The sequence below is a fragment of the Oryctolagus cuniculus genome, chromosome 5, assembly GCF_964237555.1.
Source record: "Oryctolagus cuniculus chromosome 5, mOryCun1.1, whole genome shotgun sequence".
Classification (NCBI taxonomy): Eukaryota; Metazoa; Chordata; class Mammalia; order Lagomorpha; family Leporidae; genus Oryctolagus; species Oryctolagus cuniculus.
This window is the reverse complement of record NC_091436.1, coordinates 116,199,783-116,343,961: the sequence shown is the minus strand read 5'-3', so window position 1 is coordinate 116,343,961 and position 144,179 is coordinate 116,199,783. Positions and strand designations below refer to the sequence as shown.

The 144,179-nt window shown below is 43.5% G+C and overlaps 1 protein-coding gene and 1 non-coding gene across 3 annotated transcripts; both read right to left on the bottom strand.

Moving 5' to 3' along the window:
- Window positions 1-37,780: 37,780 nt before the first annotated feature.
- On the bottom strand, window positions 37,781-37,887 carry LOC127493320 (U6 spliceosomal RNA). Its single transcript, XR_007923379.2, has one exon. It is a non-coding gene; the product is annotated as a U6 spliceosomal RNA (small nuclear RNA).
- Window positions 37,888-91,963: 54,076 nt separating this feature from the next.
- Window positions 91,964-140,337, bottom strand: GCLC (glutamate-cysteine ligase catalytic subunit). Of its 2 annotated transcripts, XM_002714508.5 has the most exons (16): window positions 139,536-140,337; window positions 117,577-117,689; window positions 115,943-116,125; window positions 112,044-112,157; window positions 109,818-109,876; window positions 109,582-109,715; window positions 103,541-103,615; window positions 102,657-102,773; window positions 101,327-101,465; window positions 100,782-100,894; window positions 100,311-100,403; window positions 99,934-100,038; window positions 95,761-95,842; window positions 95,580-95,683; window positions 95,385-95,505; window positions 91,964-93,375 (listed from the first exon to the last, which is right to left on the bottom strand). In XM_002714508.5, the coding sequence occupies exons 1-16, from the start codon at window positions 139,683-139,685 to the stop codon at window positions 93,164-93,166; spliced, it is 1,914 nt and encodes a 637-aa protein (XP_002714554.1). In that variant the 5' UTR covers window positions 139,686-140,337; the 3' UTR covers window positions 91,964-93,163. The 2 variants fall into 2 exon arrangements, with proteins under 2 accessions (XP_002714554.1, XP_051711568.1); XM_051855608.2 differs by lacking the exon at window positions 102,657-102,773.
- Window positions 140,338-144,179: the final 3,842 nt, after the last annotated feature.

Genomic DNA, 144,179 nt, shown 5'->3' with positions numbered 1-144,179 from the left:
CTTTATGGAGATACTATTCATATACTAAGCAATACACCTATTTAAAGTGCACAACTCAATGGCATGTAGTATAGCCACAGATATGTGCAGCTATCAGCAGAGTCAGTTTTAGAACATCTCCACCACCTTAAAAAGAAACTCCATACCCTTCAAATGTCACCACCACCACCATGTCCCATTGTGTGCTCCCATAGAGCTGGGTAAGTATGAATCTACATTCTATTTTACAGATTTCCCTAGTCCAAAGCTTCATATGAGTGAAATCATATGGTCTTCTTTGATTGGCTTCTTTCATCAATGCTTTCAAGATTCATCCATGTTATTGCACATATCAGTAGTTCATTTCTTCTTGTGGCTACATAATATTCCATTGTATGAATATATCATGCTTGGTTTATTCATCTGTCCATTGATGACTATTTGGGTGGTTTCCACCTTTGGGCTGTTATGGATATGCTACTATAAGTATTCATGTGCTGGTTTCTGTGTATGTGTAGTTTTTCATTTGGGAGGAAGGGTGTACACACCTAAGAGAATTACTGGGTCACTTGATAAGTCTATGTTTAATCATTTGAGGATATGTCAGGCTGTTTTCCAAAGTGGATTGCACTATTTCACATTTCCACCAGCAATTCATGAGGATTCTGATTTCTCCACATCCTTTCCAATCTTACTGCTACCTGATTTTTTGATTTTAACTATCTTAGTGAATATGAAATGGTATCCCATTATGGTTTTGATTTATATTTAGATAATTTGTCAATTTTCAAATTTTAATATTTAATTATATTTGAAAGGCAGAGTGACAGAGAGAGGGAAATAAAGAGAAAGGGTGAGGAGGCAGTGGAGGAGGGAGAGAGAGAGAGAGGTCTTCCATCTACTGTTTCAACTCCCCAAATGGATGCAACAACTAGACCTGTGCCAAGCTGAAGCCAGGAGCCAGAAACTCCATTCAGGCCTTCCACATGGAGGCAGGAGCCCAAGCACTTGGGCCATCTTCTGCTGCTTTCCTAGATACATAAGAAGGAAGCTGGATTGCAAGCAGAGTAGCCAGGACTCAAAGCAGAACTCCAATATGGAATGTCAGTGACACAAATGACAGTCTAACCAGCTCCATCACACCACCAGCCCCAATTTATCTATTTTAATTAAAATATTTATCTCCTCATTATTGAGTTGTAAGAATTCTTTATATATTCTAAATATAAGTCCCTGGGCCAGCGCCATGGCTCACTGGGCTAATCCTCCGCCTTGCGGCGCTGGCACACCGGGTTCTAGTCCCGGTCGGGGCGCTGGATTCTGTCCTGGTTGCCCCTCTTCCAGGCCAGCTCTCTGCTGTGGCCAGGGAGTGCAGTGGAGGATGGCCCAGGTGCTTGGGCCCTGCACCCGCATGGGAGACCAGGATAAGTACCTGGCTCCTGCCATCGGTTCAGCGCGGTACGCCGGCCGCGGCAGCCATTGGAGGGTGAACCAACGGCAAAGGAAGACCTTTCTCTCTGTCTCTCTCTCTCACTGTTCACTCTGCCTGTCAAAAACAACAACAACAACAACAACAACAACTAAATATAAGTCCCTTACATCAGATATATAATTTATACTTTCTCCTAATATATGGGTTGCCTACATTTTCAAAATGGTATCTTTTGAGGCCCAAAGGTTTTTTTTTTTTTTTTTGAAAGGCAGAGTTACAGGTTATAGAGAGTGAGAGAGGAGGGAGAGACAGAGAAGGATCCTCCATCTGCTGGTTCACTACCCAAATGGCCACAATGGCCAGAGCTGAGCCAGACTGAAGCCAGGAACCAGGAACTTCTGGGTCTCCCACGTGGGTGCAAGGTTCCAAGCACCCAGCCCATCCTCTGCTGCTTTCCCCTGTACTTTAACAGGGAGCTGGATGGGAAGTAGAGCACTGGGACTCAAATAGGAGCCCATATGGGATGCTGGCATTGCAGGTGGAGGCTTAACCCACTATGCCACAACATTGGCCCTGGGATAAAAGTTTTTTATTTTGGTGAGTCTAATTTACCTATTTTTTATCTTTGCTTATATTTTTTGTTTAGAATCTAAAAGTATTTTGCTAAATCCAAAGTCATGAAGATTTATACCCTCTCATTCCTTGCAAGAGTTTTATAGATTTTGCTCTTAATTTAGGCCTCTGATCCATTTTGAGTTAATTTTTGTATATGGTATGAAGTAATGCTTTATATTCATTATTTTTCATGTGGATATCTGGTTTTCCTGGAACCATTTGTTTCAAAGGGCTATCCTTTCCCCCTATTAAACAGTTTTGGCATCCTTACTGTTAAATCTTTAGAATGGCAAATTGAGTACAGTTCAATAAAGAATGTGTGCACTGAGAAACAAAAATGCAAAATAAATCTTTTAAATAGCAGATTGACTACAGGTCAATAAAGAACTTGTGAACTGAAAGTAGAGACAAGTAATGCAAAATGGAAAAGAGATGTTAAACTGGTGGAGGATAGACTGAGACAGTCAACATATACTCAATTGATATTTCACTATTAAAAGAGATAATGGCTAAGGAAGTTTGTCCAGAAGTGATGTAAGACTTAAATGTAAAGCTATAAAATGCTTATACCCAAAAAGGCTCTGAAATTGTCAACCTCACATCTACCATGATGAGATCTATAATTCTAGCTAACTGAGAGTAAAGGTTCCTATAAAAGTACTTCACAAGTGTAGTGGGAAATGGATTAAGAGATAAGTTTATTCTGGTGTGAAACAATTTGAAACCCGTGTATAGTTTTCTCATACTATGCATTGTCAGGGAACTTTTTGAAGTCCTCTTGTATTTCCATTAAGTTACAGAGAACAGGAAGAGCACTTTCCTGCCACCTGTGAATACATTTTTTAAAAAGTGTAAAGAGCCCCAAAATAGACAAACACAGATGGGATTCAGAATGTGCCTACTGAGTTAGTCAACATAACTATTTTATTGATTTTGATGATTCTGGAGAAAAAAATGGAAAAGAAAGCTTGCCAGGGCTAGAATAAGACTTAGAAGGCCTGTGTTCCAGCTTTAGTGGTACCCTTTCTGGCAACTGGATCTTGAGTTTATCTTCCCCAGACATGTTTCTTTTGTAAAATGAAATATTAAATAACATTTATAAGCACTAGCCATGTTTCAGCACCACTCTAAGGACTTTATGAATTCCTAAAACAAACCAAGGTATTATTGACATCATTCCCATTTTAAAGATAAGGAAGCTAAGACCTAGAACAAAGCACTGACTTCCCCAATATCCATGACCCTTGTAAGCAGCTTGTTTGAGTTGAAACCAGGCACTATGCTTTAACTGTCTTGTGTCACCTGCTGTGCCCATCACCATTCTCCATTCTGCCCTATAGCTTGGGAGGATGATCCATGTGGGTATCCTTGCCCTCTAGCTCTGGGTTGGGCTCCAGCAATGACAAGAGATGAAAAGTGAGGTTGTGTTTTTTCTTCTCTTGCATGGCTTCCTGAGTGGTCACCACAGATTGGCAAAATGCTTTTATCAAAGTGATGGCTCTTATTGGGTACCTTCACCATACAGTTAATCTATTCTACTCCTAGAAACTGCTCTTTTGTCTAACTCCCCTCTCATCTAAGAAGAGTAAGAACTCTTGATCCTTGCCAGCCTGGGATCCTGCATCATCCCTTGTTGCTAGGAAACATAGTGATTACACACTGCAGTCTATAATGTGGCAAACATTGCATTATACCAGAGAAGATTTATTTGTGATCAGTACTGTCTACTTGGTTTAATGGCGTTTCTGCTTAATAAAGGCCACTAATTGGACCTCTTGGAAGAGAGATAGCCAGTGGTCAGTGCTGTGGTGTAGAAGGTTAAGCATCCACTCATGTGGGAGACCTGAAAGAAGCTCCTGGCCCCTGGCTTTGACCTGGCCCAGGTCTAGCCATTACAGCCATTTGGGGAGTGAAACGATGGATGGAAGATGTCTCTGGCATTCTCTCTCTGTATCTCTGTCTTTCAAATGAATAAGAATCTTTTAAAAAATTTGAGAAAGTGTAGAAAGTGTTGAATAGATTTCTCCCTTAATTTTCTTTTTTCTTTTATTTTTTTTTAATTTGACAGGTAGTGTTATAGACAGAGAGAGAGAGAGAGAGAGAGAGAGAGAGAGAGAGAGAGGTCTTCCTTCCCCTGGTTCACTCCCCAAATGGCCGCTACGGCTGGTGTTGCCCCGATCCGAAGCCAGAAGTCAGGTGCTTTTTCCCAGACACTTGGGCCATCCTCCACTGCCCTCCTGGGCCACAGCAGAGAGCTGGACTGGAATAGGAGCAGCCAGGACCAGAACCTGGTGCCCATATGGGGTGCCGGCGCCGCAGACAGAGGATTAACCAAGTGAGCCTCAGCGCTGGCCTCCCTTAATTTTCTGTGGGTGATCCTGTGCCTGGCTGGGAGACTGCCTGCCTAGCCCATGTAGAGGTTAATAGGGCATGGCACACCATACCTCCTGGGAAAGACCCTGGGCAGAGGCTCAGCACACTGAGACCCACATATGACCTGGCTGCTGGCAGGTGGCAGAAACCCCAGGCACATTTCCCCCACCCCCATTTCCTGTTGAGAGGCCTTGTGATTGTCAACTATATGAACAGCTCCTGGGTGTGGCCCAGACCCATAAGACCACCTGGAAGGCTATGTAGGCTACGTGACCTTCAAGCTGATTGGAGAAGCATAGAGCTGCCAGCAGCAGCTTTATCCTATAGAATTAGTGTTGCTATCCTGGACTAGCTACTCCTCTTTGCCTGCCCTATAAAAGCTTGTGCCTGACTGTTAATAAACGGATATATTCACTGTGTTTGTCTTCTTGTCAAAGAATGCCATCACCACACCATCCCGATAGTGTGGACCTCGTGGGACGAGCCCGCAATTTTCTGACCAAAGTTTGTAGACTACCAAACCCTTCCAAACTTATTTTTCCCAGTGCACTAACCTTCTTTCATTCACTGAATGTGTCTTAGAATCAACACATACTCTTCCTTCTGCTTGGAACATTCCTTATTTTTCTTTTTGCCTGGAGAATGCCTTGTGACTAGCTTAGGGAAGTCTTTCTTGGAACACACCCCTCACTCCAGCCAGGATAGATGAATATCCCCATTATATGCACTATTAGCTTTTTCAATCTTTTCCTCACAACACTTAGTTTAGAATTATGCATTTGGTGATTATTTGATTCGTATCTCCCTACACAGTAGATAGGAAGTTCCAGAAGGCCCAGAGTTGCTTCTGGCTTCGCTCAACATTAAACTTCCATGAATGGGCATGGTGCTGCCTAGCATTGAAAAATGCTTCTGATCCATTCATACATAGATATATGAGTAGGCGTCATACCCAGTGGTAAAGATGGAAAACGAGAAGAAAGATAGGAGAATGCACTTTAGTGGATCCAAGAGCATACAAGTAAATTGGGCCTAGGTTCTTGCCTGGGACCTTACAAATGTGTTAAAATCCTTGTGAAAAAAAGTTTGTTTTTCTTGGGAAAGTAGTAGAATATTCTCAGAAGTGACTAGACTGATGTCAATAATGACAAGAAGAAGAATATATCATAGACTTTTCAGGAAGTTCTAATCCCATCTGGTGAAGGGAGGGTCAGGGAGAGCTGTTAGGGATGGGGGTATTTTTGTCAGTATTGTCACCGCTGGGCCACGGACAGAGCTGAGGAGAAAGAATAGAGAATACGCCATGTGAGGCATGCATCAAGGGCCCTGCAATTCAGAAAACTTTAGGTACTGCAGAATAGTGTGTAGGAAACTCCAGAACCTAGCTAGAGGAAGAACAAGGGAGCACTAGTAGTTTCACTGGTGTATGCTTGAAATAATGACTATTTTTCTTGACTGCATATTTCATGTTGCTACCCTTTGACTCATTTTGATTATATATCTTATCAGGCAAGGGAAATGTGTGCAAAAGATGAGGTATGGGGCTGGAGTTATGGTATAGTGTGTAAAGCTGCTGCCTATGACAGTCGGTGTTCCTTATGGGCGCCTGTTTGTGTTTGGGCTTCTCTATTTCCCATCCAGCTCCATGTTAATGGCCTAGGGAAAGCAGCAGAAGATTTCCCAAGTGTTTGGGCCCCTTCCACCCAAGTGGGAGACCCAGAAGAAGCTCCTGGCTTCTGACTGCTCCAGTCCTGCCTGGCCATTGCAGCCATCTGGGAGTGAACCAACAGATGGAAGATCTCTTTTTTTTTCTCTCTCTCTCACTTTCAAAATAAATAAATTTTTACAAAAAGGGTATATTTGGCTTAATCACTGATTTTAATTATTTTATCCTTCTCCATCAAAAATGATATTTCATAGTTGATTATGGCTCCTTCTAGAAATGAGATGTTTGGTGTTATTTCTGAACATTGATAGTATATCTGTCATAAACCATTGAGATGGATCTATCTCCTAATTTGTTTGGATCTAGAACTTGTCAACATATTTATTTTGTATGTATTTTTATATGGCTCTAAATTTTTCCATTTAGGTTACACAGTTGAACAAAATAATTTTATTGAAATGTAAGTTGCTTATTTAAATAAGTTGATATACCTTAGATGGAAAAAAAAACCCACATGTAAATAACAGAGTAGCATTTTTAGTTTTAACTGTAGATTTATTATTGAATAATGTGGGAAACTGATTGAACTAACTCCAGATGCCATCTTTTTTTGACCAATTTGTGTGGACAGTTATAAATAGTGCTGTAAACTCTGCCTACAGGGCTGCAAGCCAAAAATCTGCATGCATAAAGGGACTGCTGTTCTTTGTGAATAGGCAATTATTATATGGTGTTTCTGAAACTGGAAGCTGAGTAAAGCAGCTTGCCAATAGATAATCTAATAACAAAGAAATTGATTTGATAAAATTCCACCCAAAAGTGGGTCATCTACTTCATACTTTATGTATGTATCTATTTTACATATGCAAAAATTACTTCCACTAATAGCATTGATGAGCTATTTATTCATTAGAATAAAATATATGATGTTGAAAAATTTGGTAACATTTCCCTGAAAAAGTTGTTTATGCTCTTAAAAACTATTCTGTTTATAGATATAATACATTTTCATTGGAAAAATGTGATAATAAGTGAATAATGGTTAAAAAAAAAGTACCCAAATTCTCTCTCTCTCTTTTTTTTTTTTTTTGACAGGCAGAGTGGACAGTGAGAGAGAGAGACAGAGAGAAAGGTCTTCCTTTGCTGTTGGTTCACCCTCCAATGGCTGCTGCAGCCGGCGCAACGCTCTGATCCAATGGCAGGAGCCAGGTACTTATCCTGGTCTCCCATGGGGTGCAGGGCCCAAGCACTTGGGCCATCCTCCACTGCACTCCCTGGCCACAGCAGAGAGCTGGCCTGGAAGAGGGGCAACTGGGACAGAATCCGGCGCCCCGACCGGGACTAGAACCTGGTGTGCCGGCGCCGCAAGGTGGAGGATTAGCCTAGTGAGCCGTGGCGCCCCAAATTCTTACCATGTGAAAACAACCAGCGTTAATTTCCTTCCAAATGTATGACTCAGAGTCCTTTCGAAGTTAATGAGTATAGGTATACATAATCATAGTTTTAATTGCTATTATTGACATCATTAATTCCTAAAGCCAATTTTCAAAACCAATCTAAGCCCATGTTCCTATGAAATTGAACCCAGAACATGGAGTGACTGCTATGTTTTTCGTTTGGGGTGAGGGTGGGGGCTGGAGGTCATGTGTGAAATCCTAGGGAAACAAGAGTGAAGGAAAAGATACATGAAGTACGGGGAGTAGGAAGCAATGTCATGCAATGCATTTTTCTTTGTGAGGAGAGTCTCAGACAAAGCCTGTGCCTTCGCAGGTGCAACTGCTCAATCAGGCAGTGTGTACACATGAAGAAAACTACATGGAGAATAGTCTTTTCCAGGGAGGAAGGGGAAGACATTTACCTACTGAATCTTTTTCTTTTCCTTTCTTTCAGAGATCACATTTTGCCTCACAAGTTTGCTCACAATCATGTAGCATCTTTGGTGGTCTTTGCCAAGCCAGAGCCCCCAAGATTACAGACTTAGGGAATAAACCAGGAAACAGGTCAACAGACAGCACTTTACCAAAGGAGGTCCCTGGCAGGCAGGAAGAGGAAGCATAGAAAGCTGGCCCGTTCTAGCCTGAGGGAGGGTGGGAAGGAAAGGAACGGAGTTAAAAGATAAAAATTTTGGTGCCAAAAAATGAAAAATACATGCATAATTTTTTTTTTTGACAGGCAGAGTGGACAGTGAGAGAGACAGAGAGAAAGGTCTTCCTTTGCCGTTGGTTCACCCTCCAATGGCCGCCACTGCCGGTGCGCTGCGGCCGGCGCACCGCGCTGATCCAATGGCAGGAGCCACGTGCCTCTCCTGGTCTCCCATGGAGTGCAGGGCCCAAGCACTTGGGCCATCCTCCACTGCACTCCCGGGCCACAGCAGAGAGCTGGCCTGGAAGAGGGGCAACCAGGACAGAATCCGGCGCCCCGATCGGGACTAGAACCTGGTGTGCCAGCGCCCCATGCATAATTTTTTAATACTTATTTTACATGAATTTTCTGATGACTCCTTGTACATATGGATTTCAAATTTTTTGCATCAAAATAAAATTATCTTTTAATTTGACTTTTCCATAAGCTTTTTGAAGTGCCTCCATATATATGTATTGTCTATATATATCTCTGGAGAGCACCAGAATCCAAAAGAGTATCATCAACAGACCTATGATTATGGAGAAGCACAATAAAAATAAACAAGAGAGAAATTATTTCAATTCAAGTGGTAGATTAAGCATAAGCATTATATACTCTTCCTCCTGAGACCCTGTTAAAGTGATGGTAAAGACTTTTTAAAAAATTAATTGATCTTTAAAAAATTTATTTGAAAGGCTGAGTTACAGAGAGAGAGAGAGAATATCTTCTATACACTAGTTCACTCCCCAAATGGCTGCAGTGGCTGGGGCTGGACCAAGCTGGAAGCATATTAGCAAGGAGCTAAATCAGAAGTGGAACACCTGGGACTCATCTTATATGGGATGCCAGTGTCCCAGGCAATGGCTTCACCACTGCACCACATCTCCATCTCCAAAAACATTTTTAAAAAGCACAAAACCCACAAAAGCAGTGGAAGATGGCCCAAGTGCTTGGACCCCTGCACCCACATAGGAGATCCAGAAGAAGCTCCTGGTGCCTGGCTCTGGATAGGCTCAGTTCCAGCCATTGCAGCCATTTGGGGAGTGAGCCAGGATGCAGAAGACCTTTCTCTCTGTCTCTTTCTCTCTCTATCTGAAACTCTACCTCTCAAATAAATGAATAAAATATTTTTCCCCAAAGAAACCTTTTATTTAATGAGCACAAATTTCATAAGTACAACTTTAGGAATATAGTGATTCTTTTCACCCTACTTGCCCTCCCACCCACACTCCCACCCCACCTCCTCCTCCCTCTCCCATTCCCAGTCCCATTCTCTATTAAGATTCATTTTCAATTAACTTTATACACAGAAGACCAACTCTATACTAAGAAAATATTTCAACAATTTACACACACATGCACCAAAAAAACCTGTTTGAGAACCAATTTTATAGTTAATTCTCATAATACAACTCAATGAGGACAAAAGTCTTACATGGGAATTAAGTGCACAGTGACTCCTGTTGTTAGTTTAACAATTAACACTCTTATGTATGATGTCAGTGATCACTTGAAGCTCTTCATATGAGCTGCCAAGGCTATGGAAGCATTTGAATCCACAATCTCCATCAGTATTTAGACAAGGCCATAAGCAAAGTGGAAGTTTTCTCCTCCCTTTAGAGAAAAGTATACCCTTCTTTGATGGCTACTTCTTTCCACTGGGGTCTCTCTCACAGAGATCCTTCATGTAGGACATTTTTTTTTTTTTTGCCACAGTGTCTTGGCTTTCAATTGCCTGAAATGCTGTCATGGGCTTTTCAGCCAGACCAGAGTGCCTTAGGGGCCAATTCTGAGGTCAGAGTGCTATTTAAAGTGATTTTCATTGTATGAGTCTGGGTGTGGATTGTTTCCCATGTTGTCTCTCCCTCTCTCTGTCTGTAACTCTACCTCTCAAATAAATAAAATATTTTTTTAAAAAAATATAAACCTACAGCAATACAGAGAAAAATCAACAAAGGAAGTATGTAATAAGAAAGCCAAGTCAAGGAAATCAAACACTAAAATAAATATACCAAACAGCTGCCCTACCCAGTAGACCACACTGAACTTCCAGCTGGAAAAGTTTAGTGACACATGTGGGTAGAAATCAATGTGACTGAATACAGAGTCAGATGCAGATTACACAGCTTCTCATGCCCACCCCTTGTCCCTCCTCACCCTCAAAAGCAGCTAGGTATTCACTCCTTGGTCAAAAACTGACTTCGGTAGGTTTTTCTCCCTTTAAAAAGCTAAAATAATTTTACATAGATAAATGAAGGTAGTCTGTGTGGATTTGGTACCCCTGAATAAAGTCTTTCTCATTCTGTCACTTTAAGGTGCCCCAAGCTCTCACCAACTCACTCCAAAGTGAAACCAAAGGGAATTTACTGTTTCACTCCTCCCTCTTTTGTAGATAAAAGGACCATGGACTGTGACAGGGATCCATACCCCAGAGGACAAGGTGGAGCCTGGATGTCCTAACAAGTCTGCAAAGCCTCAGCTGTTCTCCTTCTGTGCCCTACTTACCATTCCTCAGATGACAGAAAAGTGAAATAGCCAGTAGTCAATATTTAGATCCAGAAACCCAGAACACTATAAAATGCAGTGACAATAAAATCAACAAATCACACATATTATGTGAGAAAAAATGGGATATCTGAACAGATTCCAAGCATTAGCAAGATGAAAGAAAATGATTGGAAATTTTACAAGACTGATACAGAATGTATATGCATATATGTGTGTGTGTGTATATATACATATACATACATGTATCTATATGTGCACAGAGCAAAAAGTAACATAGTAGGCAATGAAAAAACCCGACTTATAAGGAAAAATAATTCCAAATATTCTTTACAAGTACTTACCAAACGATTGCTGACCTAGTGGAAGAAATCTAAAACTGGTGAGTGCATTAACGAGAATTGATAGTTTGGATTCAGTAAATGATATTGTGGCAAATGGCCATCCATATAGAAAAAATGTATTTCCCTTGGGCCCAGCATTGTGGTGCAGTAGGTAAAGCCACTGCCTATGACACCAGTACCTTTTACAGGCACTGGTTTGAATCCTGGCTCCTTCATTCCCAATCCAGCTCCCTGCTAATTGCCTGGGAAAAGCAGCAGAAGATGGCCCAAGTGCTTGGAGCCCTGCTACCAAAGTGGGAAACCAGATGAAACTCCTGGCTCCTGGCTTCGGCCAGCCCCAGCCCTGGCCATTGCAGCCATCTGGGGAGTGAACCAGCAGATAGAAGATCTTTCTGTGTCTCTTCCTCTTTCTTTGTAGCTGACTTCCAACCAAACAAATGTTTTAAAAAAACTTATATCCTTCATCATACAATATATAAAATATCATATGGCTTAAATAGCTAAACATGAAAAATGATAAGAAGTCAAAGGAAACTACAGAAATATAATTTTTATAACATTTCATTACATAAAGTCTTTTGATGAAAACAGAAAATCTAAAATCTCCTTGAAGGGAAAGACTGACAAGATTTGGATTTGTGAACAATGATAGACCACGTGCTTATGATTAAAAGATTAAAAAATTCTGACCTAGCAGAAATGCCATGAAAGAGTTAAGAATTAGCATCCAGTAGTCAGAATCTTGCCACAGAGAAAAGCAGGTTGAGAGGAAGAAATCAGAGACAGACTACAGCCTTTTACTGCAGAGCTGTCCAGGTGAGGCACAGAAGCAGGAACAGCTCACCCTTTCCATTCCTAAGATGTACTTGAGAAAGAAGTCATGTCAGCTCAACGGAGGAAACAACACAAGCAGAGGGCTCTGGCTTTTACTCCCTACATGGGTCTTAGAGAAGACAACTGTGCAGCGGTGGTGTGCCAACATAATGGTGCCCAATAAGCCTAGGAAAGAGAGTTGGATCAATAATAGTGTTTCTGAGTTATGCTGAGCTGAGAGCTGGCACCTGTTGTGAGGACGAGGAATGGGCCCTGCACCAAACCTGAGTGTTAATTACTTTGGCCAGAGTGCAGAATGTCCAGCAAGGTGTCAGAGGATACCAGGGCAGTGGTGGTGGGGAGGCTGCTGTGGCTGTTTGTCACTCCCCCTCTTCGTGGAGGAACGACACTAAACCCTGCGCTGTTCTTTTGTCTGCTCGGCCCTTCCCGGGTTTGCTGCTGGTTCTTCCCGGGTTGGCTGCCGATCCTTCCACCTCCGTGGAAGGGCGGCTCCCCCTGCCACTTTCCCCACTTCCGCGGGGGAGCGGCACACCACCGGCCGGCTCTCTCGGGGGCTGCTCAGATGTTATCCGGATGTTCCCCTTAGATGTTCCTGGTGCATGTTGTCTCTCTCCTCCCTTATAGTCCTCTTCCACCAATCCCAACTCTGCTACCCACACGCCGAGTACGCTGCTCTCCTCCAATCAGGAGCAGGATCATCTCCTGCAGGTTACTGGTCGAACTGGAGGCAGCTGTGTAAAAGTTGTTTACTCCTCTCCCAGCGCCATATTGTGGGAGAGCAGATGCATAGAATAAGTCTTAATTCCAGTAACTTAGTGTAGTCCGAGTTGCTCCCCACAGCTGTTACCCAGCTGAGATGAAATAGACCTTAGTCTCCAGCTAAAGATGCTTGAAGAATGCACGTGGCCTGGATGTGTCATCCATTAAGTGCCAACCCAACCATTCCGCTAGTGCCACTTGTGGAGATCTAGAGCTTGTTTCCCGTTCCTGAGGGCCCCTCCACTCTGTTTCCCGAACACACATTAGCACCTCCTCCCATTGACCAACAGCCATCTTGGGAGCAGTAGCAGTAAAGGTGGATGCAGTGGTGGTGGGATGCACATAATGGAATCGACTCATCAGTTATCCTCCAAAAGTGAGCATTATCCAAAGGAACTGCTAAAATTACCAAATCAGGTGAAGAAGTAAATTGGCCTGACAGTTTTCCTGTCTCTTTCATAGCTGGGGCTCCTTAGATGATGGACAATAGTCAAAATAAGGAAAACCACATTCTCTAGACATCAAAGGTTGTAATCCACTGACATCAGCAACAGACTAGGAAGAAAGCTTTCAAAAAATATGTATCAACGGACTAATGTTCTGGGGCCGGTGCTGCGGCATAGAAGGTGAAGCCTCCACCTGCGTTGCCGGCATCCTAAATGGGTGCTGGTTTGAGACCCAGATGCTCCACTTCAGATCCAGTTCACTGCTAATGTTCCTAGGAAAGCAGCCAAAGATGGCCCAAGTACTTGGTCCCCTGCACCCTTGTGAGAGACCCGGAAGATGCTCCTGGCTTTGGCCTGGCCCAGTCCCCACTGTTACAGCCATTTGGGGAGTGAACAAGTGGATGGAAGATTCTCTCTCTCTCTCTCTCTTTCTCTCTCTCTGCCTTTCTCTATAAGTCTTCCAAATAAGTAAATAAATATTAAGAAACAAAAAAAGAACTAATGTTATTAAGAGGTATAACAATAGAAAAATGGGCAAAAGATTGGAGTAGGCAATCCATAGATGATAATACAATGAGCCACAGCTATATGGAAATACTCAATGTCTCTGGAGAAACTATAAACTAAAACAGTAATGATTTTTTTTGTGTATTAGCAAACAAGAATGGCTGATAATACTCTCACATGCTTTCTAACTTAAGTGTTTGCTAACAATACCAGTGGTTGACCAGATACCTCCTAACTGAAAATCCACATTCTGTTATTCAAAGGCATCAGCAAAATCTAGCAGAAAGTCCTCCAGAAGACAACTTAGGAGGCACAGAATCTAGTGGCAGCTCTGAAATAGATTTTGTCCATGACCTTGGGGTAGACTTTCAGTGCCTTATTCTCTGTCTCAAACTTAAGGAGGATGAGACCTACTTTTCCCATGTCTCACTGAAATGTGATCAAGATTAATGGCCTAGCATAGAAAATGTTCCCAGCTCCTTGAAAGACCGGGGTCTATTATTCAATTCCTAAATTTATAAATCTGGTGAAAATCAGTTTAATTCACTTAACTCAGGAAAAACGCTCACCTAAAACCATACCATTTTAGAATTGAATGTTAAAAATATCCAATTCAGTGTCTTTCAAAATGCCCCTTAGACTGGTAGTGTTAATTTGGATTGACTCTTAGAGTGCAGAGATTTAGAAGCTGCATACAATATTAACTAGATAGTTATTGCATTTGTCTCACACATGTAAATTTATTTTTCTCACACACGTACATTATTTTCCCTGTGGCTACATTCTAGTTATTGAATTTGTGTAAGCACACATGAAAACATTGCAAAATCCTTTCTTGCTCCAGCTTTTAAGCTTTTACAGCATAATATATGTCTTTATTTTCTAATGTAAACTGAAAGCAAATTTCTCATGGTTCTTACTGCCTGCTTTAATAGTGTAATCTGTGAAAAATCTATGAAAAATAATTGATCACAAGTCTCGGAGTTTTTTTTATGACCCATGTACTTTTTGTACAATTTTGTGCTAGATAATTTAAACTAAGTTATACTGTACTACACAAAACCAACATATTCCTGTAAGCAGATATATTGAAATAGATATTTAGAAAGAAAAGAAAAAAGTTCTCCAGAGCTCACCCAGAACTCATTCTACAGTGTAGAACCTCTGCCCTACCCCTCCCAATAATAACACTAAATATAAAAATACCCCCTGTGTAATGAGTACTTACATATGACAAGTGTCATACTTTAGTTTATCTTATCCTCTCCATTCTATTTCCATTTTATAGCTGAGATGTTGGAGGCTTGGAGAGACAGTAGTTTACCAAAGGCCTCACAGGTACTGAATATCCATCCAGTCCTTTGTCATTTCCTTCTTGAAACAGGGCAGCTGCACTTTCATCTCTATTAAATACTGCAGATACTGCACACTCGCTCCTGATATTGTTGTGTCTTCCACATAGGTTGGAGGTAAATCATGAAAGTGCCATTCTAACAGTGATACTTCCCTACTTGAAACCCTTAACAATTTCCCATTGCCAAGTTCTCCAAGTGTGGTCCCCAGACCGCTAGCAGCATGGGCATCACCTGGGAGGTGTAACAAATGCTCAAATGCTCACTCTCGGGCCCCACGTTGAGCTTAGCCACCTGGGTGTGAACAGGCTTCTGGGTGATTGTGATACTGCTCACTCACTCTTCGTCTTTAGATGACGCTGGCCTGGCCTATGCTCTCCTTGTTGCCTTATCTTGCTGTTCACTGCCTTGCTCACCAGACTACATGTGGATCCCCTACACATGGCACGGCTGCTTCCTGTTTAGGCAGTTACCTGGTGTTAACCACAAGGGTTTTGGAGTCAGACTGCCTGGCTTTCACTGCCACCTATGTCAGTTCCTAGCAGTTGTGTCCTCCCTGCCAGCTTCCCCTGTCAAATGAGCAAATCCCTGAGCCTTAGTGCCCCCATTACTTCAATCATTGTCATGAGAGTCAAATGTGTCAACACTTGTGCAGCACTTAGAAGAGTGTCCGACACCTAGTCAATGCTCTAGAAATACACTTGCATTTGCTTGTTGTATTAGTTTTCTGTGACTCTCCTAACAAATTGCCATCAACAGGGTGGTTTTTAAACCACAGAAATTTGTCCTTCATGGTTCTGGCAGCCAGAAATTTAATGTAAGTTCCTCTGGGCTGCACTCTCCTGTCCCTCACCAGGGGCTCCTGGTGGCAGCCAGCATTCCTGGGCTGGTGGTTGCATTCTGCCAATCTGCCTCTGTTCTCACATCACCTGCTTCTCCCTGTGTGTCTAATCACCCTCCTCTTTTTAATATTTCTTTAAGTTTAAGGTATACAAGCTTCATGCATTTCATAAATACAAATTTAAGAACAGAATGATTCTTCCCCCCCTACCTTCCCTCCCACCCACACTCCCACCCTTCTTCCTCCTCCTCCTCCTATTCCCATTCTTATTTTTTACTAAGATCTATTTTCAATTAACTATTTTTTTTATTTTTTTATTTTATTTATTTATTTATTTTTGACAGGCAGAGTGGACAGTGAGAGAGAGAGACAGAGAGAGAAAGGTCTTCCTTTGCCGTTGGATCACCCTCCAATGGCCGCCGCTGCAGCCGGCGCACCGCGCTGATCCGATGGCAGGAGCCAGGATCCAGGTGCTTTTCCTGGTCTCCCATGGGGTGCAGGGCCCAAGCACCTGGGCCATCCTCCACTGCACTCCCTGGCCACAGCAGAGAGCTGGCCTGGAAGAGGGGCAACCGGGACAGAATCCGGCGCCCCAACCGGGACTAGAACCCGGTGTGCCGGCGCCGCAAGGTGGAGGATTACCCTATTGAACCACGGCGCCGGCTCTCAATTAACTATATACTCATAAGATTTACCCCACACTAAGTAAAGAGTCAACAAATAGTATGGGGGGGAAAACTGTTTATCAACAGTCGAGAAAAAGGCTGTTCAAAGTCTTTGCATCTCAAAGTGTCAATTTCACTTCTGCAGATTCCCTTTAAGGTACTCTGTTACCCCGGTCAGGGAGAACATGTGGTATTTGTCTTTTGGGGACTGCCTTATTTCACTAAGAATAATGTTTTCCAGCTGCATCCATTTCATTGCAAATGACAGCACAACTGCTTCTCTCATAAGAACATTTGTGATTGGATTTAGGGCTTACCTGCATAATCTTAACTTCATCACACCTGCAAAATGTTTCCTTACATAAGAACATTTGCTGGTTCCAGGGATTAAGACTTGATATCTTTGGGAAGCCATCACTAGCCTACTGCTTGAATATTATCCAGTCTGCCTGTAGTACCCTTTGCTTTGTTTTTTCCTCCTCCAGACTTAGTGCAGAGTTTGCCTCCTCCAGGAAACCTTCCTTGACTTACTCAGTGCCAGATTTAATTCAGCTCCTCTGTGCCCCTATAATGCCCTGAACATAGTCCTGTCACTGTCTTTTTTAGGTTTCAGGAAAACTGCACTGAAACAGAGAGAGTCCCACACACAACCCTCACTCTTCTGCCTACCACGCTCACAATTTAGTTTCTTCAAGTTTGTCTCCACTAATGAACCAATACTGATTCATTATTATTAATGAGAAGTCCATAGTTTACATTAGGGCTCACTCGTTCTATTGGTTAGTTCTATGGGCTCTGAAAAATGCAAAATATACTGTATCCATCATTACCTTGTCACACAATTTCACTGTCTGAAAAATGTCCTGTGTTCCACTGCTTCATCCTGTTGGCAGGTAAAATCATCAGGCCCTTGCTGCTGGCTGCTGGATAGCCATACACCAGACAGGAGAGTTGGTAAAAGGAAAGAGTTTGCTTCAAGAAGCTGGCAGTCTTGGAGAAATAGTGATCTCTGGACCTAAGATTTACTCTTTCCCTCCCAACAAGCCAGTGAATGGTGTTTTTAAAGGGAAAGGGTAGTTAAAAATAAGAGTGGGAATAAGAGAGGGAGGAGGTGTACGGTTCGGCACATGCTCAATTGGACTTACCCCTAATGGTAGAGCTAGAAACATGCCATGGGATTCCAATTCAATCCCATCAAGGTGGCATGTACCAATGCCATCTCACTAGTCAAAGTGATCAGTGTAAGTCCATAATGATAGGATTAAGTATCAAAGGGATCACATAAAGAAGACTAGTGTCTGCTAATATTAACTGATAGAATAAAATGGGAGAGAACGATCCAACATGGGAAGCGGGATACACAGCAGACTCATAGAATGGCAGATGTCCTAAACAGCACTCTGGCCTCAGAATCAGCCCTTAAGGCATTTGGATCAGACTACAAAGCCCATAGAGTTTCTCAGGCATTAAAAGCCAAAACACCAAGACACTCTGGCAAAAAACAAACAAACAAAAACAAAAACAAACAAACAAAAAAAAACAGCCAAATGAAAGATCTCTGGGAGTGAGATTCCAGCAGCAAGAAGGGGCCATCAAAGAAGGAGGTACCTTTCTCTGAAGGGAGGAGAGAACTTCCACTTTGACTATGGCCTTATCTAAATAAGGTCAGAGTTTGTGAACTCAGGAGGCTTCCATAGCCTTGGCAGCTCATGACAAGAGCCTAGGGTGATTGCTGATGCCATAAACAAGAGTGACTGGCTGGCGCCATGGCTCACTAGGCTAATCCTCCACCTAGCGGCGCCGGCACACCAGGTTCTAGTCCCGGTTGCCCCTCTTCCAGGCCAGCTCTCTGCTGTGGCCAGGGAGTGCAGTGGAGGATGGCCCAAGTACTTGGGCCCTGCACCCCATGGGAGACCAGGATAAGTACCTGGCTCCTGCCATTGGATCAGCGTGGTGTGCCAGCCACGGTGGCCATTGGAGGGTGAACCAATGGCAAAGGAAGACCTTTCTCTCTGTCTCTCTCTCTCTCACTGTCCACTCTGCCTGTCAAAAAACAAACAAACAAACAAACAAACAAAAAAAAAAAACAAGAGTGACAATTGTTAAATCAACAACAGGAGTCACTGTGCACTTACTCCCATGTAGGATCTCTGTCCTTAATGTGTTGTACTGTGCGAATTAATGGTAAAACTAGTACTTAAACAGTACTTTATACTTTGTGTATCTTTGTTGGTGCAAACTGTTGAAATCTTTACTTAGTATATACTAAGTTGATCTTCTGTATATAAAGATAATTGAAAATGGGTCTTGATGAAGAATGGGATGGGAGAGGGAGTGGGAGATGGGACGGTTGTGGGTGGGAGGGAGGTTATGGAGGAAAAAGCTGCTATAATCCAAAAGTTGTAACTATGAAATTTATATTTATTAAGTAAAAGTTGAAAAGAAATAAAGGGAAAGGGTAGTTACAGATGTAGGTTGGGAAAAAACGTTGACTCTAGGCTGTTGATGATTGAGCATCTTCCAGGCTGCATCCTGATGCTGGTTCGGAGGGAGCCTTCCTGATAATGGAGTTCAGCGGTTTGCACTAGAAGGTTGCACACCCTGTCCTCAGCTCGTGTGAGGTCTGCCTTTCCAAGTCATCTCGTTTCAGAAGGCTCCTGAAATCCCCATGTAAACATTATTATTCACCAGACACAGGTTAATTCACAATGCCAGCAGCTGGCCCTTTTTAGCCAAATCTTGAAAAGGGAGGAGAAGAAGCCTTCGTTATGGTTACAGTCCAGCGATCCCCCTGAACTCTTGGCAACCACTGATTTGTTTACTGTCTCCATAGTTCGACCTTTTCCAGGATGTTACGTGGTTGGATGTATAATGTAGCTTTTCAGATTGACTCTTCCCCGCCCCGCCCCAAAGAAACCTTTTATTTAATGAGTACAGATTTCATTAGTACAACTTTAGGAATATAGTGACTCTTCACACCTCCTGCCCCCACTCCCATTCCACCTCCTCCCCTCTCCCATTCTCTATTAAGATTCATTTTCAATTAACTTCATACACAAAAGACCAACTCTATACTAAGAAAATATTTCAACAATTTGCAACACCCCCCACACAAAAACTATTTGAGAACAAGTTTTACAGTTAATTCTCATAATACAACTCACTGAGGACAGAGGTCCTGCATGGGACATAAGTGCACCATGACTCCTGTTGTTAATTTAACAATTAACACCCTTATGTGTGACTCAGACTGACTGCTTAGAAATATACATTTTAAATCCTCATCTTGGAGGGAGTGTTCCAAGATGGTGGAATAGGGAGGGAGCACACCGATGGTCCAGGAAGGGAAGGTTCAAAGAGGGGTGAGGATTTGTAGTTTCGGGGAAAGGGAAGCTCTTCCGAAACGGGGGAGACAGGGTGGACCTGCGAGGAGGACACAGACGCCTGAAGAGCAGGACACCAGCAGGAGTATGTACGCACCAGCGCTGGAAGCCAAAGTAAGACAGGGCGCTCACCCAGCACTGCTGTAACAGCTGCTGCCGCCCCTTCCCCCACCCACCCTGGGATGGACACTGAGACATGCACGACTGAGTGGGGGAGGAAATAGAAAACGGAACAGAGTGAGTAGCGCCTGCGGAAAGAGTGCGTGATTCAGGGGGTCTAATTGAGGGACTAAACAATCCAGGAACCCTCCCCCAAGTTGGAGCTGCAGCAGGCGGGAAGCAGCCATCTTGTTTGTTTACATTCGGGCTTAAAGGAGAACTGCATCTGCCTCCCCACTAACCTTTGGAGGTGGAGCTAAAAGTGGAATGGAGAGACACGACACTCCTTGCGCAGGGGCGGGCAGTGAGGGAGGGCAGCTCAAAGCCCTGACACCAGTCTACTTAAGTTACCAGAAAAAAAAAATTGAATAGCGCCTGTGGGAAGAGGGCAGGATCCAGGGGGACGAACTGGGGAATCAGAAACGCCAGGATCCTTAGGAGCCGCCCAACCCACAATCAGAGCTGCAGCAGGCAGAGTGCAGCCATCTTGTTTGTTTACATTCAGGCTTAAAGGAGGCTAGCCTCTGCTCCAAAGGAGGAAGCAGCAGGGGCGGAGTCCAAAGGTGGTCTGGAGCTACTTGACACTCCTCACGCAGGAGGTGCAGTGAAAAAGAGTGGCTGACCAACGAACCCCAGGCACAGACACGTAAAGGCGAACATAGGAACAAGGAAACCGGCCCCCAAGGGGCGGAGATTGGCACCTCAAAGCCTTGACACCAGCCCATTCAACTTACAAAAAATAAATAAATAAATAAGTAAAAAACAAACAAACAAACTCTAGAAGGCAGAGCAGACTGCTTACACTGGATATTGGTATAGACTCACAGCAGCCCATAGCAGAGGGAAATCAACCTGAAAAACCACCCAGACGGAATGCCAAAAAACAAAACAAAAATCCACAATAAGAATATAGAAGAACGTATAAACTTGCCAATGGAGCAGGCTAAACCAACCATAACAGAGGCTGAAGAAGAAGAATAATTTCAAACTATGCCAGAAAAAGAATTCAGAAAATTAATAATCAGATTACTTAGAAATAATGAGAAACAGTGTCAAGAGCGGAACGAAAAACAAGCCCAAGAATTAGAGATCCTAAAGAGAAGCCAGAATGAAATACTGGAAATGAAAAACTCAATTGACCATACAAAAAACACCGTGGAATCACTTGGAAATCAAACAGATGAAATAGAAGACCGACTATCAGAATTCGAAGACAAACTTTCAGAAATAATACAGTCAGTTCAAACGCAGGAAGAAGAAATTAAAAAATTAAAAAATATGGTCGGAGACCTGCAAGATTCAATCAAACGGTGTAATGTTCAGATAATAGGAGTCCCTGAGGGGGTGGAAAGAGGGAATGGATTGGAAGGTGTTTTCAATGAAATAATATCAGAAAACTTCAACAGGCAAATTCAATAGATAGCTAGGACTCCAAACAGAGTAGACCAGAAGAGACATTCACCATGACACGTTGTGGCAACACTCAGCTCAGTGACACACAAAGAACAAATCCTAAAATGTGCCAGAGAAAAATGACAAATCACATTCAGGGGTAAGTTAATCAGACTCACCCCAGACTTCTCATCACAAACACTACAGGCAAGGAGACAATGGCATGATATATATCAAGTTTTAAAAGACAAACAATGCCAACCTAGAATACTATACCCTGCAGAGCTATCATTTATGAATGAAGGGGAAATAAAGATCTTCCAAGACAAACAGAAACTGAAACAATTTGTATCCACGCGTCCAACCCTGCAACACTTGCTCAAAGACGTGCTGCACACAGAAATACAAAAACAAGAACTTCACTACAAAAAAAAGCAAATGTAGAGTAACCTACAAACAAAGTTCAAAATACATAAACAGCTCGTTTAGGAAACATGAATGGGGAAAGACAGTACTGAACAGTAATCACACTGAATGTGAATGGTCTTAATTCTACTACCAAAAGACATAGACTGGCTGATTGGATCAAGAAAGAGAATCCATCTATATGCTGCCTTCAGGAGACACACCTTATCAGCAAAAGATGCACGCAGACTGAAAGTGAAAGGATGGAAAAAGACATTCCAAGCTAACAGAAATCAAAAAAGAGCTGGTGTGGCCATCCTGATATCAGACAAAATAGACTTTAACATAAAAACTGTTAAGAGACAGAGAAGGGCACTATATAATGATTAAAGGATCTGTCCAAAAGGAAGACATTACTATTATAAATTTATACGCACCTAATTACAGGGCACCTGGCTACCTGAAAGAATTACTAAAGGATTTAAAGGGAGATATAGACTCAAATACAATAGTAACAGGGGACTTCAACACCCCACTCTCACCAATGGACAGATCAACCAGACAGAAATCCAACAAGGAAACAACAGAGTTAACTGACGCTATAGACCAAATTGACCTAATAGATATCTTCAGAACCTTCCACCCCACAGCCACAGAGTTCACGTATTTCTCCCCAGTACATGGAACGTTCTCTAGGATTGACCATATGCTAGTCAATAAAGGGAGCCTCAACAAATTCAAAAAAAATGAAACTACCATGCAGCTTCTCAGACCATAACACAGTGAAACTCGAAATCAACAACCCAAGAATCTCTACACCATATGCAAATATATGGAGAATGGACAACATGATCCTAAATGAACAGTGGGTCATCGAAGAAATTAAAAGAGAAATCAAAAGATTTCTGGAAACAAATGAAAATGATAACACAACCTATCAAAACCTGTGGGACACAGCAAAAGCAATGCTAAGAGGAAAGTTTATAGCAATTGGTGCCTACATCAAGAAGCTGGAAAGGAACCAAACAAATGAACTCTCCACGCACCTCAAGGGTTTAGAAAAACAGCAGCAAATCAAGCCCAAATACAGAAGGAGGAAAGAAATACTAAAGATCAGAGAAGAAATAAACAGAATTGAAACCAAAAAAAAAAAAATACAAAAGATCAACAAAACCAGGAGCTGGTTCTTTGAAAAAATAAACAAAATCGACACACCATTGGCCCAACTAACCAAAAAAAGGAGAGAGAAGACCCAAATCTGTACAATCAAAGATAGTAATGGAAATGTAACAACAGACACAACAGAAATAAAAAGAATCATCAGAAACCACTACAAAGAGATGTATGCTAACAAATTGGGGAACCTGGAAGAAATGGATAGATTCCTGGACACATACAACCTTCCTAAACTGAGCCGTGAAGATATAGAAAATCTAAACAGACCCATAACCATGGAAGAAATTGAATCAGTAATAAACGCACTACTGAAAAAGAAGAGCCAAGGACCGGATGGACTCACCGCCGAATTTTACCAGACATTTAGAAAACAACTAACCCCCATTCTTCTCAAGTTATTCAAAACAATTGGAAGGGAGGGAATCCTCCCAAATTCTTTCTACAAAGCCAATATCACCTTAATTCCTAAGCCCGGAAAAGACACAACAGAGAAAGAAAACTACAGACCTATCTCCCTGATGAACATAGATGCAAAAATACTCAACAAAATACTGGCAAACCGAATCCAACTGCACATCAGAAAGATCATTCACCCGGACCAAGTGGGATTTATCCCTGGTATGCAGGGATGGTTCAATATTCAAAAGTCATTCAATGTAATAATACATCAGATTAATAAATTGAGAAACAAAAATCATATGATTATCTCAATAGATGCAGGGAAAGCATTTGACAAAATACAACACCCTTTCATGATGAAAACCCTAAGCAAATTGGGGTTAGAAGGAACATTCCTCAACCCAATTAAGGCAGTCTATGATAAACCAATGGCCAGCATCATATTGAATGGGGAAAAGTTGGAGGCATTTCCATTGAAAACTGGCACCAAACAGGGATGCCCACTCTCACCATTGCTATTCAATATAGTCCTAGAAGTGTTAGTCAGGGCCATCAGGCAAGAAAAAGAAATTAAAGGGATACAAATGTGAGAGGAGGAAGTTAAACTATCCCTATTTGCATATGACATGATACTATATATAGGGGACCCGATAAACACCTATAAGAGACTATTGGAACTCATAGAAGAGTTTGGTAAAGTAGCATGATACAAAGTCAACGCTCAGAAATCAACAGCCTTTGTATACACAGATAATGCCAGGGCCGAGGAAGAACTTCTAAGATCAATCCCATTCACGATAGCCACAAAAACAATAAAGTACCTTGGAATAAATTTAACCAAGGAGGTCAAAGACCTCTATGATGAAAATTACAAAACACTAAAGAAAGAAATAGAAGACAACACAAAAAAAATGGAAAAACCTGCCATGCTCATGGATTGGAAGAATCAACATCATCAAAATGTCCATTCTCCCAAAAGCAATTTACAAGTTCAATGCAATACCAATCAAAATACCAAAGTAATTCTTCAAAGACCTAGAAAAAACGATGCTGAAATTCATATGGAGAAACAGGAGACCAAGGATAGCTAAAGCAATCCTTTACAATAAAATCAAGGCCGGAGGCATCACAATTCCAGACTTCAAGACATACTACAGGGCAGTTATAATCAAAATAGCCTGGTACTGGTACAAAAACAGATGGATAGACTGATGGAACAGAATAGAAACACCGGAGATCAATCCAAACATCTATAACCAACTCATATTCGACAAAGGACCTAAAACCAACCCCTGGAACAAGGACAGCCTCTTCAACAAATGGTGCTGGGAAAACTGGATGTCCACATGTCGAAGTATGAAGCAAGACCCCTACCTTACACCTTATACAAAAATCCACTCAACATGGATCAAAGAACTAGAGATGCGCCACGACACCATGAAACTAATTGAGAGCATAGGGGAAACCCTTCAAGATATTGGAACAGGCGAAGAATTCCTGGAGAAGACCCCAGAGGCATGGGTAATCAAAGATAAAATAAACAAATGGGATTACCTCAAATTGAAGAGTTTCTTTACAGCAAAGGAAACAGGAAAGCGAAGAGGCAACCAACAGAATGGGAGACATTATTCGCAAACTACACAACAGATAAAGGATTAACAACTAGAATCTATAAAATGATCAAAAAACACCACAAAATCAAAACAAACAACCCAATAAAAAAATGGGCCAAGGACCTTAACAGACATTTTTCAAAAGAGGAAATCCAAATGGCCAACAGACACATGAAAAAATGTTCAAGATCACTAGCAATCAGGGAAATGCAGATCAAAACCACAATGAGGTTTCACCTCACTCCGTTTAGATTGGCTTACATACAGAAATCAACCAACAACAGATGCTGGCGAGGATGTGGGGAAAAAGGGACACTAATCCACTGTTGGTGGGAATGCAAACTGGTAAAGCCACTATGGAAGACAGTTTGGAGAGTCCTCAGAAACCTGAATATAGCACCCAGCCATCCCACTCCTTGGAATTTACCCAAATGGAATTAAAGGGGAGAAAAAAAGAGCCATTTGCACCTCAGTATTTGTTGCAGCTCAATTCACAATAGCCTAAATGTCCATCAATGGATGACTGGATAAAGAAACTCTGGGATATGTACTCTATGGAACACTATACAGCAGTAAAAAACAATGAAATCAGGCATTTACAACAAAATGGAGGAAGCTGGAAAACATCATGCTGAGTGAAATAAGCCAGTCCAAAAGGGACAAATATCATATGTTCTCCCTGATCGATGGCAACTAAACGAGCATCTAAAATGATACCCATTGAAGTGAAATGGACACTACGAGAGACAATGACATGATCAGCCCTTGTCTAGACTGTTGAGGAACAACTTACTATTTTATTCCTTTTAGTATTTTTGTTGTTGTTGCTCTGTTTGTTCTACATAAGACCACTGGTTGAACTCTGTAATCAATGCACAATCATTCTTAGGCATTTAAAATTAACAGAAAAGTGATCTCTGTGAAACATAGGAGTGGGAATAAGAGTGGGAGGAGATATACAGGTTGGCACATGCTCACTCGGACTTACCTCCAATGGTGGAACTAGAAATGTGCCAGGGGATTTCAACTCAATCTTACCAAGGAGTCAGGTACCAATGCCAGCGCACTTGGTAAAGTGATAAGTATAAATATACAACCGATCAAAAAGATAGGGTATGTGTTGATGAGATTTCACAAATAAGACCAGTGTAAGCAAATAATGAAGGATAGAATTAAAAGGGAGAGAATGATCCTGTGGGGGAAACAGAACACATAGCAGACTCATAGAATGGCAGCACTCCTGCCTCAGAATCAACCCTTGGGACATTCAGATCTGGCTAAAAGGTCCATGAGAGTCTCATAGGCATGGAAAGCCATGACATGGTGGCAGAAAACAATCTAAATGAAAGATCCTGGTGAACAAGACCCCAGCAGAAGGAACAGGCCATCAAGGAGAGAGGCGCCTTTCTCTGAAGGGAGGAAAGAACCTCCACTGTGATAGGGCCTTGACTGAACAAGTTCAGAGTCGGTGAACTCAAGGGGCTTCCATAGCCTAGACAGCTCATAGCAAGAGTCTCGGATGATTGCTGACGTCATAAATAGTAATGCCAATTGTTAAATCAACAACGGGAGTCACTGGGTACATGCTCCCCATGTAGGATCTCTGTCCTTAATGTGTTTTACTATGAAACTTAAAAACAACACTACTAGTCGAACAATACCCTATATCTTGTGTGGTTGTGTGAGTACAGCCTGTTGAAATCCTTGCTTAGTATATACTAAGTTGATCTTCAGTATATGAAGGTAATTGAAAATGAAACTCGATGAAGGGTGGGATGAGAGAGGGAGTGGGAGCGGAGAGGGCCACGGGAGGGAGGGAGGTTGTGGGGGGGAGCCACAACAATACAAAAGTTACACTTTGTAAATTCACATTTATTTATTTATTTATTTTTACTTTTATTTAATGAATATAAATTTCCAAAGTACGACTTATGGATTACAATGGCTTCCCCCCCATACCGTCCCTCCCACCCACAACCCTCCCCTTTCCCACTCCCTCTCCCCTTCCATTCACATCAAGATTCATTTTCGATTATCTTAATATACAGAAGATCAGCTTAGTATACATTAAGTAAGGATTTCAACAGCTTACTCCTACACAGAAACATAAAGTGAAAAATAATAGATGATTTTTTTAAATGATGATGAAATCAGATCAGACCTATTGTCATGTTTAATCCCAGTGAGAGTCATGTTGGGAATTGATAATTTCTTTTTTTTCTTTTTTACAGAAGATCAGTTTAGTATGCATTAAGTAAAAATTTCAACAGTTTGCACCCCCATAGAAACACAAAGTGAAATATATTGTTTGAGTACTCGTTATAGCATTAAATCTCAATGCACAGCACATTAAGGACAGAGATCCTACATGAGGAGTAAGTGCACAGTGACTCCTGTTGTTGACTTTACCAATTGACACTCCTGTCTATGGCATCAGTAATCTCCCTATGCTCCAGTCATGAGTTTCCAAGGCTATGGAAGCCCTCTGAGTTCTCCGACTCTTATCTTGTTTAGACAAGGTCATAGTCAAAGTGGAGGTTCTCTCCTCCCTTCAGAGAAAGGTACCTCCTTCTTTGAAGACCTGTTCTTTCCACTGGGATCTCACTCGCAGAGATCTTTTTGCCAGAGTGTCTTGGCTTTCCATGCCTGAAATACTCTCATGGGCTTTTCAGCCAGATCCGAATGCCTTTAGGGCTGATTCTGAGGCCAGAGTGCTATTTAGGACATCTGCCATTCTATGAGTCTGCTGAGTATCTCACTTCCCATGTTGGATCACTCTCCCCTTTATTTATTCTATCGGTTAGTGTTAGCAGGTACTAGACTTGTTTATGTGCTCCCTTTGACTCTTAGTCCTTTCATTATGATCAATTGTGAACTGAAATTGATCACTTGGACTAGTGAGATGGCATTGGTACATGCCACCTTGATGGGATTGAATTGGAATCCCCTGGTATGTTTCTTTTTTTTTTTTTTTTTTTATCTTTTATTTAATGAATATAAATTTCCAAAGTACGTCTCATGGGTTACAATGGCTTTCCCCCCCATACCGTCCCTCCCACCCACCACTCTCCCCTTTCCCACTCCCTCTCCCCTTCCATTCACATCAAGATTCATTTTCAATTATCTTAGTATACAGAAGATCAGCTTATTATACCTTAAGTAAGGATTTCAACAGTTTGTTCCCACACAGAAACATAAAGTGAAAAATAATAGATGATTTTTTTTTAAAATGATGATGAAATCAGATCAGACCTATTGTCATGTTTAATCCCAGTGAGAGTCAAGTTGGGAATTGATAGTTTCTTTTTTTTTTTTTTTTTTTAACAGAAGATCAGTTTAGTGTACATTAAGTAAAGATTTCAACAGTTTGCACCCCCATAGAAACACAAAGTGAAATATACTGTTTGAGTACTCGTTATAGCATTAAGCCTCAGTGTACAGCACATTAAGGACAGAGATCCTACATGAGGAGTAAGTGCACAGTGACTCCTGTTGTTGACTTTACCAATTGACACTCCTGTTTATGGCATCAGTAATCTCCCTATGCACCAGTCATGAGTTTCCAAGGCTATGGAAGCCCCTTGAGTTCTCCGACTCTTATCTTGTTTAGACAAGGTCATAGTCAAAGTGGAGGTTCTCTCCTCCCTTCAGAGAAAGGCACCTCCCTCTTTGAAGACCTGTTCTTTCCACTGGGATCTCACTCACAGAGATCTTTTTGCCAGAGTGACTTGGCTTTCCATGCCTGAAATACTCTCATGGGCTTTTCAGCCAGATCCGAGTGCCTTTAGGGCTGATTCTGAGGCCAGAGTGCTATTTAGGACATCCGCCATTCTATGAGTCTGCTGAGTATCTCACTTCCCATGTTGGATCACTCTCCCCTTTATTTATTCTATCGGTTGGTGTTAGCAGATACTAGACTTGTTTATGTGCTCCCTTTGACTCTTAGTCCTTTCATTATGATCAATTGTGAACTGAAATTGATCACTTGGACTAGTGAGATGGCATTGGCACATGCCACCTTGATGGGATTGAATTGGAATCCCCTAGTATGTTTCCAACTCTACCAATTGGGGCAAGTCAGCCCGAGCATGCCCCAAATTATACATCTCTTCCCTCTCTTATTCCCACTTTTATGTTTAACAGGGATCACATTTCAGTTAATTTTCAACACTTAAGAATAACTGTGTGATAATTACAGAATTAAACCAGTCATATTAAGTAGAACAGACAAAAAAAAAAAATACTATGAGGGATAATGTATTAAGTTGTCCATTAGCAGTCAGGGCTATGCTGATCAAGTCACCATTTCTCATAGTGTCCATTTCACTTCAGGAGGTTTCCTTTTTGGTGTTCAGTCAGTTGTCACCGATCAGGGAGAACATATGGTATTTGTCCCTTTGGGACTGGCTTACTTCACTCAGCATGATGTGTTCCAGATTCCTCCATTTTGTTGCAAATGACTGGATTTCGTTGTTTCTTACTGCGGTATAGTATTCTAAAGAATACATATCCCATAATTTCTTTATCCAGTCTACCATTGATGGGCATTTAGGTTGGTTCCAGGTCTTGGCTATTGTGAATTGTGCTGCAATAAACATTAGGGTGCAGACCGCTTTTTTCTTTATCAATTTAAACTCCTTTGGGTAAATTCCAAGGAGTGGGATGGCTGGGTCGAACGGTAGGGTTATATTCAGGTTTCTGAGGAATCTCCAGACTGATTTCCATAGTGGCTTGACCAGTTTGCATTCCCACCAACAGTGGGTTAGTGTCCCTTTTTCCCCACATCCTCGCCAGCATCTGTTGTTGGTAGATTTCTGTATGTGAGCCATTCTAACCGGGGTGAGGTGAAACCTCATTGTGCTTTTGATTTGCATTTCCCTGATTGCTAGTGACCTTGAACATTTTTTCATGTGCCTGTTGGCCATTTGGATTTCCTCTTTTGAAAAATGTCTATTGAAGTCCTTGGCCCATCTCTTAAGTGGGTTGTTGGTTTTGTTTTTGTGGAGTTTCTTGATCTCTTTGTAGATTCTGGTTATTAACCCTTTATCTGTTGCATAGTTTGCAAATATTTTTTCCCATTCTGTCGGTTGTCTCTTCACTCTCCTGACTGTTTCTTTTGCAGTACAGAAACTTCTCAATTTGATGCAATCCCAATAGTTGATTTTGGCTTTGACTGTCTGTGCCTCCCGGGTCTTTTCCAGAAATTCTTTGCCTGTGCCAATATCTTGAAGGGTTTCTCCAATGTTCTCTAATAACTTAATGGTGTCAGGACGTAGATTTAGGTCTTTAATCCACGTTGAGTGGATTTTTGTGTAAGGTGTAAGGTAGGGGTCTTGCTTCATGCTTCTGCACGTGGAAATCCAGTTTTCCCAGCACCATTTATTGAATAGACTGTCCTTGCTCCAGGAATTAGTTTTAGATCCTTGATCAAATATAAGTTGGCTGTAGATGTTTGGATTGATTTCTGGTGTTTCAATTCTGTTCCATTGGTCTATCCATCTGTTTCTGTACCAGTACCATGCTGTTTTGATTACAACTGCCCTGTAGTATGTCCTGAAATCTGGTTTTGTGATGCCTCCGGCTTTGTTTTTGTTGTACAAGATTGCTTTAGCTATTCGAGGTCTCTTGTGCCTCCATATGAATTTCAGCATCATTTTTTCTAGATCTGCGAAGAATGTCTTTGGTATCTTGATTGGGATTGCATTGAATCTATAAATTGCTTTTGGGAGAATGGACATTTTGATGATGTTGATTCTTCCAATCCATGAGCATGGAAGATTTTTCCATTTTTTGGTATCCTCTTCTATTTCTTTCTTTAAGGTTTTGTAATTTTCATCGTAGAGATCTTTAACGTCCTTGGTTAAGTTTATTCCAAGGTATTTGATTGTTTTTGTAGCTATTGTGAATGGGATTGATCTTAGCAGTTCTTTCTCAGTCATGGCATTACTTGTGTATACAAAGGCTGTTGATTTTTGTGCATTGATTTTATATCCTGCCACTTTGCCAAACTCCTCTATGAGTTCCAATAGTCTCTTAGTAGAGTTCTTTGGATCCTCTAAGTACAGAATCATATCGTCTGCAAAGAGGGATAGTTTGACTTCTTCCTTCTTGATTTGTATTCCTTTGATTTCTTTTTCTTGTCTGATGGCTCTGGCTAAAACTTCCAGAACTATGTTAAATAGCAGTGGTGAGAGTGGGCATCCCTGCCTGGTGCCAGATTTCAGTGGAAATGCTTCCAACTTTTCCCCATTCAATAGGATGCTGGCTGTGGGTTTTTTATAAATTGCTTTGATTATATTGAGGAATGTTCCTTCTATACCCAGTTTGCTTAGAGTTTTCATCATGAAAGGGTGTTGAATTTTATCAAATGCTTTCTCTGCATCAATTGAGATAATCATATGGTTTTTCTTCTGCAGTCTGTTAATGTGGTGAATCACATTGATTGATTTGCGAATGTTGAACCATCCCTGCATACCAGGGATGAATCCCACTTGGTCTGGGTGGATGATTTTCCTGATGTGTTGTTGTATTCTATTGGCCAGAATTTTATTGAGGATTTTTGCATCTATGTTCATCAGGGATATTGGTCTGTAATTTTCTTTCAGTGCTGCATCTTTCTCTGGCTTAGGGATTAAGGTGATGCTGGCTTCATAGAAAGAATTTGGGAGGATTCCCTCTTCTTCGATTGTTCTGAATAGTTTGAGAAGAAATGGGATTAGTTCTTCTTTAAATGTCTGGTAGAATTCAGCAGTGAATCCATCTGGTCCTGGGCTTTTCTTTGTTGGGAGGGCCTTTATTACTGTTTCAATTTCTGTTTCAGTTATGGGTCTATTTAGGTTTTCGATGTCTTCATGGTTCAATTTTGGTAGATTGCATGTGTCCAGGAATCTATCCATTTCTGATAGGTTTTCCTGTTTGCTGGCATACAGGTCCTTGTAGTAATTTCTGATGATTCTTTTTATTTCTGTGGTGTCTGTTGTTACGTTTCCTTTTTCATCTCTGATTTTATTGATTTGGGTCTTTTCTCTTCTTTTTTTAGTTAGTTGGGCCAATGGGGTGTCAATTTTGTTTATTTTTTCAAAAAACCAGCTTCTCGCTTGGCTGATTTTTTGTAATGTTTTTTTGGATTCAATCCTGTTAATTTCTTCTCTGGTTTTAATTATTTCTCTTCTCCTACTAGATTTGGGTTTGGTTTGCTGCAGTTTTTCTAGGTCCTTGAGGTGCGCTGAAAGCTCATTTATTTGGTACCTTTCCAATTTCTTGATATAGGCACCTATTGCTATAAATTTGCCTCTCAATACTGCTTTTGCTGTATCCCATAAGTTTTGATATGTTGTGTTGTTGTCTTCATTTACTTCCAGAAAGTTTTTGATTTCTCTTTTGATTTCTTGAATGACCCAGTGTTCATTCAGGAGCATGTTGTTCAGTCTCCATGTGTTTGCATACTTTCTGGGGTTTCCTGAGTTGCTAATTTCCAGCTTCATCCCGCTGTGGTCTGAGAAGCTGCATGGTATGATTCTAATTCTTTTAAATTTGCTGAGATTTGCTTTATGTCCTAGTATGTGATCAATCCTAGAGAAGGTTCCATGCGCTGCTGAGAAGAATGTGAAGTCTGTAGATGTAGGGTTGAAAGTTCTGTAGATATCTGTTAGATCCATTTGGGCAATAGTGTCAATTAAATCTGCTGTTTCCTTGTTGATCTTCTGTCCGGATGATCTGTCTATTTCTGAGAGTGGAGTATTGAAGTCCCCCAGTACTATTGTATTGGAATCTAAATCTCCCTTTAAGTCCCTTAACATATCTTTTAAATAGACCGGTGCCCTGTAATTAGGTGCATATACATTTATAATAGTTACATCTTCCTGTTGAATTGAACCCTTAATCATTATATAGTGTCCCTCTTTGTCTCTCTTAACAGTTTTTGTATTAAAGTTTATTTTGTCTGATATTAATATGGCTACACCTGCTTTTTTTTGGTTTCTGTTGGCATGGAATATCTTTTTCCAACCTTTCACTTTCAGTCTGCATGCCTCTTTGTTAGAGAGATGTGTTTCTTGTAGGCAACAAATAGTTGGGTTGTGTTCTGTGAGCCATTCAGCTAAACGGTGTCTTTTAACTGAAGAATTCAGACCATTAATGTTCAATGTGACAATTGATACGTAGTGACTTTGCCCTGCCATTTTCCCGGAAATATTTTCTAGTATATGCTTTGAGCTTCCCATGCTCTTTTACTGGTAGGTGTTCTTCCTTTCCCTTCTTTCATATTGATGGCCGTGTTTCTGTGTTTCTGAGTGTAGCACATCTTTAAGTATCTTTTGCAGGGCCGGACGAGTGGCCACAAAGTCTTTCAATTTCTGTTTGCTATGAAAGGTCTTTATTTCACCTTCATTCACAAATGAGAGCTTGGCAGGATATAATATTCTGGGCTGGCAATTTTTCTCTCTTAGCACCTGTGCTATGTCTCGCCATTCCCTCCTAGCTTGTAGGGTTTCTGATGAGAAGTCAGCTGTGAGTCTGATTGGAGATCCTCTGAGAGTAATCTGACGTTTCTCTCTTGCACATTTTAGGATCTTTTCTTTATGTTTCACTGTGGTAAGTTTAATTACCACGTGTCGTGGTGAGGATCTCTTTTGGTCATGTTTATTGGGGGTTCTATGAGCTTCCTGTACTAGGATATCTCTGTCCTTCTCCAAACCTGGAAAGTTCTCTGCTAGTATCTCACTAAAAAGGCCTTCCAATCCTTTCTCTCTCTCCATGCCTTCAGGAACTCCTAGAACTCGAATGTTGTTTTTTTTAATAGTATCCTGTAGATTCCCAACAATATTTTTCAGGTTTCTAATTTCCTCTTCTTTTCTTTGGTTTGACTGTATGTTTTCCTGTGCTCTATCTTCTAAGTCCGATATTCTCTCTTCTGCTTCACCCATTCTGTTTTTAAGGCTTTCTAATGTGTTTGTCATTTGATCTATTGAGCTCTTCATTTCATTTTGATTTCTCTTGACTATTACACTTTCCTGTTCTACTAGTTTCTGAGTTTCATTTTGACTCTTCCTTAAAATTTCATTTTCACGAGAAAGATTTTCAATCTTGTCCATTAAGGATTTCTGTAGTTCAAGGATTTGCTTTTGAAAACTTCTAAATGTTCTTATCATAAATTTTTTGAAATCCGTATCTTGCATTTCTTCTATCTCATCATCTTCATACTCTTGGCTTGGGGTGTTTTGCTTATTTGGAGGCATCATAGTGTCATCGTTGATCTTGCTCCCTCTATTTCTGTGTTTGTTACTCGGCATAGTTAATTCTTCTTGCGTCACTGTGCGCTTTTTTTTTTCTTTCTTTTTTTTTTTTTTTATACTGTGTCCGTGTTAAGTGGACTGCCTGCTGTTGGAGGAGCCTTGGAGGCTTGAGATGGGTGCGGCCTGAGAGCTCTGCCTGGTTCTTCCAGGTTAAGGGTGTGCAAAGGTGACACCCTCAGGTTATGCGTGGTAAATCTCTCTCTTTTTATTTATTTATTTATTTTATTTATTCAGGGGGTAAGTAACACTGCAGGGCAGGGCTGTGCAGAATTGATGGTATTTAGCTTCCAGTCTTTGGCTCCTCTGGACTCCCACTGGGTTGCCTAGGCTACTGAATTGTAGTGACTCAGTTCCTTAACTCTCCCCCACTGATATGTAAATCCAAAGAGGAGGCCTGCTCTTTGTCTCTTGGGAATTCTTCAAGTCTTGCAGCCTTGTAACCTTTGCAAGGTTAGGGGGAAGAGAAACCCCGAAGCTTTTTTTTTTCCTTCTTTCCGGTAGTGAGTTTGCTGCACTTTCCGGCCCCCCTCTAGATTCTGACCCCCGTTTCCCCACCAATGTCTCGGGTTATTGAGCTCACCTCCCCTTCCAGCGCCGATGTGTGGACTCGGAGCCCTGAGCGTCTCAAGTCTCCCCGCTGTTTTCTGTGTGGCGTGCACTCTCCTTGGAGCTCTGTAGCGCAGACCCTGGGGCTTCTGCGGCTGGGTCCCGCGACTTTGCTTCCGTGCGGTGGGCGACCTTGTTCTCCCAGTAGGTCGTCCGATTCACGCCTGCTCCATTCAGAAGGGTTTCCCCTGCAATTTTTGTTTGGTTCTATTTTCTGCGGCTACCGTAACTCCCCTTTTATTAAACTAAATTTTCCCGGACTATCGGTGCGCGCCCTCACTATTCCGCCATCTTGGCTCCGCCCCCCCTGGTATGTTTCTAACTCTACCATTTGGGGCAAGTCAGCTTGAGCATGTCCCAAATTATACATCTCTTCCCTCTCTTATTCCCACTCTTATGTTTAACAGGGATCACATTTCAGTTAATTTTCAACACTTAAGAATAACTGTGTATTAATTACAGAATTAAACCAGTCATTTTAAGTAGAACAGACAAAAAAACTACTAAGAGGGATAATGTATTAAGTTGTTCATTAACAGTCAGGGCTATGCTGATCAAGTCACCGTTTCCCATAGTGTCCATTTCACTTCAGGAGGTTTCCTTTTTGGTGTTCAGTCAGTTGTCACCGATCAGGGAGAACATATGGTATTTGTCCCTTTGGGACTGGCTTATTTCACTCAGCATGATGTGTTCCAGATTCCTCCATTTTGTTGCAAATGACTGGATTTCGTTGTTTCTTACTGCGGTATAGTATTCTAAAGAGTACATATCCCATAATTTCTTTATCTAGTCTACCGTTGATGGGCATTTGGGTTTACAAAAGTTACACTTTGTAAATTCACATTTATTAAATAAAAAAAAAACTATATAACAAACAAAAAAAGAACTTAATACTTTACCCTTTTAGTATTTTTTATGTTCTACTTAAAACTATTGGTTGAACTCTGTAATTAATACACAATTACTCTTAGGCGTTTAATTAATGCTATAACTAGAATTGATCTTCTGTATATAAAGATAATTGAAAATTAATCTTGATGTGAATGGAAAGGGAGAGGGAGTGGGAGAGGGGAGTGTTGTGGGTGGGAGGGAAGTTATGGGGGGGGGAAGCTATTGTAATCCATAAGCTGTACTTTGGAAATTTATGTTCATTAAATAAAATAAAAAATCCTCATCTTTTCATGGTTTGATAGTTGATTTCATTTCAGGGCTGAATAATATGCCATTTTCTGATTGTACTATAGCTTATTTATCTATTCACCTACTCTGAAGGATATCTTGGTTGCTTCCAAGTTTTGGCAGTTATGAATAAAGCTGCTATAAACATCCACGTGCAAATTTTTATACCAACCTGCTTTTTACTTGCTTCTGGATAAACACCAAGGGGTGCAGCTGCCGGATCATATGTAAGCATATGTTAAGCTTTGTAAGAAACATCCAGCATACCTTCCAAAGTGCTTGTACCATTTTGCCTATCTGCCAGCAATGAATGGGCATTCCTGTTCCTCCACGTCCTTCCTTGTCAGCCTTTGGTGTTGATGTGTAACTAGTTAAAGTTTAGGCGAGCTAGAACTCTTCTATCCCTATAAAATAATTGGATCCCTTTAACTGTCAATTTGGTACGCTCACCTTTCCAGTCGCATCTGGGACGGAGCACATGCTCAGACCCCACCCACTATTTGCATACCCAATCGGGTTCCACACACTACTTTATAAAAGAGGTGGAAGGCAGGCGAGAGCTGTCTCTGCACCACGAAGCGCTGTGGGAGCTGAGACTCTTCGTTTGCGTTCTGCCTCGAAGCAGTCTCTGAGGGACCTCTCCCACTCTTGGATGGACCTTCTCAATTAATAGGTACGGGTTTTATTTTGTTTTTTTCTCTTTCTCTCATTTATGGGCAACTCTGGCCCACTCCTATTGGGCGTTTCTCACGTGGAGCGGCTCATGCTTGCGTGTGAACGTGTTTGTCCCCTCACTGATAAACTCTGTTCCTATTTGCACACCACACCACACCACTCTCTGCTTAGTATTTCCATCTCTGTGGGAGACAGGAACCTGGATCAAAAACTAATATATTCATTGACCACATCAGTATTGTATTTTAGATTATAACCATTCTAAGAAATGTGTAGTAGTCTCTCATTGTTACTCCAGTTTGTACTTCTCTACTGATGTGTGGTGTTCAAGATCTTTTTATGTGTTTACTTGCAATCTGCATGTCTCCTTTGCTGATGAGTCTGCTCAGCTCTTTTGTCCACTTTATGACTTAATTGGGTTGTTTTCTTATTGTTGAGTTGTAATAACTCTTTGTATGTTTTGAATGCATGTTCATCAGATATATATTTTGCCATTTAGCTTCTCCTAGTTTTTGCTTTGACTTTTCATTCTCTTCACAGTGTCTGTTACAGAGTAGTTTTTTATTTTAATGAAGTTCAGCTTATTTTTTTCTTTCATGGATCATATTTCCAGTGCTGTTCCTAAAAAGTCAAATCGAAACCAAAGGTTACCTAGAATGTCTAAATTCCTTTAGATAAATATATCAGTATTTATTTAGATTTATCACTTCCATAACCTACTCGAGGTTTTATAGTTTTGTGTTTTACATTTAGACCTAGGATCCGTTTTGAGTTATGTTGCTATTCTCATTTTGTGCTGTCTTTTTGCTTTACTCTGGTGTTTTCTTGGAGATTATGGATATATATATTTTATCTGTATGTAGTTCCCTTGATTCTAAGCAGACCTCCAAAAAGTGAGCAACCATTGTCCAGCTCAGTAACTCAGCCCCCTTTTTATTTGCTTTTAAAAATGTTTTATTTGTTTAACTTCATATTTCACTTATTTTTAGATAACATGTTTTATAAATATTATCTTCAGCTTTTTTTAGTTTTAAAATTTCAAAAAATTTTGAACATTTAAAAATATGGAATGCTTCACAAATTTGTGCGTCATCCTTGTGCAGAGGCCATGCTAATTATTTGTGTATCATTCTGATTTTAGTTTCTGTGGTGCTATGGTGAGCACAGCTCAGCCACTTTTACAAGCACCAGGGCTGCTGGAGGCTTGCTCTCTGAAGGAAAGGGTGCAGGACTTTAGGCTGGGCCTCTGCTTGCCCGCTCTCGTAAATACGCAACAGCTGCTTCCTTGGCCCTCCCAGGACTTGCACAGTAGTGCAGAAGGTCTCTCGGTGTCAACGATGCAGTCCCGTTAAAAGCCTAAGAATAGATGAAGCTTTTTATTTTCATTGGATCTGAATCTACTTTCAGTGGCAACCTACAGAAGAATGCCCTGTGGCTTAGGGTCAGGGTAGGGTTGAAGAGTCAAAAGTTAAAGTGCCATGTGGCCATTCTCCCTTCAACTCAATATGACTCACAGTTTCCTGAGTAAAATAATCTTTCTTTCTATTTATATGCTTCTGGATTTAGAAATAAAAGCAAGTTCCTTAAACGGAGGAAGAATGTATAAGTTTTTTCTATGTTGAAAGCAGAGAAGTATCTATATTAATCCTAACTTCCTTTCCCATGGAGAGATAAACATAGCAACAAAATGTTTAGATGTTGTTGGTATAGTGATTAGATAGTATAGTTTTTCTGTAATGACATCAGTTTCAACTAATTTCAAATTTCAGATAAATGTGATTTAACTTAAGCATTTCAAAAAACTTCAAGTAACTAAATTCAGAAATCAGGAAAAGTTTTTGTTGGTCTGCCTTGGAAGATATCCTAAGCATAGTCTCCATTATGGGCCAGAGGCCCACTAAACCAATACCACTTTGGTTACAGACTCTCCCTAAAGTGTGAGAGCCTAGGCTTTTAACGTAAGTTGACCAGTGTGATTTAATTACAACAGAGTGGTTCTTGTTTAGTTTCATTTTGCAATGAAAGCATGTGGTTGTTTTATATATATATATAATATTTTATATATATGTAATTATATGGTTGGTGGACTATTTGACCATCTAGTAAAAGCCAAAACTATCCAGTAGGTCCTAAATAAGGAAGGCACAATTACCAATTTTGCATGGGCAGTGCTTGGGACCACAGGAATGAGACACAGGCTAGCTTTGACTCTAATTTCTCAATAGCTCTTGGGCCTTCAACATGCCCAGAACTCAGATACTAGTTCTCTTCTGGATAAATGATGGCTCACAGCTTCTTAATCTAGTTCCTGTCTTATTGATATTGAAATTTTGAGCGTTGTTCCATCTCTGTGGTACAGTGATGAATTCCAGTAACAGCTGTTATAAATGCTTACAAGGGGCCAGCACTGTGGTGCACCAGATTAAAGCCCTTGCCTGAAGTGCCGGCATCCCATATGGGTGCTGGTTCTAGTCCTGGCAGCCCTTCTTCCGATCCAGCTCTCTGCTATGGCCTGGGAAAGCAGTGGAAGATGGCCCAAGTCCTTGGGCCCCTGCACCCACCTAGGAGACCTGGAGAAAGCTCCTGGCTCCTGGCTTCCAATGGCTCAGCTCTGGCCATTGCGGCCTTCTGGGGAGTGAACCAGCAGATAGAAGACCTCTCTCTCTGTCTCTACCTCTCTCTGTAACTCTGTCTTTAAAATAAATAAAATGAACCTTTAAAAAAATAAAAACGCTTACAAAATATATTCAGAAATTCTGCTGTTTTTTAAAAAATAAGGAAGCTAAACAAACAATTACAAATATTGTCGGCCGGCGCCGAGGCTCACTAGGCTAATCCTCCACCTAGAGGCGCTGGCACACCGGGTTCTAGTCCCGGTCGGGGCGCCGGATTCTGTCCCAGTTGCCCCTCTTCCAGGCCAGCTCTCTGCTGTGGCCAGGGAGTGCAGTGGAGGATGGCCCAAGTGCTTTGGCCCTGCACCCCATGGGAGACCAGGAGAAGCACCTGGCTCCTGCCTTTGGATAGGTGTGGTGTGCAGGCCTCAGCGCGCTGGCCGCGGCGGCCATTGGAGGGTGAACCAACGGCAAAAGGAAGACCTTTCTCTCTGTCTCTCTCTCACTGTCCACTCTGCCTGTCAAAAACAAACAAACAAAACAAAACAAAACAAAAAACAAATATTGTTAATTGGCTTCCTTGTAAGTCCTAATACGTCTTTACAGTCCAATCCAAGGCAGTGTGCTAGGTAGATCAGCATCTGCCTACATTTGCTTGATTGACTTAAGTAACCCTTTCTCTGGGTGATTCTTTAGATATAAGTGTAGTTAGAAGGATAGGTCTCAAAGGGCACACTGAAGATTTCTAGCAGCTTGTATTAGAATGGGGTCTTGCTATTGTCAGGTAAAGGAGGAAGGGAAATTATGAGCATAGCAGTCAATAGATAGTTGAGTAAATAATTTATATATATATATATTATATTTTAAATCACACACTATGCTACCTACAAAAATGAGCATATCCACCAGTGGAAAGATCTTAGGGAGAAGATGTAGGACAAAATATCAGTAGACTTAGAATTCTTGTTTTCATAGACTGCTATTATAAAGTTTATACACACACCCTTCCTGTGCTGAGTTTATAGTTTTTTTAGAAAAGTCAGCTCTGACCTGAAGTTGGTGGCAGCTCCAGAGTCTGAGGTCATGTGGGAAGGATGTTTCCATGAATTTTCCATCCTCAGGATTTTCTTCTCCTTTTTTATTATTTATTTATTTGAAAGGCAGAGTTACAGAGGCAGAGGCAGACAGAAAGAGAGAGAGCTCCTCCATCTGCTGGTCTGCTCCCCAGATGGCAGCAAGGGTCAGAGCTACACCAATCTTGAGTCAGCAGCCTCCTCCAGGTCTCCTATGTGGGTGCAGGGGCCCAAAGACTTGGGCCATCTTCTACTACTTTCTCAAGCCGTAGCAGAGAGCTGGATCAGAAGTGGAGCAGCCAGGACACAAACCGGCTCCCATATGAGATGCCAGCACCACAGGCAGAGGGTTAACCTACTGCACCACAGTGCTGGCCCCCAGGATTTTCTTGAATAGACTTGAGTACATTCATGAGACCCCTCTACTTACCATGTAGCTATCTCACCAGTCAGTGCTCAGTAACTTTGGGACATATTTGATCTAGCATCTAGCATTAAGGTCTTGAGACCCCTTACAGTCTAGCCCTGTTGTCTCAGTTATCATATATGAAATTACTTAGAGGTTAAATCATGGTGACTAGAGGATTAACAACCACTGATACTATCATACTACCTTTCCAGATCACTGAACCAAACCTAGAATGCTTTTTGGGCCAAATTCAACCATTGACTTGCCAAAGACTGACTTACTGAAGGTGGAGCAGAGTCTGGGGCACAATGGAATGGACAGAGACAGCATCTCCATTTCTTAGCTTTTTGAGTTTCACAATTATAGCTTAGTGAAAATTGTTTGCACTGCTCTCCTTCTGTTGTGATGTGGGAGTCCCTATAAAGAAGAGTGGGTGGCACCAAGGGAGGTAATATAGATAGAATGTGACATTTTATGATTCTGTTTGATCTCAGTTTTTGAGAAGGATATAGAAAAATTAATTAAAAGTTCTTAGGTCACTGGAGATCTCAGTTTTTTTTACCTTGTAGTCACATTTACTATCAGGGATAATCAAGAACCAGCTAGCCTCCAGAGCAATGATCTAATGAATGATGGTCATCTGGAAGAAAAGCAAGGTGAATTCTAATCCATCAAGTACTAGTGTGTCAAGAAGCCTTCCAATAGGCTTATTGATGAATAAGGAAAGATGCTTTGTAGGCTTCAACCATACAGTCTAGTTTCTTCAGACAATAATTTTCTCATATTTTTTATTAAATTTTTCTATCCAGTGAACAAATTTGATACGTTTCATATATATAAATTTAAGACCATAATGATACTTCACACACTATCCTCCCTCTCTTCTATGCTCCCACCCTCCTTCCTTTCTTATTATTTCTTTTAATTTTTACAATTTTCAATGTATTTTGTAATCACAAGATTAACCCTCCACCAAATCAAGAATTCAACAAGTTGTAAATAGAAAAATCACTGTTCCTCAAGAGTATAAACAAAGGCTGTAAACAATAAATCTCAAAATGTCAGTTTCACTCATACATTACATTTTTGTGCTCTGTGTATTAATTACCACAAATCAGGGAAAACATAATATTTGTCTTTTTGGAACTGGTTTATTTCATTAAGCCATAATGGTTTCCTGTTGCATCCATTTTGTTGCAAAAGAAAGAATTTCATCCTTTTTTATGACTGAGTAGCATTCTATGGTGTATATGTACTACATTTTCTTTATCCGGTCATCAGTTGATGGACATCTGGGTTGATTCCATATCTTAGCTATTGTGAATTGAGCTGCAATAATATGTAGGGGTATATATAACTCTTTCATATGATGATTTCATTTCCTTTGGGTAAATTCCTGGTTGTTCGATGGGTTGGTCATATTGTAGATCTATTTTAAGATTTCTGAAGAATCTCCATACTGTCTTCTATAATGGTTGTACTAGTTTACATTTCTACCAACAGTGTATTAAGGTGCTTTTTTCCCTCACATCCTTACCAGCATCATTTTTTAAATTTCTGTATGATATTCATTCTAACTGGGATGAAGTGAAACCTCATTGTGGTTTTTGTTGGCATTTCCCTGATGGCTAATGATCTGGAGCATTGTTCCATGTATCTGTTGACCATTTGAATTTCATCCTTTGAAAAATGCCTATTCACGTCATTTTGACTGGATTGTTTTGTTGTTGTTAAGTTCCTTGAGCTGTTTATAGATTCTGAATATTAATCCTATATCAGTTGCAGAGTTTGAAAATATTTTCTCCCATTCTGTCAGTTGCTTCTTCACTTTGGTGTTTCCTTTGCAGTGCACAAGCTTCTTATCTTGATGTAATTCATTTGTCTGTTTTTATCTTTATTGCGTGTGCTTCTGGGGTCTTTTTCAAGAAGTCTTTGCCTGTGCCAATATCTTGCAGAATTTCCCTAAGGTTTTCCTCTAGTAATTTGATGGCATCAGGTCATAGATTTAGATCCTTGATACATTTAGAGTTGATTTTTTGTAAAGTATAGGGTAGGGGTTTTGTTTCATATTTCTGCACATGAAGATCCAATTTTCCCATCACCATTTGTCAAAGAAGAGACTGTCCTTTTTCCAGGGATTGATTTTAGCTCCTTTATCAAAGATTAGTTGGTTGTATATGGTGCATTAATTTCTGGGATTTCTATTCTGATCCAGTGATTTACACGTCTATTTTTTGTGCCAGTACCAGGCTGTTTTGATTGTAATTGCCCTGTAATATGTCTTGAAATTTGGCATTATGATGACTTTGGCTTTTTTTAAAATTTGTTTTATTTATTTGAAAGATAGAGTTACAGAGAGGTAGAGATAGAGAAAGGTCTTCCATCCACTGGTTCACTCCCCAGAAGGTCACAATGGACAGAGCTGAGTCAATCCGAAGTCAGGAGCCAGGAGCTTCTTCTGGGTCTTCCATGTGGCCAAGGACCTGGGCCATCTTCCACTGCTTTTCCAGGCCCTAGCGGAGAGCTGGCTTGAAAGTGGGGTGCCCATATAGGATGCTGGGGCTTCAGGCCAGGGCTTTAACCCGCTGTGCCACAGTGCTGGCCCCTTGTTTTTGTTGTATAAGATTGCTTTAGCTATTCAGGATTTCTTGTATTTCCATATGAATTTTAGAATTATTTTTCTAGATCAGAGAAGAATGTTGTTGGTGTTTTGATTTGGATCTCATTGTATCTGTAAATTGCTTTGGGTAGTATGGACATTTTGATAACAATTCTTCCAATTCATGAACATGGAAGATTTTTCCAATTTTTTTGTGTCTTTTTCTATTTCTTTAATGTCTTCTAATTACTACTACAGAGGTCTTTCACATCCTTGGTTAAATTTATTTCAAGATACTTGATTTTTTTGTTGCTATTGTGAGTGAACGGAATTGATCTTCGAAGTTCTTTATCAGCCATAGCATTGCCTGTATATACAAAGGCTACTGGTTTTTGTGTGTTGATTTTATATCCTGCAACTTAACCAAACTCTCTTATGAATTCCAATAGTCTCTTAGTGGAGTCTTTTGGATCCTTTATGCATAGAATCATGTCATCTGCAAGCAGGGATAGTTTGACTTCCTCCTTCCCAATTTGTATCCCATTTATTTATTTATTTATTTTGCCTAATGGCTCTGGCTAAAACTTCCAGGACTATATTGAATAGCAATGGTGAGAGTAGGCATCCATGTCTGGTTCCAGCTCTTATGGAATGCTTCCAACTTTTCCCTATTCAATAAGATGCTGGCCATGAATTTGTCACAAATTGCCTTGATTGTGTTCAGGAATGTTTCTTCTATACCCAATTTGCTTAAGGCTTTTATCATAAAAGGATATTGTATTTTATCAAATTCTTTTTCTGAACTATTGAGATAATCATATGGTTTAATTTCAATTTGTTAATGTGTTATATCACATTTATTAATTTACATATGTTGAACCATCCCTGCATACCAGGGATAAATCCCATTTGGTCTAGATGAATGATCTTTCTGATATGTTTTTGGATTAAATTAGCTAGTATTTTATTGAGGATTTTTGCATCTATGTTCATCAAGGATATTGGTCTGTATATATAGCTCTTTTTTTATATCTTTTTCAGGTTTTTGAATTAAGGTGATGCTGGCCTCATAGAAGGAGTTTGGAAGTATTCCTCCCTTTCAATTGTCTTGAATAGATTGAGAAAAATTGGAATTAGTTCTTCTTTAAATGTCTGGTAAAATGTAGCAGTGAAGCCATCTGGTCCTGGGCTTTTCTTTATTGGGATGGCCTTTATTACTAATTACTATTATTATTATTCCATCTTGGTTATTGGTCTATATAGGTTTTCTGTATTCATGACTCAATTTTGGTAGATTATATGGGTCCAAAAATCTGTATTTCTTCTAGATTTTCCAATTTGTTGGCATATAGCTGTTTGTAGTAATTCCTGATGATTATTTTTATTTCTGTGGTATCTGTTATAACATCGCCTTTTTCATCTCTGATTTTATTAATTTGGGCCTTCTCTCCCCACCTTGTTTTTGGTTATTTGAGTCAATGCTGTATCAGTTTTGTTTATTTTATCAAAAACCCAGTAATTCATTTCACTGATTTTTTGCATCATTTTCTTGGTTTCAGTTTTGTTTATTTCATCTCTAATTTTAATTATTTCTTTCTTCCTACTAATTTTTGTTTGGTTCTTGTTTTTCTGTATCCTTGAGATGCATTGTTAAATCATTTACTTGATGCTTTTCCAATTTCTTGATGTAGGCACTAATTGCTATAAACTTCCCTCTTAGCACTGCTTTTGCTGTTTCCTATAAGTTTTGATGTTATGTTGTCATCTTCATTCGTTTGCAGGAACTTTTTTATTTCCCTTTGATTTCTTCTGTGACCCACTGCTTTTCAGGAATGTGTTGTTCAGTCTCCATGTGTCTGAATATTTTCTAGTTTCTTAAGTTGTTAATTGCCAAGGTCATTCCATTGTGGTCAGAAAATATACATGGTTTCAAATTTTTTGAATTTGTTGAGACTTGCTTTATGGCCTAGTATGTGGTATATCCTAGAAAAGTTCCATGCACTAATGAAAAGAAAGTATATTCTTCAGCTGTGTGATGAAATGTTCTGTAGATATCAATTAAGTAATTTCATCCATAGTGTAAATTAACTCTATAGTTTCTTGATTTTTTTTGTCTAGTTGATCTATCCATTGATGAAAATGGGTGTTGAAGTCCCCCATTATTATTGTATTGGAGTCTATGGCTCCCTTTAGATCCATTAATGTTTGTTAAGAAAATAATTTTATCTAATGAAAAAATAATGTTGAAACATATTGCTTTGCTTTCCCTTCCAGACAAGTTAGCAAATAGAGCACAGGCTTGCAAGCAATTTTGACTGAGAGGCAAAAAAGATAAGTAAATTTTATAGTGTGACCAGAATATTTTACTCTACTCCCCCCACAAATACAATAAAAGCAAGAGTTTTAGGGCAATACACTTTAGAAATAATGTACTGGGATATTTTCTCTAGTTCCTGAAAAAATAAGAACTAGTTGCAATCCACTGAACTGTTTGACTAATGGGTCATAATTTGCAATATGGAGTCTGTTAATGGAGAAGGTGTTAGAGACAAAGACACTGACTTAGCAAAGGGCCAGGCCAACTCCAGATTGGCTACAACCACAATTTGTCTCCCTAAAGAGCCGGAGAAAATGCTGCTCAGCTAGGTCATATTGGTAATACGTGGAGAAAGATGGGTCAAGGTGTCTTGATTTTATACAACCTGTGGGGCAATGCATCTGTTTTGAAATAGTACTCAGAAACCTGTTTATGGAACCCAGGTAGGTCCACTATTTCCTACATGGGTTTTCAGGTACTTATGATTATATTACTTTAACCAAAAAATCACTATATAAAGATAAGGAGTTCACAAGGGCTAGGTAGATTCCAAGTGTTTATAGTGAATGATAGGACTCAAATCCTAGTAGGGAATTGTATAGCAAATCAGAATTCATGCTGGACCATTGTAGTGGGGTCTCCAGGTTCTATATCACAGACCTCTTTGGGAATTGAATGCTGCAGTTTACAAGATGTTGACCCTAATCAGCAGCATCAGCACTACCTAGAAACTCAATAGAAAACAAAATATTGGGTCCTCCCCTGATCTACTGAGTTAGAAACTCTGGGTAAGGGGCCCACAGTCTGTGTTGTAATAAGTCCCCTGGCTGATTCTGATGCAAGCTAAATTTGAGGACCATTGATTTAAGGAAATGAATAGACCCCTTTTCAGTAAAATGTGTATGCACTCAGAATGTTTTGTAAATAATTTCCAATCTTTGTGAAGTTATCGACTCCTAGTTCCTAAGTTAAAGGGGAATAAGAAAAGTTCAGACAGTTCAGTGAAAACAGAAGTGTGTACTTGGAGAGTACCACTGAGATCTATAGCCACAGAAAAGCAACACTGATTCCAGGCATCCTCCAAGGTAGATAAGGCTCCCACTATGCTGACTAGATAAGGCTCCCACTATGCTGACTAGATGGGAAAGGACTGGTACAGAAGTCACTGGGGAATAAGCTTGCAAGTGTTGGACCTCAGTTACTTGTATCTGTCCAGAGGACATGAGAAAGCAGAAAGGAGTTTCAGGAAGGGGTAACATCATGAAGACAAGCACAGATCTTTGGGATGGTGAGCTAAGCGTGAAGATTTTGAACATTTTATTAAGGATATACTATGCAAATGTATGTCCAGGAATTTCCAGAATGACTCTGATTTCATGCACTTTTTTCATTTTCAATACAAACCAATATTCCAATGTGTAGGTAAATGTGGTTACATTTTTATATCTCATAGAATAGATTTACAAATCCTAAAGAAATGTTCTTTAATGGGCCATGTGCCCAGGTTAAGTGATTCTCAGTCTATATGGTCAAGTAGATGCAATTTAAGTGGTATTGGCTCCACCATCATGGGTTTAGAGGTAAAGAAATGACTGTAAGGGAAGGGGAGTCACTTAGCATTTACTGCAGTTTTCATAGCAAATGACTTTTGTTTTATTGAGGTGAAATCAGAAAATAAAAATAACATGAAGAATTTAGTGGAATTAGTCCATTCAATTATGTGCAATTGCCATTTCTATCTAGTTCCAAAGCTTTTAATTCTTTCAAAATAAGAAAGTATGTAGTGATGATATGGTTTTATTCCCTACTCCATCCTCCACTTAATCCCCATTTATTGGGCTGCTTTCTATCAGTTCTGGATATTACAGATAAATAGAATCATACAATTCATAGGCGACTTTTGGTGCCTGGCTTCTTTCATTTGACATGCTTTTGGGATTCACCAATGTTGCAGCATGAATTTATATTTCATCCCCTTTAAATGGCTGAATCATATTCCACTGTATGACTATACCACATTTTATTTACTTATTTGAGAGGCAGAGTTGAGGTGGGGAGAGAGAGAGGGAAAGAAAGGGGTCCTCCATCCACTGGTTCACTCCCTAAATGGCTGCAATGGCTGGAGCTGGGCCGATCCAATGCCAGGAGCCTCCTCTGGGTCTCCCATGTGGACACAGGGGCCCAAGCATATGGGCCATCTTCCACTGATTTCCCAGACCATAAGCAGAGAGCTGTATCTGGATCGGAAGAGGAGCATCCAGGACATGAACCAGTGCCCACATAGGATGCTGGCTCAACCTGCTGTGCACAGCCCTACTGGCCCCTATACCACATTTTCTTTATCCATTCATCCATCAGTGGATATTTGAATTGTTTGAAACTTTTGACTGCTGTGAACATTTACATACCATGCAAATAACTTTCACTCTTTTCTTCTTGGAACATCTTCCAAACATAGAGGTTGGAGGAGTTTCAACAGACTTCACACCCAATTGTTCTGTTCAACCTCTTTAATTTCATTCTTATCCCAAATTCCAGCCTGGGTCACCACTAAGTGGAAGCTAAGGCATGGGTTACTTGACCAGTTTTGGGCATCATAGTGTAACATTGTCACATGCAGTATAGTATATCCTACCCAGTAAGTTGACCATGGGCAGAGTCAAATACTGAAGGGACATCCTACACTATGACCATTAGTTACATAACTCCTACCTCAGAGAATTCCCATAATCATAGCTGATTTATTCAAAGCTTGACAGGTGTCGATGCTTTGTGCCAGCTTTCCTGCTTTCAATTCTCCTCTTCCCATAGAGTTACTTCAGCCCACCCTTCTCTTCCTCATGTTCTACTCCATATAAAATTCAGACTCTGTCTTTCTCTTATTTAACTTGCAGGCACTAAGGTCTGCTTTCCCTCCTGATTTCTATGGTGGGCCATGTGCTTGAAATCTAATGAAAGCATATCCTTAGTGTCTCCATCATGACACTTCTTACTAGCACAACACTAACTTCTCTGAGCTACAGTTCCCTTAAATTCTTTCTATAACCATTGTTTCCAGTTGTACAAAATCGGGGTTCCAAACCTTACCATTCAGTGTTGTTACTGTGATTAAATAAGACATGCAAAGTAACCAGCACAGTTCTTGGCACATGAAAAGCTAACACAAAGTGGAAACAATTGCATTTTCATAATCTCTCTGCCTCTTACTTTTCTGAGCTTGGCCATCTCTATAATCCTTTTTGGCCCATGTTCTCTTCCTGCACGCTTGATTTTAATGTTCCTTTGCCCACAGCCAGACATGGCTCCAAGCATTCATTCCACTTCAGCCCTTGCATGTTCTAATTGTCAGCCTCTCTTAACAGCAAGTCCCATTTTCTCCTGACCTCTCGCTTTAGAAAAATGCACTCAGCGAATGCAACTGAGAAGGAATAAAGTTTTCTTGGGTATATCCAACCAACTTCTAATTTGAAGGCTTAAAAATCTGGAGTCTGGCATTGTGGCAAAATGAGTTAAGCCACTGTCTGCAATTCTATCATCCCATATGAGCACCAGTTTGAGTTCTGGCTGCTCCACTTCTGATCCAGTAATATAGGAAATGATTTCAGTAGTTAAGGATGGAAATGGACATTATAATTAAAGATGAGCTAGTTTTTGTCATGCTTATGAATAATTAAAATTGACCCAACAAAATCAACGGGGCCAGCATAGTTGTGCAATGGCTTAAGCTGTGGCTTGTGACACTAGCATCCTACATCAGAGTGCTGGTTCAAGCCCTGGCTACGCCAATCTAACTACCTGCTAACGAACCTCAGAAAGCAGTGGAAGATGGTCCAAATACTTGGGCCCCTTCCACCAATGTGGGAGAAGGATGGAGTTTCTGGCTCTTGGCTTTGATGTTGCCCAGCCCTGGCTGTTTTGAGAATTTGGGAAGTAAACTAACAGATGAAAGATCTCTCTTTCCCTCTCTCTGTATCAGTCTTTCAAACAAACAAATCATTTTTAAAATTTTATTTTTATTTGTTTGAAAGTCTTGAAAGGTAGAGATACAGAAATAGAAGGAAGGAGAGAAATATCTTCCATCCACTGGTTCACTCCCCAAATGGCCACAATAGCCTTGGCTGGGGCAGGCAAAAGTCTGGAGCCAAGACTTTCTTCTGGGTCTCACATGAGGGTGCATGGGCCCAAGTACATGGGCCATCTTCTGCTCCTTTCCTAGGTACATTAGCTGGGAGCTCATCAGAAGTGGAGCATACCAGATGTACCCATGTGGAATGCATTACAGACAGAGGCTTAACCTTCTACATCATAGCGCTAACCCCACCAATAATGCTTGAAAAAGAAGAGGGAGGAGGGGGAGGAGGAGAAAGAGGAGGAGGAAGAGAAGGAGAAGAAGAAAAGGAGGAGGGGGAAGAGGGGAAAAAGGAAGAAGGGAGGGGGCTGGCGCTGTGGTACAGCTGGTTAATGCCCTGGCCTGAAGCGCCAGCATCCGGTGTGGGCACCGATTCTAGTCCCTGCTGCTCCACTTCCAATCCAGCTCTCTGTTGTGGCCTGGGAAAGCTGTAGAAGATGGACCAAGTCCTTGGACCCCTGCACCTACGTGGGAGGCCCAGAAGAAGCTCCTGGCTCCTGGCTCCTGGCTCCTGGCCCCTGGCTTCGGATCATTGTGGCCATCTGGGGAGTGAACCAGCAGATGGAAGACCTCTCTCTCTCTGCCTCTCCTCTCTCTGTGTAACTCTGACTTTCAAATAAATAAATAAATCTTTAAAAAAAAGGAAGAAGGGAGAAGGAGGAAGGAGGAAGAAGCAAGAAGAGGAAGAAGGAAGAAGAGGAAGGAGGAAGAAGCAAGAAGAGGAAGAAGCAAGAAGGAGGAAGAAGAGGAAGAGAAGGAAGAAGAGCAAGAAACAAGGTCATATTTTTAAATATTTCTCAATTGTGTGAGAAGGAAATGGGGTGAAAATCCTTCTTGAATACTATAATAAGATCTCCTAGGCCAAAAGTTTGTGGTAATAACAGGTATAGTTTTATAGTCCTTTCTAGTTGACAAAGAACAACGTTGCATTTTATTCTCAGTACCTAGTGGTAACATAGCCCACACTTGCCCCTGAACTAGTATTGGAATGTGTATAAATACGTGCCTGGCCTATTGCTAACACTTAATGGTAGTTAGCATTGTGTGTCTGTGTGTATATATTGAGAGAAGGTCAAAAGTCTGTGGAAAAAAATGAAATTAAAAGTTTATTTTGGTGCAAAAATATTTTTAAATCCATGTGCATGAGAGATCTTCAAAAAAAAGTTCATGGAAAATGCACTGAAAAAAGCTGTGCATGGATTTCAATATTTTGCACCAAAACAAGCAGCTTAATTCCATTTTTATGCACTGTTTGAACTACCTGTATATGTGTATATATGTGTTTATGAAGTGTAGAGAAGGAGACAGAGGGAGAAAGACAATGAGCGTACCCACATAAGGTCAGAAGAGCATGACTTTTCTTGGGAAACAGAACAGGCCCACCCTGCTGGGAAGAGCTGTTACTACTCACTCACTGTTAGTGCTTAAGGAAAAAAGAACAAAGTGGGGATGGGTCATGGAAGATGAAAGATCTGTTTATATTTACTGCTGGAACAAAACACACCCGTTGAGCTAATGGTTAACAGTATTTCTGCCAACCCAGCCTCTCTCTTATCAAACAGGTTCCCATACATTGTCTTCCCATTGCATGAAAGCTATTTGGGAACAAAACCATTCTCTGCTGTTATGTGCTCCTACCCTCCTAGTCTTTCAGAAACCTTACTGTTCATCTCAGCATTTCTCCCTGCATTGAATTAGATGTGGATTAAAATTCTGGCTTCAACTAGGTATGTGACCTGTGTGCACCTCTGTGTCATCTGCTGGAGCAAGCAGTTGCCTTCTTAAGTTATCATCAAGAGGAAATGCGATAATGCATCAACAAGAATTGCACTGCTGAAGGGTTCCCTAAATGGTCCTTTCACTTCCTCTATAGCTCCTCCCTTTTCTCTTTCCTACTTTCTGATATCAGCCAGGGGATCCTTCTACAGAGAGCAATAGACAGAAAGAGACAGGCTGTCAACCTCCACCCCAACATCCCTTGGCTCCCTATTTGAACAAGAGAAGGGTTCTAAGCAGATACAGAGGTGAACGTGGTCTGAGTACCTGGAGTTGATCTTCCAGATGAGAGACACTTGCCCATCTCCTACTTAAGGCTCTCCTAAAATAGCCTCAACCTGAGTTTTAGAATTTCCTTCCCACCATTCCCACTATATGCTTTTCTTTTCTCGATGATTTTCTGACCCAGAATTGATACTCGCTTCGATCCCCACCTGGTCTTTCTGCTTCTTCCCCACCCTGGGCTTTGGCTCTTGTGGTTTCCTGAACACAAAGTCCTGACTACTTACTTCTCTTTTGAAAGCCCATGATGCTGTGAAAGACTCCTTTCCCAAGAAGTCTGCCCACCTCTTTGTCAATGACTCTTAACTGTCTTTCCCCATGCCACATCTCCCTGTGACCCACCAAATACAGTTTGTAGGATTTTATTGCCTTTGAACTCCTCAGTTGCGTTTGTAGCTCTCATGTAACTGCCTTCTCCCATCAAGTAATGAAGGCAAGACTTTGGTTGACAGCTACCTTGGTACCTTGGTCAAGACTCTAGATTGAAAGTTCCTTGGGGCCAGCGCCGCAGCTCAATAGGCTACTCCTCCGCCTTGTGGCGCTGGCACACCGGGTTCTAGTCCCAGTCGGGGCGCCAGATTCTGTCCCGGTTGCTCCTCTTCCAGGCCAGCTCTCTGCTACAGCCCGGGAGTGCAGTGGAGGATGGCCCAAGTGCTTGGGCCCTGCACCTGCATGGAAGACCAGGAGAAGCACCTGGCTCCTGGCTTCGGATCAATGCGATGCGCTGGCCGCAGTGCACCGGCCGCGGCGGCCAATGGAGGGTGAACCAACGGCAAAGGAAGACCTTTCTCTCTGTCTCTCTCTCTCTCACTGTCCACTCTGCCTGTCAAAAAAAAAGTTCCTTGGAGGCTAGGGTGTGTGTCCTCCACATCTTTAAATACCCCTACATGACCCTGTGGACCGTTCCCCTTTGGAGCTAAAATATCTGTTGAATTGAAATGAATTTATTTCTCCTTATTTTAGATGAAGCTGAAAGAAGGTGTGGGGTCTATAGAGTTGTCAGGTAAAACATAGATGCCCATTAAATACAAATTTTAGATAATCAACGAGTAATTTTAAAGTATAAATATGTCCCAAATATTGTGTGGGATATACTTATACTAAAATTTATTTGTGGTTTCTGTAAAACAAAAAATCTAACTGGATGCCTTATTCATTAAGATGCTGGCTATGGGTTTGTCATAAATTATGTTGAGGAATGTTTCTTCTGTACCCAATTTGCTTAAAGTTTTCATCATGAAAGGGTGTTGTATTTTATCAAATGCTTTCTCTGTATCTATTGAGATAATCATATGGTTTTTATTCTTCAAATTGTTAATGTGATGTATCACATTGATTGATTTGCAAATGTTGAACCATCCCTGCATACCAGGTATAAATCCAACTTGGTCCAGATGAATGATCTTTCTGTTGTTTTGTTGGATTTGATTGGCTAGTATTTTGTTGAGGATTTTTGCATCTGTGTTCACCAGGGATATTGGCCTGTAACTCTCTTTCTCTGTTGTATCGTTTACAGGTATAGGAATTAAGGTGATGCTGGCTTCATAGAAGGAGTTTGGGATGATTTTTCCCTTTCAATTGTTTTGAGTAGATTGAGAAGAATTGGAATTAGTTCTTCTTTAAATGTCTAGTAAAATTCAGCAGTGAAGGCATGGGGTCCTGGGCTTTTTTTTTTTTTTTTTTTTTTTTTTTTTAGGATCTTTATTACTGATTCAATCTCCACTTTGGTTATTGGTCTGTTAAGGCTTCTGTCTTTATGCCTCAATTTATGTAGGCTGTATGTGTCCAAGAATCTGTCCATTTCTTCTAGGTTTCTCAATTTGTTGTCATACAACCCTTTGTAGCAGTTCCTGATTCTTTTTTAATTTCTGTGATATCTGTTGTTACATTTCCTTTTTCATCTCTGATTTTATTAATTTGGGTCTTTGGGTCTTCTCCCTCTTTTTTTTTTTTTGTTAGTTGGGCCAATAGTGTATCGGTTATTTATTTAAAAAAAAACTCTTCCTTTCACTCATCTTTTATATTTTTTGTTTATTTTTCTAATTTTAATTATTTCTTTCCTCCTATTAATTTTGTGTTTGGCTGGTTGTTTTTCTAGGTCCTTGAGATGTATTGATAGCTCATTTATTTGGTGCCTTTCCAATTTCTTGATGTAGGCACCAATTGCTGTAAATTTCCCTCTTAACACTGCTATAGCTATATCCCATAAGTTTCAATATGTTATATTATTTTCATTTGTTTCCAAAATTTTTTTTTATTTCTCTTATAATTCCTTCAATGACCAACTGTTCATTCAGGAGCATGTGTTTGCATATGTTCTAGAGATTCTTGAGTTGTTGATTTCCAGCTTCATTGAATTGTGGTCAGAAAAGATGCATGGTATGATTTTGATTTTTTTGAATTACTGAAGCTTGCTTTATGGCCTAGCATGTGGTCAATCCTAGAGAAAGTTCCATGCATTGGTAAGAAAAATGTATATTATGCAATTGTAGGATGAAAAATTCTGTAGATATCCATTAGGTCCATTTGGTCTATAGGGTCATTAACTCTGTTGTTTCCTTGCTGGTTTTCTGTCTGGTTGATCTGTCCATTGCTGAAGGTGGGGTATTGAAGTCGCCCATTAATTTTGTATTGGAATCTACGTCTCTCTTTAGATCCATTGACATTTCTTTTAAATACCCAGTTGCCCTGTATTTCGGTACATGTATGTTTATTATAGTCATATCTTCCTGTTGAATTGGTCCCTTCATCATTATATAGTACCCTTCTTTGTCTCTTTTAAGAATTTTTGTTTCAAAATATATTTTGTGTGATATTAGGATGGCTACACCAGCTCTTTTTTGGTTTCATGTAGCATGGGATATCTTTTTCCATCCTTTAAATTATATATTAAGTAAATCAAATTAAAACCATTTCAGCTCCTTCCAATTGCTCTAAACTCTATCCTTCCCTGTGAAACAATGCAAACCATGCATGTGTAGGGTCTTTGACAAGTTCATGGAAAATGAGTGTTATAAAAAACTTATGCATGGAATTTAAAATATTTTTGCAGCAAAACAAACTTATCTTCTAAATCCCCTTCTCACAAACTTTTTGAAGCACCCCTGTAAAGGCATGAGTGCTTGCAGATGTCAAGGCATGCCTTGCTGTCTGCTCTGTGAAGAGCTGTCTAGCGGTGGGAGAACAGCCAAATCCCCGTCCTCTCCCCTTAGAATGGATGTGTGGGATTTGACACCAGTGTTCCACCAAAGCACCCCATGGGCAGCAAGAGAATATACTGTGTTTATTGTCATCCAGTGTGAGAGCAGGTGGCTTCTTTGTTTTTATCTTCACCTTTACTGAAACAAAAACAAGTAAACCAAAGAGAAAACACTTCTTTGTAAAGCTGGCCATTATCCTATTCCTCTATTCTATTAGCTTTCAGTCTATTCCAATTTGGAGTCATCTGGGCTGTGGAGAAGTACAGTTCTAAACTCAATAAAGTCCGGTTTTTGTTTCCAGGCATTCAACTGCATGTGTTTCTTTCTTTTGTTTTTTTCAAAGATGTATTTATTTATTTGAGAGGCAGCGTTAGAGAGAGAGAGAGAGAGAGAGAGAGAGAGAGAGAGAGAGAGAAAATGAATGAATCTTCCATTTGTTGGTTCACTCCCCAGATGGCTACAGTGACCAGAGCTGGTACTATCCAAAGCCAGGCCAGGAGCTTCTTCCAGGTCTCCCACATGGGTACAGGGGCCCAAGCACGTGGGCCATCTTCCACTGCTTTCCCAGGCCATTAGAGAGCTGGATTGGAAGTGGAGCAGCCAGGACTGGAACCGGAGCCCATATGGGATGCTATTCACACCTGAGATGCCTAGTCTGCCTGTCTCCTTTCTTTTCTTTTCTAGTTATTATCTCTTATATCCCATCAATTCTGCCTGCATAGTTCTCATGAATCTCTGCACTCCCTTTGATTTCCACTGTATCTGTAATAATTTAGGTTTAGTAATGAAAGAATTGCAAAACCAGGTGGGAGGATCTTAACAATGCCTCTGTTCCAGAGAGAAGGAAGAGGGTGAGGACTAGGGAGACCTTGGGTTTGTCTCTCAGGAGTTCATTGGCATCTGTAAATGGCAAATATCCTGGTCCAGTAGGATAAAGGTGAAAAAAGGTATTGAAGGTACATTGCAGGACTATGGTAATATCCTGGAACACTGGAATCCCCATGTGCTTCTCAGCCATCTGTTGCTATCATTTGTTCTTCCTAGTCCAGCTCACATTCATAAAATGTGTACCCATTAGTGCAGAGTGATTTCTGCTGTCTGAGCTGTTATATCTGCTGCATTGTCATATGGCTATTTCATTGGAATATATTTGATCTCCCCAAAATTACACTGTGAGCTCCTAGGTATTAGTTGTAGTTAGATCATATTTTCATTTCTTAAGAACATCCCACAGTTCCTAACATATGCCATGTGACCATCAGTGGCTAGTTACATGGTTTAGGGGCCCAGTTAAAGCAGAAATATGGAGGCAGGTTTTTTGGCCTAGCATTGAAGGCACTTTTGTCTCATGTTGGAGTAGCTGGGTTCAACTCCCAGCTCTGGCTCCTGATTCCAGCTTCCTGTTACTGTAGAGCCTGGGAGACAATGGTGATGGCCCAAGTAATTGGGTTCCTGATGTCTACGTAGAAAAGCTGGATTGAGTTCCTGGCTCCTGGCTTTGCTGCTCTGGCCATAGCCAGCATTTGGAGGTTGAACTAGCAGATAGGAGTGCCATTCTCATCCCCCTCTCAAATAAACTAATTAATTTTAAACATGAAAATATAAGGCTTCTTATTCAAAAAGAAAGATAAATGATTTCTCCTTTCTTACAAAGTTTCCTTAAATTTTTTCTATTTGTGAGGCAGAGGCAGATAACCAAAGAGAGCACCCCCAAGCACAGGTTCACTCCTTAAATTCCCTTGACAGCTGGGGTTGTGCCAGGCCAAATCCAGGAACTTGAAACTCCATCCAGGTCTCCCACCTGGGTGGCAGGAACCTGAGAACTTAAGCCATCAATCTGCTGCCTGTCAGTTTGCACATGAGCAAGAAGCTGGAAACGCAATCCAGTTCTCCCACATGGGTAGCAGGGACCCAGATGCTTGCGGCAAAACCTGCTGCTTAGACAGAGATAGCAGGACTCAACCCTCTTCCCAGATCCCAACCTTCTGCCTGGCTCCAACCCAATCAAAGGCAAGGAGTGTCCACACCCTTACTGCATAAGGCATGCCCAAGGTGGTGCAGTGTGACCAGTATCTGACCTTTTTGGGTTGGTCAAAGTGTGTAACATCACCATGTTGCACATGCTGTGTGCAAGAGAAACAACAGTGCCTGCACAGAACACTGAGCCAGATACAAATCTTGGTGCTGTATGCCAAAGGAGCCAAGCCAGAATGACAGGATATTAGGTGCCAAGGGCATGCCTCCATCCCTCCCCAGCTGATAAAAACACCTGCCAGCTCCTCTCATTGAGCCAGTAGTGGAACCTTCTCTCATTATGCCAGCTCCCTTGCACTCCAGCAAAACTCCCAAGAAACCTTGTGTAGATTGTTTATTGACCTCTTGTCAATTTCCACTGCAAAAGAATCCAAGAGCCTGGGTCAGTATCACTGCCTCTTAGGGTACACATGATCAGAAAGCTGGAATAGGGAGCAGAGCTGGCACATTCAAACCCAGCTATTAGATGTGGCATCTCAACTACTATGCCAAATGCCTGCCCTCCAGTCTTTATTGATCTGTCATGCTGTTTTGTTGGTTTAAAAGAATTTTCTATTTAAATCATGCTCCCACAGGCATCATGATTCTCTTGGGGTGAGTGCAGACACTCACAGGTGCCCAGGATCCTGTTCTAAGATGTAGCAGGCAGGACAGCTGCATTTGACCTCAAGTACCCCTGCACCAGCGATAAGATAGTGGAGAGGGGGAGGCCAGACAGGGCTTTGGACATCAGGTGTGACAGTATGTGTCTAAGAACCTTCCAGGAAGCAGTGAGGTAGCAGAGGTAGTATTAAATGTGAGCCAAGGTTTCAAGCCCCTGGGGAAGGTTCCACTGTCCCACCAACAAATACAAACATAGACAGCAGTATGAAACCCCAAGCCTGGGGCCTCCAGACCAGAGTGCTGTGTGACTGCCTTGGCCACAGGTCCTTGCCATTAAAAGAGCCAGTGAGCATGGAAAATGATAGATATTCTAATCTTTCAAATGACAATAAAAGGAGAAGGGAAAGGCATAGAAGAGGGAAAGAGGAGGTTAAGTAAAGAGTTTCAGTGTCTGTGATTCTAGGGGGTGGAGTGGACTGAGGAGGGGTCCTTGGAAAGACTGGTTGTGGAGAAGTTGTGTTAGCCTGTGGCAGGTGCACAGATGAAGAGCCTAACCTCACAGAAGATGAGCTACAGCTGTTTAGCAGGGCTGCGGTGCAGAGAGTGAGTGTAGAAGCAAAACAATGGTCAGAGCCACGAGACTTCATCAGGGATATTGGATAGAAATCAGTAAAAGTATTTAAGATTCAGTAAGATGCCATTGTGCCTCTTTGCCTAAGGATTAAGTAACTATTTGTAAGAAACTGTTATGCAAGACACTGAGTGCCTGTGTGTGGTGCTTTTATAGAGAATCAGATGCCATGAGTGATCCAAAGAGCTTACAGCCTCAGAAGAGATGAACATAAATATATAATTTAGACAGAATGTGATGAATGACTTGGAAAATCCCTTTTAGTTAAACCAAGCTTCCTAGAAATAGCTTCTGGCCGAAGATTTGCTAGCTCAGCTTAAGACAGAAGGAAAAATACAAAAGAACATTAACAGTGGGGTGGAGTCAGGAAAGATGGTCTCAGACTACTGCTTCATTTTTCCCTTCAGCGAGATCCCTGTGTTCTTTCAAAGTCTATTTGCTATGTGGCAGGCACTGAGCTCTGTTAAATTGGGCTGGAGGGGTAGGTGCTGTGGTGCAGTGGGTTAATGCCCTGGCCTGAAGCACCGGCATCCCATGTGGTGCCGGTTCTAATCCTGGCTGCTCCTCTTATGATCCAGCTCTCTGCTATGGCCTGGGATAGCAGTGGAGGATGGCCCAAGACCTTGTGCCCCTGCACCCACATGGGAGACCTGGAAGAAGCCCCTGGCTTCGGATTGGCACAGCTCTGGCCATTGCGGCCATCTGGGGAATGAATTAGCAGATGGAAAACCTCTGTCTATGTCTCTACCTCTCTCTGTAACTCTATCTTTCAAATAAATAATATAAATCTTTTTAAAAAGTGGGCTGGAGTTGGCAACTACCAAGTGTAGGGAAGTAGTTTTTAAAATTTCAGGTTGCCATAGGAGAAACTCTAGCTATGGGTCTCATCAACAGAGAAGTCTGCCCAACTCCCCAAATTCTGCTCTCCAGAAATTTAGCAGCCAAGACAGAGCTGTGTCCTTAAGTAACCATCATGGTGGATTTGGGAGCAGACTGAAAATGAGTCCAGGGATTACAAATCTCTGCAGAGCAGCCCAAGGGGCAGACCAGAAAGAATGCTTCAAGATTGCGCCTGGAGGGGCCGGCGCTGTGGCGCAGTGTGTTTAAAGCCCTGGTCTGCAGCACCCACATCTCATATGGGCACCGGTTCGAGTCCTGGCTCCTCCACTTCTAATCCAGCTCTCTGCTTTGGCCTGCGAAAGCAGTAGAAGATGGCCCAAGTCCTTGGGCTCCTACACCCATGTGGGAGACCTGGAAGAAGCTCCTGGCTTCGAGTCAGTTCAGCTCTGGCTGTTGCTGTCATTTGGAGAGTGAACCAGTGAATGGAAGACCTCTCTCTGTCTCTACCTCTCTCCATAACTCTGTATTTCAAATAAAAATAAATCTTTAAAAATATATTAATTAATTTAAAAAAAAAAAAGGATTGCTCCTGGCTGTGATCCTGAGTCCTTAAGGGGAGAGAGCAATGCAATGCAGATCTTGCCACGGGGAGAGAACCAGAGTCATACTTGGTGATCTCCCAGCAATGCTTGCAAAAGGGAGTGAGAGCAGAGTGGGTGAACAATCTGGGGCAGAGAGCAAATTTCATTTCTCTTGCACTCTACACAGCACTAGGTGGACTTGCTGATGGAGAATCCTCAGGGCAGTGGTACATTCAGAGCAGGACCACCTACATAATTCACTGGGCCCTGTACAAAAATGAAAAGGATGGTCTTCTTGTTCAAAATTATTATGAATTTCAAGACAACAGAAACACAGTGTTAAAACAAGGGTGGGTCCTTTGTGCACAAGACCCTGTGTGGCTGCACAAGCAGCAGGGTTGTGAAGCTAGCTTTGATTTCAAGCATAGAGTTTGTTTAAAGAGTGCAAGTTGGCTTCCCTACTTCCTTAGCAGGAAGGAATGCAATGCGCTTTCAGAGCCCCAAATAGAATTGAGCAGGAAATTCTCCCACAGTCATATCATGCTCTTTGTAAATCTTCCACATTGTTATTCTGAACCAGTGGTCCAGACTGAGAACGTAGACATGTTTTATACATACACACCTACACACACACAAGGGCACTTCAAAAGACTCATGGAAAAATGAAATGAAATTAAAAGATAAATTTATGTTGATGTAAAGCATTTTGAAATCCATTCAGAATTCCTTCATGACACACATTTTCCATGTACTTTCTGACAACCCATCATATGTTTGCATTACATTTTTGGGGGGGGGGGGGCTGGACTGGGTTGTGGCACAATAGGTTCAGCCTCTGCCTATGATGTCACCATCGTATAAGAGCACCAATTTGAGTCCTGGCTGCTCCACTTCTGACCCAACTCCCTGCTAATGCACCTGGGAAAGCAGCAGCAGATGGCTCAAGTGCTTGCATCTCTAACACCGATGTGGGAGACCCAGATGGAATGTGTGGCTTCTGGTTTCAGCCTGGCTCAGCTCTAACAGTTGCAGTTATTAGGGGAGTGATTCATGCAGATGGAAGCTCTCTCCCTCACCCCCGTCTCTCTGTAACTCTGCCTTTCAAATAAATAAATATTTTTTTAAAAAAAGAAAATTGTACAATTGCTGTATAAAAAGTCTAGCAATTCCCTAAAAAAAGTTCACTGGAAAGGCAGGCATTTGGCATGCTGGTTAATTTGTTGCTTGAGGTGCCTGAGTGCATCCCATATCAGAGTGCCTAGGTTCAAGTCCACACTCTGCTTTCAATTTCAGCTTCCTACTGATGTACATCGTAGGTGGCAGCAGGTGATGGGTCAAGTGCTTGGGTCCCTACCAGCCATATAGGAAACCCAGAAGGAGTTCCTCGATCCTGGCTTTGGCCCGGCCTGGCCATGGCTATTATGAATATTCAGGGAATGGGCCAGCAGTTGGAAGATTTGCCTCTATTTATGTCTCACTACCTTTAAAATAAATTTTAAAAAACTTTCTTGCACCAAAATAAACATTTTTTAAATTCTGTTTCCACGATCTTTTTGGAGTGCCTTTGGGTGTACATGCACAAGCATGCAGGAATGCTCACACACATGCATAAATATCATTTGAGTCAAATCCACATGAGCCTGACCTAGAGTCATCTCTTTATTCACAGAGCTGCATGGAGGTACAATATCAAGTTGGAAATCAACTTGCAGTAATTTTTATTTAACCACTGGTCGCTGGGTAATGTTACCTGCCAGATTCTATTCCAGGGGCTTACAATGTGATGCTAAGCATTAAAAGCTCTGTCAGCCACAAGACTTACATCCTACTGGGGAGGCAGACAACGAACATAACACGTTCGTATGTAACAAAATCAGCTCGTGGCACACGCAATGAAGAGGAATAGAGGAGACAGAGTGGAGAGTGACAGTATGTGTGTAGGACCAGGCACGCTTGCTTTAGGTAGGGAGCATCACATTTGTGTAAGAAGAGGAATGAAGTGAAGGGTGTCATGTAGGTGGTGGGGAGAAGAGCCTTCCTGCAGAGGGAACAGCAATGCGAGGCTGTGGGCAGGGCATGCTGGGAAGTTACAGGGACAGCGAGGAGCCCAGTGTGCCCTGAGCTCAGTGAGACAAGAGGGTGTTAAGGAATGAGATCAGAAAGGTAGCCAGGGTTAGATCGCTGTAATATTTGCAGGTCAAACTAAGGAATTTTAGCTTCAAGAGACACGGATCTCAGTTTTGAAAACTGATGAGTCAGCTAGCAGATAAGGAGGAAGACACATCCCAGGCAGGAGAAATTGCATATGCATGGAAACAGTGGGGTTGGCCTTTTGTCTTTGGAAGTTAATGAGGATTGTGATTGGTGGGATCAAGGGGAGAGGAGGGGTTTGGAGGTCACGAGGAAGGTCAGGGACAGCCTCAATGTGTCCATGGTGCACCCTACCACCAAGCCAAGTCCTCTGGGTTCTCCTAGGTGGGAGGCAAGCCCACTGTGCCCATGGGTTTTGACGGGAGGGGTATAGAAGGCAGCAGATGATAGCCCAAGTGATTGGGCCCCTGCCACCTGCATGGGAGACCTGGATGAGTTCCTGGTTCCTAGTTTTGGCCTGGCCCAGCCTTGGCTGTTGTAGCCATTTGAGGAGTGAACTAGCAGATGGAAGACCTTTCTCTCTCTATCACTCTGCTTTTCAAATAAATAAATATACATATATACTTATACATACATATAAATATAACTAAAATTTTTTTCTGAAAAATATCCTCTCACCTTTTTTGACAGTAGTAAACTGACTGGGATACTGCTGGTAGCAGGAAATCTGAGATTATAGTTTTGTTGTTCAAAATCCTCAATGTCAACTTTTTGGTTATGGTAATTAGAATTTTCGTATCTTTTTCTTTTTTTCTTTAGTGTTATTTTCACCTACTTGAAAAGCAGAGTGACAAAGAGTGATAGAAGAGAGAGAGAGAAATATCTTTTTAAAAAATATTTATTTAAGAGGTAGAGTTAGAGAGAGAGAGAGAGAGAAAGAGAGAGAGAGAGACAGAGAGAGGTCTTCCACTTGCTAGTTCACTCCCTAGATGGCCACAATGTCTGGAGCTGGGCTGATCCAAAGCCAGGAGCCAGAAGCTCCTTCCAGGTCTCCCAGGTGGATGCAGGAGCCCAAGCATTTGGACCATCTTCCACTGCTTTCTTAGGCCATAAGCAGAGAGCTGAATTGGAAGAGGAGAGCTGGGATGTAAACCAGGGCCCATACGTGATGCCAGTGCCGCAGGCAGAGGCTTAACCTACTATACCACAGCAATGGGCCCGAGAAAGATCTGCTGTTTCACTCCCCAAATGCTCACAGTAGTTAGGGCTAGGCCAGGCTGAACTGAAGCCAGGTCTCCTCCTGGGGTGGTGGAAGCTGAAGCACTTGAGCCATTATCTACTGCTTTCCATAATGCAATGGCAGGAAGCTAAATTGGAAGTAGAATAGCTGGGACTTGAACTGGCCTCTGATATGGTACATGGGCATCCCAAGCAGTGATTTAATCCACTGCTCCACAATACCTACCCTCAAATTTCCTATTCTTATAAGGATACCTATTGGTATAGGATTTGCCCAATGGCCTTTTTAACTTAATCACTTCTTCTAAGATTCTATCTCCAAATATAGTTGCATCTTGAGATACTGAAGTTAGAAGTTCAAATATGAATGTTAGAGGGAAACAGATTAATTCATAACATCACTGACCACATCCATTAAGAATTTTAGGTCCCTAATTTGATGGAACAAAAATCTTACTTTTTCTGGGAAGTGTGTTGACCAGCATTCTGTTATTACACATTATTCTAGCATCTCACAAATGGTTTCATAAAAAGCACAGTCTCACATGATGCTAAAAGCCACTACCTGATAAAAGAGGTCCAGCACAAATAAGTTTTGGAAGCAATGAAAGTCGCAGAGCTTCCCAAATTTGTTTTATCAGGGAAGCCCTTTCTCATTGACTTATCTATTAACAACTTTTAGAAAGGTGCTCTGTAGGAGTGGGAATTGGCACAGTAATTGGAAAGTTCTTGGGACACCATATCCCAAAACAGAGTGCCTGGTTCAAGTACTAATCCCTCTGCTTCCTATCAGCTCCCTGCTGATGTGTACCCTGAGAGGCAACAGAGAGATGATGGCCCAAGTACACGGGTACTGGCCGCCCACAGGAGAGACCCAGATTGAGTTCCAGGCTCCCAGCTCTGGCTTGGCCTAGCATTGGTTGTTGGGGACATTTGGGGGATGAACAGTGGATGGAAGATCTCTCTGTGTGTGTCCCTTTCTGTCTCTCTATCTTGCAAACAAAGAAATGAAAAAAGATTTAAAGAGGAAAGGTGCTCTGTAGAACAAACTCAGAAAAAGCTGATTTGTGGCAAATTTAAAGACTATAAAAATTGTTGAGATATTGGTAGGAGTATGTGTGAGTGCTGTTACTTAAAAATATATTACCACAGAACAACAAAAAGATAATAGATATCTGTACTAACATTACTTAAGGCTGTATTTTGTAACTGGAGTCTGGGACACACACGTGAACTTGAGAATCGAAGACCTGGTTGATATTATCCCCAGTGCTCACTAACAGAACCGTTGGCTAACAGACCTGGCATGAGATTCAAAGTAAAGATGACATCTCCCACAGAGGCCCTGTAGCAATTGTAGATCCACTGTGAGAGAATGAAAAGAGCAGAAAGTGCAAATAAAATCCTCCTCAGTCTGACCAACTGGAGGCATTCTTGTGTGTATCTCAAATTGCTTTCATTCTTTTTGTTCTGCTCACCTATATCCTTGGCATGGTTTTTATTACACCACATATTAAATTCTATTTCCTGTTTGATATCTTACTATTATATCAGAACCACCTTTTCATGCCTTTAGTATTGTTCACAAATATCTTTCCAAATGGTTGTGAAATGCTCCATCTCATTCATTCTAAAGCATGGCACTCATAAGCTTTTCCTTAGTAGTAGATGTTGGGTTGTCCAATTTTCTTTATTGTAAATAACACTGTGAGGAGAAGTCTTTACATAAAAATACATAAATGTGTGTGTGACATGCTCTCCGCATTTCTGATAATTTCCTTGTGACACATTCCTTAAAACAGAATTCCTAAAAGAAGAGTATCTAAGGCTTTAAGCCAAGTGCTTTTGAGGTGTGGGCAAGTGCTGATTTGGTATATCTATGTCAGTACTGAGTATGACACTAAAAAACAAAACCTATGCTAATCAGAACAGCAAAAATTAATTCCATCTTAATTTTAATATCCTTCATTACAAATGAGTTTGTATATTTTTCATGTTTGCTAACTTTCAATTTTCCTTTTATTTAAAAATTTTTTTTTTTTTTTTTTTTTTTGACAGGCAGAGTGGACAGTGAGAGAGAGAGACAGAGAGAGAAAGGTCTTCCTTTTGCCGCTGGTTCACCCTCCAATGGCCGCCGCTGCAGCCGGCGCACCGCGCTGATCCTGGCAGGAGCCAGGAGCCAGGTGCTTTTCCTGGTCTCCCATGGGGTGCAGGGCCCAAGCACCTGGGCCATCCTCCACTGCACTCCCTGGCCATAGCAGAGAGCTGGCCTGGAAGAGGGGCAACCGGGACAGAATCCGGCGCCCCAACCGGGACTAGAACCCGGTGTGCCGGCGCCGCAAGGTGGAGGATTAGCCTATTGAGCCACGGCGCCGGCTCCTTATTTAAAAAATTTTAACCTTTAATTGTGGTAAGATGCATATAAAATTGACCATTCTAAACATTTTTGAAAAAACTTATTTATGTATTTGCCAGAAAGAGAGAGAGCAAGAGGGAGAGAGAGAGAGAGAATGAAAATCTTCCATCTACTGGTTTACTCCCCCAAATGGCTGCAATGGCCAGAATTGGCCAGGCCAAAGCCAGCAGCTGCGAACTCTCCAATCAGGTCTCCCACATGGGTGGCAGGAGCCCAGGTACTTGGGCGGTCTTCCACTGCTTTCCCAGGTGCATTAGCAATGAGCTGGATCAGAAGTGGAGTAGCCAGGACTTGATCCAGTGCTCAAATATGGAATGCCAGCAATGTAAGTGGTGGCTAATCCACTGTACTACAAGACAGTCCCCATTTTAACCATTCTAAAGTGAACATTTCTATAGTTAACTACATTCACATTGTAGTTCAGCCAATGTCTAGAACTTTTTTTATGAAAAGAAACTCCACATCCCTTAAGAAGCAACTCCCTGATAGCATCACTTATTTTCTGTCTCTATGATTTTGACTACAGTAGATATCTCAAATATGTGGAATCCGTGCTTTTGTGATTGGCTTATTTAACAGTGTAATGTCCTCAGGGTTCACCCATGTTGCAGCATGTGTCGGGATTTCCTTCCCTTTTAAAAGAGGCTAGATAATATTCCATTGTATGTAAATGCTACATTTTCTCATGGACATTTAGGCTGCTTCCAACTTTGGCTAAAATCTCTTAAAATGTATTTTATCTATTTGAAAGGCAGAGCAAGAGAGAGAGATTGATAATGATATTCCATCCTCTGGTTTATTCCCCAAATGGCCACAACAGCCAGGCCAAAGCCAGCACCTTGGGGCTCCATCCATGTCTCCCATGTAGATAGAAGGGCCCCAAGTACTTGAGCCATCTTCCACTGCATTCCCAAGCACATTATCAAGGAGCTGGATTGGAAGTTGAGCAGCCAGAACTTGAACCAGCACTCTGATATGGAATGTCAGCATCCCAAGCAGTGGCTTAACCCACTGCATCACAACATTGGTCCCCAAAGTGAGATTTTGATAGTGACTTCATTAATATGCAGATAACTTTGCATAGTACTGACATCTTAACAACATAAAGTCTTCTAATCAGGGAAGGGGTGGGCCTTAGGAGGTGGCTGGGAGCGAAAGGGAGGTGCGTTCATGGTCCTCAGCGGTTGGTGGGCATCTGAGACCCCTTGGGTGATCCCTGCTCGGTGCTTGTGACCCAGGCTGGTTGTGGCCTCCTGGTCACCACCCTAGGCCACCTCCTCAGAGCTTGTCCTCATGGCTACAGAGAAAAAAGGTGTCATGGTGGACCACCCCTCGTGTCCAGACTTTGCCGTGTTGTAGAGAAGGTACTTAGAGGCTGGGGATCTTCGTGGGGCCTTGGGTGCCGAAGTCCAGGCAGAGCCAGGCAGGGCTTGTGGTTAGGGGCTGCCATCCTGGTGAGCAGGTGTGGTCTTGGCAGTGGGTCAAGGTCAGCTGGGTGGGGTGGGGGCACCCAGCTGTGTCCCCTGTCCTGGCAGCCTGGGGAGGGGACCTGGACAAGGCCCTCGGGAGGAGGAGAGGTAGGGGGAGCAGGTCCAACTGTGAGTCCTGGGTTATGGGGCCCTAGGCTTCCCCACTGGTCAATAGGAGGAAAAGAGTGGTGGACAGTGTGAAGGTGTGGCCACCCAGGCACCGAGTCTTTGTGGACACTCGCCGAGCACGGTGCGCACAGCTCTCCCAGTTCATCACACACTCACCAGCACCAAGTACTATGTTGTAGAGCCTTTGCTGTGGCTCCCACTCCCAGGGGTGGCCTGTGTTGCCGGTTCCCATGAGGCCTCACAGGCATATTTTATGTGTAATTAGGAAGTAGAGCAGTATGTGCATATCTTAAAGCTTCACATTAATTAAATGCTAATTTTAGGGAAAAATGCAAAAAAATAAAGTCTTCTAATCAGTGAACACAGATGTTTTGCCAAGGTTTTCCTTTTCCATAAATAGTTGTTTTGTCATTTCCTTTGCGTTTTCTTGGTAGTCTTAAAATCTTTAATTTTCAATGTTTATAAGAACTCTTTATATATGAAGGATACTAACTTTTTGTTGTATGGTGGCAAATATTTTCCCCAGCTGGTTATGCATCTTTCCATTTTCTTAATAATGTTTTATAACAAATTTTACATTAAGTTAAAATCTATAGTAATTTTTGAATATATTTCTCATTGTGGATCATTTTTTAAAACTACACTCACATAGAATAATAACTGGCTTTTATTGAGTGCTTACTATTCTATTAGTACTGTCTTATGGGCCGGCGCCGCGGCTCAATAGGCTAATCCTCTGCCTAGCGGCGCCGGCACACCTGGTTCTAGTCCCGGTCGGGGCGCCAGCTTCTGTCCCGGTTGCCCCTCTTCCAGGCCAGCTCTCTGCTGTGGTCAGGGAGTGCAGTGGAGGATGGCCCAGGTGCTTGGGCCCTGCACCCCATGGGAGACCAGGAAAAGCACCTGGCTCCTGGCTCCTGCCATCGGATCAGCGCCGTGCGCCGGCTGCGGCGGCCATTGGAGGGTGAACCAACGGCAAAGGAAGACCTTTCTCTCTGTCTTTCTCTCTCACTGTCCACTCTGCCTGTCAAAAAAAAAAAAAAAAAAAAAAAAAAAAGTACTGTCTTATGTGTTTGACACATAACAGTTCTTTGATTTTTCACAATGACTCTGTGAAATTGGTACTATTATTGTCATCCCTATTTTACAAATGAGGAACCTGAAGCACAACTTGCTCAAGGTCACACCATTAAAATTAAGCTGTCAGACGTAAGTGACCTTGCTCCATGAGCTCTATGTTCTGTTGTGTCTCTTACTTATGTCTTTGCCTCCACTCATGTTCATTCAGACTTCCCATAGATTTATCAGAGGAATATGAAGAAGTAGTTGGGGATCTTTGTGAATGAAAGGATGGCTCTTTGCCAAACAGAAAGCATGGTATCATGCTTCAATGAGACAAGGCTCCTTCTGAACCAGGGTCTAGATTAGAGGAGCAAGGGTAAAGAGCTGTCCCTCGATGGATAGAACTGAGCCACCTCCAGAGCAAAAGCTGCTTGGTAACACAAAGAGGAAACACACTGTGGCAAAAATAAAAACATTAAGCCATTTGTTTAAAATTTTGTGTGGGATGATTTCAGTAACTAGTCCATAACATCTTCGGGTGGGTGTATACAAATAATACCAACCAGTCACATTGACAATAGTCACTTTTTCTCACCAGAGTTTTGTTTTTGTTTCTAGTCAGAAATGAAGATCTTCCTCAGTTTCATTCTTTGTTGTTGTTGCTTGCTTTTAAGCTTTGCAGTGTGTTAAGCCCATCCGTTTTCCAGCCATCAGAGAGAATGCACCCTGATCTCTCCAGACCAAATAGTCAGTCATGCTTTACTTGGGGCAGATACTCCAAAGGAGAAAACAGTTCAAACACTTTGAATACCACCCCAGAGCAAACCTGGATTCTTCTCTCATATGTTGTTTATTTTTCAGAAAGAATTTTATTGACACAGTCCTCTAATTTAGAAAAAGGCACTCTCTGTTCTTTGATTGTGTTAGCCACGCTCTGCTGGCTTTGCTTCATAGCCAGTCCCTGCAGTGCTTGCATACGTTCCCCATAGCTGTGTTATGCATGTCACCTCCCATCCTTTTCTGCTTTGGGCAGCCAGACTGAGCGGTCCACGCAGGGACAGAACACCTGCTGAGAAACAGAGTGGAGCTGGAAGTCTTGAGGTGGCATAGATCATCAAGATTCAGTTGCAAAAAATGAGAATTTTTTGTGTTTCATTTTTAAAGAAAGCATAATATACTGTGCTCCGCTGTTGTAAGGGGCTTTGAGGAAATAGCCATTCCACACTCTCCACAGAACCCATGAATCCAGGGGAGGCAGAACTGTGAACAAATCTGAGTCATGATATCTATGTACTGTACTCATGAGGACATGGGCTTCTTCAGAGGAGAAATTGTTTCTCTTGGTCACCCTGGATTTAAAGATCAACAATCCCTGGCACTGAGTGAACACTGAAGAAATATTTGCTAGGGGGCTGGTGCTGTGGTATAGTAGGTTAAGCCTCCACCAGCGGTGCTGGCATCCCATGTAGGCACCGATTTGATTCCTGGCTACTCCACTTCTGATCCAGCTCCCTGATAATGCTCCTGGGAAAGCAGAAGAGGATGACCCAGGTCCTTGGGTCCCTACACCCATGTGGGAGACCCAGAAGAATCTCCTTGCTCCTGGCTTCGGCGTGGTCCAGCTCCAGCTGTTACAACCATTTGGGGAGTGAACCAGTGGATGGATGACCTCTTTCTCTGTCTCTCCCTCTCTCTGTCTGTAACTCTGATTCTCAAATAAATAAATCAGTCTTAAAAAAAAAAAAAAGAAATATTTGTTAGGGACCTGCACTGTGGCAAAGCAGGGTAAGCTGCTGCCTGCAAGACCAACATCCCGTATGGAGCGCAGGTTGAGCCATGGCTACTCTGCTTCTAATCCAGCTTTCTGTTAATGCATCTGGAAAAGTAGCAGCAAAGGACAGTCTGAGTCCCTGTCACCCACATGGGAAACTCAGATGGAGTTCCAGGCTATTTGTGGAGTGAACCAGCAGATGGAAGATCTTTCTGTCACTCTGCCTATCAAACAAATAAATACGACTCTTTTTTTTAAGATTTATTTATTTTACTTGTAAGTCACAGTTACACAGAGAGAGGAGAGAGAGAGAGAGAGAGAGAGAGAAAGAGAGAGATGTTTTCCATCTGCTGGTTCACTCTCCAAATGGCCGCAATGGCCGGAGCTGTGCCAATCCGAAGCCAGGAGCCAGGAGCTTCTTCTGGGTCTCCCATGTGGCTGCAGGAGCCCAAGGACTTGGGCCATCTTCTACTGCTTTCCCAGGCCTCAGCAGAGAGCTGGATTGGAAGAGGAGCAGCTGGGACTCGAACCGGTGTCCATATGAGATGCTGGTGCTGCAGGTGGAGGATTAACCTGCGCCACGGCGCCGGCCCCCCAATAGAACTCTTTTTTAAAAAGAAATGTTTATTAGCTGCCAGATACAACTGACCACTATCTTGTCAATGCTTACTGAGGAACATGGCAATGAGGAGGTCAGTGACTTCCAAGCAGCTCTAGGGAATTGTGGGAATTTTGTCTCTAGGCAGAACAGGCAGTTCATCTCCATTATGCTCCATAGCATATCACCTCCATATCATGAGGTGATTTAAAGACACTCAGAAAGCCATGCCAGTTTCCTCAATGCTGCCGAAAATTCCATGCAAAGAGGTTTTTTCTGTTTGTGCCTTCCTCACTGATTTCTTGGAAAAATGCCTAGAGGAGGGGAAGGAATGGAAGCCCTTGTGGCTTTCGTGAGAATAACTTAATCAGGTCAAAGTGTTTGCCACAATAAAAAGCCACTAGGAGGAAGGGGCTGCTGCTCACTTAGTAGGGTTGACTTGGCCTGCACCGATATTCCCAAGCAAGTGGAAGCAAGGGTTCCTCTGGACTTTCCCAGTAACCTGCCCATTGGGTTAAGCTGAGGCATTCCAGCCCTCGAAGACAGGCCTCTGACTTTAGTCCCTGCCTGCTGTCCACCACCTCCAAATCAGCCAGTATTATGGTTGTAACTTTTTTTCTTCATGGGAATGATGCCTTTTCTATTTTAAAATATAACTCCCATGATCTTTGTGTGACTTGAATTTGAGAGCATCCGGAGAATCTGTTCTCAAGGCATGGCAGAGGCTGATGTTGCTTGAACCTTTGACATGAGCCAGGAGCCCAGCCAGAGTCACACTTCCTGCCTGACATGACTTTGTAAAGCAGATGTTATTGTCGTTTCTGTGTGTACTGTGACCAAAGCTGTTCGGGGGATCACCAAGCTAAGTCAAACCCCAGATCCTATTCCCTTCCATAGCAAGAAGATTCCTGGTCGACACAGGATCAGGGAACGTGTCAGTGATTCTTTTACATCCACCTCCACTGAAGCTACCACAGGGCATGGTGTCTTTGATAGGAAATGATTGTCACAGACACCTATTTGAGATAAACAAAACCGTGAAGTTGTTGGGTGGGCTGTCGATCACCCACAGTGTGGGAGGAGAGTTGAACAACCGGAGCCCCAGCAGCAAAAGTCCTCGGGCTTTCTTTCTAATGTTCCACTCACGGCTGGACTCAGTTGCTTGCATCTCTGTCTTAGTCGGATTTCTCAAGAGAAGGAGAACTGAATTGGTTCTTGGATTGCCTCCTCCAGATGTTTGCCTCTAGACAATCAGCTATGACCAAGGGTCATAAAATAAAAACAAGAACTCTGGGGGCTAATTCTGTGTAGATGGATGGGACAGTTCTCTGGAAAAAGAATCTAGTGTGCTGGGAAGACAGTCCAAAGGTGTCTATTGCACTTGAACATAATCCAGTACAGGCTTATTGTCTGGTTTTTGTTTTTTGTAGTCCCAACCTAGCCCTCTGAGGATAGTCAGATCATCCTTCTGTTGTTCATTTAATACCCAGGCAGGGGTTCATAAGACCATATGTAGTCAAGAGAAACATGTGACATTTCTATATACCAGTTGTCTCCTTGTTTACAACCATTGGAGCACATCGAGAAAAGAGAAATGAACAATTTATTCTCAAATGCTTGGTTTGAACGGAACAGAAGAAATGGGAAAAACATTTGTGGATAGGGCTATTGTGTTTGCTGCTGGAAGACAATCAAGGCCAGTTATTAAATGGGTGGGCAGCAACAAGTAGGTGCTTTGTTTTTTTCCCAAAAGGAAGTTGTTTTCTCTGTTTTGCAAGTTCGTTGGATTTCTTTTGTTTCTGGGGTCAACAACCTTAGATGCCTGAGACTCTTCACCCCACCTCCCCCCACCAAAGGTCACTGATTTCACATTTTGCCTAACCCCAGAGCAGGCCAAAGGCTGATGTGTTGAGAAGCACATGGCTTGCCGGTCAGCTTGTCGACGCTGCAAGCTGCAGGTGCAAGTATTAGTCTTATACTGCCATCATAAGGGGGCTGCTGGAATGCCAAGGTGATTTTAGTTAAAATGGCTTACCAAATGTAAATTTTCAGAAAAGGAAATGAGCAAATTCACTTTAAATTATAATATTAAAGATCAGCGCTGTGGTGTAGCAGGTTAATCTGCCGCCTGCAATACGGGCTCCAGATTGAGTCCTAGCTATTCCACTTCCAATCCACTCTCTACTAATACACTTGGGAAAGCAGTGAAAGGTGGCCCAAATGCTTGGGCCCCTGCATCCATGTGGAAGACCTGGGAGAAGCTCCTGACTTTGGCCTGGCCCAGCCCTGGCAGCCATTTGGGGAGTGACCCAGCAGATGGAAGACCTCTGTTTGTGTCTCTCCCTCCCTCTGCAACTCTTTCAAATAAAATAAGTAAATCTTTTTTTAAAAAAATTGTATTATTTAAGTTAAATTTTAACCTTAACTTTATAATTTATAAAATACTTACAATGTCCCAATCCTCCTCCTAAAACATGACTTTGTGGAAGGCTGAAAGCGATATGATAACATATGAGATATGATAACACAGAGATGGTCCTCTATATATAAAGCCATACTAAAAATGATCCATAATGAAGGAGATGGGAGAGGGAATGAGAGGTGGGAAGGGAGCGGGGTGGGCGGCATGAGAGAAAAAACCACTGTATTCCTAAAGTTGTATCTATGTAAAAATGCATTCATTAAATAAAAAAAAAAATGTTGCATTAGGGAGGTGAAGGTTTGAGAGCTGCCTCTACCTACTACTGCTTGCAGCAGTTTTTAGGTCAGGCATTAGTCTTCAAGGCCACCAGTGTAAAAATGGATCCTGACAGTACTCATTTCCCAGGGCTTTGTGTGGATGAAATGTCATAGCCTGTGTCAATCTTTAGCACTCGGTAAGGACTCAGTAAATGACCGCTACTGTTATCACCTGAAGTTGGCCACACCTGAAAGCATTAGGGAAGCCTTTTGTGGGGAGAGTGGCAGTCAGTGGTAGCCCAGTGAAACCAAACACCAGTATTCAGCAGTAGACCTTCAGTAACCCTGGAAGGTTCAGGAGACATGAGTGATGCCACTAGGGATGGCTCCAACTGGCAAAGCGGGCCCAGAAAAAAAGAATTATTTTTGCTGATTATTTAGAGTCAGGGAATCATCAAAATACAGAATGATGTTCATGTGGTAAAGATTCTAGGAACATCTTTTTGCAAATGGGACAACCAAGTTCTTGAATCATCTCTCAAAATAAAAGCAAATCAGGAGGCCGGTGCTGTGGCGCATCGGGTTAACGCCCTGGCCTGAAGCGCTGGCATCCCATATGGACACCGGTTCAAGACCCAGCTGCCCCACTTCTGATCCAGCTCTCTGCTATAGCTCGGGAAAGCAGCAGAAGATAGCCCAAGTCCTTGGGCCCCTGCACCCGTGTGGGAGACCCAGCAGAAGCTCCTGGCTCCTGGCTTCGGATTGGTGCAGCTCCGGCTGTTGCGGCCACCTGGGGAGTGAACCAGCAGATGGAAGACCTTTCTCTCTCTCTCTGCCTCTCCTTCTCTCTGTGTAATTCTGACTTTCAAATAAATAAATAAATCTTTTTAAAAAAGAAGGGAATTAGTTTGAGCGGCTCTGTAGCATAACAGGTAAGGCCGCTGCCTGCAGAGCCAGCATCTCGTATGGGCACCAGTTTGAGTCTTAGCTGCTCCACTTCCCATCCAGCTCCCTCCTTTGGCCTGGGAAAGCAGTAGAAAACGGCCTGGGGCTGGCACAGTGGCTCACTTGGTTAATCCTCCACCTTGCGGCACTGGCATCCCATATGGGCGCTGAGTTCTAGTCCAGGTTGCTCCTCTTCCAGTCCAGCTCTCTGCTGTGGCCCGGGAGGGCAGTGGAGGATGGCCCAGGTGCTTGGGCCCTTGCACCCAAATGGGAGACCAGGAGGAAGCACCTGGCTCCTGGCTTCAGATTGGCGCAGCACTGGCCGGGGTGGCCATTTGGGGAGTGAACCAACAGAAGGCAGACCTTTCTCTCTGTCTCTCTCTCTCTCACTGTCTATAACTCTACATGTCAAATGAAAAAAAAAAAAAAAAGTGGGAGACCTGGAAGAAGCTCCTGGTTCCTGGCTTCTGATTGGCACAGTTCCAGCCATTGTGGCCAATTGGAGAGTGAACCAGCAGATGGAAGATGTTTCTCTCTCTCTGCCTCTGTGTAACTCTGAATTTCAAATAAATAAATAAATCTTTTTTTTTTTTTTTTTTAAAGTGACTCAGTAAGAGATTGGAACTGGAACCCAAGATTCTGGACAAATAATCTGGTACTCTTTACATAGCACTGTAATATCATTCAAGATTGGCTAAATCAAGAGTTCCCTTTAAAAAAAATTACTTGGTCAAGTTACTTAACTCACTTGTGTTTTATTCTCCTTGCTGGCAATATGGCAGTAATATCCTAGTGCAGAGTGATGGTAGAGATAAGATGAATTACTACAGGCAAAGCATCTGTAATTGCGCGATAAATATTAAGTAGTATGATTACATGACTACAGAGTTCATCTGTTAGAATTAAGCTGTCTCCTGGATCTGCCCAATGGGCCTTTGCCATCTTTTTTTTTTTTTTTTTTTAACTTTTATTTAATGAATATACGTTTCCAAAGTACGAATAATGGATTACTATGGCTTCCCCCCCATACCGTCCCTCCCACCCACAACCCTCCCCTTTCCCACTCCCTCTCCCCTTCCATTCACATCAAGATTCATTTTCGATTATCTTAATATACAGAAGATCAGCTTAGTATACATTAAGTAAGGATTTCAACAGTTTGCTCCCACACAGACACACAGAAACATAAAGTGAAAAATAATAGATGATTTTTTTTAATGATGATGAAATCAGATCAGACCTATTGTCATGTTTAATCCCAGTGAGAGTCAAGTTGGGAGTTGATAGTTTCTATTCTTTTCTTTTCTTTTCTTTTTTTTTTTTTTTTTTTTTTTACAGAGGATCAGTTTAGTATGCATTAAGTAAAGATTTCAACAGTTTGCACCCCCATAGAAACACAAAGTGAAATATATTATTTGAGTACTCGTTATAGCATTAAATCTCAATGCACAGCACATTAATGACAGAGATCCTACATGAGGAGTAAGTGCACAGTGACTCCTGTTGTTGACTTTACCAATTGACACTCCTGTCTATGGCATCAGTAATCTCCCTATGCTCCAGTCATGAGTTTCCAAGGCTATGGAAGCCCCTTGAGTTCTCCGACTCTTATCTTGTTTAGACAAGGTCATAGTCAAAGTGGAGGTTCTCTCCTCCCTTCAGAGAAAGGTACCTCCTTCTTTGAAGACCTGTTCTTTTCACTGAGATCTCACTCACAGAGATCTTTTGCCAGAGTGTCTTGGCTTTCCATGCCTGAAATACTCTCATGGGCTTTTCAGCCAGATCTGAATGCCTTTAGGGCTGATTCTGAGGCCAGAGTGCTATTTAGGGCATCTGCCATTCTATGAGTCTGCTGAGTATCTCACTTCCCATGTTGGATCACTCTCCCCTTTATTTATTCTATCGGTTAGTGTTAGCAGGTACTAGACTTGCTTATGTGCTCCCTTTGACTCTTAGTCCTTTCATTATGATCAATTGTGAACTGAAATTGATCACTTGGACTAGTGAGATGGCATTGGTACATGCCACCTTGATGGGATTAAATTGGAGTCCCCTGGTATGTTTCTAACTCTACCATTTGGGGCAAGTCAGCTTGAGCATGTCCCAAATTATATATCTCTTCCCTCTCTTATTCCTACTCTTATGTTTAACAGGGATCACATTTCAGTTAAATTTCAACACTTAAGAATAACTGTGTATTAATTACAGAATTAAATCAGTCATATTAAGTAGAACAGACAAAAAAACTACTAAGAGGGATAATGTATTAAGTTGTTCATTAACAGTCAGGGCTATGCTGATCAAGTCACCGTTTCCCATAGTGTCCCTTTCACTTCAACAAGTTTCCTTTTTGGTGTTCAGTCAGTTGTCACCGATCAGGGAGAACATATGGTATTTGTCCCTTTGGGACTGGCTTATTTCACTCAGCATGATGTGTTCCAGATTCCTCCATTTTGTTGCAAATGACTGGATTTCGTTGTTTCTTACTGCAGTATAGTATTCTAAAGAGTACATATCCCATAATTTCTTTATCCAGTCTACCGTTGATGGGCATTTAGGTTGGTTCCAGGTCTTAGCTATTGTGAATTGAGCTGCAATAAACATTAGGCTGCAGACCGCTTTTTTGTTTGCCAATTTAAATTCCTTTGGGTAAATTCCAAGGAGTGGGATGGCTGGGTCGAACGGTAGGGTTATCTTCAGGTTTCTGAGGAATCTCCAGACTGATTTCCATAGTGGCTTGACCAGTTTGCATTCCCACCAACAGTGGGTTAGTGTCCCTTTTTCCCCACATCCTCGCCAGCATCTGTTGTTGGTAGATTTCTGAATGTGAGCCATTCTAACCGGGGTGAGGTGGAACCTCATTGTGGTTTTGATTTGCATTTCTCTGATTGCTAATGACCTTGAACATTTTTTCATGTGCCTGTTGGCCATTTGGATTTCCTCTTTTGAAAAATGTCTATTGAGGTCCTTGGCCCATCTCTTAATTGGGTTGTTGGTTTTGTTTTTGTGGAGTTTCTTGATCTCTTTGTAGATTCTGGTTATTAACCCTTTATCTGTTGCATAGTTTGCAAATATTTTTTCCCATTCTGTCGGTTGTCTCTTCACTCTCCTGACTGTTTCTTTTGCAGTACAGAAACTTCTCAATTTGATGCAATCCCAATAGTTAATTTTGGCTTTGACTGCCTGTGCCTCCCGGGTCTTTTCCAGAAACTCTTTGCCTGTGCCAATATCTTGAAGGGTTTCTCCAATGTTCTCTAGTAACTTGATGGTGTCAGGTCGTAGATTTAGGTCTTTAATCCATGTTGAGTGGATTTTTGTGTAAGGTGTAAGGTAGGGGTCTTGCTTCATGATTCTGCACGTGGAAATCCAATTTTCCCAGCACCATTTATTGAATAGACTGTCCTTGCTCAAGGAATTAGTTTTAGATCGGGCCTTTGCCATCTTTAAAACCACTAAATTCCTTTTTAAAAAATATTTATTTATTTATTTGAAAGAGTTATACAGAGAGAGAAGGAGAGGCAGAGAGAGACACACACACAGAGAGTGGGGGAGGGTGTCTTCCATCTGCTGGTTCACTCCCCAGATAGCCGCAACAGCTGGACCTGCGCCGATCCAAAGCCAGTAGCCAGGAGCTTCTTCCAGGTTTCCCATGCACGTGCAGGGGCCCAAGGACTTGAGCCATCTTCCGCTGCTTTCCTAGGCCATAGCAGAGAGCTGGATCAGAAGAGGAGCAGCTGGAATTTGAACCCGTGCCCATATGGGATGCCAGCACTGCAGGCTGCGGCTTTACCTACTATACCACAGCGCCGGCAATTCCTTACTCCATGACAACAATTTTTTTTTAAAGATCTATTTGTTTATTTGAAAGGCAGAGTTGCAGAGAGAGGGAGTAACAGACAGAGAGATCTTTCATCCCCAAATGGCCACAAAAGCTGGGGCTGAGCCAGGAGCATGGAACTCCATCTGGGTCTCCCATGTGGGTACAGGAGCCAAAGGAGTTTGGCTATCTTCTGCTGCTTTCATAGGTACATTAGCAGGGAGCAGCTGGGACTCAGACTGGAGCTCATATCGGTTGCTGGCATCACAGGAGACAGTTTAATCAGCTGCACCACAATGCTGGCCCCAACTTAAATTCTTCAGCGGGGGGAACATTTGTTACCTCTTTCTATTCTGGCACCTGTACAATTACCTTTTAAAAATAAACATTACTTTGAGATAATAATAAATTCATAGGTAATTATATGAATAATGCAATGACAGTGATTAATTTTCAATTTACTTTATAATCATAAGCATAACCCTTCACTAAATAAAGAATTCAACAAGTAGAAAGTAGAAAAACCACTGTTCCTGAAGAGTATAAACAAAGGCTATAAACAATAATCAAATCTCCATAAGAAAGAAAGTAGGAGGAAGGGTGGGAACTAGGGATGGGCAGAGGGTGGGGTGGAAAGTATAATTATGCTCTTAAAACTGTATATATGAAATGCTTAAATTTTTTTCCTTATATAAATTTTAAAATTATTAAAAATAATACAGAGGGGCTGGCTCTATGGCTTGGTGGGTAAAGCCGCTGCTGGCAGTGCCAACATCCCATATGGGCACCGGTTCATATCCTGGCTGCTCTGCTTCTGATCCAGCTCTCTGTTATAGCCTGGGAAAGCAGTAGAAGATGGCCCAAGTCCTTGGGCCCCTGCACCTGCATGGGAGGAGGCTCCTGGCTTCAGATTGGCTCAGCTCTGGCCGTTGTGGCCATTTGGGGAGTGAACCTGCAGATGGAAGACATCTCTCTCTCCGTTTCCCCTCCCCGTGCCTCTCTGCCTCTGTGTAACTCAGCCTTTCGAATAAATAAATAAATCTTTAAAAAATACAGAGGTCCCTTTTATCCTATACCCAATTTCTATGATAGAAATAGTTTGCAAAACTGTAATCAAATACCATAACCAATATATTGACCTTACTATAATCATCCAATCTGTGGGGAGCAACTCAGACTAGACTGTTACTCGAATTAAGACTTATTCTATGCATCTGCTCTCCTACAATATGGCGCTGGGAGAGGAGGAAACAGCTTCTACACAGCTGCCTCCAGTTCAACCAATAAACAGCAGGACCTGCTCCTGATTGGAGGAGAGCAGCGTACTCAGCGTGTGGGTAGCAGAGTTGGGATTGGTGGAAGAGGACTATAAAGGACGAGAGAGACAACATGCACCAGGAACATCTATCCGAATAACACCTGAGCAGCCCCCGAGAGAGCCGGCCGGCGGTGTGCCGCTCCCCTGCGGAAGTGGGGAAAGTGGCAGGGGGAATCGCCCTTCCACGGAGGTGGAAGGGTCGGTAGCCAACCCGGGAAGAACCAGCAGCAAACCCGGGGAGGGCCGAGCAGACGAAAGAACAACGCAGGGTCCTGTGTCGTTCCTCCACGAAGACGGGGAGCGACACAATCTTACTCGGATTTCTCCAGTTTTACTTTTCTGTGTGCTTTTAGTCCTGTATAATTTTATCACATTTATAGATTCATGTATTCATTGTCACAATTAAAATATTGAGCAGTTCCACAGTCACAGGGTCCCTTGTACTGCCCTTTTATAGTGAGGCTAACTTCTTCCTCATGTCCCTGCTTCCATCCCTAAACTCTAGCAACTGTTAATTAGAACTGGGCTTTGGCTGGTACCACAGCTCACTTGGCTGGCTAATCCTCTGCCTGCAGCGCCGGTACCCCGGTTCTGGTCCTCTTCCAGTCCAGCTCTCTGCTGTGGCCCGGGAAGGCAGTGGAGGATGGCCCAAGTGCACCTGCATGGGAGACCAGGAGAAAGCACCTGGCTCCTGGCTTTGGATCGGCGCAGCGCCTGCCGTGGGGGCCATTTGTGGGGTGAACCAACGGAAGGAAGACTTTTTTCTCTTTGTCTCTCTCTTTCACTGTCTAACTCTGCCTGTCGAAAAAAACAAAACAAAACAAAACAAAACAAAAAAAACCCTGGGCTTTTCCCCTCCAGGATAGTCCACTGGGGACTCATCCAGACTGCTGCTGTTTGTTCCCTTTTCTTGCTGAGTTTATTTGGTGGTATACATGGACCATATTTGCTTAACCATTTGCTCCTTGAAGGACATCTGGGTTGTTTCCTGTGTTTGGTTACTAGGAATAAAACTGCTTTTAACATTTGTGTAACAGGTTTTTGTGTAAACATTAAGTTTTCATTTCTCTGGGATAAATATCCAAGAGTGCAACTGCTGGGTCAAATGTGAATTACATATTTAGTTATGTAAGAAATGGCCAAGCAGTTCCCAGAGTGGCTGGGCCATTTTTCATCCCCATCAGCCAAAATATGAGGGTAATGCAGTTTTTCTGTATCCTTACTAGAATTTGTCACTATTTGTTTTAATTTTCACTTTTCTAATAGGTGTATAATAATACTCACTGCAGTTTCCTATTGCATTTCCCACCTGCTAATGATGTTGAATTTCTTTTCATGTGCTTATTTACCATCTGCTTTGTCTCTTTGTTAGAATATTTCTTCCTATCTTCCTTGTTATAATTGGATTGTTATTTCTACTGTTGGGTTTTGAGACTTCTTTCATATTTTAGATATAAAGCCTTGATATGTTTTACTTTTAAAGTAAAGCATCAGTGTTGGATTACAAGTACTGTAACACCTTTAGAAGCAAAACATATGGAAGTAGCGCAAAAAATGGGAGGTGCACTGTTGTATGGTTCTCATGCTATATATATGAATGAGATAATATTATTACATGATTTATGATGCTGTTAGAGATCCACATTATCATTATTTTAAAAATACACAAAGAGGAATCATTAATTTTAAAATCAGATGTATAATTACATCAATAAGAGGGATAAAATGTAAAATGAAAAAATAGCAAGAAATGAGGATTAAAGGAACACAGAATGGTAGAAACACATAGGATGGTAGATTTAAACCCAGACATATTCCTTATAATAAATATGAATGGGCTATTTCAATAAAAAAGAAATTTAAAAAGACCCAGGGCTGTTAGTAAGGAATACACTTTAAATTATAAAATCTTAGATAGGTTGCCAGTAAAAAGATGGAAAATATCTGTTACGTAATCACTAATTATAAGAAAATTGGCATGGCTGTAATAGTATGAGACAAATTTCAAAACAGGAATATTGGGGCTGGCGATGTGGCACATGGGGTTAAACCATTGCTTGTGATACCAGCTTCCAATATGAGTGCCAATTCAAGTCTTGGCTGCTCCATTTCTGATCCAGCTCTCTGCCATGGCCTGGGAAAGCAGAAGATGATGGCCCAACTCTGTGGGCCCCTGCACCCACACGAGAAACCTGGAAGAAGCTCCTGGCTTCAGATCAGCTCAGCTCTGGCCGTTGCGGTCATTTGGAGAGTGAACCAGTGGAGGGAAGACTTCTCTCTGGTTCTACCTCTCTTTGTAATTCTTTCAAATAAATAAAATAATAAATCTTGGGGCCAGCACTGTGGTGCAGCAGGTTAACGCCATGGCCTAAGGTGCCAGCATCCCATATGGGCTCTGGTTTGAGACCCAGCTGCTCCACTTCCGATCCAGCTCTCTGCTGTGGCCTGGGAAAGCAGTGGAAGATGGCCCAAATCCTTGGGCCCCTGCACCCATGTGGGAGACCCGGATGAGCTCCTGGATCCTGGCTTCGGATCAGCGCAGTTCCGGCCATTGCAGCCAACTGGGAGTGAGCCATTAGACAGAAGACCTCTCTCTCTCTCTCTCTCTCTCTCTCTCTCTGTGTGTGTGTGTGTGTAACTCTGTCTTTCAAATAAATAAATAAATCTTTTTTACAAAAACAAATCTTAAAAAAAGTATTACCAAAGATAAAAAAAACAATACCGTATAATGTCATAAGGGTCAGTTCATTGAGGAGACTTGTTGTTACAGTTTGGATATTAGTTTGTGTGTCCCCAAAAAGCTCTTATATCAAAGGCTTGGCCCTCAAAGTCTTACGTTAACAGTTAATGGATTGAAGCTGGAAATTTCTGTCTCAAGACGGAACAACACTCGTTTACTAAAGCAACTACAGGAGACCTGCAAGGTGTTCTCGTGTGGGCAAGCCTGGGACCCTGGACGACAGGGGCTTTGCAGGCCACTGCCTTCCCAAGAGGCGGAGTCTTCCAGCAACGGCCACTCATGGGAAGGAACACCTGCTACAATGGAGCAGGGAAGCCCCGCTCCTCTGCGCGCTGCTGGCCCCGCTCAGCTGTGGTGCACAAAAGGAAAGCACTGTGCACACAGGGCATTTCCATGCCACATGCCTCACACACGCTCCTTAGAGGCCCCTTATGCACCAAGTTTCTGTGCCGGGGGAGAAAACTGAGAACTGACTGAAACTACCTGCTGTGTGTCTGAGTCCAAGAGGCTGCAAACCCAATCCAGTTATGGGGTTGGAAGGAGGGGCCCCAGGAGGTGACAGGGTGCAGCCTCCACGATGAAAGCCTGGTGGCTTCGTAAGAGACCTCACATGAGGCCGGTGCTCCGGCGTAGTGGGTTAAGCTGCCACCTGCAACGCCAGCATCCCACATGGGTACCAATTTGAGTCCTGGATGCTCCACTTTTGATCCAGCTCCAGGATGATGGTCTGGGAAAGCAGTAGAGGACAGCCCAAGTGCTTGGGCCCCTGCACCCACATGGGAGACTCAGAAGAGGCTGCTGGCTTCAGCCCAGCTCAGATCCTGCTGTTGCAGCCATTTGGGGAGTGAATCAGCAGATGGAAGATCTCTCTCTCTCTCTCTCTCTCTCTCTCAGTGACTCTGCCTTTCAAGTAGAATAAAAATGAAAAATAATAATAATAAAGAGAATCACTGTGCACTTACTCCTCATGTAGGATCTCTGTCCTTAATGTGTTGTCCAATGTGAAGTAATGCTATAACTAGTACTGAAACAGTATTTTACACTTTGTGTTTCTGGGTGGGTGCGAACTGATGAAATCTTTACTTAATATATACTAAATTGATCTTCTGTATATAAAGATAATTGAAAATGAATCTTGATGTGAATGGAATGGGAGAGGGAGCGGGAGATGGGAGGGTTGTGGGTGGGGGAAGTTATTGGAGGGGAAAAAGCCATTGTAATCCATAAACTGTACTTTGGAAATTTATATTTACTAAATAAAAGTTCAAAAAAAGTACGAGACCTCACAGACACCCCTGTCTCCTGTCACACGTGGCCCTGTGCCACCTATGGACTCTGCCAGCACAAACACCATCTGGCCTGGTCTTAAGACTGTGAACCTCGAGAATCAAGAGCCCCAATAAACCTCTTTCCTTTATTAAAAAAATAAAAATAACTGAAAATTTAATCCAATTATGATAGTTGAAGGTGAGCCTTAGAGAAGTGATTAGATGGGATTGGGCTCCTGGGTGGAGCCCACAACTGGATCATGATATAAGGAGAGACCACATAGACCCAGGTGAGTACGTTCCATTTCTCTACTTCTTGGTTTGCCTTGTGATCCTCCTCTGTTCCACCATCCACCATCCTTGTCAGACCAATAAGGTTGCCCAGTCTTGGACTGTGAACATCCAGAACAATGATTCAATTAAACCTCCTTCCTTCACATGTAGCTCGTGCTTGTGTAATGTCCCTAGTCATAGCACTGAAAGTGGCTAATACCCGTGCTAGTCCTAGATGTGAAGATAGCTGCTGACACAGCTTCAACGTATATGAGGCAAGAACTGACAAAACTAAAGGGAGAAAGAAACCAGTCTGCAATCACATTTGGAGATTCTGAACACTCTGCCCTCAGAATTGAAAGAGAAGGCAACAACAAGAAGCAGTAGGGAAACAGAAGATTGGAACATTATCAAAAATTCAACTTGGTAAAGAAAACTACCCATTACAGATCCCAGTGACACAGTATATTGTCATGTGGAATAGTCATCAATAAAGGCCATATGTTGGGCTATTTAAAAAATCTAAAATTTGAAGCACTGAATAATCATACAGAATATGACCACAATAAAATTATAGTGCACATCAATAATAAGAGAGATGTAGGCAAGCCCCAAAGGTTTTGAAGTGAAGCTGCACATTACTCCATAACCATGTCCAAAGAAGGAATCACAAAGCATCTCAGCAAATACTTACAACTGAATAAGGAAAGCACAGCATAACAGGATGACCAGTACGAAGCTGGAACAGTAATAAAAATGAATCTCACAGCTTCAATCGCTTATGTCAAAGCACAAGCCTACTTATATGTTAGAATGAGAATCAAAAAATATATTCTAATACTGTACTTGTATTGTTCAGTAAATTTGCTCAGAGCATGTCTGTCTGAATTGGCTATTTGTCAGCCAGTGGAACGAAATGAAAAGGCAGCTACTGAATAGACCACTAGGAGGCAGTATTATCTAAAGTCCAGAGGAGAAAGCTTTTGGTGTGAAATCTAGAGCAAGGTTAGCTCTGGAACAGACCTACTGAAATTTTATCCCTCTCTTTTGCTAATGAGACCATTGAGATCCAGAGGAAGCAAATGACTTACTCAGTATCACACCAATACAGGTCATAGAGGCAGAACTAGAACCCAGGGGCCAGTGCTGTGGCATAGAGGGTAAAGCCGCCTGCAGTGCTGGCATCCGGTGTGGTTCCATCCCCAGCTGCTCCTCTTTCCAGCTATGGCCTGGGAAGGCAGTAGAGGATGGCCCAAGTCCTTGGGCCCCTGCACCCACGTGGGAGACCCGAAAGAAGCTCCTGACCTCGGATTGGCCCAGCTCCAGCTGTTGCAGCCAATAGGAATTAAACCAGCAGATGGAAGAGGAAGACCCCCCCGCCACCTCTGCCTCTGCCTCTCTGTAACTGCCTTTCAAGTAAATAAATAAATCTTCAAAAAAAAAAAAAAAATACTAGAACCCAATCTCTTGAGAACACATCATGGTTCTTCACCAGGTCAGAGGCTGACCCAGACATTCCTGTAGACTTGAGGCAAATGGGGGGTGGTGCCCTTTTCCACTGGGGGGGTGTCCACTACTAAGATGCACTCCTGGGGTCCTTGGGACTGTCACACAGTGGGTTGGGCACAGGGGGCAAAGAGGATATTTTGGAGAAAACCTGCTGAGAGTGAAATCACTAAAGTGGGAAGTGTGGGCCAGAGATGCAGACCCAAGGACTTGATGGCATTTGAATCCCAAGTAAACTCTGCTTGAAGCTAGCATCACCACCGAACATTTCAATTGTGCACACTGGGAGATCTCTCTTTTGTTTAAGCCTGTTGGGGTACTGTGTTTGTGTCACTTGCATCCAAGCATCCTGAATATACCAAATACCTCTACTCTGTAGGAAGGCCAACAATATTCAAAATATTTGGACTTTTAGGAGTTGGTGATGTGGAACAGCAGGTTGGGCTGCCACCTGCAATGCCTGCATCCCATATCAGTGGTAGTTCAAGTCTGGCTATTCCACTTCTGACATAGCTCCCTGCTGATGCACCTGGGAAAGCAGTGGAAGATTACTGTGCTTGGGCCTCTGCCACCCATGTGAGAGATGCTGGTGGAGTTCCAGGCTCCTGGCGTGGGCCTGGCCTAGCCCCAGTCATTGCAGTTATTTGAGGAATGAACCAGCAGATGGAAGATTCTCTTTCTCTGTCTCTCCCTCTCTCTGTGTAACTCTACCTTTCAAATACATAAATAAATCTTATTTTTAAGAAAGGTTCTAGGAAACTCACCGTGACTATGTATGAGAGATGATAAAGACATACAAGGAACTTCTCTTGTTTCATTCTCCTCCCAACCTAGAACGCTTAGTTCCTAAGTTAGCAGTGTTTGTTTTTCTCGGCTGACTTCTCATTGCATTTTTGGAAGGGTAGGTTACTCTGAAGGAGACGGTTGGGAAAATGTGGTCGGTAGATAGGAAGTAGATAGAGTTCATGTCATCTTTAGCACAATAGTGCCCTCTCACTGTTAAGGTAGGGGGTGCAAACAGCAGACCTGCGGAGCTTATGCACTTGGCTTTGACGAGCGTCACCTCTTCTCCACCCCATAGTAACACTGCCAAGAATTCTCATATCCATTTTACAAATGAAATACAAATGGTTATGTTGCTTAAAGTGTGCAAATACTGGCATTTGAAAACCTCTCCACTCTTGCTTTTATGCTAGAAGTACTTGTATTCTGTACCAATACAGTCCTGATAAATTTCTAGTATTTATCCATAGTTGTAGGCCACAGTACAATAATTCAGTTCATGTATACAATTTCTGATGGTCAAATCAAGACAATTAGCATTTCCTTAAACATTAATCATTTCTGTGTATTGGAAACCAAACTTCTTACTCTTCCTTTCTAGTTATTTTGAAATACTCATATCTCAGAGTATTATAAACTTTAGCTCCCCTGCTGGGTAGCAGAACATCAGAACTAATTCCTCCTCTCTGCTTTGGTGTCCCTTGACTAACTTCTTTTTTAAAAAAAAAATTTTAAAGATGTATTTATTTATTCCAAAGGCAGAATTACACAGAGACAGAAAGGTCTTCCATATGCTGGTTCACTCCCCAAATGGCTACAACAGCCAGAGCTGGGCCAGTCCAAAGCCAGGAGCCAGGAGCTTCTTCCAAGTTTCCCACATGGGTGCAAGGGCCCAAAAACCTGGGCCATCCTCCACTACTTTCCCAGGCACATTAGCAGGGAGCTGGATCAGAAATGGAGCTGCCAAGACATAAACTAGCACCCATATGGGATGCTGGCATCACAGGCAGTGGCTTTACCTGCTACACCACAGTGCCAACCTCATCTAACCTCTCTTATTCCTAGACCCCTCCCTGTCTCAGGTGACTGTTCCACTCTCTTCTATGAGATATATATTTTTTTTAAAATCTGTGAGAGGATGTGGTATTTGTCTTTCTGTGCCTGGCTTATTTCATTGAATGTGACCTCCTCCAGTTCCACGTACCTTGTTGCACAAGTCAGAGTATCATTCATTTTTATACCTGAATAATATTCCATTGTGTGGATTCTTTTTCTATATTCATCTGTCAATGAATACCTTAGTTGATTCCCTGTGTTAGCTGTTAGGACCAATAGTGCAGCAATAAACATAGGTGTGCAGATGTCTCTTTAATAAAGTGATTTGATTCCATTTGTGTATGTATACTCAACAGTGAGATTTCTGAATCATATGGTGGTTTTTATTTTTTTTTTCAAGGAGTCTCTGTACTCTTTTCCATAGTGGCTGTGCTAATGTATATTCGCACCAAAAACATATGAAAGTTCCCTTGTCTGCCCTTGCCACATGTATTTTTTGTCTTTGGAGTGAGATGTTCTTTCTTTGTAGTTTTGATTTGCATTTTCCTGATGATTAGTGATATAGAGCATTTTTTCTTTTTTTAAAAATTTATTTATTTATTTATTTGAAAGTTAGAGTTACACAGAGAGGAGAGGGGGAGAGAGAGAGAAAGAGAGAGGCTTTCCATCTGCTGGTTTACTCCCCAATTGGTCGCAATGGGCGGAGTTGCACCGATCTGAAGCCAGGAGCCTCTTCCAGGTCTCCCACGTGGGTGTAGGAGGGCCCCAAGGACTTGGGTCATCTTCTACTGCTTTCCCAGGCCATAGCAGAGAGCTGGATTGGAGGTGGAGCAGCCGGGTCTCAATCCAGCACCCATATGGGATGCCGGAGCTTAAGGCCAGGGTGTTAACCCACTGTGCCACAGCGCTGGCCCTGGGGCACTTTTTCAAATACTTGTTGGTCATTTGTATGTCTTTCGGAGAGTTGTCTATTCAGATAATTTACACATTTTAAAATTATTTCGGTTTTGTGCTATTGTTTGAGCTCTTACATAGTCTGGATATTAATCCCATCAGATGAATAGCTTCCAAATATGTTCTCCTATTCTGTCTGTTGTCTCTTAACTCTTGATTTTTTCCTTTGCTGTGCAGAAGCTTCTCAGTTTGATATAATCCTATTTGTCTATCACTGCTTTTATTGACTGTGCTTCTGGGGTCTTATACAAAGATATCTTTGCCTATACCAATGCCTTAAAGTGTTTTTCCTGATTATTTCTAGTAACTTCATGTCCTATGCTTAGGTCTTTGATCCATTTTGAGTTGAACTTTATGTATTTTATAAAATTTTTACCTCCATTTTCTTCTGTTTGAAGTATAAACATGCCCCTTAATTGTACAGCATCAGTTATTTTTATTTATTTATTCTCATTTTAATTTGAAAGGCAGAATCCTCCAAACACCCAAGACAGCCAAGGCTGGGTCAGGCCAAAGCTGGGAGTCTGGAACTAGTGCAGGTCCTTCAGGAACACAATTACTTAAGCCATCACCTGCTGCTTCCCAAGGTGCACCTGCTAGAAAGAGTACTGGAGGTGAGACTGAAACCCAGGCACTCTGATATGGGATGTGGGAGTCCCAGGTGGCATCTTAACCACTGTGCCAAATAATCATCCCGTTCAGTGAGTTTCAAACATATGTGTCTGTGAATCATCACCCACGCAGATTTGAAACATGTCAAGCAACCCGGAAGTTTGTCTTTCCAGTCAGTGCTTGCTCACTCTTACCCAGAGGCAACCACTAGAGGGACTTCTGCAGTAGTCACTTAGCTTTGCTAGTTTTCAAGTTGCAAATGTAATCTTACAGTGCCCATTCTATCTGGCTTTGTTCACTCAACATGAAATTTGTGAGATACATGTGCTGTGTGTAGTTTTGCTATCACTGTTATACAGTCCATTGTTTTTAGTGCATCTTCCATACTTAGTGTTGTAATCTTTCATTTCATAGACTGTTAGGAGTGCAAAGGATGTTAAGGAGTTACCCAGCCTCTGCTTACCAACATGTGACAGTCCAAGGAACGTGTCTATTCTAGACCCCTCAAGGTCTCCTCACTTCCAGATCTGTATTCATTTCCCTTCTCTTAGGGATTGAATGTATCCCCTTTAAGACTTCCTATAATGTATTCTAAACTCAAATGTAATGCTGCCTGGAGGTGGGGGCCGTTGGGAGGTAATTAGACCATGAGGATGGAATTAGTGCCCTTTTAAGGAGATATGACACAATCTCTGTTCTCAACATGTGAGGGAAGGGCAAAGTGGTCCTCCGCACACCATAAAGGGAGCCCTCACCAGGAACTGAATCTGTCAGGACTCTTATCTTGGAATCCCAGACTCCAGAATGCTGAGAAATAAACATCTGCGGTTTGAGTCACTCAGTCTATGATACTGTTAGAGCAGCTTAGATGGAAAAAACCTTCTAATTCTCACTTTCCTAAATCTCACCAGGCATGTATTCCTAGTAGTGTTTATAGGGAAAGTTAAATATTTACACAAAAGCATAATGGAGAGAACAGCTGGCAGAATTCTGTGGCTTCTCTTCAGGAGAAGCAGGTGAGTCTTAACCCTCAACGGGAAGTTCATCAGAACCCCTGAAAACCACAGCACCCAGCTAAGTATCTGCAGCCATGGCAAGGGACTCTCATCCAGCCAGGCTTTGAAAGGCCCTGGCTTCACAGGCCCACTTCCCTGTGGCTTCCTCCCCCATGTCAAACACTACAAGTTACCTGAAGGATACTTCTACCTTTTCTGTTTCAGGTTTCCAACAAACATCCCATCAGCTCGTCAGAACTTCGGCTAATTTTTGGCATCACTTGGTGGTTTCCCAGAAAATCAAGGAAAGTTCCCTCCCCCACTTCCCACCTCCAACCTCAGAGACATGCTAATTGCCAAAAGCATCGTGGGATTAAGAGGAAACTTTATTTTTAGATGTAATTTTATTTACTTGAAAGGCAATTACTGAGAGAGGGAGAGACAGAGAAGTCTTGCATCTGCTGGTTTGCTCCCCAAATAGCCGCAATGGCCAGGAATGGGCCAGGCAGAAGCCAGGAGGCAGGAGCTTGTTCTGGGTCTCCCACACTGGTGAAGGGGCCCAAGCACTTAGACTGTCTTCCACTGCCTTTTTTTTTTTTTTTTTTTTTTTTTTTTTGACAGGCAGAGTGGACAGTGAGAGAGAGAGAGAAAGGTCTTCCTTTGCCGTTGGTTCACCCTCCAATGGCCGCCGTGGCTGGTGCACTGCGGCCAGCCGGCGCATCATGCTGATCCGAAGGCAGGAGCCACATGCTTCTCCTGGTCTCCCTTGCGGGTGCAGGGCCCAAACACTTGGGCCATCCTCCACTGCCTTCCCGGGCCACAGCAGAGAGCTGGACTGGAAGAGGGGCAACCGGGACAGAATCTGGCGCCCCGACCGGGACTAGAACCCGGTGTGCCAGCGCCGCTAGGTGGAGGGTTAGCCTAGTGAGCCACGGCGCTGGCCCCTTCCACTGCTTTCCCAGGTGCATTAGCAGGGAGCTGAATTGGAAGAGGAGCAGCCAGGACTCACTCGAACTGGTGTCCAAATGGGATGCTGATGCTGCAGGTGGCAGCTTTACCTGCTACACCACAAAGCTGATCCCTGGAAACCTTACCAATGCAGGGGACCTGATAGGAAGTTGGACTTTGGGTTAAAAGCAGGTTAAGGACGCTTGTGTTCCAAGTGAGGTTCCGAGTACCTGGGCTTAGCTACAGGAATTTCTAATGAGGAAAAAATACCTTTTGCTCATTTCCGTGGTTATAATTCTATCCCTCAGCCTCCGACTTCTCAGGTTCTGGTGGCAAAGCTCTTGATCGGCTTACTTTCTCTGGGAAGGAGCATTATTACCTGATTTCAGTAAGACATAGACACATGAGTCTGAAGGCGAGTGATTTGAAATGGAGTTGTTTATAGCTTGGGTACAAAATAATCTGAGTTCTTGTTCTCCATGGGGTAAGCAACAGTGTCAGCACTATCCAGGAGCCTGTTATGTGTGCAGAAATGCTCGCTCCCCAATCTAAGCCACGAGAAGACCCCTGAGAAATCGTAGGCAGGTTAGTTTGACAGCATTGCCCTGGGAGCATCTAGATAAAGTCAGCGCTCTGAGCAACTGTATTGCCCAGAGGAAGCCCACTGCTTCACCAGCTCTGCCCATGAGGTGGACAGGGTGGGTTAACACTGCAGGACTTGCTGATTCAAAGCGTGTCCAGCACCCAAGTTCCATCAACACTCCCCGTGTCACCCCAACCCAGCACAGCAGGCTATGGAGTCTAGACAAAGCCACTTTTAGGGCATAGCAGTCATTACAGTCACACTCCAAGCCCTTCTGCTATCCTCATAGCTACTTAGGGAGTTGGGGCATCTGGTGTCTTTCTAGAAACATCTGAGGATTGAACACTCACTTCACAGACTCTAGGCTAATCTAGGAAATCAACTCTACTATTCATCTAGTTGTAGGATTCAACATTTAAGTTTCCTGAAAGCTAATTTCACTCTTTCTTTATACGTCAAACACTTTCTCTACCTTTATAAAATTTGACTCACACAAGAAAAGTTGTAAACCAAAAATAGGCATTCCTTAATCCTCCAGAATACAAATGTGAAGTACAGAATGCTGTGGCATAGCAGGTAAAGCTGCCGCCTGCAGTGCTGGCATCTCACACGGGCACCGGTTCGAGTCCCGACTGTTCCACTTCGATCCAGCCCTCTGCTATGGCCTGGGAAGGCAGTAGGAGATGGCCCAAGTCTTTGGGCCTTGCACCTGTGTGAGACCTGGAAGAGGCTCCTGGCTCTGGATCAGCTCGGCCTCGGCCGTTGCAGCCATTTGAAGAGTGAACCAATGGATGGAAGACCTCTCTCTCTCTCTCTCTGCCTCTCCTTCTCTCTGTGCAACTGTGACTTTCAAGTAAAAATAAGTAAATCTTTAAAAACAATAATGCTGGTCTTTAAACACATAAACAGGTTTAGCTGAAGCAGCTTTATTGCAATCTTTTAAAATTAGCATTACAGTTTAAATATTTATGCCTTAAAGGTTTGCATAATGTATAATACAGTTATTTTTAGAAGCAGTTAAGACTCTAATTGAGAAAAACAGAACTTCAACACAAAGCTGTAACAATTATTTGAAACAAAATTATTTACAATTAAACATCTAGGGTCCTGATTCACAACACTTAGTGCATTTCATGATTATGAGTTTCATAGAGAAAGATAAGCAGTATACAGAACATTCTCCAAGACTGGAGTGAATGGCTTTTAAAAGAAGTCCATATCAATATGCTCAAGGGAAATGAGAGAAGAGATTAATTAAAAAAAAACACACACAAACAAAAAAATCCTAGAACTTCAGTAACTGCTTTAGGTTTGAGGATTTAAGAATAAAGCAGCAATCTGTATCAGAAGAACTGATGTCATTTTTGACAGTACGTACAGGAAGAAAAATGACTGATAATCATTACAGGTGAACGCTGGGTAAGTCTCCTTTCCTCCTATAAAGTTATCTTTTAAGGACTGAATTAGCAAGTGTAATAATGGAGATGCCCTTTCACAACAAGCCATAGCGTTCAGTGGGTTTTATTCGGTCCCATGGTCAGTTATTCCAACTGCAGAAGCAGCACCACAGAAAAGGTGCTGGGAATCCAAGGTCAGCCCTGACGCACCTCCCATGAATTATAAGTGATTTTATGTACACAACAAAGGAGATGATTCTAAGCAAGAGCAAGTATTTTTAAAGTGATACATTTCAATGAATCAGGTCCCACGTAGTCTTCAAAGGAACAAAAATTTACAACAAACATTTTAAACTCTGGAATGAAGGTATTGTACAGCTGCTAGTACACTGCATTTACAAGACTGCTTAAACAGTATTCTCTCCAGAGTAAGAATTCAAAAATGTACAAGCCAGTTCACATTGACTGTAGGTACAATGTTATTAAAATACATTGTTAATCATAAAAATACTTTACTTTGTACATGTATACTGTATAAACTGTAGATCTGCCTACTGAAGAAAGCCTCTAAATCCATTTCTGGCCCACTGGCCAGGAAACAGTACAGTTCTATTATTTGGTCTGCACATCATACACGTGGGCTCGGAGTCCCAGTCCCGCAGTCACTTCTTCAATGAAACAGCAATGTGTTGTTCTTTCTAGAGAATGTCTAGTTGGAAGAGTCAGTTTTACTTCCACTATATTTTACTTTCCTAAGGGCTGAGCCTAGTAACTCTGGGCATTCACATAATTCATTTGCAATTTGGTTACACTTCAAAATAAGGCTATAGTTCATTTCATCGGTGATTACACTGTCTTGCTTGTAGTCAGGATGGTTTGCAATAAACTCCCTCATCCATCGGGCAACTGTCATTAGTTCTCCTGGAAAAACAAGCAGTTTTTTAACAATGGAAAATTAACAGAATTAAAATAAGTTGATACTTAGTGCCTAGCATAAATTCGATTTTGAAAAGTGGTTGGCCAGCGCCGTGGCTCACTTGGCTAATCCTCCACCTGAGGCACTGGCACGCCGGGTTCTAGTCCTGGTTGGGGTGCTGGGTACTAGTCCCGGTTGCTCCTCTTCCAGTCTAGCTCTCTGCTGTGGCCTGGGAGTGCAGTGGAGGATGGCCCAAGTGGTCCCTGCACCCACATGGGAGACCGGGAGGAAGCATCCGGCTCCTGGCTTCGGATCAGTGCAGCGCTGGCCGTGGTGACCATTAGGGGCGTGAACCAACAGAAGGAAGACCTTTCTCTCTGTCTCTCTTTCTCACTGTCTATAACTCTGTCAAATAAAAATTAAAAAAAAAAAAAAAAAGGAAAGATATCAACATGACTTTTCAGTGCAGACACACGGCAGGAGTTGGGAACAACCTACCTTTCACAGAATTCCCCCTGGGGGTCGGCGCTGTGGCATAGTAGTTAAGCTGCCGCCGGCAGTGCTGGCATCCCATCTGGGCACCAGTTCATGTTCTGGGCTCCTGCACCCACATAAGAGACCTGGAAGAAGCTCCTGGCTTCAGATTGGCTCAGCTCCAGCCACTGCAGCCATCTGGGGAGCGAACCAGTGGATGGAAGACCTTTCTCTCTCTCCCTCTGTCTGAAACTCTGCCTCTCAAATAAAATCTTAAATAAAATTATTTCCCAGGGGGAATTTTTTTTTAAAGATTTATTTCATTTATTTGAAAGGGAGAGTGAGTGAGGGAAGGAGAGAGAGATCTTCCATCCGCTGATTCACCCTTCAAATGGCTACAACAACCAGGGCTGGGCCAGGCTGAAGCCAGGAGTTCAAAATCCCCTCCAGGTCTCGCCATGTGGCTGGCAGCAGCCCAAGCACTTGGGCCATCCTCTGCTGCTTTCCCAGGTGCATCAGCAGGGAGCTGAATTGGTAGCAAGGCAGCTGGACTCAAACCAGCACTCCTGTGGGATGCCAGCATCACAGGCGGTGGGTAGCTTAACCCACTGTGCCACGACAGCGGTCCCTGGGGAAGAATTTTAGTTTGCAGGTGGGCAACGAGAACATATACATTTGGTTCCTGTAAGATGCCGCCTGTATGCCAACACAGCCAGTTCTTAAGGGACAGGAGTTCAGCACACCTGTACAAAAGCACATGTCCTCTATTTGGCCAGAGGGCTGAGACGACCTGTATCAGTGTCCTGAGACTACCTCAGAGAACAAAGGGGTACCTAGAGCAAACACTGGTCAGGAGAAATGAAAGAAGAATACAGTGGAGAAAGTGAGTGAAGAGAGAAACTGGCAGAGCAACCACCCGGGATGTGATGTAGGGTTGTATAGCTTTCCTGACTCCAGAAGGTTCACAAAAGGCTCAAGTGAAATACAGATAGCACTGTGTTATTTTTTTTTTTAAGATTTATTTATTTAAGTATGTACATAAAGATTTAAGAGTTACAGCGAGGCAGAGAGAAAGTGAGAGAGAATGAGAGAGAGGTCTTCCAGCTGCTGTTTCATTCCCCAAATGGCCGCAATGTCCAGAGCTGTGCCGATATGAAGCTGAGAGCCAGGAGCTTCTTCCGGTTCTCCCACGCGGGTGCAGCGGCCCAAGGACTTGAGCTATCCTCTGTTTTCCCAGGCCCTAGCAGAGAGCTGGATTGGAAGTGGAGCAGCAAGGTCTCAAACCGGTACCCACATTGGATCCCAGCACTGCAGGCGGTGGCTTCACCTGCTATGCCACAGCGCCAGCCCCATTACTTTATCTTTTACAGAGACCTTTTTATTTGAAATTTAAGAGTTATGGGTTGGGGTGCTCTTTCTCATTATCTCTTCCTCTCAAATAAAAAAGGAAAACATTTTTACAAAACAAACAATGTTTTAAGATTGTGTAGCTCTACCTATATTAAGAGCTTAAGAAAAAGAAAAGAAATGGCCAGCATACCGGATGCTCTCTTCTTAATCAGCTTCAGGTAGTTCAGAATACTGCATCTGGTGTCCACATCCACTTCCATGTTCTCAAGGTAAGAGTTCAGGATGGGGATGAGCCCAGGAAACACACCTTCCTGTAGGAAGCAGGACACAGGCTGAGCACCCCACCAGTCGGCAAGCACAGCGCGGGGCCCGGCCGGGGACCTACCTTCCCGTTGATGATGGTGTCTATGCTCATGAGGGCGTACTCTTCTACCGCCAGCTCTGTGCTGTTCTGAGCCTTGCCACACCCGTCCACCACAGCGTTGCCACCTGCCACGAGAGCACGGAGGAGTTTTAGTGGCCTGTTGTAGCCAAAGCGGCCCTGAGAACCCAAGAAAGTGTCATACCTTTGCAAATATCTTTCCTGAAATAAAACATCTCCTTCAAGACTGCATCTCTTTTCTGTGCGACTTTCATGTTTTCATCAACCTGAGGGGGAAGAAGAACCACGAGTACATAAAGATGTCTCTGACCTGGCGCAGAAGCACCTCGCCTTGGCACCGGGGCACACTCCTTTCAGGATTCTACTTCCCCTCTGGTCTTCTCTGGTTGGAAGAACACTTCTTCCTTACGTGAGGCTGTTTCACTCAACCACTGATTGCAACGTGCTTTTAATCACAAATGGAGAATACTGAGATGTTTACTTTAAAAAACAGTATGTTCCTGTAAGATGTCTGCATTTCAAAACAGCACTGTGACTGAACCTTGCAACAAATCTACAGTGCTGGGAAGGTGAGTGGTTGGGTCCCTTTACACAGTTCAGCAGCGGATCAGAGGTCCCTGGGGTAACGAAGGCAGGGTGGGACTGGAATCCAGTTCTTATGGTTCGTTCAAATGCCGTTCCCTCCTGCCACGGGGGTTTTGCTGCCTCACTTGCGTAAGCAGAGTTAACAGGCTGTCAGATCTGGAGTAAGCTTTTTAGTCCTCCAAGGGCCCAGTCACCAGTGCTGTCTGCGTACCTGGTGGCCCTGCACGTCAACTCATTCACAAGCCTGAAAAACTGTGAATGTCTCCATTTGTTGAATGACTTTCCAGAATCCTGAAAGGAGAGCTTCTAAACCTTTCAGTAGGAGTCTTTTCTACACTGCAATGTGATGTGGAACCTCAGCAAACAGAAACACGAGCGAGAGGGTCAGAATGGCACGGCCGGGAAGGCACAGCTTTCTCCTGAGTAGCCTCCTCCCATCCTCACTGGGGAGGAGCTTACGGTTGGTATCTGTTTGTTCTTTGAGACTCGTGGGACCTTCTGAACAGGAGTATTCAGATTATAGTCTGAAACCCCACTACGACTTGGACATCTCTACTTTCTTTTTTTTTTTTTTTTTTCTGACAGACAGAGTGGACAGTGAGAGAGACAGAGAGAAAGGTCTTCCTTTGCCGTTGGTTCACCCTCCAATGGCCGCCGCGGCCGGCGTGCTGCGGTCGGTGCACCACGCTGATCTGAAGGCAGGAGCCAGGTACTTCTGGTCTCCCATGGGGTGCAGGGCCCAAGTACTTGGGCCATCCTCCACAGCAGAGAGCTGGGCTGGAAGAGGGGCAACCGGGACAGAATCCGGCACCCCGACCGGGACTAGAACCCGGTGTGGTGGCGCCGCAAGGCGGAGGATTAGCCTAGTGAGCCGCGGTGCCGACCTGGACATCTCTACTTTCATTCCTAATAGTATCTGTTCATAAAGATCGCTGGTTTTACTGCCTCTTCTGCTTTCATTAACTCATTTTTGAAAGTGAATTTTACCACTGCTCTTTACATTCTTGAATGCTTAGGTTTATTTTCAACCTTTATGAAACACCGAAAGCTATGGTTTATCTTTAGAGACAAGCTCTGCCAGCATCCCACTGTCATTTGCTTTCCTGAACAATCTTCAATTATAGTTTTGATTAATCTGGACATTAGGACAGATGTTTTTAATTTCCAATAGTGAAATGTTTCTTGAATACCTTTTTGCTGAATTCTGGTGGGAATGCATCCCATATGGTCTTATTTTGACACATAAACGTGCTCCTTAATTTTCGTAAATCTTCCTCAAAGCATTTGAAAACTGTCATTTAATTCCCCTACGGCCTTTCGCTTTCTTCCAGGACCTGACCTGTCAGTACTGGGTAACACACAAGGTAGTCTGCTGAGTGCTTCATCTCCCTTAATACTCACGTGAGCTCACAACAGCCTGCTTACCTCCATCTACATGCAGCAAACAAGGCACACAAGCATCAAGTAATCTGTCTAGGTTTAAAAGCTACCAAATTACTACAAGGGATTTATGTTCTTAGCTTTTCTCATGAAACCTGTATCTTATTACCCAAGCCATTAAATTCTTCCCTCGTTTAAGTATTGCTATACTTTAGGGCACTGATGCTTTCTTTGTCCTTTTCCCCACCCTTTTAGCCAGCAATCTGGAAATAATATTTCTATACTAGTAGTGGTTTGCTTTTAAAGAAATAGTTCTGACAGTATTCCTTTCTAGGTGTCAAGCATTCAACAGTCTCTACCATTCATCTCTTTCTACTATCCCCCTGCCAGCAGCCAGGATCTGAACATCTGTGCCACTCCTCCCCATTCATACTTCAAAACCTAATCTTGAATGCAACAGTAGGAAGAGGTGGGGTCTTTAGAAGGTGATCAGATCCTAGGCTCTGCTCTCATGAATGAGCTGCATGCCCTTAAGAAGGACCTCGCTTGCTCTCCACCATGGGAGGATGCAGTGAGAAGATGCCGTCCGTGAACCGCAGTGGGTCCACACCGGACACGGCATCTGCCGGTGCCCTGATCTGAGACTTTCCAGCCTCCGGAACCATGAGTGACACATTTCTGCTGCTTTCATTACAGTGGTCTGAACAAAGACATTCGATAAGACCCAGAATCATCTGGAAATTAAAGTCTGGTGGGGAACAGAATTCTGTGGTTGCTAATTCTTTACCGCTCAGCATTCCTGAAAGGTTTCTTTCCACCTCCTCCTGTGGCGTATTTCCCAACGTTCTCTGTTGTGCACAAATTTTTCTCTTTACTTGACATATATACAATTCCTAGATTTGGGTTCTTCTTCAAATATAAAGGCACTTCAAAAAGTTCCTGAAAATGTGTACTATGGAGAAACTGAATGGATTTCAAAAATTTGTTACATCACTTTCCCACGAACTTTTTTGAAATATCCTCATATTTCTGTTTCATTCTGAAGGGACTCCTATGGTAACGGCAAATTCTATTATTTCTTTGGTTACTGTATTCTGTCTCTTTCTATATGGACCATTCTCTTCTTCTGACTGCCAAATACCAAACATTCCAGAGCAATTCTCCCTGTTTCAGTTCTCCCATAATATCCACTTGTCTGCCATTCTACTGGAATGAATCTTAATCTAGTCTCTCCTAAATCACTAACTTGACCTTCAGCAACACCTGCTTTGCTGGTGAGTATTCTGAGTGCAGAACGTGCTGCTACCATGTCTCGAGTCCTAGATTCCTATTTCTGCCAAAGCTCTTTGGCTCATCCTGATTGCTTATCTAAATGCAGCCCTTCTTGAGAACCTGAGGGCATTAGGTAGCATTTCTTTAGGAAGTCTTTCTAGTTTCTTGAATTAACTTTCACTGAGATTAGCCTACCCTGCAGGCCTGGCCAGGCCCTGTCTTTAAGACTCTGTTGCCTTTCAGACCTCTATTCATATTTACAAACAGGCTCAACTGTGGCTAGGTTTTGGTCTTCCCAGAAAGTACACCCCATAAGCGAAACACAGGCACACAAAATTCTACAGGTTTCCTTCAGCCTGGATGTGATGGGCAGGCAGGGCAGACTGACTGCTCAACTTCCATGGGAGGAAACGGGAGGATGCCAGGCATAATCTGACAACCTGGTTTGTGCAGGGAGCAGGGAGGCAGGTATCCTGCAGGCAGGGGCTGCATCCATGCAATTTTATTTTTCCACCCATGTTTGCTGTGCCAGGGCTGCTCTACTTCTTTCTCTGGTCCTGACCCCTCACAGCAGGAACCCACTGCAGTAAGCCCTCACCCAGCTGAGCAGTCAGTCTTCCCCATACAGTCTCTCTGCCTGGATAACCCCAGGACCCCCAGAGCCCCCAGAGCTCCCAGCTCTGCAGCTTCATAGCGTGGGGTTGCTCCAAAGCTGCGCTGGGAAAACTCCCAGGAAGCTCCTTTGCTGGTCCCTGGTGGGATGGGTTGAATCAGCTCCCATCTGCTCTCATGTCAGTTGGGTGCTGTCTGTGCCCTCCAGCAATAACTCAACTCCAGTCCTACAGATGTGAGACCTCTCTCTCCATTCCTATAGTCCTGCTTCCCCTCATTCTGATTTTACTATTGTAATCAAAATGGTGTTTTAGGTAGATGAAATCAATATATGGGGCTATCTCCAGCCATTAATTATCTTGAATGGAAAACCTCTAGAAATAAAGCTTAGATTTAAAATGAAAAATAGAACCGAGTGAAAAGAGAAGCACTTCATTCTAAAGGGTGGAAGATTTTAATGTCTGATTTGAAATGAACAGTATATATGTATATGAGTAGACACCCTTACCTTTGACAGCGGAATGAGAAAATCCAGTTTGTATGAGAGAATCACTCTGGTGAGCAGCACCACAAACACCACATAGGCAGAGTTCTCGAAGTCTGTTAACTGAACCTAGACAAGCAGGAGCCCAGAAAGTCATGGACCAAGCACACAGTAACCCCCTCCTCCCGAGAGGCCCTGCCCTCCACTCTGTGGGTCAGGTCATCCCAAGCCATCTCCAGAGCCTGAAAAGCCTCCACCCAGATCTGTTCTCAGAGATCCCCTCCTGAGCTGTGGACTTGCTTTAACATGCACATGCTGGATCTTCACTGCCTTACAGTGAACTTAAAAACCTTCTGATACAAGTATTGGAAGGGCGACAAACACCAAAACATATATCTCACCTCCATGGGCCGGAATTCCACTCTCCAGCCAATATCGGAGTTTGGAGGAGGTGGCTTAAACCTCATTGTCTGCCAATTTGTGGACTGAATATTCTGTAATAAGAAAGCAGAGAATAAAACCAATTTTCTACAAGTCTAGGAGAACATTAAGATAATCTGACTTTTAATTAGGGAAGAAGGCTGCTTATTGTCCAGGCCAAATACTCTTCAATTCACAAATACAAAAAGGTTGTTAAGATTTTCTTGGAAGTGTGACGTGCTCAGAAAACAAAATAGCGAGTGTTTAGTAAAAAGCTAGGGGGCATGCCTGTGGCACTAAAATAACTACTATGTTCAATGTGTAATTCTTCTTAGTTCTTTACAGCGCTGGGTGATGAATGAATGGTGTATTTTATTTCTACCGCCACTACTTCCTCACGGGTTGGGAAAATGGCTTCCTTCTTGGAAATGTACTAAAGACAGAGGAAATACCTCAAAATGGTCAGACTCATTGGCATCATCCAGGTGTATTTTCTCCTCAAACAGAGTCAGGGGGTCTCTAATAAAGAGATGAGCAACATGCTGCGCCAGGAGATGGTCAATCCCTGCAAAGACAGACCACACCGCTCACTGCAAATGCGGGGCACCGCTTCCTCTCAGTCCACAGTTTGAAGGCAGGGCCTCTAGGAGCTTAGGAAACAGCTGGTTTTGTTCAGTATTCTCACCTCGCCTGGGCCTTTCTCCTACGGACACTGGGGAAGAGTCAGCATTTTAGTCGCTACTTACACAATGCCTGCTGGGGCACTGGTGTGGACCTAGATACAGGGCTCCAAAGCAAGTTCCTTTTGCTAAAAGTCAAGAAGATCTCACAAGTATTTGGAACTTGAAACTTTAGGAACAAGCAGCCTCATAAGAAAAGTTAGAGACTTCACACTAAAAACAGAAACCAGACCAGGAGTCAGCAAAAAAAATGTTGCAAAGAACTTTGAAGAACTAAAGGCGTACAATCAAACCTAGCAATAGGCATAGATGCTCACCTTCCTTCAAGAGCTGCTCGTAGATTTCTTTATCTATCGTCAAGTCAATGTCATTATACTTCTCACCACACTTAGATAAGTAGCTGTCTATTGAATCATATCGAGATTTACTAATCCTATAGTTACTGTTCTTCAGTGGCTAAAATTTAAGAAAATATGAATGAATGCCATATAAGATGATTTGGAAATAAATCAACACCCCAAATTATTACATTAAAATGTCATATTTACATAGAACAATATAAAAATCTTAAAATAAGAAAAACATTAGTGAGCCCTAGGAAGTATTACTAGGGAAAATTATATTTTATAAATATCTGGAGGTAATTTAAGTATCCTTTTATTTTTTGGCATGATTTAAACATACTTTTTTCTTTGTAAGATCACTTTGATAGTGTTGAAAAGTATGAAAACAGATGTCAAGGTTGGAAGCAAAAAAATAAAAACCCATAATGTAAAACAGGGCTGTCAATCAAAATCACCTATCCTTTAAATTTTAGTTCCACTTAGAAAGCATGTTGAACAATTTATGATGGGGCCAGTACTGTGGCACAATGGGTTAAATCCTCAGTCTGCAGTGCCGGCATCCCATGTGGGCACTGGTTTGAGTCCCGGTTGCTCCACTTCTGATCCAGCTCTCTGCTATGGCCTGAGAAAGCAGCAGAAGACAGCCCAAATCCTTGGGCCCCTGCATCCGTGTAGAAGACCCAGAAGAAGCTCCTGGCTTCTGGCTTCAGATTGGTGCAGCTCCAGCCATTGTGGCTAATTGGGGAGTGAACCAGCGGATGGAAGACCTCTCTCTCTCTGCCTATCCTTCTCTTTGTGTAACTTCAAATAAATAAATAAAATTTAAAAAAAGGCCTAGGGGTGGTTTGGATGTGCACCCTGGTTGGAGAGATGCAGGGTTACAGCTCCACATGAAAATATGATGTGCTAATCTATCTTTATTAGTAAAACCTAACCCTTCACATGGAAAAATAGAATCTGACAAGAAATTACCCTTTCACAGCAGAGCAGAAAGCATTTATACAAAGCACTTAGATAGCACCTAAAAGCATTTTGATAAAAATAGCCATCAGCACTGACTTCCAAAATATAGAAAACTGGTACTACTAATGTTAAAAAAAGTCCAAATACAGATGTCAAAAAATGATAAAAATTAATTCCCAACCCAAACCAAATCACATTCCCCACATATTCACTGCAAAACAAAGTCGGATTTACTAAGCCAATGCAAGACTTTAAAAGCCTAAGGGAGATCTCAAAATGCCAAGTATTTACAATATCCCCATTTCACTTCAAAAGGCTATTGAGGAAAAATCATTCCCACCTCTAGTCCTCTCTCCTCCCGAGTTCTATCGTCTACAGATGCAGAAATCACTCCCCAGCGACAATCAATGTCCGACACGTAGCCACGGTAAAAGGGAGATGCAGCACTCAGAGCCATCTAAAAACAAATAAAAGTCAGCTCCTGCAGGCTCAAGGTATCACTTATATGCTGACAAAGTTCTATGTGGTGACTCTTCTATTAAAAAAAAAAAAAAGTGGGTTTATGCAACTCATACAATAATTTTAACATATGTACTTTTCCTTCCTTTTTAAAAATCAGTTTCCAAGTATTTTAACTAAATTTTGGAATAAATGTCAAGAACATTTATAAGAAAAAAAATTCCAGAACACAATTGGAAATTGACCGTGTCTGGCATCCAATGATAAATAAATGCAAAGGCATGGGCAAATTAGAAGAAAAATCAATCAGTCAAAACTAACTCCAAAATGACACGTACTGTAACATTTAGTAGACAGGGATATAGAGACTATTAGTGTAACTATTTCATATGCTCAGATCATTACAGAAAACACTGCAAATGTTAAGTATAAGAAATTTGTTCCCTTTTAAAAGAAAAGATCTTGTATGTGCCGGTTTCTCACAGTGAAATATACCAGAAGCAACCCAAATCCTTGGGTCTGGGGCATTTAAATCATCATCTCTATGATGTGCAGATACACTATGACAGGGAAAATGGCCACACTACAATGATGCAGATGTTTTACCAGCAACTGTAAGCTTGTACAGCTTCATTAAGTCTGCATACTATCTAGTTTGTTTCCAAATAAAATCTTAACTAGACTTAAATATCACAAATTGCAAATTCTGCACGTGCCATCTTATTTTGTACAAAGAAGTATTTAAAGAAAGGTAGTTCTACTTACAACAATTGGACAGATTGTGGCCAACTGATCATAAAGGTATCTGGCCTCCGATATGCTACAGGCTTGGAATGTCACCTGTTTAAGAATTAGAAGCTATTAATGACAAGAAACCATCATTAGCTCATACAGTCTGAGAAGGAAGATGGCTGGGAAAGAAGGGGGCAAGGCCATGGATGCTGTTTCATAGGTGACAACAGTTAATACAACAGTTTTGTTTAAAAGATTTTGTGGGTAAAATCAAGTGGTATTTAATCATGTTCCACTACATGGAGACAACTAATACAAACAAAATGTTCAAAGCAAAATAAGTCAGGAAAAGAAAACAAGTCAGGAAAGAAAAGTAAAACACAAAATACATGGTGAAGTTCATCAGGTCATTTCCTCCTCTGCTGGCCAATTTCCTTCTACAGCACCATTACTTCAGTGAGGTAAGGGCTTCTAACGTGTTGGCACAGAAGAGACCTGGAGGTGTTCATGATGGTTACCAAGTTCACCTGGTGCAATACAGGGAGCAGTTAGGAAGGGGCAAGACTAGAAGAAAGGGAAAGCAGTCAAAGCACTGCCGCCAGAAAGGAAAACACTGGGGCAGGCTGCTGGGAGTAGGCCAATGCACGGGGATGACTTGGGCTTCAGTGCCAGTGTTACATACACCCAGCACACACAGGGAGACCAGGTCAGGAGAAAGGTGCCAGACAAAGAGGATGTGCAATGTGGCTAGGTCTCCATGGCTGATGGCCAGAAGAAACATCTGAGCTGGAGAAATCCTTGGGGTGTGACGTTCTGAAGATCAGGAGATGCCCTGGGAGGCCTGCACATTCAGGAGGCAGAGAGAGGTCACATAACTGGCGAGCACAAACTCTCCGAAACAATCACCCAGAAGAAGCCAAGTCCCGCCTTCATTTAGGGGGATGGAGGCGGATGGGGGACAGGAACACAAACTGGGTTAGCACGCATGTAATTAACTGCAAGCTGGGAAGAGTTTTAATTCCCTCTGTTATTGTTAAGTACTAATGACTGGATTTAGTGACTGGCTTCTCTTGGATGGCCGAGGATACACGAGGCAATCCATAGGCGAAACCCAGAAAAGCTAACCCTAGAAAAGTAGGCTTAAGAAAATTAGCAACTGGAATTTAATAGTGACTCAGTTATTTTAAATACTAAATTCTGTAACCAGCTTGCTGACTCTAGGGCTGAGACAGTGACCATCAACTCAAATATGATATCAGTATGGGTCATAACTCAGAACAAAAGAAAATTTAATACACCTTAAGAAGGTACAAATTTATGAATAGTTTTGGCTTCTGGTATCGTTTTTTAAAGATTTATTTATCTGTTTCAAAGTCAGAACCACAGAGACAGGGAGACAGGGAGAGACAGAGAGAGATCTTCTAGCTGCTGGTTCACTCCCCAGGTGGCAGCAACCACTAGGCTGAGTCAGGCTAAAGCCAGGAGCTTCACCTGAGTCTCCCATGTGGGTGGTACGGGCCCAAGCACTGGGTGGGCCCAAGCCATCAGCAGGGTGCTGGATTGGAAGTGCAGCAGCAGGCAAACAAACTGCCACTATACCACAATGCCAGCCCCTTGTGGGGTCCTTTAAAGCATTATATAAAGAGACATAACGTAACTAGAACATTGACAAGACAGAAAAGGGGCACAAGGAAGGTAAATGTTAGAAATCTAAATATCTGGGGCTAGCACTGTGGTGTAACATGTAAAGCCACTGACTGCAGTGCCAGCATCCCACATGGGCAACAGTTCAAGACCCGACTGCTCCACTTCTGATCCTGCTCTTTGCTATGGCCGGGAAAGTAGCAGATGGTGGCCCAGGTCCTTGGGCCCCTCCACTGTTGTGGGAGGCCCAGAAGAAGCTCCTGGCTCTTGGCTTCAGATTGGCCCAGCTCTGGCAATTACAGCCATTTGGGGAGTGAACCAGTGGATGGATGATATTCTCATTCTCTCTCTGCCTCTCTCTAACTCTGCCTTTCAAATAAATAAATCTTAAAAAAAAAAAAAAAAATCTAAGTATCTGATCTAAAATTTATATAGAACTCAAGTTTGAAGCCACATGATTTTCTTAATGTAAAAGCACCACCATAACATATCATGAACTTACTGCTTATTAAATGATTCCCAAAAAGTCCAAAAGGTCAAAAATTTGAGTGTGGTTAAAATGCCTTTTTTATTTTGTACAGTAAGTCTTCCATTAGCCTTAAATATTACTCTGAAACATTTTTTCTGCTTTACTATATAATAAGCAGTTTCTAATGCTTCACTTACAGAGAAAGGAGTTCTGTGGCTATCTGTGGAATTCATTTGCCACAGATACATGTCACATTATCCGGGCTTACGACTTTTTTTTTTTTTTTTTTTTTTTTAAATGGAGTACTGGAACTGGACACATCACTGGGAAAAAGAAAACCTAATCCTAAACCCATGACAGAACTTCAATTGGAAAGAAAAATATCTTCAGGCAACAAAAAATATTCATTCATGAGGACACATTTATTTGCAAAAATACAGGGTTTCAAGGGAAAGAATATCCCTTTGGAGCTTGTATTAGAGCAACTGTGTGGTCCTTGGCAGAACATCCTGGTTTAATATTAAACCAAGAAAAGGCAACTGGTACTGTGATAGCACTTATACAATTTCAAAGCCATGTACTGTAAGTTCCTAGAGCTTAATGGTTCTCTTTAGAAACACTTGCAATTAAGATAGGAAAGCAGATATGCAGTTAGTCAAGATTTTTTTTAAACGTGAAACAATGTCTAAGGAAACTTACTGGCCTATGTTTGTTTGAAAGCAGTATATTTCATGCTACTTATATATGTCAGGACAACAGGAAAAAAAGAAAAAAAAAGAAAAAAACCAAGATCATTGGCTATGCAAATTCAGCGTAGAGAAATATGACTCTGGCATTCAATTTGGATTATATACAGGTTTTTGTTTTTTTTTTTTTTTTTTTGACAGGCAGAGTGGACAGTGAGAGAGACAGAGAGAAAGGTCTTCTTTTACTGTTGGTTCACCCTCCAATGGCCACTGCGGCAGGCACACCGCACTGATCCGAAGCCAGGAGCCAGCTGCAGGGCCCAAGCACTTGGGCCATCCTCCACTGCATTCCCGGGCCACAGCAGAGAGCTGGACTGAAGAGGAGCAACCGGGACAGAACCCGGCGCCCCGACCGGGACTAGAACCCGGTATGCCGGAGCTACAAGGCGGAGGATTAGCCTATAATCGGCCTGGATTATATACAGTTTTGAAAACAGATGGGTGGGATGTATACACACGAGCCAGTGCCTGTTACACTGCAGTGGTTCGGCATGAGGGGAATGCTGGGTTTCGGAGCCTCTGTGTTGACTGCCATCAGGCAGGAGGCCCCAGCCTTTGCACTGCCTCAGGTCCTTAGACACTCCTCCTGATCAGCCTAAGTAACTCTAATTAGACAAGATCTCTTTGGACAATAACAAGCAACCGCTCTTTTCCTAACTTTAAAAAAAATTTTTTTTAAAGATTTTATTAATTTATTTGAGAGGTAGAGTTACAGATAGTGAGAGGGAGAGACAGAGAGAAAGGTCTTCCTTCCATTGGTTCACTCCCCAAATGGCCGCAATGGCCAGAGCTGTGCCAATCTGAAGCCAGGAGCTTCTTCCCGGTCTCCCATGTGGGTGTAGGGGCCCAAGGAGTTGGGTCTTCTACTTCTTTCCCAGGCCACAGCAGAGAGCTGGATTGGAAGAGGAGCAGCCGGGACTAGAACCAGCACCCATATGGGATACCAGTGCTGCAGGCGGAGGATTAACCTACTGCACCGCGGCACTGGCCCCTTTTCCTAACTTTCAATTTAAAAAACTATGTTTTGTGCAATTCTTACTCCTTCCTAACATGACTCTAATCAAATTGTGGGTTAAAGCAAACATCCCTAATAAAAGCCACAGAATAAATACGAGCTTCAAGTCAGATCTGGAAGAAGCCCTAATGCAAACCTTTGGTTTAAATCATGAGAAAACGGAGCCAAAAGCAGTGAAGGGCATCACCCAAGTTCCTGAGTGAAAGCCAACGCCCCGGCACAGGCCTGTGATCTCCCACTCAGGTTCGCCGCTAGCCTGGACACAGCCGCTGCCAGCGGCACCAGGAATTTAATCAGATCCAGGAAAAATGTTAATTGAATCAATAGAGAAAGGCTATTTTACTTCCTGGGCCACCTAACCAGTACCAAGGCAAACAAACATGAGTTGCTAAATATTTATTCTTTTTTCATACCACTAGATGACTCTGTACAAAAGTAAAAATTTAAACAATGCTTCACCCTTGGATCACAAAATCACTATAGTACTTCCATCAGAGCTCATTTTCAGAAATAATAAAGATTTGAGTGATGTTCAACCACCTCAAACTGTCACCAGATGGCAGTAAAAATTAGGCATATGGAAAAGGGATAGTGCCAATGTTCACAGAGTATTCTGCATTTTAAGTTAATATAACAGGGGCCAGCACTGTGGCGCAACGGGTTAACGCCCTGGCCTGAAGCGCCTGCATCCCATATGGGCACCGGTTCTAGTCCCGGCTGCTCCTCTTCCGATCCAGCTCTCTGCTATGGCCTAAGAAACCCGGAAGAAACTCCTGGCTCCTGGTTTCGGATCAGCACAGCTCCGGCCATTGCGGCCATCTGGGGAGTGAACCAGCAGATGGAAGACCTCTCTGTCTCTACCTCTCTCTGTAACTCTTTCAAATAAATAAAATAGATCTTTAAAAAAAAAAAGTTAATATAACAAATAGATGCCATTGTGGTGAGCTGTAGAAAATTCTAGAGTTCTCTGTCAAGAGATAGCTTTGGCTGGTGCTGTGGCACAGCGGGTTAAGGCTGCAGCCCGCAGCACCAACATCCCATATGGGCGCTGGTATTCCATATGGGCGCAGGTTCAAGTACCGGCTACTCCTCTTCCGATCTAGTCTGGTATGGCCTGGGAAAGCAGTAGAAGACAGCCCAAGTCCTTGGGCCCCTGCAACCACATGGGAGACCTGGAAGAAGCTCCTTGCTCCTGATCAGCTCACATCTGGCCGTTGTGGTCATTTGGGGAGTGAACTAGCAGATGGAAGACCTCTCTCTCTCTGGCTCTACTTCTCTCTGTAACTCTTTCAAATAATTAAATAATTCCTTTTTTTTTTTTTATTTATGTGAAAGTCAGAATTACACAGAGAGAGAGAAGAGGCAGAGAAAGAGAGAGAGGTCTTCCATCCACTGGTTCACTCCCCAATTGACCGCAACGGCCAGAGCTGAGCCAATCCGAAGCCAGGAGTCAGGAGGTTCTTTCAGGTCTCCCATGTGGGTGCAGGGGCCCAAGGACTTGGGCCATCTTCTACTGCTTTCCCAGGCCACAGCAGAGAGCTGGATCGGAAGTAGTGCAGCCAGGTCTCAAACTGATGCCCATATGGGATGCCGGCGCTTCAGGCCAGGGCGTTAACCCACTCCGCCATGGCTCCTGCCCCGTAAATAAAATAATTCTTTAAAAAAAAGATAGCTCTTGGGCCGGCGCCATGGCTCAATAGGCTAATCCTCCACCTTGCGGCGCCGGCACACCGGGTTCTAGTCCCGGTCGGGGCGCCGGATTCTGTCCCGGTTGCCCCTCTTCCAGGCCAGCTCTCTGCTATGGCCAGGGAGTGCAGTGGAGGATGGCCCAGGTGCTTGGGCCCTGCACCCCATGGGAGACCAGGAAAAGCACCTGGCTCCTGGCTCCTGCCATCGGATCAGCGCAGTGCGCCGGCTGCAGCGGCGGCCATTGGAGGGTGAACCAACGGCAAAGGAAGACCTTTCTCTCTCTGTCTCTCTCTCTCACTGTCCACTCTGCCTGTCAAAAAAAAAAAAAAAAAAAAAAGATAGCTCTGCATGAATTCATAAATAGTTTCATTGCTTTCAGAAAGTCATATCAGCTACCATTACAACCTGATTAAAACGTGGTTTTTTAAGACAGGGAACACGCAGGTATAAAGAGAAGGAGTTAAACAGAAACGGATGAGGACACTTGGTCTCTGCGTATCTGAAACTATACCTGAAGACAGCAGTTGCCCATCCCAAATCCCATGGCATCCATGTAAATATGGTCCGGCTTAGAAGCCTTTGCTGCCTCATCATCCTCAGGAAATGTTTCTATAAATGGAGATGGTGTGTTCTTGTCCTTAAATACTGTGTTATTAATTAAAGAAGGGAGAAAAAGGAAATGGTTGAGAATTAGGGATTAGACAACAACTCCACACGTCTTTCCCAGCCCCCTCGCTGCAGACTTACTTGGTACGTTGATGACCACCTTTTCTCCTCTCCTGTGTCGTATATTTCTCGTTAGGGTACTAAAACAGACAACCAAACATGGTACATTGGTTACCAAAGAGCCTTCAGGTAAAAGGATCTGATTACATGAAAGTACATGGGGTGAGTGTTTGGCTTAGCAGATCATTTGCCCTGGAACCACACGGGAGGGGAGGACTTCAGATACCTGCCTCCAGCTCCTGGTCCTGGCTTCCTGCTAGTGCAGGCCATGGGGGGCAGGGGTGATAACACAAACAGTTGGGTTCCTGCCACCAACATGAGACCTGGATTGAGTTGCTGGCTCCCAGCTTCAGCCTCGATCCAGCCCAGGACACTGCAGTTAGGGCATGAACCAAAAAATGGCAGTGCTTACTCTCTGACTCAAACAAATACATGCAGAGGGAGTAAATGGAATGAAATTTATCTCAAACTAATTATTCAAGAAAGTACCACTGAACCCATCAAAGGAGGAGGTACTTTTCTCTAGAGGGAGGAGAAAACTTCTACTTTGCTTACGGCCTTGTCCAAATACTGAGAGTTTGAGGATTTAAAAAGCTTCCATAGCCTAGGCAGCTGATGTCAAGAGCCTCTTTTGTATGACATTAGTGACCACCAGAGTGTTGTTAAATTAACAAGAGGAGTCACTGTGCACTAAATCCCCATGCAGGACCCGTCCTCAAAGAGTTATATTATGAGAGTTAACTGTGATGCTTGTTCTCAAGCAGTTTGTGTGTGTGTACAAATTGTTGAAATCTTTACTTAGTATAGAGTTGGTCTCCTATGTACAAAGTTAAACTGAAAACGAATCTTAATGGAGCATGGTACTGGGAAGGGGAGTGTGGGTAGTAGGGTGGGAATAGTGGGAAGAATAACTATATTCCTAATGTTGTACATATGAAATTTGTATTCCTTAAAAAATTAATTAAAAAGAAAAAATACCACTGAACACTTGTGTCTAGCTACTCAGTTACACTCAGCCCTTGCTCCTGTGGCTCCTGGTTACTTGCCACATCAAGCTCAGGTGCTCGTGGCTGAATTTCAATCTAACATTTCCCTTGTTAATTCCAAAGACTTCAAACATTAATACTCACATCCCCCTCACTATGAATCCCCAGGCCTCATTCCTCCCTTCTCCCAGTCTGCAGCATTAATATTTACTCTTCAGAACTATTCCGTCTAACCCAGAGACTACCAGGTACACTTGAATACCGAGTGTTCATTAAAACACACTGTCAGAGTCAAGTACACACCAGATTGTAGACTTAATGCAAAAAAGAAAAGTAACATTTCCTAACTATTTAAAAATACTGGCTACATGCTGAAATAGCATTTTGAACATTTTCAATTGTTAAAACGTTATAAAATTAAGCTCATCCGTTTTTACTTTAATATAGCTACTAGAAAACACACCATCACACGTTTGTGCCTTGACTGTGTTTGCACTGAGTTTGAAGGCCACATCTTCTGTGTAGCTGGCTTTGCTTGATCTTCTCAGGCAGAAGCACGCTCCTTTCACTAAGGAAGATCTCTGGCATTACCATCTTTTGACATCTGTCATAATCTATCTTTTCTTGTAGCTGAATATTTTAAACACCTAGCACTTGAAGTTGGAAATGATCTCTATAAATCTTTGTTTCTCCCAAAAAGACTCTGCACACAGCAAATGTGCAGGTCTTTGGGAAAATCCCAGTGTCCCTAACTGTGGGTCAGGATCCCAGGTGAGCACTCAAGGCACAAAGCCAGGGGCAGGCTGTGCAGACCTGAAGCAACTTACAGCCTAAGAACTAAACTACAAAGCAACAGACCTAGAAGTTAAGAGACTACAGGAACAATATGCCTTTTACATACACCAGGTGGTATAGATATTTTACCTTATTATCCAGGAACGAAGAGGGAGATGACTGGATCACGCACACCGATGGTAACTTGTGGCGGGGGGGAGGGGAAAGGTTAAGGGGAAATGTCCCACAATAGATGTTTACAGAGTAGGATCGAAAAGACTGTTCATAAGGGGGAGGGCAGTGGCCAAACTAATGACTTTAAGATGACCTGGAAAGTCTGGGTGCAAGCAGCAACGATCAAGCAGCCAGGGGTGTAGTGGATGTCCGCCGTCTCTTCTGGCTCAGTAGGAGAGCAGCCAGCATCAGTACAGGATAGGAAGACCGTCCTCGCGAAGGGCAACTGCATTTCAACACAGAGCAGACTCACCTGAAGCGGGGGTGCTTGTTTATGGCTTCATCTGGAAAGAAGAGGGACTTGGAAGCTCCGCCTTCGACCGGGTTAGGCTTGCACTCGGGCAGTGTGAACCCAGGACAGCCTAATCTACAACAAAGAAGAACTAAATAGATGGGATTTGTTTTCAGCAACGAACTGCATGTAGTCTTGCCATCACGGCACCTGTCAAAAAGCACTCATTCCTATTACTCCCCTTCGGTGGGGGGTGGGGCTCTAGTACGGTTTGTGTGCTTGTAAATACTGTGCCCCCTCGCAGCCGCTCCCTCCTGTTTCCTTGTCTTGCTCAGAAGGCTCCTCCTCTGCGATTTCAGCTCCTTATGTATAGGTTTTGCCTGGGTCTCCACTCACCTGCTTTCCAGAGCACTGGCTCAGGCCCTCCCTTCTCCTCCCCTACCAAGGACTGACAGCTCAGGAGCTGCTTCCCGTGGGCAGGCAAGTTGTCACAGCTTACAGGTGTCTGCCTACTCAGCTTCTGGGGTGTCCTCCTTAGCTAGCGCGAAACTTCGATCACCTCTGACTCTTGTACACCACCGCTGCCCCCAGCCTCCTGCTAGGTTTTGCTGTAATCCGGAAGGGCCACCCGCTGAGAGCACCCCCTGCAGTCTGAAACCCAGCTCTCTTATCTTATTTGACCTGAAAGACAGCCCTAGTTTCCAACACAGAAAAATGCAACTCCCCAGTTACTCTTGAATATAAAACTCAAATTCCACATCCCCTGCAGGGCACACCAGTTCTTCCAAGTGAGCAACTAAGGTCAATGTTAAGTGTGCTGTGAGGGAGGCAAAGACTAACCAAGTCAGAGAAATCAAAACAAGGGAGGCTCTTGTCAGGGTGTAGACCAATGGCAGGAAGTTTTGGCTTCAGGGTCAGGCCTAGCCCATGACTTAGTTTAACTCCTTCCTTTTACAAAATAAAGTTTCTATTAGTTGCCAATAGTCACCTATGAACAACTGAAGATGCTGATTTTGTCTGGAAACCAGCTCCTAGCTGCTCTAAGGGCTCCTGGGAATCCTTGCAGCTATGTGGATTCTTTACCCATGAAGAAAAGTCCTTTAGGAGGGTAACACACTTAAATCCTGGGGGATTCCTGGCTAAGCAGAAGCAGGCTGGATGGCGAGAGAATCAGAACATGTGAGCACATGGCAGGCGGAGGGCCGGGTGAGAACCCAGGCTGCTGGTTTCTTTGGCCAACGCTGTCCAACAGAGCTTTGCACAAGCAGGGACATGGTTCGCATCCCTGCTGGTCATACTGAGAATGTCAGTGAGGCCAGTGTGACTGAGGACGTGAAAACTCCCTTTTCCTGCTGTGAGCCAATGAACTTCATTAAAGGCGAGTCGTGACAGGAGCACCGTTTTGGCCTACAATTCCTCACAGAGTAAGCACAGGCCTACTGTGCCTCCTCACACAGAGCACGCCATTCTCTCTCGACCCTACAATACAAGAAAATGTTCTTTCTTATGTGCTGTGGATGTAAGGGGACGTATCTAACAACTCACTCACTCTATTCTTGTCAAGGTTCACAAGGCCTAAGATATACTCCTATCCTAATAAGGCTAGACTTAAAAAAATAGCATAGCTTTTTGGGCTGGTACTGTAGCACAGTGAGTTAAGCTGCCGCCTGTGACATCCCATATGAGCACAGGTTTGTGTCCCTGCTGCTTCACTTCTGATCCAGCTCCCTGCTATTGGCCTGGGAAAGCAGTGGCAAATGGCCCAAGTGCATGGGCCCCTGCACCCATATGGGAGACCCAGAGGGAGTTACAGGCTCCTGGCTTCAACCTGGCCCAAACCCAGCCATTGTGACTATTTGGATAGTTAATAAACGGATGGAAGATCTTTCTGTCTGTCTCTGCCTCTCTCTAACTCTGCCTTTCAAATAAAGAAATAAATCTTTAAAAAAAAATAGCTTTTTAGGCCGGCGCCGTGGCTCAATAGGCTAATCCTCCACCTGCGGCGCTGGCACACTGGGTTCTAGTTCCGATTGGGGTGCCAGATTCTGTCCCGGTTGCCCCTCTTCCAGGCCAGCTCTCTGCTGTGGCCAGGGAGTGCAGTGGAGGATGGCCCAAGTACTTGGGCCCTGCACCCCATAGGAGACCAGAAGCACCTGGCTCCTGCCTTCGGATCAGTGCGGTGTGCCGGCCGCAGCACGCCGGCCGCAGCAGCCATTGGAGGATGAACCAACAGCAAAGGAAGACCTTTCTCTCTGTCTCTCTCACTGTCCACTCTGCCTGTCCAAAAAAAAAAAAAAAAATAGCTTTTTAAAGAAAACTTTACTTCTCTGTCTCACCTCTCTCTTCATAATGATTATAAAGCAACATTTCCAATTTATTGCTTATTATTTTCTTACTGTTACAGGATAAGCCAGTTGAACTCCCACTTTTATTCTTAAAAAAATTTATACACGGCATACATTTTATAGGCTTCTTGTGCTCACTTTATTAACTGAAAAGTTCTACTAGTAGGCTGATCTTCCTCTGTTCTCCAGAAAGGGCCTGTTAAATATTATAATAAAAGCAAATGGACATTTGCCCTTAGTTTACAAGTTAAAAAAGACTTATAAAGCTAAATCTTTTCTAACAGGGCCAGTGTCCACATAGAGCCATTCTCAGATATTTTAAGAGGCACATGAAGTTTAATGGAAAACTATTTTGTGCCTCCCCCCACCAAAAAAAATTCCATCATTGCCTATCCTATCCATACAACTCCTAAATTTTAAAATATACGCTACAACAGTTCTCGTATGTGTTACAAGCTCCTCTTTTTTAAAACTTGCCAAGTCAAATGTATCAGTTCTCCTAATGTTAAGGGGAAAAAAGGAAAACACAAAGCGCTAGATTTTCCAGGTTACTGGTAAGTTGTCAAAAACATGTCAAAAAACCTACTTCTCAGCCTCTGTTATTCTAAGGTTTTCATGAGATAATCACCCACCCACAGCTCTGCAGCAAGCTGGCTGATTTTGCCACATTTTAACCCAGGCTGGTCCAGGCTGCTCTTGTCTTCCCAGACTGGGTCCCTTACTCCTCTCCTCCGAGGCCATGAGACCTGTTCCCTAGCCTTACCCATGCCCAGGTGAGGGCTATGACAGGAAACCATGATGTTATATACCCAACTTGACCTTCCCAAGGTCTCCTTTCGCTTTTAAGGTAAGAACCAAAGTTCTCGTCAGCCCAGCCTGTCTATCTTCACCTGACAACACACCTGGCTCTGTTTCGAGCCTCCTGCCCACACAGGCAAGCTTGCCTGCTTCTTATTTCCATTAGGCTTGTGCTCCCCCAGGCTCTTCCTAGGGCCCTGTGCTTGCTACTCCCTCTCCTGGGACATTCCCTTGCTTCGCACTCCTCTTAGCTTCTCCCTAGAACTCTGGACATCATCCTCCTGGGGAGTCCACCAGCCAGCCACGTAGCACCCTTTCTCTTCCTCATGGAACCACCCTGATTTTACATGCGTCAACTGACTTGTCCTACTCTGCCTTCCCCCCAGCTCCACACAGCAGGCTGTCTGTGTTCACTCATGGTAACACTGCCACGCTGCCCGTGCACGGCGGGGAGTGGGCACTCAGTCTGAGTGAACGGCAGAGCTAATGACTTGATACCCTCTCTTTCAAACAGTAGAAAGAAGGAAGATGTCAACTTCCTCAAAACCAACCTGTCCACCCCTCACCCACCTGAGATTTTTCCTGCTCACAGGGAGAGGGAGTGGCCTCCATCCGCGAAAGGAATGCATGTTACAGTCTAGCGAATGCCGCCTAGGAAGTGTACAACTGCCTGTCAAGCCTGAGAATTACAGCGGGGGATGCGTGGGTCACGACGGGCTCCGTTTCTCACCGATAGTGCAGCTCTCTCTGCTGGGGCACATCAACACAGGAACTAACCTGGGAAACGAGGTTATCGTGCAAACAGCCTGATTTTCTCCCAGCAGAGAAGTAGCCTCCTTCCGGCGTTTTCGCATGTTGTCCTCGACAGTGTTGAACTCGGACATGGTTCCTCCATAGGGCTGCCCAGGTGTGCCCTCAATCATGTAACTCCCATACTCTGGTCTCCAAAGGGTGGGATGGCTGCGGAGGAGAAATCATCGAGACCCATCTCATTCTGCTGCTGCAGTGGACTCAACTTTTAAAGCTGCCTGAAATGTTTCGAAACCATTAGGTATAAATGAAGCTAAGAATTCCTTTATAACTCCCCCAAAAAGCTGTTCATCTTCTACAGCTCTTCAATTATATGAGGGTTAAAAAGAACAGGGCCCAAAATATGTACAAGTAAGTGGAAAGGCACACAGGACACTCACTGACCAGGACAAGCTTGGCAGGAAAGAATGAGGCCTCTGAGATGTTTCCAGATCAGTGCTGAGATGCACTTCCCAAACACCAGGCAGTGACATGGAACTAGAGAGCACATGCCCCATGCCTCGTCTTCTTCTTCTTCTTGAGATTTACTTATTTATTTGAGAGGGAGACACAGGGAGGAGAGATATCTTCTATCTGTTGCTTCATTCCCCAAATGCCTGCAACAGCCAGGGCAGGGCCAGGCTGATGCCAAGAACTGGGAACTCCATCTGGGTCTCCTAGGTGGGTAAGCAGGGCCATCATCTGTTGCCTTGCAAGGCACATCAGCAGGAAGCTGGACTGGAAGCGGAGCAGCTAGGACTCGAACCAGCCACCAGTGTGGGATGCAGGTGTGCCAAGCGGCAGCTTAACACACTGCAGCACAACGTGCCTGCTGTCCTGCTCCCGTGTCCCTTTCCCCTGCTTTGTCCACATAAATAAAGGAGCATTTTTAAAAGCAACATGCCAAATAAATTCCATCTGCAAGATTTATAGGATACCATCCTCTGTGATCCCAGTTATCCTTCTATGATGACTTTTAAAAAAATGTTTAGGGGCTGGCGCTGTGGTATAGCAGGTAAAGCCACTTCCTGCAGTGCCAGTATCCCATGAGTGCTGGTTCAAGTCCCGGCTGCTCCACTTCCAATCCAGCTCTCTGCTATGGCCTGGAAAAGCAGTAGAAGATGGCTCAAGTTCTTGGGCCCCTGCATCTGATGAGAGACCCAGAGGAAGCTCCTGGTTTCTGGCTTTGGATTGGCCCACCTCCAGCCATTGCTGTCATTTGAGGAGCGAACCGGTGAATGGAAGACTTCTCTCTCTCTGCCTCTGCCTCTCTGTAACTCTGCCTTTCAAATAAATAAATCTTTTTCAAGAAATGTTTTAACAATTGTTTATTGTGCTGAATGCTTAAGTATATCACTGTATTTAATCTCAGCACCCTAGAGTTGGTATTATTATCTCTCCATATGAGGAAACTGAGGCACAGAGAGATTAAATTACTTGCCCAAAGTCACTCAGTTACTGCGTAGAGAAATCAGGATTTGAAAGCTGGGCAGCTTGGAAACGCAGACTGTGCTCTGAACTGCTATGCTGTCTGGCCCCCGTCAAGCTGAGAGGACATTTATGTTCCAGTAGCTGTAGCAGTCCCAGAAACACCACACCGAGCTTTCAGTGCATCAGCTTACTTTGGGTTTGTCCTTTCTCCCTTCTCTTGCAGAGTTTCAAGAACTTCTTCTCCAGACAGGACCAATTGGACTTTTTTATGTTCATGATCAAAAGATACCAACATGTATTCCACCTGTGGACAATAGAGGCAAGAAAGATTAACATTTTCCCAGACTTGTGCTCAGTGTGACCTTCATAAAAGAGGATGGCAGGGCAATGTGAAGGCCAGGAAGAATCCACGTGAACGTGAGACAGGCCCATTTGCTTACACCATGGTGTGTAGCAGGCGTTCTCTGCGTAATATGAAAACCTGTAAAGAGGGCCAATCAACGCTGGCATTGTTTAAGGATAAGAACTGTTCTTCTCCAATCCCTTCTCTTTCTCCTGTCCCATTTAATGTCCCAGCAAAAGGTCAAGAGGCCTATTTTGCCAAATTATACTTCAAAAGAGATCAAAGCTACGATTCTGTCCATTGCAGCTGTATATTCCATCAATTGGATTATTATCAGAAAGGGCTTATCTGATCATTCCAAGCAAAGGTACATTATACTTCCTCAGTGGCAGAATCTGTAATAACCCCACTGCAAGTCCTCTTGTGGAAAATTAAACCATAATCATACATACACTAATGTGGAGATGTTATGTTAGGGGTTAACAATTTTAGTTTATCCTGAGTATTTTCAGACAATTTCTCTACTCTGAAGCCAATAAAATCTACAACGCAAGGAGCACCTGGTGGGATTTTGATAAAAAGCAGAAGTTAAATATGCCATCATGAACCAATAGGGCCTGCCATTAACAGTGAACCCAAACAAACCTCCTTCCTTTCTAAAGTTACACTGCCTTGGCTATTTCATCATGGTAATGAAAAACTAACACAGTCACAATCTGTAATTTAAACAAAACATCCATTATCCATATTTAAGTGAAAAGGTATGGAACTGGACCATTTAGCCAAACACTTGCAGGCATCCTTTGCACAATGCACAAAGACAAGTCTCTGCAGGTAACAGGTGGCAGATGATGTAAACCTAGATTCCCAGCCTTGAAACACACACACCCAGAAGCCAGCACTGGGCCTGTGTCTGCAGGGCTGGGGCTGAGCTGCTCCCTTCACAAGGCGCACACTCTGATGTGCAATAGCCTATTCTCTTATTTAGGTGTACTTGCCTGGCCTTGGAAGGTATGTGAACCATCCATCCCCATCACAAGACAGAGTAACACGGAAGAGATTGTTTTGCTCTTCAGCTAAGAAAGAATTATAAAGAGGGAAACATGTAGCAAGAAATAAGCAAGCCTGACATGTTTAAACAACCAAAAAAAAAATCAAAAAATAAATTTCCAATTAGCTATTGCTGGTTGCCTTACTGAAAGGGTTTGGGTTCAATCAGATTCTTTTAGTTCAAGAAATGAGTAATACTGCTTGCTTTAGGTAAGTAAACCAAAAATAGGAGAAATGCACCTGCACAATTACTGTCAATGGAAAAATTCTAGGCTGCAGGACCCAGAACTGCTCCCCAAATCAGGCACAAGTTGCTAGATAGCATCTACAGATGAGTGAGTCCTGAACGTTCAGAACCTGGTAGAACAGGACACTTTGTTAATCTTCAGGAAGGACATGAGAAGGTCCTAGGTATGATCTTTAAATGAGCATAAAGAGAAAAAGTATGCCATAAACTTCTCATATGTGAGGAAACTTCAAAATGTGCATGAAAAGTAATTAAAAGATCAGTTTATTTTGATGCAAAGAATTCAGAAATCCATGATAGTTTTCATAATATGCATTTTCCAGGAACATTTTGAAGTCCCCTCACATAAGTTAAATTGCAATAAGCTTTGTTAGCATAGTTTTGAACAAAAAATTCTTCATTTTCAAAATCACTCCTTGGCCAGCACTGTGACATACTGGGTGAAGCTGCCACCTATGGTATCGGCGTACCATATGGCCGCCAGTTCAGGTCCACTTCCAATCTGGCTCCCTTTTAATGCACCTGGGAAGGCAGTGGAGGATGGCCCAAGTGCTTGGGGCCCTGCACCCATGTGGGAGACCTGGAAGAGGCTCCTGGCTCCTGCCTTCAGATAGAAGATCTCTCTCAGTCTCTTCCTTTCTCTTTGTCTCTTCCTCTCTGCCTTTCAAATGAATAAATAAATCTTTACAAACAACAGCAAAACACTCCTAGCCCACATTAGCAGGGTAAAAAGGCAACAAGCTCAAACTCATTTTGAATGTTAAACAGCCAAATGGATGACATTTAAATGCTAACACTCCTTAATTAAAAAAATAGTCACTGGATGATATCATTAAGCAAATAAAAACAAACAGAACATTTACCAAATGAGAAAAACAAACTTACTTTTCAATAAAAAAATCTAAGTTCTGTTGGAAGCCTTAAGAACTTTCTAAATATTTTTCAAACTAAAATTCAAGGCCTCCCACAGTCCTCTTCCTCTGTGTCACCCAGATCTTTCTGTATCAGGGGTTCCTTGGCATCTTGGCTCTTGTTGTTCAATCTCCTCTGCCACCTCAACACATTCACATTTACTTCCTAGTCCAGTACAGGCATTCAAATAATTGAATCTTTAACAGACAAACCAGAGCTGAAATGGGGTTTGGTTCAGTAACCTAGACAATGAATGGTAATAAGAAGTGACAACAAAGATAGGCCTTTGGCCTAGCGCTTGGGATGCCAGTTCCTGTGTCCCACATACCCACATTGGAAGGCCTGGGTTCAACTCCAGGTGCCGAACTCCGGCTTCCTGCTAATGCAGAGCACAGGAGGCACTGGTGATGGCTCAAATAACTGGATTCCTCCCACCCACGAGAGGGACCTGGATTGAGTTTTCTGCCCTGAACTTTGGCATCCTGGAACTCTGAGGGCATTTGGGAAGGGAACCAGTGGATGGATGCTCTGCCTCTCAAATAAATAAAAATAAATAAAAAATTTAAGTGATATAATAGAACAGTACTTTCCCAATATAAAACACCTAAAGCCACAATGCTATATTTTATGATTTCTGGAATTTTGTCCCCAGCCTGTACTTGCTTTTTGTATCCAAAAGGTGAGAGGAACAGACGAAAGCAAAAATAACAGAACAGGATATGGAGGCCCTTCTGTACCACCACAATGACTCTAAGGGTTACAGTACACAGTAGTCTGGTCCCCTACTTATGTTTTTGCTCTGTGATTTTGGTTACTCAAGTCCGAAAATAATACTTGTCTTGATTGCTTCAAAAGAGACCACGTTCTTTTACTACGGTATACAGGGGTCTTACAAAAGTTCAAGAGTCTGTATTACAAAAAAGCAACATGGATTTCAAGTTTTTTTGCAACAAGAAGTTTACCTTTTAATTCTGTTTTCCACAAACTTTTTGAAGTAACTGTGCATATTATAATTGTTGTATTTTATTAGTTTTTGTTAATCCCTTACCGAGCCTAATTTATAAATTAAACTTTATCATGGGTAAATTACTAAATATACTGTGTCCTATCCATGGTTTCAGGCATTCACTGGGGGAATTTAGAACAAGTGGGGGACTACTGAACCAGCTTTTGAGCTTTGATTAGCCTGTCAACCCCTACTTCCAGCACATACGCTGCACACATACAACCCTAGAAGCTTATACTCAAAGGGCATTATAAAGGGGTTGCAGAGTAACTAATTCAAGTCTGTGTGGTTAATAACATCAGGAAGAAACAGGAAAACCAACCACCACTGAGTTCAGTTCAGCACAGATCACAATTCCTAGGGACAATGCTGTCTAGCATATACCATTAGCCTTTTAAATGAAGGAAAACAGACCTAGTAAAAACAACTGACCACTGTATAAGACATTCATATTTTAAATGTGCACTATCCTTTCTACAAATCAGAATTAAAATCCTCTTAGATTTCTATTCTAAAAGGCTGCATTTTATCCCAATATCTGCGTTGTTGAAAACAAGGACAAAGACACATAGAAAAGACTCTTATGTACTTTATGTGTTAGTATAGTGTTGCTAAGAACCACCTGGACACAATAATCCTTAAGTCATTTGATTCAGGTCTGAACAAGAGTGAGGTGCTTTGTGTTCATCTGAAATCAGGCCAATTAAAAAAAAAATCTTAATTGAGAGTGATGTAAGAACTCATTGCCCTACTGAATACAGAGTAGACATCTGGCATACCTGTAGCATTAAAGTTTAAGGTAAGTTAATAGCAACTTACATCAAATTTTGGGGATGTTTGCTAAGTCTTTAAATGTATTTACCACTAGTATTAAATAAAAATGTTCCTGTTTAAACATCCCGAGTTTCTACTTTGAGGGTGATGATTTCAGGTACCTTAAAATTTGAGGCACAATTAGATAATTTTAAATGTTTTTTAAGATTTATTTCTTTTACTTGAAAGGCTGAGTTACAGAGAGGGGGAAGCTGGATTGGACATGGAGCAGCCAGGACTTGAACCGGCACCCATATGGGATGCCAATACTGCAGGTGGTGGCTCTACCTGCTACACCACAGTATCAGCCTCTTGATTAGATATTTTTCTTTATTTCCACTCCCTAGAGGAGAGAACACTGTGTGATCAGGATATGGTCTAGTCCTGAGGCTAGCCCTGTGGCATAGTAGGTAATGCTGCCACCCAGGACACCAATGTCCTATATGGGTGCCGGTTCTACACCTGGCTGTGCCAATTCTGATCCGGCTCCCTGCTAACGCACCTGGGAAAGCAGAAGATGGCCCAAGTGTTTGGGTCTCTGCACCCATGTGGGAGACCTGGATTAAGCTCCTGGCTTCTGGCTTTAGACTGGCTCAGCCCTGGCCATTGTGGAGTGAACCAGCAGATGAAGATTTCTCTCTGTAACTCTTTCAAATAAATAAATAAATCTTAAAAAAAGAAAAGCACAAGAATTGCCCCTCTCAAAAGTATGTAAGTTTTCATGTGCCCGACCTCTGGGGAGAAGGACCCTATTATCCAGTCCTTAAGGGACAAGCAGTCACAAGGTCCTACATGCTCCCCCAGACAGTGGATAGAGGACTTGGTACCCCAGGAAAGGGGCTGTATCCAGGTGTTCAGGTGGAAGAGGGCAAGGCAGGAAAGGGCTCCAGGACGTAGTCCAGGAAAGGTGGGTGTGCAGAGCAATGGACATTTGGGGTTCAGAGCCAGCCCTCTGCTCCACTGTCGGACCTCATCCACTGGCCCATTTGCTAATATTGCCTTTTCTTCCCATGAGATCCAGTTTTCTCTGTACACTCCTGAGCAAGCCCACAGCCATTCAGAGGGTTAGAGTTCCAGTTAGAGTGAACAACTAATAGGCACCAAAACATCCTGTCTTGCTGTGCCTCCCCTCCCCTCACCTCCTTGGGTCCTTTCATCCCTTCAATCAAGGAGGTTCTCAAACTTACACTGGCTGGAGTGACACGAAATAATAAGACATGGCTAAGCTCTCTGGGGGAGCACTCTAAATGACCAAAAGGAGTTATGGACAGGCAACAGCAGGGTCTCTTCCCATCCAGGAGCTCAGCTTTCCTGGAGGAAATGTCAATTAAATCTAAGCTGATTCGTCAAGTGGGACTGGCCAGGCAAGGGTGCCGGCCCGCACACCCTTGCCATGAGCACTTTCCCACAAGACACCCCCACCCAGCGGTTCAGCACCAGGGCAGCACGATCACTGTCTGCCGGGCCCAGCCCCAGAAAGCATGTTTCAGGGTTGGAGACCGTGCCTTCTGTCCAGAACTGCGTCCTCACGGTGAAATGTCAATGACCAATGGTTTTTGAGCCCGATCAACAATCAAGTTGGATGGCCCCCACGTCCACGTCTAACATCGTACCTGGGAGTGCTAGCTGCAGTCATCCCACTGAGTTTTTCAATACCTACAGTTACCTAAGGAAGACGGAACAGCAACACCGAAAGGGCAGCTGTGTTCACAGTGGTGGAAAAGTGAGTAAGAAATTCTAATACAGACAAAGTGAAACTTGATGTGGCACAGATTTAGGTTAATGGTGAATTCAAAGGTAGGCATGTCTAACAATGACTTTACAAATACCCAAAACACCATTTCACAAGGCCAAAAACTGAAGAGTTTGGGGAGACCAGTAAGTGCAAAGCAGAAACTATAATGTGTGCTTTCGTGTACATATTTTTCATGTGTGGTGCTTGGTAACTGTTGATATGTTCTATTAAATTGCTCTGTGTTCCAAATAAGGAAACATTTGAATAGTTTAGTCTAAAGTTGTATCAAATTCTTAAAACATTTCATATGTTTTGAGAAAATGGGTTTTTTCTTCCTACTTTAAAATGTCAATTCAAGCCACAGAATTACTCCTGATGCACTCCAGGGAAAATTTACATTTTTAGAAACCAAAATCTGCGTGGCCTCACCCTGACCCAGTCTTCCGTTGGCTTCATCCACTAGGCATTCTGCTTACAGAACAGGCTGCTTTTTATTTATGACATATAAATCCCCATTCTAACACTGCATAAAAATCCAGGGATTTGATTCTCTGAATCATCACCTTGGCCTGCATGGAAAAAGCATTCTTCACCTGCCTAAATTAGTGACCGGAGATCCAAGTGCAAAATGCCCAGACTTTATAAAGGCCATCATGGAACTCCTCCTTCCTTCCTTTGAACCAAATGTAGCAGGAACCTAATAGTCTTCTCACTCCCTCTGAAAAGGTAGCCAACACATTGAGTTACTGACCTTCGTGTGGTCACCAACACAACACAATCACCCTGCGATTCAGAAACCTGCACCAGAAGACACTTCCTCTTACAGAAACAATACTGCAACTATGAGTAGCTCCTATTTGCACCAGAACACCTGTTTAGTACCATAGCTTCTGGCTTCTAAGGACATGTAAATTCCTTGGCTCTTTCCTGAGAACACATTCCCCTACTAGTATCCAAGATGCTACGTGGACAAGAAAGAGGATATCCTGGTTCCCAGATAGGGTTGCTTTGGGTCAGCCACCTGCAGCAGTCACAGCTGGGATGGGGGTGGGGCAAGGGAGCTGGGGCAGCATAGGGAAGAGGACTGACCAGAATCTCTGCAGTGCCTCCTACCAGGTGCAGAAGCTAGGGCTGCAGCATGGGGCATGACTGTTACTGGAAGAAGCACCCACTCTCCCTGAGCGATGCCCAGCTCAGTGCCTGATGCACTTGTGAAGGGCTGGAGCAGGCACATTCCCTTGGAAGACACTATTTATGAGCTAGCTTGTCTGAAATTCAGGGACTCACTTTGAGAAATATTAAAAATTTACAGCTGTAGTTCCTGGGAAGTGGTGTTTCACTGACCCACCCAAAAAAAGAGGAGGGAAAATTAAAGTGCTTTCCAACGTACCTAAGTGACAGCCATTGCTAAAATAAAGGAATTTTAACTACAAAGTGACTGCTGGGCCGACCTACTACCCCCCAGAGAAAGGATGACAGTGCCTCAAGATCCCCAAGTTTAATGCCATCCACCATCATCAGACACAATCCCATGTCAGGGAGGCAGCGTCACAGATCTCACTTAAGAATTGTACCTGGATGTCACAGCAGATCTCAACTACAGAGTAATTCCAACCTGTGCAAAAAAGGATTTGGAAGATTTAGACTCGTGAACATAAAATCCTTCCCTGCCCTATTTGAGACTCAAGTGCAAAGGTGAAAACCTTAAGGAGGGAAGTCAAAGCTTTGGCTTTGACTGTGGCTAGCTACCTGGGCCCTGGGAGGAAGTGGGCACAGGCTGTATAACCATCAAGTAAGGTCAGCCTGATTTTCTTATAAAGGGCTTGTCCTACATCTCTGCCTCTCCACAGGGCAAGATGCCAGCAGATTAGCTGGGAAGGCTGCAGTCACATTATTAAACTTGTTAGCAAGTGTCCTGTGGACCGAGAAATTTACCAAGCGTATTCAATGGTGTCCTTTTGAAAGAGTGCTGGCACTTCACAAGAATTATGGGCCCTCTGGGGATGAAAAGTGCTGAAGTCTGCATCTGTGGCTCTAAGACACATTCATATTTTCATCTGAGAACAAAAAGCCTGCCTGCTCCTGCGCTGCCACCGCCTCCTGCCCTAGCCTTTCTAGCCTGGGTCTCATCTTTGGCTGCCGCCTCTGAAAGCTGGCATGGAGTGCTTAACTCCTGCTTGTTGGGCTGGCAACACGTGGGGGCACAGCTCAGAGTGCACCCTTTGGGGTCCATCTGCTTGAATCATGGTCACTTCTTGTGTAAACAGGGATAAAATCTACGTCACAGGGCCCCTGGGGAGGACTACATAAAATAATACATGCAGAGTGTCTAACTCGGGATTCTTTCCTAGCTCTAGGGCAGTGATAACCCTGACTGAGACAGAACAGGGTCTTCTAAGCGCTCTAAATGCTGCTTACAACCCCTTTCAGGCCATGGGGGGCTATGATCAACATTACTGCCCTTTTGGTGCAGTAGGACAGAAGTATCGGAACATGCTACTCATAGGAAGGGAAGTGCTGTTTCAGTTTCACAAACAGGGCATGTATTCTAGGTGCTCAGCTCGAAGACCTAAGTGAAAGCTGTGGTGTAGAATGCTCACTGCCTACTTCTGCGGCAGGCAGACCCAGGCTCCTCAACCGAGCAGATCAAATCACTCCACTGCTTGAAGCTCACATTCGGCAAAAAGCCCAACCTCCCTGCCCAAGAACCATCCAGCCAAACTTCTCGGCTTCCTTCATCCTGAATCCTGCTCCCCACCCCACGGTGCAGCCACACTAGCCTTTCCTGTCTTTCCAACAAGGCCCCCCTCTGCCTGAAGACTTGGCCCTGGCCCTTCAAGAGCTCCTCTGTGCCTCAAGTGGTCTTCATGGTCTCTCTCTTCAGAGAGACCATGGCTGACCCCAGGACACTGTGACCCCTTCATGTCCCTGCCACCACAGACAGCCACCCACACTAGCACCTCCTGGACTTGGGCAAAGCTGCTCTCCAGCCCCAACACGTCCTCATCTTCCCAAATTACAGCCACTCAGTATGTGTTTTAAGTCTCTGGGCCTTGGTTTTTATCATCTGTAAAACAAGAGAAAAACAAATATCCTTTCCACTCCTAAATGACTGTTTCTGTAGTTAAACTCTTCTAGAAATCCTGTTAATCCAAGACCCCCTGTTTTCTTTCCCTCTCACACCAAATACAGCACACAATTTACTCTGCATTGCCAGAAAGGGTAATTTTATTCAAGGGCAAAGTCTTGTTACCAGAGCGTTATCAAAGCGTGCCCTGTCTTAACAATGCTCACGTACAGTATGTGTGCTGACCTTTCCAACACTGATCACATCCTCTTAAACCGACCATAAGAAGCTGCTAAGCACACTTTCACTTTTTATTAGCGCTCCAGGCTTCATCAGCAAGTTCATTCCTTTAATTAGAGTCCTACAGAACAAGGTCCTTGGAAGTCCACGAGGTGCCCAGAGCGGGACCTGCTTCTTGCAGCTTCTCTCTGGACTGGTTCCTCTCATTTCTGCCCGAGTTGCTTTCTTGAAGTTTCATCCAGAGTAGAAAAACCAGATGACTAAGCACACAGGAACTTTATATAAAGGAAGTGATCCCTAGGGGAGTGCCTGAGCTATGCTTCTGGGAGTAAAGTGCACGAACTCCGCGCCCAGAAGACTTCTGTGTGCTTCCTAGTTCTTGCTCTTTGAGCCGCAGTCAACAGAGCACAACCTGGACACGGCTGCAGTGGCAGCCAGGGGTCTCCCGTGCCCAGCACAGGAAGGACTGCTGGCGACTGCGCTAGGTGACAGCAGGGCATCTAAACACCAATGTGGGGTGCAGACGTGATCGCGTGCAGAAGGGGCCAAAAGGGAGCACACCCACATAACCTCTCGGGTTGGTGGGCTGACAGGTCTCAGGAAACAGGTCAAGATTTTATTTTTAATGCTAACTCTCTGGTATGCAAGGTCACTTCAGCAACCACTCATTCTGAACTCCAGACAAGTCCCAGCCAGTGTCCACAGAACTTCCAGCCCCTCCTGGCCCCGGGGAAGCTTTGGACCCCCCTGCCCATGAGCTCTGTGGTCAACCCAGTAGGCAGAATCACAGCCCAGGCTCTTAGTACTTTCCAGGAAAAGGGTGATGGAGTCTAGCTCACTTCAGGGCTTTGTTTTAATTCTAAATAGGCACCCAGTTCAAAAGAAAGGAGTTACCTGAAAGCAAAGGACTAAAGGCAGAACCTAGGGGGAGGGGGGCAAACTTGACAGTGGGTCTGCCTGGATGTTCATGCAATCAGAAACAGGTTTTGGAGATCCTTTTATAATTCTATTGCCAAAATATGTCCAATCACCAAATCCTGACCACAGCAAACACAAAAATCTAGGAAAACAGATAGCTCTTTTCTAAAGAGCATCCAACAAAGTAGCACCTTGGCCATTAATCTCTCTGAAGAGATGCCGACCCAGATAAGCAGTCTCTGTGGACCTATGAAGGTGCATCAAAAAGGCCTCTTGTGTGTGGAGGTCTGAGGCCCACCGCACGCTTCCCTGTCTCGCTGAACAAAGTCTGGGAAACACAACTGTTACTGTAGATTAAGGGGGCTCATTCAAACCTACCAAATCCATCTGTGGGGAGCAACTCGGACTAGACTAAGTTACTGGAATTAAGACTTATTCTATGCATCTGCTCTCCCACAATATGGCGCTGGGAGAGAAGAAAACAGCTTCTACACAGCTGCCTCCAGTTCAGCCAATAAACTGTAGGACTTGCTCCTGATTGGAGGAGAGCAGCGTACTCGGCGTGTGGGCAGCCGAGTTAGGATTGGCGGAGGAGGACTATAAAGGAGGAGAGAGAGGGCATGCACCAGGAACATCTAAGGGGAACACCTGTGCAGCCCCCGAGAGAGCAGGCCGGCGGTGTGCCGCTCCCCTGCGGAAGTGGGGAAAGTGGCCAGGGGGAACCGCCCTTCCACGGAGGTGGAAGGGACAGTAGCCAACCCGGGAAGAACCAGCAGCAAACCCGGGGAGGGCCGAGCAGACGAAAGAACAGCGCAGGGTTTAGTGTCGTTCCTCCACGAAGAGGGGGAGCGACACCATCAACATTCAGTTTCACTATACAAGGGTGACAACTTAGTAGCCACAGAAATACCACCCAAAGGACAAAAACTCAACTGCTTTCCCAGTTCTAGTCTGCTTCCTTTGAAAAGTTGTCAATTTCAAGGACCAGATGAGCTATAAAAATATGCACAGGCTTGAAGTACTTATTTTGGCCAGAAATTGATTTTTGCTCTTTTCCTTTAAAAAAAAAAAAGGTTTATTTATTTATTTGAAAGGCAGAGTTACAGAGCAAGAGAGAGAGAGAGGCCGGCGCTGCGGCTCACTAGGCTAATCCTCCGCCTAGCGGCGCCAGCACACCAGGTTCTAGTCCCGGTCGGGCGCCAGATTCTGTCCCGGTTGCCCCTCTTCCAGGCCAGCTCTGGCCAGGGAGTGCAGTGGAGGATGGCCCAAGTGCTTGGGCCCTGCACCCCATGGGAGACCGGGAAAAGCACCTGGCTCCTGGCTTCGGATCAGTGGGGTGCTCCGGCGGCAGCGGCCATTGGAGGGTGAACCAATGGCAAAAGGAAGACCTTTCTCTCTGTCTCTCTCTCACTGTCCACTCTGCCTGTCAAAAAAAAAAAAAAAAAAAGAGAGAGAGAGAGATCTTCCATCCTTTGGTTCACTCCCTAGGTAGCTGCAACAGCTGAGGATGGGCTAGGCTGAAGCCAGGAGCTAGGAGCTTCATCCGGGTCACCCACATTGACATAGGGGTTCAAGGACTTGGGCCATCTTGCACTGCTTTCCCAGGTGCATTACCAGGGAGCTGGATAAGAGGTGGAGCAGCCAGGACTCTAACCAGTGTACAAATGGGATGCAGGTGTCATGGGCAGCAACTTAACCTGCAGCACTATTTTTTTTCAACTTTTATTTAATAAATACATTTCCAAAGTACAACTTTTGAATTGTAGCAGCTTTTCCCCCATAACCTCCCTCCCACCCGCAAACTATCCCATCTCCCACTCCCATCCCACTCTTCATCAAGATTCATTTTCAATTATCTTTATATACAAAAGATCAACTTAGTATATACTAAGTAAAAATTTCAACAGTTTGCACCCACACAGATACACAAAGTATAGAGTACTGTTTGAGTGGTAGTTTTACTGTTAATTTGCATATGAGTAGTTTTACCATTAATTCACATAGTACAAACATTAAGGACAGAGGTCCTACATCGGGAGTAAGTGCACAGTGACTCCCGTTGTTGATTTAACAATTGACACTCTTATTTATGACATCAGTAATCACCCGAGGCTCTTGTCATGAGCTGCCAAGGCTATAGAAGCCTCTTGAGTTCACCAACTCTGATCTTATTTAGATAAAGCCATGGTCAAAGTGGAAGTTCTCTCCTCCCTTCAGAGAAAGGTATCTCCTTCTTTGATGGCCAGTTCTTTCTGCTGGGATCTCAGAGATCTTTCATTTTAGGTCATTTTTCTTGCCTCAGTGTCTGAATGACTTAAGGGCTGATTCTGAGGCCAGAGTGCTGTTTAGGGCATTTGCCATTCGATGAGTTGCAGCACTACTCTTTAGCATGTTGGAAATACACCATCACTAGAGCCCCCAGCAAACCAGTGCCTTTGTTTTGGTTCTCATCCTCTGGTACCCATTGAAAGCTTGCCATCACTAATCCTGCTACCTCCCAAACTGTTACTTTTCAGGATCCCACACTATATTCCCATCTCCCCTTTCATGTGTTCATCAGGGTTCAGAGGCACAGTCGATGTTTTCTCTCTGGGTTATCCTGCCCCCCACCACCACCTTGGTTTTTAACCACCACCTTTGGGCTAGCAGCCACCTAACCTGCAGTCAGCTTAGATGTCACCACTATCCATCCAGTATTCCTATTGCTTGTAAAGTGCTGAACTCCTCAAATGAAAGGGCTTTAAACCAGGACGGCCAAACCAGTTCCCCCAGGAAGGATCCCAGCAGGGACTATTATACACTTGGCTCCCCAGACTAGACACCCGGGTGAGAGACACAGGTACTCCAGGGCCGGGTCCCCAGACAACTCTTCTCAGCTTCCTTCCCATTATGCACAATTCCCTACCTCTGGAGGCTCAGCTACACTCTCCTTTCTCTTCTAGCAAGGATGATGTCCTCTGGTGAGGGCTTGTTTCTACTGACCTCTCCAAACCACTATCACATGATCTACAGAAAAGCTCCAAGTATCATTTCTGGACCTGTAATACTATGCCTGCCCACATGGACTATTAGAAAGTACCTTCAGGGGGCCAGCACTGTGGCGTAGCAGGTTAAGCCTCTGCCTGTGATGCTGGCATCCCATATAGGCATCAATTTAAGCCCCGGCTGTCGACTTCCAATCTAGCTCCCTGCTAACACTCCTGGGAAAGAAGCAGAAGACAGCCCAAGTACTTGGGTCCCTGCACCCATGCAGGGGTCCTGGAAGAAGCTCTGGGCTCCTGACATTGGCCTGGGCCAGTCCAAGCCATTGCAGCCATTTGAGGAGTGAACCAGCAGATGGTTCTCTTTCTCTTTCTCTCTGTAACTCTGCTTTCAAGTTAAAAAAAAAAACAAAAACACAAAAACAAAACAAAAAACAAACAAACAAACAAAAAAACCTTAAGAAAAAGAAAGCACCTTCAATAGCCTTAATCCCAATCCATCTTTCTAGCCTCAACCTCTAGCCCATCCCCTGATTGCAGAATTGGCCGTGTTACAGCCACACTACCCAGCACTTCAACTCCAGGAACCTTGTAACCTCACACATGTGTACCACACCCTTTCTTTGCCTTCTCAACCTTCCTTTAAGAGCTCTGAGCTCTAAAAGACCCAAGAATCTCTGTAGAGAGAACCAACTCCTCTTCTCCCATACCTACTTCCGCTGGAATTCTGCAAGGGTAAACAGCTTTTTTTCTTTTCCTAGGTTCTCTCCAACATATAGGAGGCACTCAATAAACACTTCTTCATTTGAAAGTCCTCCATCCTGGAAGCAAAGCTCTTAGTGGTCTGCCATGTGTAAGTAAAGCTGAAGTCTCAGCTTTTCTGAAGGAGGCATTTTGCAATACCACTCTGCTTTTCATAGAAAATTTGAGAGGCTCAATTAGGTACTTTCATTTTACTTAGGAAACAAAAGACAAAAATCTAGGGGCAGCCACTGTGGCTCAGTGGGTTCAGTTGCTGCTTGGGATGCTCACATCCCGGACCAGAGTGCCTGCTTGAGTCCTGGCTCCTCCATGCTGAACCAGCTTCCCTAGTCAGCTTCCTGACACCCACATGGGAGGCCAAGATGGAACTCTTGGCTCCTGGTTCTGGCCTGGCCAAAACAGCCCGGGCTGTTACAGGCACCAAGGAGTGAACCAGTGCATGGAAGATATTACCCCCTCTCTGTTGTTCTGCCTTTCCAGTAAATAAAAATAATATAAACTTAAAAATAATAATCATTGCAATCAAAAAAACACAACTTTCTAGAAACCTAGTATTTATGCTTTTGAATTGGATTATTTTTCAGTTGCCAGTAAAGTATGTTACCTAATAGAAAAGCTAAAACCCAGGGGCTGGCGCTGTGGCGTAGGTGGGATAGAACTCTGCCTGCGGTGCTGGCATCCCATATGGGTGCTACTTTGCCAATTCAAGTCCCTGCTGCTCCTCTTCCGACCCAGCTCTCTGCTATGGTGTGGGAAAGCAGTAGAAGATGGCCCAAGTCATCTTGGCCCCTGCACCCACGTGGGAGACCCAGAAGAAGCTCCTGTCTCCCAGCTTCAAATCAGCTCAGCTCTGGCCATTTAGGCCATTTGGGGAGTAAACCAGAGGATGGAAGACCACTCTCTGCCTCTGCCTCTCTGTAACTCTGCCTTTCAAGTAAATAAATAAATCTAAAAAAAAAAAAAAAAAAAAAAAAGCTAAAACCCAAGAGGGAACTGGGTGAGGAAAGGGATTCTACTACTTCTCATATGCATTTCCTGATTTCCATGTTATATGTAGTTCAGAACATTCTAAAACAAAAAATGTTAATAAATACAATTGGAAATATATATATGAGCATGTAATTCAAAACCAAATGATGGAGTTTTTGATTAGATATATAGATAAGGAAATTGTAGTCCGAAGTAATTAAGTTCCATATCTTGGATTACACAACCATTTGGGGCTTACATTGTCATCTTTAGACACAAGCTAATGCATAAAATGTACATAAACTTTCAAATTACATGTAACTGTACTTTGAACAACTATCCCATCATAGAATGATAACAGTAATACTAAACAATGAAACACAACCACAAAGAAAATCCTGGCTTTAAAGCTTGGCTAAATCTTGTTTGCTGGCAGGGATCTAATAACTACTAGAGCAGCCAACTTTAGAGAGAGTTTACAATGGAGAACAGAACTGAAAAGAATATAAAAAGTGGAAAAAACTTTCATTTCTAATAAAAATGAAGTAACAGAGACCTTAAACAGCAACAACCAAAAACAACAACAAAAAAGGAGAAAGAAAATCCAAGTATAAGAAAGAATAGTTTTGAAGCCATTGGATATCAGCTAATAAAGAGCAGAAATATCTGAGATATGGGGGGAAAAAAGTTAACTGACCCTAAAACTGCTCCAATTTCCTGCCTGGAGAGAGGCTTAGGTCAGGGGCATGGAAGTGATGCAAAGTTCAGTGGACTCCCTGAATTGGAGAGTTGAAGGCCAGAATCATAGCAGTTCACGGGACAGAGTATCAGAAAGAAGAGAACCCCAGCCGTCTGCAAAGGTTTTCTCCAAAGACTCAGTAGTTCTTCAACACACATATGTGAGGCAAGTACCCAAAGCTGGAGCAGCGTTTTTCCCATCAGCAAAAAGGAGCAACCATGATTCAGGTGCACTAGGTAGAGTACCCATGAAGGTCTTGCCTCAGTAGAAAAGAATTAGCCCTCAACTCAGAAACCTAAATTATAAAAGCAGCACCTGAAAGATCAAACTGTCCCCAAATAACTGTATTCTCACAACAAAGCTTAAGAATACTTATAGGTATATACAAATATAATAGAGTAACAAGGTAAAATTCACAATGTTCGGTATCCAGAAAGATTACTAGACATTCCAAGAATCAGAAAAACACACTCAAAAATGAAGAGAAAAATCAAAATCAATTAATTGAATCTGACTGGAAGTGACAAAGATGACAGAATCAACAGCCATGGACATTAAAAACAGTTATTAGAATTGTATTATGGGGCTGGTGCTGTAGTGTAGCAGATAAAGCCACTGCCTGCAGTGCCAGCATCCCATATAGGCCCGGGTTCAAGTTCCAGCTGCTCAAATTCCAATCCACTTCTCTGCTATGGCCTGGGAAAGTAGTAGAAGGTAGCCCAAGTTCTTGGGCCTTTGCACCCACAAGGGAGACCCAGAAGAATCTCCTGGCTTCAGATCCGCCCAGCTCCAGCGTGGCAGCCACTCGGGGAGTGAACCAGCGGATGGAAGTCTTCTCCCTTCCCCCTCCCTCCCTCCCTCTCCCTCCCCCTCCCTGGATAGTTAAACTACAAAAGAAGGTCTGATGTAATGTAATACATTGTAAAGAATCTAAAACTTTTTTGTTTTAGAATTGTGGTATAATGTGTTTAAGAAACAGACCTGGGGGCCGGCACTGTGGGATAGCAGGTAAAGCCTCCACCCGCAATGCCAGCATCCCATACGGGCACAGTTCAAGTCCCAGCTGCTCCACTTCTGATCCAGCTCCCTGCTAACATGCCTGAGAAAGCAGAAGATGGCCCAAGTGCTTGGGCCCCTGCATCCATGGGGGAGACCCCAAAGAAGCTCCTGGACTCTGATGGACCCAGCTCTGGCCTTTGCAGCCATTTGAGGAGTGAACTAGCAGATGGAAGATCTCTCTGCTTCTGCCTCTTTAACGCTACCTTTCAAATAAAAAATCTTTAAAAAATTAAATTTTAAAAAAATAAATGGACCTAGAGTCAGGCAGATTCAATTCTGTTACCTCTTGCTACTAAGTAGCTGAAAATACCTGGCAGGCAGCTAAGTCAACTCTGGAGTGATTAGGAAAAGTCAAAAGTCATTTATTATCATATTTGCATCATAGATTTCCTCTATCTTTCAATGTGCACACAAGTTATAAACAAAATCTGTATCTGAAAAGTGTGTGTCACCTGTTAAGAAACAAGCAAGAGCTCACTTTTTTTTCACCCAGGAATATCTGCGTCACCTCTCTCCACCACTCCCTCCTCTAATTTGGGGGCAAAATAAGGTAACATCCCGGCACCTAGAAGGCAGAAACCTCTGTATCCCACAGAAAGCATAACAACTGTTGATTAGGTAGGGTTTGCACCTTCATATTAAAGTGCAAACAGGAACCTGAAGACTGACCTGGAAATCTACCTATTTATGATCCTCACAGAAAAATACTTTTGCATTTCAACAAGTTGACAAAAGCATGGCTCTATAACATAGTCTGCTTTACTACCGTGATTGTCTTTACTCAGCAGTTGAAAAGGTTACCTCCAGATGAATTTCAAAGAGCTAACACATTCTGGTTTGAAATATGTACATTATTAGTAATCCTATTCAAATTGTACTTACTCAAATGGCAAAAGCTAGAAGCGATCAGATAAAAGTCCAACACACTCACTTTCCAAATGAGGAAACCCAGGCTCAAGATCACACAGGCAATTTGGCAGACCTTGGCGAGAATCCACACTGGACCCAAACCCAGGGCTCTTTCTGGCGGGAGGAGATAAGTGGTTGGCATTTCTGAAGTGGCAGACATGGGCGCATGTTGTGGCACAGCAGGTTAAGGGGCCAGTTTGAGCCCCGGCTCCTCTGCTTCTGATCCAGCTCACTGCTAATGCACCTGGGAGGCAGTGAATGATGGCAAAGTACTTGGGGTTCTTGTCACTCACACAGGAGGCCTGGATGGAGTTCTAGGCTCTCGGTTTGGGCATGGCCCAGTTTGTGGGCATTTGGGGAATGAACCAGTGGAAGGAAAATCGATCTCTCTCTCCACCTTTCAAATAAGTAAATCTTAAAAATAAAAAAGGCAGGGCGGGGGAGGGCTTCCAACCATACCTACAGCCACAGTATAATGTTCTTTAAAGGCTCTGTTCTTTCTTTTGAAAATCAAGGCGTGGCTGTATAAGTGCAACACTGAACCACACAAAACATCATTTTGGTGTCAAGCCAATGCAGTTCAACCTATCACACTCAAAACACCACTTTCTGCTTATCACCCTTCATCTAGGGGGATAGGGGTGTCTGCCTCGCCCACCACACCCTCCTCTACATTTATCAGCCCAGCCAGTCCTCAGTTACCTCCCACGGCTTCTGTATGCACACAAGCTCACTTGCTAGTTGGTCCTCTGGGTTTCCCAGCCAGCATTCTGAATTCTGTGCTGTTCATGCAATAGTGAGTTCCCACTATGTGCAAAGATTCATGCTGAGCAGCTATTTGTTCTCTCAAGGCTCACCTCATCCACGGAGCCTTCCTTGATAAATCAGGGACTGTGGCCTTCAAACTCTTCAAAGTCAGAAAAAATGTACATGCATCCCAAGGCACACCCCTATTCACACCTGCTCTCAAATAAATAATGCATAAGTTTGACATAATACTCTGCCTACATACTTGGTACTCTTCTCTTTCATTTCAGTTTTTGAGAATTCTGGTTGGCATCAAGATTACCAATCTAATGTTTACAGTAGCACTATTCACAACAGCCAAGATGTGAACCGAACCTAAATGTTAACTGACAAAAAAAAAATGGACAAAGAAAATGCAGTATACACAAACGATGGAATATTATTCAGCCTAATAAACAGAAGGAAATCCGAAAATGTGGATGATTTTGAAGATATTACGCTAAGAGAAACAAATCAAGTCACAGAAGGGCCAACTGCTAAAATAGTCAAATGCACAGAATCGCAGATGCTAGGGGCTGGCAAGAAGGAGTTCTTAAGCAAAAGCATAAAGTCTCAATCATGCAAGATGAACAAATTCTATCATTCCTGTAGTTAATTTTGTATTTTACACTTAAAGATTTTGGCAAGGTGGATCTCTTGTTAAGTGCCTTCACCATACCCACACCCCAAAGTCCTAACTGGAATCTACTGTTTCTCAAACCACTAACGGATCACAACCTGCAGTCATGATCCATTCGTGCTGTCCCGTAAGAGGGTGATTACGTGGGCCTGATGCCGAGGAACAGCGGCATTAGCAAGTACCTGGGCGTGAACCCAGCTGCCCCCAGAGCAGCACACCTTCTCTCCCCAGAAAGCTCAAGGTGCACAGCAGGAGCACTGGCCATCTGCATCCCACAGGTCAAGGGTGGGAAAGGACCAACTCAGCAGACACCAAGGCATCACTGACTTGCCGTTTCAGGAGCAAAAAGTTGCGTGGGACTTTTTTTTCCTTTTGGGAAGTCTTCACAATCAATTCTTCCCCTTCTGTCAGGCTGTTTGCCTACAACTGGACTGTCAATACTTATAGGTAGGAATGTTATTCTTCTTGAAACTTCTATGCCTCTAGCCTCTACCCAGGGACAACGGAAGCAGAATGTAATAAATGAACAGAGGCCAGGGTATGGCGCAGCTGGTTAAGCTGCTGCCTGCAATGCTGGCATCCCATATGGGTACTGATTCAAGTCCTGGCTTCTCCACTTATGATCCAGCTCCCTGCTAATGGGCCTGGGAAAACTGCAGCAGATGTTCCAAGAACTTGAGCCCCTGCACTAACATGGGAGACACAGTTGGAGTTCTTGGCTCTTGGCTTCAACCTGGCCCAGCCCTGGACACTCGCTGCAGCCATTTAGGGACTAAACCAGTGAATGGAAGATCTCTCTCTGTACGTAATCTTAATAAAAAATGAGCAGCATGTGATTTTTTTACATCTTTTCTACTTTGTGTTTCTATTAAATAGTAACCTCCCCATTCCAAAGGACACAGAGGGCAGGCATGGGAAAGAAGAAAATTCGAGAGGATGGAGAAGACAAATCATAAGATAAACAGTAACACGCTGGTGAGACAGGAAGCATCTAAAATCAAGTTTCTTAAGAAAAACCAATTTGCAGCTTTGGATCTCGCTCATGAAGTGATATTTGGGACAAGAAGTGTGCAGTCACAAGCGAAAGCTTTCACTGAACATGTTTAACACATTTTAACATGACAGCAGTGCTATCCAGGAAAGATTATTACAGCCTTAAGACACCCTGAAGTCTCTTTATCAACAGATCTGCCCAGGTTTATCTTTTCAAGTTTTACTACCTGGTTGAAATGCCAAGCCCAATTTATAGAAGCAACACCTTTGATCTTTTGGGGTGGGGTGGGGAGGAGCACCTAATCCCAACCTTTTCTCCATAACCACTTATCAAAGGGGAGACACTTTCCTGGGTGCTGACCTTCATAAAGACCCTGCTCTTGAGTTCTTCTCATTCAGCTACCTCAACAATGCAAGTCACTTCATACAGAAGATCTCAATGTTCGTCCTACCTACAGCAAGAAGTTTCCTAAATACAGGACTAAGACTCTGGTAGGATCTTAGGTGAACACAGCAGAAAGTCTCCAGTCCATGTAATTCTGCCTGGGGCAATGACCACCATCAACTGCTTTCCCTTTGGTAGTCAGGTGTCAAAATGTGAACAAACAAAATTTTAATTTCTAGTTGCTCAAAGATGGCTAAATTGTCTTACAATGCAAAACTAAGTGACACTTCATACATTCCCTGTGCCACAAGCACTTGATGCCAACTGTACCAGGCACAAGACTAAACCTTAGGACAACAAGAAGTGAACAAAAGGCACAATGTACACTGTCCCTGTCTCCTTGGGCCGACATTGCCCTGTGAGTGACACACAATACAGAAATGAATACAGAAAGTGTTAGATGAACTGAAGAAAAGTGAAGAATTATCAAACACAGACTGTGCTGTTTTTCCATACAAAGTGTGACAAATCCCTTTTGTAGAAGTGCAAATTACTAGTCATTCTTTTTCCGAGTTAGCAATTCCTACAGCTGTGGGAGGCGGAGCTACCATCCCATCTTAGAAAGCAGGAAACTTTGCAAGATGCTCTGCTGGACCTGCACACACTTACACCAAACAGGTAAACACTGACAGAAGATACATTCGAAAGCAAAAACTGAAATCCAAAAACAGAGACTGACTTCTGAATAAGTTAATTATCTGTACTGCACCTTGTTTTTTAAAAACAGGAAGAGAGGACTTAGAAAGCTTTGGCAGAATGGACTAAACCTAACAGTAACTGTTAAAGCTGCTTTCCACATCATTCCAATAAACAATGGTTCAACATACTGAGGATAGAGAGACATCCGCATCTGCAGGCAGAGCACATGTTGAAGCACTGATTGGTGAAGTTTAGATGCTGGACTGGGGCCATGGAGAGGCGCTAACAAATCCCTATTTTGAAGCTCTAGGCACTCCCACTTAGAACTAAACAGGATCAAGGAGGGTTTCCCTCTTCAAGAAAAGGGAGCCAAAATTTGTTGCAATTTTACAGCTATCAGCGTGGGCGGAGGCGGGAGTAGGGGCTTGAGAAGAGCATTGTGAAAGACACCTGGATGAGGCAAGCAAATAAGCGAACTTCCAAGACCCGCTTTCTAACAGCAATGGGTCCATGAGGACAAATCGATCCCTTTCTCATTAATCTCAGAACCAATTTCGAGACTGGTCGGGAGATACACTGGACTTTAATACATGTACACTTTCTCATGCTCACGCCATCCCAGCGCCCATCGCGTCTGCCGAATGAAGGGAGACACCCAAATGAATGAATGAATGCACAGGGGACACGAGTGTGGCTAGAGATTCAGGCAGGGGCCCCACACGGTCCGGATGGCCCTGGACGCCGGCCAGGCGAAGGCAGGCACGGCGCGCCCGGGACGGGGAGGTACCGGGGACTCTCGGGGCGCACTGCAGGACGCCGACCGCGATGGGGCCCGGAGCTCCGGTCCCGCCGGGCTGAACAAAGGCAGTGCGGGGTGGCCCGACCGCGGGCGCTCACCTCGTCGCCCCATTTGAGCACGTCCTTGTGCCGGTCCTTGACGGCGTGGTAGATGTTCAGGAACTGGAGGATTCCGTGCCGCCGCACGTGGTCGGCGTGGCGCTTGGTCTCCTCCCAGCTCAGCGGCGAGCCCTGGGACAGCAGCCCCATGGCCGCCCCCTCCTCCGACTCCTTGGAGGTGCCCGCGGCCGCGGGCTCCGGGCGCCCGCAGAAGGCAGCGGCAGCTACGGCTCCACCCCAGGCGGGGGCCTTCGGGACGCAGCTGGCAGAGGGAGGGTCCTGTCCGCGCCGGCTTCCCGGTGCGAGGACGGGTCCCCGCCGCCCAGGTGACAGATCCGGGGGTCCGGCGCACCGCGCACAGACAGAAGACGGGAAGGCAGGCTGGGCGGTTCTAGGCCTCGCCCCTCTCTCGCTCCCGCCCTGCTCCTGCTCCGAGGCGGCGGCGACGGACCCCACGGCCGCGCTGCGGCTCCCGCTTCTCTTTGCCGGTGTCGTGCACTCACTGGCTTCTTCCTACTTGTGACCAAAACCTGCGCCGCCGCGGAGCATGCCCAGTGCCGCCGCCCGCTGGTCCGCCGCTCCAGGTCGCGGTCCGCAGCTCCGGATTTTATAGACTGCGGGCGGGGGGCGGGGAAAGGAGGCGGGGCAGGAGGGAGAGGCGTGGCCCAGAGCCCCGGGGGCCCCGAGGCTCTCTGCGGAGGAGGGGTGCGCGGGCGGCGCTGGGGCGGGGCGGGCTGCATCGCTTTAAGCGAATGCGGATGTAAAACTCCTTTTTTCCTAATCCGAAGAGATTAAACTCCAGGTCGGGAAAAGACACAGGTGAGAGCCGCAGAATGCCTTGAAAACGTAATTAACTTGAGAGTCGAGTGAGTCACATGACTGTACCTCAGAGGCACTGGGAAACTTCGGGCAAATTATTTCCAAGCCTGAATGCGCCTAGTTTAATCCTGCCTTCAGTGGATGGGGATAGTACAATTTCTCATGGATCTGTAAGTATTTGATAACATGCGTTCTAGTTGGCCACTTTTAAAAATAAAAAAATGGGGATTGATCGCCGTCTCCAGATAGAACATATGAAGGAGTTATCCTGCCTTCAAACCTAAGCTTCATCCATTTAAAGTGATCAAAATGCTGTTCACTCACGTGAGCTTGCCTAGGAACAGCTGGAGTTGGCTCTCCCTTGGCGGGAACTGGAAGGAAGAAGGTACCTTGCCCCCAAGCACTTGTTCAGTAAATAAGCTCTGACACAGCAATGACATGACAGATCCAGAGCAAAGTGACAGCAACCAGGTCACACTTGTCCTGAGGCCAGGAGGAGTGTGCATATGACAATCCTTTCCCTGGCACTTCAGAGTTCACTTTGCGTAAGCACTTCCTAATCACTGAGTGCATGATTGGGGAGTGTCTTCTCTCACAGCCTCCACAGTACACGTCACAGGATGCGGGCACAGGGATAGGGAAGGTTGGCTGTGATTTTCACAGTGGGGTGTGTGTGTGTGGAGGATGGGGTTTGAGGCTCAAGAGTCTTGTGCCTTCACTGCCTGCACCAGACCTTTCCGTGCCTGGCTTCCTACTTATTTTTCCGGAATAACTGCTCTCTGTGTTTCAGTTGAATTTGTGCTTGCCTCTGCACAGGATATAGAATCCTTTCAAAAGCATATCCACACTATATAGTGATTTTCTCTGGAATTGAGATGACTTGTGCCTTCTGTGCTTGGTGTAAGGTAAATACTTCATATATTAGCGCCTTTTGAAAAGCAGGAGGCAGGGGAGAGGGAGATAGAGAAAAAAACTGCTTCACAAACAGATAAGGCATCCAAAGAAAGGGTCATTTGGTTATTCTCACGATGTCACATTTCATAGCCTGCAGTGTTCCACATAATGGTCATTAGCCACATGTGACTACTGGGCATTTGAATGTGGCTAACCAGAAACTGAACGTTTACTTTAACTTCAATATGAATTTAAAAATGGACATTCCATTCACTTACTGGAAAACTTTTATTTATTTGAAAGGCTGAGTGACAGAGGGACAGAGAAAATCTTCCATCTGCTGGTTCACTCCCCACATGGCCACAATGGCTGGGGACGGGCCAGGCAGAAGCCAGGAGCCAGGAACTCCATCGTGGTCTCCCACGTGGGTGCAGGGGCCCAAGTACATGGGCCATCGTCTGCTGCTGCTTTCTTAGGTTCATTAGCAGGAAGCAGGATCAGAAGCTGAGCAGCTGGGACTTGAACCAGCAGAATATAGGATGCTGGCCTAGCAGCAGGGAGCACCTTAAAACGTCAACTACAGCCCACCACACCAGCTCCGCTTATTTGAAACCTTTTAAGTAAATTTTGGAACAAGTTGGGAATGTGACTCCATGTTTTCAAGTGTACGTTTCATGAAATCTAAATAGAAATTAAGTATTTCCGGTGAAATTTAGTGGCTCAAGAAGTGTGCTGTGTGACCGACCAGCTTTGATGACTTAACACAAAAATCCAATGTAAATATCTAAAATTTCGTGTTGATTGCACGTTGATGTGTAGGACAGTATTTCGGATACTGAGCTAAGAAAGACGTGGTGTATTTAATTCACCTGTTTCTTTTCGATTTTCAGACTGCGTCTATCTCGCATCCCAAGTTGTTGAGACCGCGCTGGTGCGGACCTTTATTGACACTGGACAAAGCAGGATTTTCCCTTAGAGCTGCGGGATTTCCTAATTACCTTACCGTGGAGCCAACCCTCTCGGGAGGGTCCGCTTGGCTCCATCCAGTAAGAGACTAAGTTCTAGCCAGACACCCGCGTAGTGAGAATTAGCTTTAGGATCCGAGTTATTCCGCTCTAGATCTCGGGCCGCACTCACACCCTTCTCCCCTCCACTCTCCCCCCCCACCCCACCCCAGACTCGCACTCGAAACCACGGCGGTCATTTCGGCTCCACCGGCAGTTGAACCAAATTTAAAAGCGGGATGTTGGCCGCATCCTCAGAAATTCCTGGTAAAAGGGAAAACACCCCGCTAAGACCGAGCGGTCACAGTCAGCAACAGCTGCTCTAACAGTAATTTGCATTTGCGGGACTCCTTCGGCATCTCATAACGTGAGTTTCACCCAAAGCTGCACGTCCACATTTGGGCGTGGGTTTTCAGCACACAGCCCCGTCAAGACTTCAGCAAAACAGGCAAAGCTCCTATCTTGCAGAATGAGCTAGTCATGAGGAAAGGTTAGAGATTTCCTGACCACTTCCTCCGCGGAAGAACTCAAACACCTGCCCGAACCAAACCCACCCCCGACAAGCGGCGGACCGCACCGCACCGCACCGCTGGCTTCCGAGCTCCACGGACCAATGCAAACCCGATGCCGGGAGCACCAGAAAACCCGGCCCGGAGTCCGGCGGCCGGGGACGCCGGGCGCCCGCGCCACCGAGCTGAGCATGCTCCGAACAGCGGGCTGTCGCCGGAGGAAGCGGCGCGGGCCGCGGGCGCTGCACGCCGCGCCGTTGTTGTGGTACAGCCCCCGCCACGTGACTGCGCCGGGCGGCGCGCGCTGCCGCCTCACCGTGACTCAGCACTTTGTGCGGGGCTCGGCGCCGGAGGTCAATCCTGAGGAGAGCGAGCCCCGGGGCAAAGTCCGCACTCCGGATCCGTGGGTGGCTGCTCGCGTGAGGGCAGCAGCCATTTCAGATTCTCAGGCTGTCGGGCCTTTAAGAGAGTAGGAGAAATGGGCTTATCCTTTCCCTGGGGTCGTGCGGTACGGCTTCCCCTGAGTCAGCGGCTACGCAGCCAGCGATGAGGAGAGCGCAGGGGATGTGGCTGCGGGCCTCGGAGGAAGGCGCTCACAGGTGCAAGCCCGGAGGTTTCTCCTCCAGCTTAAACACTGTTTGTTGTCAGTGCTGCTAAATTAATAGGAAAAAAAAAAACTACACAAGTCTTCTTGTATTTGGTAGCTTTTTAAACACACGGTGCGGAGATACCCTGTGACAAAAGCAAAGAAACTTTTTAACGGTCAATTTTCAGTTCACGTGGATTTTCAGTTTTTACTGTTTTTTTTTTTTTTTTTTTTAATACTTCCATATGAGACAGAGTGAGATCTGTGTACTGGTTCAGTCCCCCATATGTCCCCCAAGCCAGGACTGGAGAGCTGTAGAGACCCCACGACTTGAGCCACCACTTGCTGCCTCCCAGCGTGCACTTAGAGGGAATCCAGTGGAGCTGGGACTTGAACTCCTGTGGGATGCAGTGTTAAGTGCTGGGCCAAGAACCCACGCTACAGATGGATTTTTCAGGTAGGGTTACGAAAGGTTTATGCAGGAAAGTAAAGACCTGTTTTTAAGATGGGGGAGCTTCAGTGCGCTCCAAAGATGGGTAGGAGTTCACAGGGGGCAAGATTCAAGATGTGGAGGTGAGAAAAAGGAACTCCCAGGAGACATGACGTGATGGGATCCAGAACCCACAGGAAGTGGCCTTCTTTTCTCCCTCCCCCCTTACGGGACAGTATTCCTATGAGATGCTAAGAGAGAAGATAGGATGCTAAGATGGTATCTTGGGTTGGGAAGGGTCATATATGAGTCAGGAGACTCTTCTTCCTGGAGTATGATTAAAGCAGAAATCTTTGGGAATTTCCACGCCAACAGGAAAGTGGAGAGAACAGGGTCTGATAA

Bases quoted from the DNA above. Each gene is read 5' to 3' on its own strand.
- GCLC (XM_002714508.5), bottom strand. From the start codon at position 139,685: ATGGGGCTGCTGTCCCAGGGCTCGCCGCTGAGCTGGGAGGAGACCAAG. The intron at 103,616-109,581 runs GTATAGTTTCAG...ATTCTTAAACAG, and splicing joins TGGGCAACTGCTGTCTTCAG to GTGACATTCCAAGCCTGTAG. The intron at 101,466-102,656 runs GTGGGAATGATT...CTTAAATTTTAG, and splicing joins GGGAGGAGAGAGGACTAGAG to CCACTGAAGAACAGTAACTA.